Source organism: Pseudophryne corroboree, chromosome 9, assembly GCF_028390025.1.
Source record: "Pseudophryne corroboree isolate aPseCor3 chromosome 9, aPseCor3.hap2, whole genome shotgun sequence".
NCBI lineage: Eukaryota > Metazoa > Chordata > Amphibia > Anura > Myobatrachidae > Pseudophryne > Pseudophryne corroboree.
Genome location: NC_086452.1, coordinates 324168333 through 324312511, shown reverse-complemented (window position 1 = coordinate 324312511; position 144179 = coordinate 324168333).

The window sequence follows — 144179 nt, the reverse complement described above, 5'->3', positions numbered from 1 at the left end:
CATTTTATGTTGATTCCTTCCTGCAACCCCGTGTCTCGACTTTGAGGTCACACATCAAGGACACCACACATTTCTTACAATTGTTAAAGGGCTTTGTATGGAAAGAGACATATGCTTTCATGACTTTAGATGTACAGAGCCTGTATACCAACATTCCACATGATCTAGGTCGTAATGCCATAACAACCAGATTATTAGCGGATGGTGACCTCACAGCGAGACACGGGATCTTTCTCTTGGAAGCAAATTCTTTCATTTTACAACACAACTATTTTCTTTTTTTGGACACGTACTACTTACAGGTGATGGGAACGGCCATGGGGACCAGGTTTGCGCCTAGCTACGCCAACCTGTACATGGGTGAGTTTGAAGACATCCATGTGTGGGGCGGGGGCTGGGACGCGAATCTGGTCCTCTATGGCCGTTATATAGATGATCTATTTATTATTTGGGACGGGGATCACACTTCAGCACTTCAATTTGTTTCCAACCTCAACTCTAATCATTTTAATTTACACTTTACCCACACTTATCACCCCACCACTATTAATTTTTTGGATATAACCCTTGAAGCCAGGGAGGGTAGAATCCATACGTCCAATTATATCAAGGAGGTTTCCACCAACTCCTACCTGCACTACCGAAGTGCCCACTATCCCCCGTGGAAGAGGAACATCCCTAGGGGACAGTTCCTACGCCTGCGGAGAAATTGTACAGACAGGGCAAAATACATGGAACAAGCAGACTCTATGATAGAAGCATTCTCCTTAAGAGGCTATCCACGACCTCCCCTAGAGAGAATTATGAAAGAAGTGGCAGATCTTGATAGAGATAATTTACTCTGTCCGAAAGAACCAGTCGCTGTAAATATTTTGGATAATAAAAATAAAATTAGATTGGATCTCCCAAATGATCAATTGGATGATTTAGCTTTCATATCTACATTTAATAGGGATAGTATGCAAATTAAGAAAATTATCTCAAAAAATTTTGGTATATTGAATCAAGATAACATACTTAGAACATACCTGCCGCCAAAACCTAAATTCATTTTTAAGAAAAATCGGTCCTTCAAGAACATATTAGCACCGAGCTTCTTGAAAGATACATCTATCTCCGCACAAGATGGTACAATACAAGATACTTGGTTACCATCTAGACCAATAGGCTTCCATCGCTGTGGAGCGACCAGATGCACAACCTGTAAACACATCCCTAGAAAGACCACTCATATTATTGTTGAAAATGGCGAGAGATATAGTTTAACTAGCTTTATGAATTGCGACACCAATTATATAATTTATCTTCTTACATGCGGCTGTAATCAGAAATATGTGGGTCGCACCACACGTAGCATTAAGACCCGCTTCATGGAACATCGCCGCAACATCATCAATAAGGTATCTACTCATAGTGTTTCTTGTCACTTCAGGGACCATCATGGTGGAGACCCCGTTTCTTTGAACTTAACAGCCATTGAACATATAGCATTAACTAAAAGAGGAGGGGACCGTTACAAAACACTTTGCAAACAGGAACTTTATTGGATGTACAGATTGGATACCATCCATCCGTCTGGATTAAATGAGGCGGTTGAGCTTAATTCCATATTATGAGATATATATATATCAAACATCCCCCTTTTTTTCCCTCTGGTTGCACACATTATGCTTCTCTTATCTCAATTAATTTATTTTTTTAGATTAATTTAGAATAATGATTGATTATCCTTTGGAGCCATTATTCACATATTACAGAATTACATATAGTGGTTGTATGATTAATTTGTCAAAAATTTTTATTTTATTAGATGGAAAAAGATGATGTTTGAATAGACATGATTTTATATACATATGTTCAATTCCTTATATTGATTGTTTGCTTTGATATTTATTGTTATTCTTTGTTATTTTTTTTAATTTATAATGTTAAACATTACATGGATATTTATTATATTGTTATGGAATTTTAATTTAAACCAGTCGCAGTAGTAATATTACTATATTCAATATAATTCTTTTGAGATACACTCTATGTAATTACAACACAAACACAACACGAAAAAATATATGTTAGACAGAAGTGATCCAGGCTATACACAAACACCTGTCGCCACGGTAAATGCTATTATGGTGTGTGGCTAAAATTATTACTCTTTATTAAAAGCATTACATATGGCCACAATATCCCTCTTTGCTAACTTCATTGCACAACATTATCAATCACTATTTGAGACCGTTATTATTCGGAATACACTGCATTTATATTACATGTCAGCTGATTAGCTGTCTTGGCGTCACTTAGTGTTGACGTCTCCATGGCAACAGGCTGCAGCTTACGTTTACCAGCCACGTTACTTCTGGAAACAATCCGGGAGTCAGATATCGCGTCTCCTGCGTCAACACGCTGGTGACGTTACAAGTCACCATGACAACTTAGCTGGACACCGTCTCCCTAGACGCGGGAGAATGACGCGATGGGAGTAATACACTCTGTCTATTTACATATATGGACAGCCTATTGGCTGGGGCCGCACTCCCTCACTACCACGTCACCGGCCCTATTCCCGCGGGACTTCCAGCGGAGGAGAAGGAAGGGGGTGGGGGGGGCATGTTCCCTTCCCCATATGGAAAACACGGGATATATCCTAACTATTAGATCATCGGCCACAATACAACAACTATCAATCACTTCTCCAGGTATTTGCACTATCCAATTTGGATAAATTTTATATTGGTCATGTGACTGGTTTCTATTAAACATATCTTTTTGGATTTTAAATATAATTAAATAAAATGCATAAATTACACTACCATTAATTCATAATATATTATTTCTCCGCTGTCTGTCATTATATGGTCATTTTATGTCTATAAGTGGTCACATGTCAATCACATAGGCTAATGAGCAGCCATATTGGCAAGGTATATAAACCACCTTTTAGCAGGACTCCCAGCACCTTGAAAAAGTTGTCTTTGATACAACGAAACGCGTCGGTGTAGCCTGCCTATTTGTGTGTCCTCCCACACCTTTGGAACCTCTGGACCTGGACCAAGCCCCCGTTGAATGTTCCTTGGACATTAAGGATCTCCCTAATACTGTGGAACGCCATCTGTTCATCACCCACCGAGGAACAGCACCTTTGCGGACGCAGCTTCGCTTAATTGCCTCGCGACACGCTGGTGGTAACTATTCAATCCACAATTGGGACATTGAACTTTTCTCTCCAAAGGGGACTATCATAGGAACAGGTCCATGCTGTTTACTAATTTCCAACAGGCCTTATTAATACTGGGAGCTACACAATTTTATTTATATTAATTTACCTTTTATGTGGTTATAACCACTATATGCATTGCATTTTACCTTTTCATTAAATTGTGATTTGAATGTGACACACTTTGCATTTGTGACCTAAGCGCTAATATCTTTTTATATTGTTTATTATTTGGGGTCTGACCAACCCTTGTTTATATATAGCTGCAGTGGAGAACCTCGCATCAAGCGCCTGTGAGTAGAAACACCTTTAGTGTTCCCTTCTTTAATTCCAGTCTACTTAGTCAACTCCAGGCTGCAAGGATGGGGAGTTTCTCCACATTTAATGACAGACATAACAGGAGAGTTTCCTTAAAAAATGGGATAATCCCACAGATATGGAATGTACGAATATAACTAACCATTTGAAAGATGAATTTTATAAGTTAGAGGACCTTATGAGATCTGAAACTAAACATTGGCTTGATGGGACTAATCTACGAAAATATGTAGATAAGAATATGATACCCAGAGGCCTTAGGCTATTTAAACCCTCCATCTTTAATGGCAATAGGGAATTTGAGGAGCTTTGGGAGAAGGCCTTAGATAAATGTTCCCTAAGCCTTATGGAACTGGTTATTTCCTATAGAGATAAAAAAACTAGGGAAGTAGAAGCGGAGATAGAAGCTCTTAAAAATAAATTAGAACCTCATAGTAACACCAAAGAATATAAAGAGAGGGATCAGTTGGTCATGGAAAGGATGACCAAATTTGAACAGTTGGTGGTAGATAATAAGTGTAAAAAATTCCAAAGAGATTTAGAAGATTACAATATGGGACATGTTAGGAGCTATCGAACCCTCAATCGAGATAAAAATAGAGAACGTGTTCCCAGTAACAGAGAAGGAATATCCCGAGAGACCTATAGATCCCGGCCTACTAAATTTCAAACAAAAAGCCAAACCAACTCTAATTACAGATCTCCTCGAACTAATAGGGAAAGAAATGGCCATTTAGATCGAATTGACTCTGCCCCTAACCCGGGAGCTAGATCACGTGAGCCCAGATTTGACCAACAACAAAATTCTAAAGACTCTGGGGTTTTTTTAGAACAGAGACAGGAAGAAAGACAAGGGCCACCCCCCAAAAACAACTGGGGACCACAAACACCAAAAAGAAGAAGATCAAGAAGCCACGAGGGTGTAGAGGGGGGAAAAAGGAGACAGCCAAGAGGATGGGATTAGTTAACAAATCTAAAACTCGTACCAACATATTTGATTTATCCACAAGAAAATTGACTGAAACTGAAAAATCCCTCTTATCGAAGGGTTTAAGTTATGCACCCACTAGCACTCCCAACATGTTTAATCTCTTTGCAGAATTAAATCGCTTTGTTCGCACATTGTGCAGAAAACGCTACTTCATTCAGCGCAATATGCACAGACATAATGAGGAGGGTTTGGCCATCTCCTTAGATTCAGGGGATGATCCAGCCCTCCACATTTTACAACAATTATTGGACGAGAACCCTGGTATCACTACTGATACTACTACTACTACTAAAAAAATGTTTGATATAAATAAGAGTAAGTTTAAACGAAAATCCGAGTTTTACCCTCTCACATACAAAAGTAACATGATAGAATGTTTTTACAAAACAACTTTAGACGACTTTAATAAATTATGTCAACAAGGGGTGTCAAAAAATAATAAGAAATTCAGGAGGAACCTCAACAAATGGGAATGCAAAGCCTTGCAGAATCTCACCAAAGATACGTCCCTAGTTTTTAGGGAGGCAGACAAGGGGGGTGGTCTAGTTGTGCAGGATAGGAGTGACTACATCACTGAAGCCACTAGACAACTTAATAATGAGGATTTTTACAAAAAGTTAACTAAAGATCCGACGCCAAATTATTTGAGAGAATTACAACATCTCTTGGACGATGCCCTGGCTGATGGAGTTATCTCCAAGGATGAATTCAACTTTTTGTTTAACAAATACCCCACAGTCCCTATTTATTACCACCTCCCTAAAATACACAAGTCACTTACTTCACCTCCTGGGCGCCCTATTATTTCTGGTATAGGTTCTCTCTCTTCCAATTTATCATTTTATGTTGATTCCTTTCTGCAACCCCGTGTCTCGACTTTGAGGTCACACATCAAGGACACCACACATTTCTTACAATTGTTAAAGGGCTTTGTATGGAAAGAGACATATGCTTTCATGACTTTAGATGTACAGAGCCTGTATACCAACATTCCACATGATCTAGGTCGTAATGCCATAACAACCAGATTATTAGCGGATGGTGACCTCACAGCGAGACACGGGATCTTTCTCTTGGATGCAATTTCTTTCATTTTACAACACAACTATTTTCTTTTTTTGGACACGTACTACTTACAGGTGATGGGAACGGCCATGAGGACCAGGTTTGCGCCTAGCTACGCCAACCTGTACATGGGTGAGTTTGAAGACATCCATGTGTGGGGCGGGGGCTGGGACGCGAATCTGGTCCTCTATGGCCGTTATATAGATGATCTATTTATTATTTGGGACGGGGATCACACTTCAGCACTTCAATTTGTTTCCAACCTCAACTCTAATCATTTTAATTTACACTTTACCCACACTTATCACCCCACCACTATTAATTTTTTGGATATAACCCTTGAAGCCAGGGAGGGTAGAATCCATACGTCCAATTATATCAAGGAGGTTTCCACCAACTCCTACCTGCACTACCGAAGTGCCCACTATCCCCCGTGGAAGAGGAACATCCCTAGGGGACAGTTCCTACGCCTGCGGAGAAATTGTACAGACAGGGCAAAATACATGGAACAAGCAGACTCTATGATAGAAGCATTCTCCTTAAGAGGCTATCCACGACCTCCCCTAGAGAGAATTATGAAAGAAGTGGCAGATCTTGATAGAGATAATTTACTCTGTCCGAAAGAACCAGTCGCTGTAAATATTTTGGATAATAAAAATAAAATTAGATTGGATCTCCCAAATGATCAATTGGATGATTTAGCTTTCATATCTACATTTAATAGGGATAGTATGCAAATTAAGAAAATTATCTCAAAAAATTTTGGTATATTGAATCAAGATAACATACTTAGAACATACCTGCCGCCAAAACCTAAATTCATTTTTAAGAAAAATCGGTCCTTCAAGAACATATTAGCACCGAGCTTCTTGAAAGATACATCTATCTCCGCACAAGATGGTACAATACAAGATACTTGGTTACCATCTAGACCAATAGGCTTCCATCGCTGTGGAGCGACCAGATGCACAACCTGTAAACACATCCCTAGAAAGACCACTCATATTATTGTTGAAAATGGCGAGAGATATAGTTTAACTAGCTTTATGAATTGCGACACCAATTATATAATTTATCTTCTTACATGCGGCTGTAATCAGAAATATGTGGGTCGCACCACACGTAGCATTAAGACCCGCTTCATGGAACATCGCCGCAACATCATCAATAAGGTATCTACTCATAGTGTTTCTTGTCACTTCAGGGACCATCATGGTGGAGACCCCGTTTCTTTGAACTTAACAGCCATTGAACATATAGCATTAACTAAAAGAGGAGGGGACCGTTACAAAACACTTTGCAAACAGGAACTTTATTGGATGTACAGATTGGATACCATCCATCCGTCTGGATTAAATGAGGCGGTTGAGCTTAATTCCATATTATGAGATATATATATATCAAACATCCCCCTTTTTTTCCCTCTGGTTGCACACATTATGCTTCTCTTATCTCAATTAATTTATTTTTTTAGATTAATTTAGAATAATGATTGATTATTCTTTGGAGCCATTATTCACATATTACAGAATTACATATAGTGGTTGTATGATTAATTTGTCAAAAATTTTTATTTTATTAGATGGAAAAAGATGATGTTTGAATAGACATGATTTTATATACATATGTTCAATTCCTTATATTGATTGTTTGCTTTGATATTTATTGTTATTCTTTGTTATTTTTTTTAATTTATAATGTTAAACATTACATGGATATTTATTATATTGTTATGGAATTTTAATTTAAACCAGTCGCAGTAGTAATATTACTATATTCAATATAATTCTTTTGAGATACACTCTATGTAATTACAACACAAACACAACACGAAAAAATATATGTTAGACAGAAGTGATCCAGGCTATACACAAACACCTGTCGCCACGGTAAATGCTATTATGGTGTGTGGCTAAAATTATTACTCTTTATTAAAAGCATTACATATGGCCACAATATCCCTCTTTGCTAACTTCATTGCACAACATTATCAATCACTATTTGAGACCGTTATTATTCGGAATACACTGCATTTATATTACATGTCAGCTGATTAGCTGTCTTGGCGTCACTTAGTGTTGACGTCTCCATGGCAACAGGCTGCAGCTTACGTTTACCAGCCACGTTACTTCTGGAAACAATCCGGGAGTCAGATATCGCGTCTCCTGCGTCAACACGCTGGTGACGTTACAAGTCACCATGACAACTTAGCTGGACACCGTCTCCCTAGACGCGGGAGAATGACGCGATGGGAGTAATACACTCTGTCTATTTACATATATGGACAGCCTATTGGCTGGGGCCGCACTCCCTCACTACCACGTCACCGGCCCTATTCCCGCGGGACTTCCAGCGGAGGAGAAGGAAGGGGGTGGGGGGGGCATGTTCCCTTCCCCATATGGAAAACACGGGATATATCCTAACTATTAGATCATCGGCCACAATACAACAACTATCAATCACTTCTCCAGGTATTTGCACTATCCAATTTGGATAAATTTTATATTGGTCATGTGACTGGTTTCTATTAAACATATCTTTTTGGATTTTAAATATAATTAAATAAAATGCATAAATTACACTACCATTAATTCATAATATATTATTTCTCCGCTGTCTGTCATTATATGGTCATTTTATGTCTATAAGTGGTCACATGTCAATCACATAGGCTAATGAGCAGCCATATTGGCAAGGTATATAAACCACCTTTTAGCAGGACTCCCAGCACCTTGAAAAAGTTGTCTTTGATACAACGAAACGCGTCGGTGTAGCCTGCCTATTTGTGTGTCCTCCCACACCTTTGGAACCTCTGGACCTGGACCAAGCCCCCGTTGAATGTTCCTTGGACATTAAGGATCTCCCTAATACTGTGGAACGCCATCTGTTCATCACCCACCGAGGAACAGCACCTTTGCGGACGCAGCTTCGCTTAATTGCCTCGCGACACGCTGGTGGTAACTATTCAATCCACAATTGGGACATTGAACTTTTCTCTCCAAAGGGGACTATCATAGGAACTGGTCCATGCTGTTTACTAATTTCCAACAGGCCTTATTAATACTGGGAGCTACACAATTTTATTTATATTAATTTACCTTTTATGTGGTTATAACCACTATATGCATTGCATTTTACCTTTTCATTAAATTGTGATTTGAATGTGACACACTTTGCATTTGTGACCTAAGCGCTAATATCTTTTTATATTGTAAATAATAAATAAAACTGGTGGTCACTAGTATAACTATCAGCAAAACTCTGCACTTTCTGAGTACTCCTAATGCTCCAGTAAATCAAGTGTCTCACTCTCTATCTAAACGGAGAGGACGCCAGCCACGTCCTCTCCCTATCAATCTCAATGCACGTGTGAAAATGGCGGCGACGCGCGGCTCCTTATATAGAATCCGAGTCTCGCGATAGAATACGAGCCTCGCGAGAATCCGACAGCGGGATGATGACGTTCGGGCGCGCTCGGGTTAGCCGAGCAAGGCGGGAAGATCCGAGTCTGCCTCGGACCCGTGTAAAAAGCGTGAAGTTCGGGGGGGTTCGGTTTCCGAGAAACCGAACCCGCTCATCACTAGTGCAGACTCCCACAGATGACGTCATCACCGCTCGACGCGTAACCGGGGCAACTGTAAGCAAAGACTCCACAGTTTTAGACAAGATCAGTGGAACACCGATCCGTGAAACAAAATATATACAAACATATAATAGTAATACATATACTGTTAAAAACATACTGGAGCAATTGGAAACATAAAAACTGTTACCAGGCATTGCTATTAGATTACAGGAGAGGATAATAATGAATGCATACAATAGCAAAATCACAACAAATAACCACTGCATAAATGGCAAATGCATGTTACAACTGAGAGGGGATCGGTATGAAATACCTCCAATCAAAATCCCGATGTTCAAAATCCCGACATTTAAAATACCGACAAGGTCAAAATACGGAAATGTAAAATGCCGACAGGTCAAAATACCGACATGCATTTTTGTTGTTTTTGTGTGTGTATGTCGACATAAGTCAACATGGACACCATATAAAGTGTACTGTGTCCCCTCGCATGGCTCGCTGCGCTCGCCATGCTTCGGGCACGGTGCCTCGCTGCGCTCGGCACACTATTATATTCCCCCTCCGGGTCCACTGGGATGGTAAAGTATGAACAAGTCGGTTTCAATGAAAAAAATCATGAAAAACTCATGTCGGTATTTTGACCTGTCGGCATTTTACATGTTGGTATTTTGACCTTGTCGGTATTTTAAATGTCGGTATTTTGTCCATGTCGGGATTTTGACCATCGGTCAATTGGTGTCGGGATTTTGAATGTCGGGATTTTGATTGGAGGTAAACTGACTGCATCCCACTGAGAGGCACCTAAAGGAAACAATGTAGTCCAAGAGATTCATTGAGACCACGGGGCACAAGAGTTTGTAACTCATGAATCCACCTGGATTCTTTTTGTAATAATCTACGTGATCTGTCACCTCCACGAAGCCTCAGTGGTTCATGATCTATAATCATGTATTTTAAACAGGCAACACTGTGTTTTGCCTGAAAAAAATGACGAGCAACTGGTTGGTCACTATAACCAGTTGTATCAGTATTCCTAATGGCTAGTCTATGATTGGCAATCCTCTCGCGTAACGTACGATCGGTTTTGCCAACATAGTTATAGCCACATGGACATGTAATCATGTATATGATAAATTTAGTAGTACACGCGACCCTATGCTGAATAAAATATTTCCTACCACTGAAGGGATTGCAAAAAAATTTATCAGTAGTAAGTAGTGATGAGCAGGTTCGGTTCCTCGGAATCCGAACCCCCCCGAACTTCACGCTTTTTACACGGGTCCGAGGCAGACTCGGATCTTCCCGCCTTGCTCGGCTAACCCGAGCGCGCCCGAACGTCATCATCCCGCTGTCGGATTCTCGCGAGGCTCGTATTCTATCGCGAGATTCGGATTCTATATAAGGAGCCGCGCGTCGCCGCCATTTTCACACGTGCATTGAGATTGATAGGGAGAGGACGTGGCTGGCGTCCTCTCCGTTTAGATAGAGAGTGAGACACTTGATTTACTGGAGCATTAGGAGTACTCAGAGAGTGCAGAGTTTTGCTGATAGTTATACTAGTGGTGACCACCAGTTTTATTTATTATTTAATATAATCCGTTCTCTGCCTGAAAAAAAACGATACACAGTCACATACCATATCTGTGCTCAGCCTCAGTGTGCTGCATGATAATATCATCTATGTATATCTGACTGTGCTGAGTAGTGCTCACTGCTCACACAGCTTAATTGTGGGGGAGACTGGGGAGCAGTTATAGCAGGAGTACATATTTAACAGTGCACACTTTTGCTGCCAGAGTGCCAGTGTGACTGACCAGCAGTGACCACCAGTATATTGTCTGCCTGAAAAAGTTAAACACTCGTCTGGTGTTTTTTTTTTTTATTCTATATATAAACGCATTCTGCTGACAGTGTCCAGCAGGTCCGTCATTCATTATATTTTCATTATATTTCATTATATTTCATTATATCTTCTTCATACTAGTAGTTTAGGAGTCTGCAGTGCTGACAGTGTCCAGCAGGTCCGTCATTATACAATATATACCTGTCCTGCAGTAGTGATATATATATATTTTTTATATCATTATCATCCAGTCTATACTAGCAGACGCAGTACGGTAGTCCACGGCTGTAGCTACCTCTGTGTCGGCAGTCGCTCGTCCATAATTGTATACCTACCTGTGGTGGTTTTTTTTTTTTCTATCTTCTTCATACTAGTAGTTTAGGAGTCTGCAGTGCTGACAGTGTCCAGCAGGTCCGTCATTATACAATATATACCTGTCCTGCAGTAGTGATATATATATATTTTTTATATCATTATCATCCAGTCTATACTAGCAGACGCAGTACGGTAGTCCACGGCTGTAGCTACCTCTGTGTCGGCAGTCGCTCGTCCATAATTGTATACCTACCTGTGGTGGTTTTTTTTTTTTCTATCTTCTTCATACTAGTAGTTTAGGAGTCTGCAGTGCTGACAGTGTCCAGCAGGTCCGTCATTATACAATATATACCTGTCCTGCAGTAGTGATATATATATATTTTTTATATCATTATCATCCAGTCTATACTAGCAGACGCAGTACGGTAGTCCACAGCTGTAGCTACCTCTGTGTCGGCAGTCGCTCGTCATCCATAAGTATACCAGGGCCGAAACTAGGATTTTCAGTACCCGGGGCAAGGCAGTAATATGGAACCCCCCCCCCCCCCCCCCCCAAAAAAAAAATAAATAAAAAAAATATATATTTATATATTTCAATTCTCCCGTATTTAAAAAAATGACAAAAAGAAATAAGTAAATAAATAAAAAACTAAATAAAATTCAAACTACACCACGCAGTAGTGCAACCTTAGTCTCATTACACTGAGATTGGAGTGCGCCCTGCCGAGAGAGAGATACAATAGAATAGGTTCTATAAAAAAATAAAATAAACACTTTAATATTCTCTATGTAATTATATTGGTAGCATATTATTAGAGTTTAAAGTAGCAAAATATCTGATATAGGGTTTGCTATTTTAAACTGTAAGGAATATTAAGCTACCAATATAATTAAATAATTGAGAATATTAAAGTGTTTATTATTGTATAGAACCTATTTTTTATAGAAAATTTTTCAAAAGACTCACCATCAGCTGCTGTCACTGTCTATCTCCCATGTCTGTGGCATCCTTCTCCTCACTCCTGGACGGCGGTGCTGCTGTGTACTGCTGCTCCTCTCTCTCTACGTCTGGCCCCGACGTAACGTCATGACATCAGGTCCCAGCTTACACTGCTCTTCCCAAGAGGTGGATCTGTTTGGCAGCCGACAGTGCCTCGTTGCTTCTGTTAGTAGGGCAGTGGGACTCCATCGCCTTCAGCAGAAAAGGAGGAAAGGTAAGGCGGTGAGGAAGAGACAAGTGGAAGAAAAAAGGGGGTAGCTGGAGGAGGTGCAGGGCAAGAGGAAGGGGGAGGGGGACATATAGACATACACACTGCAGCTGGAGACATACATTCTGGTTACTGGGGGAAGGGGACAGACACACTGTGGCCGGAGGAGGGATATAGAGACATAGTGACTGGTGGTGGTGGGGAGTGACGAACATAGTGATGACTGGGCTGGGGAAAGGGGGACATGGAGACTTACACACTGGTGACTGGGGGGGGAGACGTAAAAACTGGTGACAGGGAGGAGGGGGGCATGGAGACATACACATTGGTGACTACGGGAGGGGACAGGGGAACATAGAAATGTACCACACTGGTGACTGGGGGAGGGGGAAGGGGGACATGGAGACGTACAGACTGGTGACTGCAGTGGGGGAAGGGGGACATGGAGACGTACACACTGGTCACTGCGGTGGAAGAAGAGGGACATGGAGATCTACACACTTATGACTGGGGTGGGGGAAGGCGCCATGGAGATGATGGAGGAGCACATAGTGACATACACGTTGGTGACTGGGGGAGGGGGAACATGGATAAATACACACTGCGATCAAAAAGGGAACATGGAGAAATATACACTGGGGACTGGTGGGACATATACACTTTTGTGTTGGGGTGGCTGGAGACATACACTGGTGACTAGGGTGAGGGGGTTGTGGTGACATAGATACACTGGTGAAGACAGACATTTACAATGTGAAGAGAGCAGGGCAGGAGCAGAGGTGCGCAGAGCCTCAGACAGGAACTGAGCATAGCCATAGGGGAGAGGAAGAGCACAGGTTTGGTGGAGCATTACTCTTACCAGTGTGGCCAACTGTGTGATCCGACTGCTCTAATGATGAGCCCCTGCTAGCCGCGGTCCTGCTAGCCTTCTTCCGACAGTGCTCCTCCGTCCACCTTTCCCCACAGGCCCACCCGGCAGCCGCACTGCTCAGAGAGGAGGGGCGGAGCCTCAGGAGGGACATTATAAGCACATACATTGGTGGCTGATCCCGGGGGTGGGAGCGGCCACCATGCTGGAGGAAGGGGGCGGGCGTCAGGCACTGCTGCTGTGCTGCTCACACATGTCTGCAGTTACGGGCAGTCAGCAGCTGGTGTGTGCGGGGGTGGCTGCTGCGGCTTATTAGATCTATGGACGCCGCCATTGGTACAGTGCATGTACCGTCAATGCCGCCCCCCTCAGTGCTGGTACTGGCTGCGGGAGGTGATCGCTGCGGTGGGGGTGCTGGGTGGAGTTTTTTGCGCCCCCATCAATGCGGCGCCCGGGGCACGTGACCCCTTAGCCCCTTCCTAGTTACGGCCCTGAGTATACTAGTATCCATCCATCTCCATTGTTTACCTGAGGTGCCTTTTAGTTGTGCCTATTAAAATATGGAGAACAAAAATGTTGAGGTTCCAAAAATAGGGAAAGATCAAGATCCACTTCCACCTCGTGCTGAAGCTGCTGCCACTAGTCATGGCCGAGACGATGAAATGCCATCAACGTCGTCTGCCAAGGCCGATACCCAATGTCATAGTACAGAGCATGTAAAATCCAAAACACCAAATATCAGTAAAAAAAGGACTCAAAAATCTAAAATAAAATCGTCGGAGGAGAAGCGTAAACTTGCCAATATGCCATTTACCACACGGAGTGGCAAGGAACGGCTGAGGCCCTGGCCTATGTTCATGGCTAGTGGTTCAGCTTCACATGAGGATGGAAGCACTCAGCCTCTCGCTAGAAAAATGAAAAGACTTAAGCTGGCAAAAGCACAGCAAAGAACTGTGCGTTCTTCGAAATCACAAATCCACAAGGAGAGTCCAATTGTGTCGGTTGCGATGCCTGACCTTCCCAACACTGGACGTGAAGAGCATGCGCCTTCCACCATTTGCACGCCCCCTGCAAGTGCCGGAAGGAGCACCCGCAGTCCAGTTCCTGATAGTCAGATTGAAGATGTCAGTGTTGAAGTACACCAGGATGAGGAGGATATGGGTGTTGCTGGCGCTGGGGAGGAAATTGACCAGGAGGATTCTGATGGTGAGGTGGTTTGTTTAAGTCAGGCACCCAGGGAGACACCTGTTGTCCGTGGGAGGAATATGGCCATTGACATGCCTGGTGAAAATACCAAAAAAATCAGCTCTTCAGTGTGGAAGTATTTCAACAGAAATGCGGACAACATTTGTCAAGCCGTGTGTTGCCTTTGTCAAGCTGTAATAAGTAGGGGTAAGGACGTTAACCACCTCGGAACATCCTCCCTTATACGTCACCTGCAGCGCATTCATCATAAGTCAGTGACAAGTTCAAAAACTTTGGGCGACAGCGGAAGCAGTCCACTGACCAGTAAATCCCTTCCTCTTGTAACCAAGCTCACGCAAACCACCCCACCAACTCCCTCAGTGTCAATTTCCTCCTTCCCCAGGAATGCCAATAGTCCTGCAGGCCATGTCACTGGCAATTCTGACGAGCCCTCTCCTGCCTGGGATTCCTCCGATGCATCCTTGCGTGTAACGCCTACTGCTGCTGGCGCTGCTGTTGTTGCTGCTGGGAGTCGATGGTCATCCCAGAGGGGAAGTCGTAAGACCACTTTTACTACTTCCACCAAGCAATTGACTGTCCAACAGTCCTTTGCGAGGAAGATGAAATATCACAGCAGTCATCCTGCTGCAAAGCGGATAACTGAGGCCTTGGCATCCTGGGCGGTGAGAAATGTGGTTCCGGTATCCATCATTACTGCAGAGCCAACTATAGACTTGTTTGAGGTACTGTGTCCCCGGTACCAAATACCATCTAGGTTCCATTTCTCTAGGCAGGCGATACCGAAAATGTACACAGACCTCAGAAAAAGACTCACCAGTGTCCTAAAAAATGCAGTTGTACCCAATGTCCACTTAACCACGGACATGTGGACAAGTGGAGCAGGGCAGACTCAGGACTATATGACTGTGACAGCCCACTGGGTAGATGTATTGACTCCCGCCGCAAGAACAGCAGCGGCGGCACCAGTAGCAGCATCTCGCAAACGCCAACTCTTTCCTAGGCAGGCTACGCTTTGTATCACCGCTTTCCAGAATACGCACACAGCTAAAAACCTCTTACGGCAACTGAGGAAGATCATCGCAGAATGGCTTACCCCAATTGGACTCTCCTGTGGATTTGTGGCATCGGACAACGCCAGCAATATTGTGTGTGCATTAAATATGGGCAAATTCCATCACGTCCCATGTTTTGCACATACCTTGAATTTGGTGGTGCAGAATGATTTAAAAAACTAGAGGGGCGTGCAAGAGATGCTGTCGGTGGCCAGAAGAATTGCGGGACACTTTCGGCGTACAGGCACCACGTACAGAAGGCTGGAGCAACACCAAAAACGCCGGAACCTGCCCTGCCATCATCTGAAGCAAGAAGTGGTAACGAGGTGGAATTCAACCCTCTATATGCTTCAGAGGTTGGAGGAGCAGCAAAAGGCCATTCAAGCCTATACAACTGAGCACGATATAGGAGGTGGAATGCACCTGTCTCAAGCGCAGTGGAAAATGATTTCAACGTTGTGCAAGGTTCTGCAACCTTTTGAACTTGCCACACGTGAAGTCAGTTCAGACACTGCCAGCCTGAGTCAGGTCATTCCCCTCATCAGGCTTTTGCAGAAGAAGCTGGAGACATTGAAGGAGGAGCTAACACAGAGCGATTCCGCTAGGCATGTGGGACTTGTGGATGGAGCCCTTAATTCGCTTAACAAGGATTCACGGGTGGTCAATCTGTTGAAATCAGAGCACTACATTTTGGCCACCGTGCTCGATCCTAGATTTAAAACCTACATTGTGTCTCTCTTTCCGGCAGACACAAGTCTGCAGGGGTTCAAAGACCTGCTGGTGAGAAAATTGTCAAGTCAAGCGGAACGCGACCTGTCAACATCTCCTCCTTCACATTCTCCCGCAACTGGGGGTGCGAGGAAAAGGCTCAGAATTCCGAGCCCACCCGCTGGCGGTGATGCAGGGCAGTCTGGAGCGACTGCTGATGCTGACATCTGGTCCGGACTGAAGGACCTGCCAACGATTACGGACATGTCGTCTACTGTCACTGCATATGATTCTCTCCCCATTGAAAGAATGGTGGAGGATTATATGAGTGACCGCATCCAAGTAGGCACGTCAGACAGTCCGTACGTATACTGGCAGGAAAAAGAGGCAATTTGGAGGCCCTTGCACAAACTGGCTTTATTCTACCTAAGTTGCCCTCCCCACAAGTGTGTACTCCGAAAGAGTGTTTAGTGCCGCCGCTCACCTTGTCAGCAATCGGCGTACGAGGTTACTTCCAGAAAATGTGGAGAAGATGATGTTCATTAAAATGAATTATAATCAATTCCTCCATGGAGACATTCACCAGCAGCAATTGCCTCCACAAAGTACACAGGGAGCTGTGATGGTGGATTCCAGTGGGGACGAATTGATAATCTGTGAGGAGGGGGATGTACACGGTGATGAATCGGAGGATGATGATGAGGTGGACATCTTGCCTCTGTAGAGCCAGTTTGTGCAAGGAGAGATTAATTGCTTCTTTTTTGGTGGGGGTCCAAACCAACCCGTCATTTCAGTCACAGTCGTGTGGCAGACCCTGTCACTGAAATGATGGGTTGGTTAAAGTGTGCATGTCCTGTTTATACAACATAAGGGTGGGTGGGAGGGCCCAAGGACAATTCCATCTTGCACCTCTTTTTTCTTTCATTTTTCTTTGCATCATGTGCTGTTTGGGGAGTGTTTTTTGGAAGGGCCATCCTGCGTGACACTGCAGTGCCACTCCTAGATGGGCCAGGTGTTTGTGTCGGCCACTAGGGTCGCTGAGCTTAGTCACACAGCTACCTCATTGCGCCTCTTTTTTTCTTTGCGTCATGTGCTGTTTGGGGAGTGTTTTTGGAAGGGCCATCCTGCGTGACACTGCATTGCCACTCCTAGATGGGCCAGGTGTTTGTGTCGGCCACTTGGGTCGCTGAGCTTAGTCACACAGCTACCTCATTGCGCCTTTTTTTTTCTTTGCGTCATGTGCTGTTTGGGGAGTGTTTTTTGGAAGGGCCATCCTGCGTGACACTGCAGTGCCACTCCTAGATGGGCCAGGTGTTTGTGTCGGCCACTTGGGTCGCTGAGCTTAGTCATCCAGCGACCTCGGTGCAAATTTTAGGACTAAAAATAATATTGTGAGGTGTGAGGTGTTCAGAATAGACTGAAAATGAGTGGAAATTATGGTTATTGAGGTTAATAATACTTTGGGATCAAAATGACCCCCAAATTCTATGATTTAAGCTGTTTTTTAGGGTTTTTTGAAAAAAACACCCGAATCCAAAACACACCCGAATCCGACAAAAAAAATTCGGTGAGGTTTTTCCAAAACGCGTTCGAACCCAAAACACGGCCGCGGAACTGAACCCAAAACCAAAACACAAAACCCGAAAAATTTCCGGTGCACATCTCTAGTCGTAAGGGCTCTGCAGGTGGTACAGTTAAGACACCTGAAGCACCATTTTTGAAGCTGCAAAAAAGTATTTTGTTCACTTTGAAAGCTGTCAAGGCCAGTAATGTCGGTCTTGACAACCCAGTCCCTGATGTTCCTGCATCTAGTGTATGACGACATTATGGAAGTTTCCTGTAGTTGTAGACTGGTGTCAGTACTGACAATGCGCCATAATTTCTTAGGAGGTACAAAAGGATAATGAAGTCCGCTAATTCCAACCCAAAAGAACCTCAAAGGTCAGCTCAAAAAATGGATCTTATGCATACAAAAGATCCTTGTATGAATAAATGGATTTTGGAACCTTCCAACAGCAAGTCAGTGATTGTCTAAACATCCATGCAAAATCCATTTATTCATACAAGGATCTTTTGTATGCATAAGCTCCATTTTTTGAGCTGACCTTTGAGGTTCTTTTGGGTTGGAATTAGCCGACTTCATTATCCTTTTGAACCTCCTTTATTGATGCTTAGAATTTGGGTAGTCGACTCTAGAGGTTGGAGTGATATTACCACAATGGTGGTTATCGACTTATCCTTATGAATATCCTTGATTGTCTGGGTTCATCAAAATAGTTCTCTTTTGTCATTATTTATCAAAGATCAGAGACACACCCCTGATGAAGTCTTGATATTAGACGAAAAGCGTTGTGCTATTACTCTGTTTTCTGATGTTGTCTCTGAATACTCAATAAGGAAGATTAAGGATACAGGCAGAAGTTTATCTGCACCCTTCCACAAAACACAGGAGATTTGCATCTTGTTAACTATGTAATATGATGAACACCATGTATGCTTCTGTATTTTTTAATAAATTATTAAATGAACAGTATATTTTTATATTTTAATGCCAGATCTAATCATACCATGTAATTTTCTGAGGTTCTTTAAATTTTGGGGTTGACATAATCCTTGGGTGCCCTATTCCTCTATTTCTTACTCCATTTCTATGTTTAGTTTCCTCTAACAGAGAACTTAGTGGAATTAGGCAGCCAGTTGTATTAGTATTGTCTGGATACTTTTTCTCACATCCCATATATCATAATAGAATAGCGCAGGAGGGGAGTATTGATTATGTATATATATATATATATATATATATATATATATATATATATATATACACATACATACACACACACACATACATACACATTAGCAGTGAATTATACTTATGATAATTCCATTTCTTTGAGGTACTTCATGGCAGCCATACGATGGGTTAACGACCCATTCCCCTAGCATAGACAGGAGGTTCTTTCTTCTAATACACGCCCACTTTGGCTATATGAGTGCGCTCCTCCCCCAATTCCCTGTCTTTTGAGTGTCTCCGTTATGTCTAGAAGAAAAAACACTCCAACAGGGTGGGTAATTCATGGGCTGCCATGAAGTTCTTCAAAGAAATGGAATTATCGTAAGTATAATTCGCTGCTTTCTTTTACTTACTTCATGGCAGCCATACGATGGGATATACCAAAGCTGAATTATGGGAGGGACTCACACAAAACAAAACATTTGATGCTTAATATTTAATTAGACCAAGGCCTGTTGTAGGACCTGGTTACCAAAGTGAGCTTTCACAATATCCAAAGCACAATGCCCAGAGAAGGTGTGTACTGATGACCACGTACTGCTGCACATATGTCTTCAATCGCCACCTGCACATTCCTAGCCCATGAGACAGAAACTGCCCTATTCGAGTGTGCCTTGATATTCTCCAGAACTTCACGACCATCTTCTTGATATACGAACGTGACCAGCTCTCTTATCCATCTCGCAATGGTTTGCTTTGTCAGCATACACCCTTTGCGCGACCCAACAGATACTAGGAACAAACTCTTCTCTTTCCTGAAGGATTTTACTCTGTCCAGATAAATGGTTATTGCCCTAACCAGATCTAAGTATGCAACCTGCATTCCTCATCATTCTTTGGTTGAGGGAAAAAAGCTGGTAAGATGATTTCCTGATTGATATGAAAGGTTGACACGACTTTGTCAGGAAAGATGGGTTTGTTCTCAACATAACCTTATCAGATAATATTCTTAGATATGGCCCTTCTACCCACAGAGCTTGCAATTCTCTAACTCTCCTTGCTGAAGTAACGGGCGTAAGGAAAACTACCTTCCAAGTGAGAAACTTCACACCAACCTCTTGTGACGGCTCAAATGGATGCTGCGTCAAAGCATTTAAAATTAAATTTATATCCCAGGGCGGCACTATCAACCTAACTCTTGGTCTTATTCTTTTCATGGCTTGACAGAACTTCTTAATGAACTCATCCTGAAATAATTTTCTGTCTAACAGAACACTCAGAGCCAATATATGCACCTTGAGAGTTGAAAACTGCCAAACCCTTGACAAATCTGTCATAAAGAAACTGCAGAACTTGTGCGGTTTCAGCCTTCAACACATCAAACTTATCTTCCGACCAGACAATAAAAGCTCTCCGTATTCTATAATAAGCGTCTAAAAATAACTGAACAACCGATTCGGACAGACCCTTGCTTTTAGTAAACTCAGTTCAATTTCCAAGCCGTAAGATGAAAACTCTGCGGGTTTGGGTATTCTAGAGGGCCTTGATGCAACAGCCTCCGGACTACCGGTAATCTCCACATTTTTTCCACCGACATGTTCTGTACTGTTGGAAACCAAGTCCTTCTCGGCCAATAAGGGACTACTACAATTACTTACGCTCTTTCTTCTCTGATCTTCTTCAGTGTTCTGGCTATGAGAGGAAAAGGAGGAAAGACATACCCCAGTCTGAACTCCCACACTAGAGACAGGGCACTCCTTCTGACGTTGGAAGGTAATACCTCGAGAAGAATCAAGGCAGCTTTGCGTTGAGGTCGGTAGCAATGAAATCTATATCGGGTTGCCCGAACCTGTCTACTATACTTTTGAATACTTGAGTACTTAACTCCCACTCCCCGGACTTAACTTGATTTCGACTTAGATAATCTGCCAACACGTTGTCTACGCCTGGAACATGTAGAGCCGTCAGGAACTTCAAATGTTGTTGTGACCACTGCATGATGTACGAGACTTCCAACATGATTGCTCGACTCTTTGTCCCACCTTGGTGATTCAAATAAGCCACTACTGCCGCATTGTCCGAGAAGACTCTTAGATGTTTCCCTACAAGTTGATCCCGGAATCTGCATATGGCCAACCACACCGCTCTCATTTCGAGCTGATTTGACGAATAACCTGCCTCTGTCAGGGACCATTCTCCTTGACAACTTTGCCTCTGCAGATGAGCACCCCAACCTGTTAGACTTGCGTCCGTAGTTAAAACTACATACTGGGGCTCCATCAGTGACACACCTTGCTCGTATGTTTGACTGGTCTTCCACCAGGACAGTGAATCTTCTTGAATATTTCAGGGTGTTCCATTGCAACACTCTCATTCTCCACCTTGCCACTGCACAACGCCTATTGTGGAAGACATCATCCGTAATAGACGCAATGCTGTGTGAAAAGGAACCTTGTCCTGTCTTTGAACAGAGTGGATCAGCTCCTGTGTCTTCGTACGCCTGTCCTCTGAAAGCATGACCACATACTGCCGCGTATCTATAAGGACACCCAGAAATTGAAGAACTTGTGTCAGTTCCAAATGACTCTTGCTCCAATTCACTAGCCAACCGTGAATTTGCAGAAAGGCCAAGGCTTGATCTAACATTTGCTGTACGTCTCCTCTTGAACTCGCCGCTAAAAAAACATCGTCGAGGTATGCCCAAATAGTTATCCCTTTTTCTCTGAGGCAGGCTATCAGGGTTACCAATACCTTTGTAAACACCCTCAGTGACGACGTGAGGCCGAATGGCAGACACGTGAACTGGAAATGCCTTCCTCCTATGCAGAACCTTAGGAACTTTCTGTCTTTTCCCCTGATTGGAATATGGAAATATGCATCCTTGAGATCTATTGACGCCAAAAAATCTCCCTTCCTTATTCCCAATAGGACTGACTTTAGCGTCTCCATATAAAATGTTCCTTTCTGTATTCTTTGATTGAGATCCCTCAAATCTACAATTGTTCTGAAGCTACCTGAGGACTTCTTCACTAGGAAAAGACGAGAATAGAATCCTCTCTTTCTCTCTACGACTGGAACCTCCTCCACCGCTTTTGAGGAGCATAGTGATTGGAGACTTTCTTCTAAGGCAGCCAACTCTTGAACTAAAGATGGTGTTCTTGACTTTACAAATTTGTCCCTTTTTGGAATTGCCGTGAACTCGAGATGGTATCCTTCTGGAACAATATCCAGAACCCATCTGTTGGAAATATTTGCCTGCCACTGGGCAGTGAATTCTGAGATTCTGCCCCATACCGGCAGAGCCGGATTAAGACCATGGGGGGCCCGGGGCACTTAAGAGAGTGGGGCCCCTAATAGAGAAGGCAGAATATATATATATATATATATATATATTTTTTTTTTTGCCTCCCCAAGCAGCACACGGCGGACCTCCTGCCCTACACTCCTGTCCCCTCTGCAGCAGCGGGCGCACAGACAGGACAGCTGAGCGACGGCTCAGCTGTCCAATAGAGTATGAATGAAGCAGCCTGCCGCTCAGTCATTGGCTGGGCACGCAGGCTGTTTCATTGATACATTATTGGACAGCTGAGTCAGGGGCAAACGCAGGATTTTTGCAGGGGGGTTTCCAAAATAATAAAAAAAAAAAAATAATAATAAAAAAAAAATATATATATATATATATATAATGTGTGTGTGTACCCTGAAGAAGGGTGTTAATCGATGGATGATTCACAGACAGAGGAGTGCCATCATTGATTTTTTTTTATATACAGTATATATATATATATATATATATATAATACAGCTATATAGATATGGCACACATGTATGTCTGACACACACACACACACAACGCAGTTACAGTATATAGCACACATGTATGACACACACACCACAGTTACAGTATATAGCACACATGTATGACACACACACCACAGTTACAGTATATAGCACATTAACACTGTCACACACACACCTTTTTCACAATAAAATAAAACAGCCATGTAAAGCAAGAAAATAGTAAATAGTCACCCATTATTTATAAAAGCCCCCCCCCCCATATACCCAGGAATGCGAGTCAGAGTCAGACACACTCCTGCAGATGGGATTACTGAGTACTGACCCAGCCAACATCAAAGTCACCCACACATCACTCTCCCAGCCTGGCTCCCCCGAAAGAGACACAAACCTTTTGGCTTCTGCAGTCCGTGCCACTCCGTGGAGCCTCACATCCGTACAGCCTAACCAGCTCTCCCCAAGGGAACTTCCTGAGAGGAGCTCCCTCTACTGGTCATTCAGGCAGCCTCCAGCGCTCAGAAAATATGTGGAGACAGCTGCCGCGTTCTACACACACCCTGCGGAGCTCCTCCATCTCCATTAAAAAAAAACAAATGTATCGGTAAGTTGTGTGATAGATCGGTGGGCTGGGGGGGTTTCCAGGTACTCTGAAACCCCCCTGCGTGCACGTATGAGCTGAGCCGTCGCTCAGCTCAGCTGTCCTGTCTGTGCGCAGCTGCTGCAGTGAGGACGGGAGCCGGGGAGCACAGCACCGCAGATCGGATCGGAAGAGAGATCTGATCTGCGGTGTGGCAGGGGGCCCTTTTGGAAAGGGGGGCCCGGGGTACGTATCCCCCGGGCCCCCCCCTTAATCCGGCTCTGCATACCGGTGTTGATGTAAGGGGACATACACCGTAATTTCCTCTGACCACTTCTTCTATATCCTCTATGAAAGGACTGACGTGTCACACCTGAATTATATCTGTCCTCATACTGACGTTCGAATCGATCTGCATAAGGACGGCCAGGCCTGTACGATCTTGCTTGCCTAAATTGCTGCTTTGAAGACGAAGCTGGATACCTGCCATGATTATCCTGTGGCAATCTCACTGACTTTCTACCTGACATCCTCTGAATCATAGTCTCCAGCTTATTTCCGAACAATGATCCCTCATAAGGAAGCGTAACTAACCCATTTTTAGAATGGACATCCGCTGCCCAAGATCGCAACCACAGCGCTCTCCTGGCCATAATACCTGAGGTCATTTATTTTGTGGAATATTCCAGAACATCAAGCGACGCCTCACAGATATACTCCACTGCTCTCTGTATAATACTCACATTTTTTGAAAGACAATTTCTAGAAACACCATCTTGCACATCTGTCTGCATCGCAGAACACCATAACCTCAAGGCTCTGGACACAGAGACTATGGCCATACCAGATTTTAAGGACACAGATGTAGAAATATGCAACCTTTTCAGAGCATTTTCCATCCTTTTATCTATAGAATCTTTCAACACGCGCCATCTTCAAGGGGTGTCGTGGTTCCAGTTGCTACCTCCGCCACATCAACTTTAGGAATACCACACCACGTAAGGAACTCTTTATCCACAATTGGATACATATGGTTTATTCCCTTAAAACTGCCAACCCTTTTATCCAGCTGCAGCCACTCCTTACGAATGATGGGGCAGATGTACGAACGTGCGCTATGTGCTTTTTGCACATAGCGCACGCTAAGTCCAGCTGTTACCGCATCACCACTATGTATGATGCGGCTCACAGCGGGATTTTAAGGAAATCGCATAGCGCACGGTGCCGCTTCGTCTGGGGCGCTATGCCTATATGCTGGCAGCAGCTACCTAATGTATGAAGGATCTTGCTGCGCCTCACCGCTCGTTAAGCCTGTTCTGTCTTTTCGGCGGGTCTGGGCTGGCGCTGCTGTTGTCCTGCTGGATCGTTGTGGGTTGTTGTTTTTTTTTTTTTTGTTTCTTTATTGTGTAATAAAGTTTCTGTCTTCAAAATATTCACTTCTGACAGGACATTTCAACAGTGCGGCCGGCAGCATTCTCCATTAAACTAAGGACTTGCAGCGTGGCACCTCCCTGCATTTGCCGGGCGCATTGAGCGGCCGCTGGCTCAGAATACTGGAGCCAGCTTACATAAAGCGTCCGCCACAGATCCCTGCCTCACCCTTGTCCTGACTGTCTGGGGAGCCCAGCGTCTGTCTCCAACCAGCGCGCATGCGCAGACACAGTCGCGCAGAGGATGCTGGCCAACAGACACAATGCGCATGTGCAGGGACAATGCAGGGAGACAACGAATGCCGAAGAGAGGGGTGTGACCGCATCGCCACCCCTGCACATATCGAATTCTTAAAGGGCCGGGAGCAGCATTCATACATTAGGGAGAAGGGCGAGTTCTAAACACCGCAATAATGCTGTGAAGTGCCAAGTGCACATAAAGAACGTTAGGGTGCAGTTTCATACATCTGCCTCCATGTCCTTTACCACCTTGTGCACAGGAAAGGACCTTGCTATCTTTGTCCTATCCTCAAATAAAGGATCTTGTTCGCCTTCCTCAAAATCTAGACTAGACTGCGACCCAGACCGTTTAGGCCTGTGCATAAATTCTTCCTTAGTAACAAAGGATTTTTTTCATCCACGCCATCAGTTCAGTGAGCTGATCAGAAGCTTTCACTGATACACTGGGTGCAGTTTTCTCCATGCAATTACTACATATAGGGGGTAATTTCAAGTTGATCGCAGCAGGATTTTTGTTAGCAATTGGGCAAAACCATGTGCACTGCAGGGGAGGCAGATTTAATATGTGCAGAGAGAGTTAGATTTGGGTGGGGTGTGCTCAATCTGCAATCTAATTTGCAGTGTAAAAATAAAGCAGCCAATATTTACCCTGCACAGAAATAAAATAACCCACCCAAATCTAACTCTTTCTGCACATGTTGTATTTGCCTCCCCTGCAGTGCACATGGTTTTGCCCAATTGCTATCAAAAATCCTGCTGCGATCAACTTGGAATTACCCCCATAGCATCCTCCTGATTCCCAGAAAAGAACTGATCACATGTAGTATATTTTCTAGCCACATTCTTTCTCTTGCATAATTTCTTTTTTGCAGAGAATATATTCAAAGAAAAGAAAAAATACCTAATCACCTAACTATCTAAAAGCAAGAATATAGTTATACATAAGTAGTCCTCTATGAGCACTTACCTTGGCTGGACCTTATCACGTGATTTATGGGACACAGGCTCATCCATGCTTCAAAATGCTGACATGCACTTTCACAGTGTCAGGGAACATAAAATCTTACCTTGCTTGCAGCCCACTGACTCCAGCTGAGCAATCACTTCCTGAAACTCCAGCTGATCAATCACTTCCCACTTGAAACTGACATGTGATGAAAACATGTGAGCTTTTCTTGGCACTGACGCTGCTCACTACCTCCTCTGGTCCCCGCACATGCGCATACCGGCGCCGCACTGACTACCAGGACCATCCATGGGAGCCGCGCTGCCGCTGTGAGCCCCCGGCCCTGACGCCGCTCACTTCAACCTAGGCACAGTAAGGGAGTTACATGCAGCCTTCCATGTAACATCCAGAAGCTGCGTCACCCCCGTGAGCATACGGCCCTGACGCCGCTCACTTCCGCCCAGCTATTGGAGGATCTGTAACGCACGGCTTTCCGCCCCCAGAAGCCGCGTCACCATAGTGAGCTTCCAGCACTGACGCTGCTCACTTAACTGAATACCACAAGCTTGTAAGTACTCCAAATTGCCATATTCACTATAAAAAGGTCCTATAAACTAATCTAGGAGCCCCAAACAGCGGCACCGCCGCACTACAAAAATAATAAACCTACTTCTCTCTATACTACTAGGAGACACTCAAAAGACAGGGAATAGGGGGAGGGGCGCACTCGTATAGCCAAAGTGGGCGTGTATTAGAAGAAAGAACCTCCTGTCTATGCTAGGGGAATGGGTCATTAACCCATCGTATGGCTGCCATGATGCAAGTAAAAGAAATATATATATATATATATATATATATATACATATATATATATATAAATATATATATATATATATATATATATATATATATATATATATATATAATATAAGAAGTGTGGTATCACACTAGATCTTGTGTTAGTCAAGTTAAGGTAAAGAGCATGAAATCTCTAGGATTTCAAAGATACCAGTTAGTTAAAGAAATGCTGGGCTCACATGGACCCACATCTGGAAAAGGAGGGGGAATGGACATCTGTCCCCACTACATATAAGTGTATAAGGATTATTATTATTTTTTTAAAGGCAAATACATACTACTAGAGTAATATTTTTTAGAATATGTATGAAGAGAACTCCAAAAATGTGTTGTATATTTACTACTAATGAAGCAAATAGTGCGCAAGAAGTGGTTTAGAGAAATGTCCTGCTTAAACCCAGCTAATTGGTTTAGCGGGATCAAAGAGTAGATTGTTGAAATAGTGATGTTTTTATTAAAAATTGTTGGCTTAGCAATTTGCATATATCTGTGTTTTTATATGCTATTTTGTTTCCTTCCCTTTCAGCTTGAAAGAAATCTTTACCTTCCGTGGGATAGTGACAAGCACGGTCCTACGGGAACATAGCCTTTAGCACCATTATAGCTAGACTATTTCACAAACAAACTGCTGACAGCGCCTAAAAGGATAAACTACCAAAATGCAATAACACCTGAGCGCTGCCGAAAATGGCACTGTGCGTGTGCCTTTAAATGCAATTGTATAAGGAAAAGAAAACGGCTGCGCTTGGGGTATTGCAAATGGGTGAGAAATATGGAGAGTTGACATAAATCATCTATATAAAATTGTTTATTGTTATGTTTAATACATCAACAGTAAGTAAAAATGAACACATTTAAAAAAAAAATATCTATACTCTGAAAACACCGTTGTATGGACACACAGTATCAGTCTTAACTTGTATGTAGTGTTCACCTGATTCAGGGTATAAAGTTGATACTGTTTAAAATTGTAGCAGAAATGTAACTAGATAGTTGCAATTTAGCTCTCCACGGTTTATTCTGACTGAAATGACTGGAGAAATAAAGCTTTTTTGATGTAAAAGTTATAAGAGCAGCAGAACTCTTCTCCAATAATAAGAGAAGATGAGGGCCCAGCGGTCAAATGTATAATGGACAATATGTAATATTACCTCTCCTGGGGGCTGGTATTACCGAGCGTCCTCGGTAAAGTCCTGTATAGAGCCCACAATATGATGCTAAGGAGAGGAGTTCAATGTAGAAATGGTTATCCAAACTTGCTCCTTAATGTATGAGTCCCGGATGAGGATACAGGACAGGTGCCTGTATATTCCCTTGGGCTGGTGGAAATCCTTTTATTGCCCTAAATGCGGGGAATCACACAACTCCAGGACATCGAACGGAGCAGACGCTGTGACCGCTGATTGCGGAAGAACTGCACAGGTGTGGCGCCGGCCGAAGCCGTTGATGGCAATGAAGTTGGAGACTGGAGCACTGTCCCACGGCCAAATGCAGCCACCAAATGATGCAAGCTGGCGCCGTATGAAGACCGCAGTGGAGCCGCCGTGTAAATGGGGAAATCCTCTGCTGCAGAACAAAGTTCCTTAGAGCTGAAGGTGCCGTTGGATCGGTGATCAGAGTAGAGAGGGAGGAGCCTAACGTGTTTCGTCACGATTAACGTGACTTTTTCAAAGTCACGTTAATCGTGACGACACGCGTTAGCTCCTCCCTCTCTACTCTGATCACCGATCCAACGGCACCTTCAGCTCTAAGGAACTTTGATTTCCTTAGAGCTGAAGGTGCCGTTGGATCGGTGATCAGAGTAGAGAGGGAGGAGCCTAACGCGTTTCGTCACGATTAACGTGACTTTTTCAAGGAACAAAGAGCAGAACTGCTATGTCAGAAGTAACAAGAATCCTCCTCTGGGCGGAAAAGCACGCAGCGGCGCTGTCAGCAATCTTCCTTCCAGGAGTGCACAACTGGGAAGCAGACTTCCTCAGCAGGCACGAACTCCATCCAGGAGAATGGGGCCTCCATCTGGAGGTGTTCACAGAGGTGACCAGTCTTTGGGGCATGACAAATAGACATGATGGCCTCACGCCTCAACAAGAAACTTCGGAGATACTGTTCCAGGTCGAGAGACCCACAAGCAGTGGCAGTGGATGCCCTAGTTTCACCGTGGGTGTTCAAGTCAGTGTATGTTTTCCCTCCACTTCCTCTCATTCCAAAAATTCTAAATTCTCATTGCTCCATACTGGCCAAGGAGAGCTTGTTACGCGGATCTTCTGGACTTACTGCTGGAAGATCCGAGGCCTCTTCCTCTTCGCATGGATCTTCTGCAACAGGGCCATTCGCTTATCAAGACTTACCGTGGCTACATTTGACGGCATGGAGGTTGAACGCCAGATCTTAGCCCAGAAGGGTATTCTGCGCAAGGTTATTCCTATCCTATTACAGGCTAGGAAAGGAGTAACGTCTAAACAATACCATCGCATATGGAAAAAATGTGTCTTGGTGTTAATCCAAGAAGTTTTCTACAGTGGAGTTTCAGCTTGGACAGTTTCTCCTCTTCCTGCAAGGAGGTGTGGATATGGGCCTGAGGTTAAGATCCATAAAGGTCCAGATTTCGGCTTTATCTATTTTCTTCCAGAAACAATTGACTGCACTCCCTGAGGTTCAGACTTTCTTGAAAGGAGTTCTGCACATCCAGCCTCCCTTTGTGGTGCCACCGGCACCCTGGGATCTTAACTTGGTGTTGCATTTCCTGCAATCGGATTGGTTTGAGCCTTTACAGGAGGCTGAGGTCAAGTTTCTCACGTGGAAGGCTGTCACTTTGTTGGCCTTAGCTTCTGCTCGACGTGTGTCAGAATTGTGGGCTTTGTCCTGTAAAAGCCCCTACTTAATCTTCCATGAAGATAGAGCTGAGCTCAGGACATGTCAGCAGTTCCTTCCAAAGGTTGTGTCGGCTTTTCATATCAACCAATCTATTGTGGTGCCAGTAGCTACTGACTCCTCAATTACATCAAAGTCCTTGGATGTTGTGAGGGCTTTGAAGATCTACAGTATGTGAAGATGACTGCTCGTCACAGAAAATCGGACTCTCTGTTTGTCCTGTATTTTTCCAAGAAACTTGGGTGTCCTGCTTCTAAGCAGACGATCTCTCGCTGGATCAGGTTCACTATCCAGCATGCATATTCTGTGGCAGGATTGCCATGTCCTACGTCTGTTAAGGCCCACTCTACTCGTAAGGTAGGTTCTTCCTGGGCGGCTGCCGGGGTGTCTCGGCTTTACAGATTTGCTGAGCAGCTACTTGGTCTGGGTCGAACACGTTTGCTAAGTTTTACAGGTTCGATAATTTGGCCTCTGAGGACATGAAGTTTGGTCAATCAGTTCTACAGGAGCTTCCGCGCTCTCCCTCTCATTCTGGGAGCTTTGGTACATCCCCTTGGTACTAATGTGGCCCCCAGCATCCTCTAGGATGTAATAGAAAATAGGATTTTAATTACCTACCGGTAAATCCTTTTCTTGTAGTCCGTAGAGGATTCTGCGCACCCGCCCTGCGTTTCGTGATCCTGCAGTGGTTACTTAGTTCAGTACTGTTTAGTTCTTTGTTAAATACTGTTTTGTTATTTGGTTAAGTAATATTGTTCAGCCATTGCTGATTTTTCAAGCTGGTTAGTTTGGTTTGCCTTGTATGTGTGAGCTGGTGTGAATCTCGCCACTATCTGTGTAAAATCCTTCTCTCGAAGTTGTCCGTCTCCTCAGGCACAGTTTCTAGACTGAGTCTGGTAGGAGGGGCATAGAGGGAGGAGCCAGCCCACACTATTAAACTCTTAAAGTGCCAGTGGCTCCTAGTGGACCCATCTATACCCCATAGTACTAATGTGGACCCCAGCATCCTCTACAGACTACGAGAAAAGGATTTACTGGTAGGTAATTAAAATCCTATTATACTTGATTTAAAAAAAAAAAGTATGTGTCATTTACAAAAAGAAGTGGCAGAGGCTGACTGTCAACTTTCAGCCTGTGGGGCAAACACAAACAAGTGGCCCTGGCTTCTCTACCAGCACACTGCAATGTAGGCTTATGGTTCATACACACTATGCAATACTGCATAGAATCTGACTGGTATTGGCCGGTTACTACCAATATTGTATAGTGTGTACCAAATAGTAATAAAGCAACCTGCTCCCCCAACCCAGAGGTATTGTTTCTGAAGGTAAAGGGAATAGGAAGCATATCCACAGCAACAGAAGATAATTCAGATCAAAACCAAATAAACATAGGCAGAGAGATGAACATACCTAGGAACAGGAAAAGCACAAACAAAACTCTAAAAGCTATGTGTGCAAATGCTAGGAGCTTAGGAAATAAAATTCCAGAACTAATTGCAATAATGACAAGGGATGATCTAGCTTTTGTGGCAATTACGAAGTCATGGTGCAATGAAAATCAAAACTGGGACACAGCTATACTGGGATATACTTTATTTAGGAAGGACAGAATGGGAAGAATCGGAGGAAGGGTAGCAATGTATGTAAAAATAGCATAAATACTACCTTAATACAAAGTATTGAAGAAAAAAATGAGGACCTTTGGGTGACCATATAAACAGAAAAGTCGATTTTTCGTATTGGCTTGATATACAGGCCACCAGGTCAGGAAGAGGAACTGGACAAGAACCTTTTGCAGGACATAACTAAAATGGCATTAAAAGCAGAGGTAATAATCATGGGAGACTTTAATCTTCCTGATGTAAACTGGGAGGTGTCTGTTGCTAGTTCCACTAAAAGGAGGGACATTTTAAATTCCCTGCAGGAATTCCCTGGAGAGGAAGCCCACTCAGAAAGACACAATTTTAGACTCAATTCTTACAAATGGAGACAGAATATCTGACTTAAAAGTGGGTGAAAATCTGGGATCCAGTGATCAACAAGCAGTATGGTTCAGCATAAAGACAGAGAATGACTCATCCCATACAAAAACAAAGGTATTAGATTTTAGGAAGGCTGATTTTGTAGGGATGGGAAAATGTGTAAGCGATTTTTTAGCAAAGTGGAGGAACTTGGAAGCAGTGCAGGAAAGGTGTGAAACATTAAAAAGTGCAATATTAGGACTTCCGGTGTGCGGACCTAACAGCTGCCCGCGTTTTACAGAGCTCTCTGCTCCCTTCTATATTCACAGCTGATTTCCACCCATCAGCGCTGGGAGCTGTGCCCCAATACCAACTAGGTGGTTCCTTGAGATAGCGGTGGGTGTGTGCTGATCCCAGCTCCCCACCACCCATGCATCCCCAGAATCTTGGCGTTTGTAAAAGAGCCACCACCCGCGACCGCCATATTGTGACTCCCCTGCCCCCAGCACCTGGACTCTGCGGGCAGACACTGAGGGACACTTGTACCTGGCTTGGTTTAGCGGGCGGCGGTGAGATCGCCAGAGGAGTCCTGTGCCTGCAGCACACAGTGGTCGTCGTGGCTTCCCGTGTCCTGCACCCGCTGATGGCCTCCATCTTGGTCCTCCCTGCTCCAGCGTCCTGTGACCGGTCGGCTTGCACTCTGGTCTGCTGGTGCCTCCCTGGTTTGTGGGGAGGTATTGCTGCTGCCTTTGCCAATGGAGCTCCCTGACCCACTGCAGTGACATCTCAGTTCACTGCCTGTTTCCTCCATCCCCCTGCAGTTGCTGCTCTGAGCTCCCCACCTGCTCTCCTTGCCTGTGTCTGAGAGCTAGGTGCTTTAGTGTACTACAGTCTCCATTGGTACATCTGCAGCACTGTAACTAATAGTGGAGCTCCCTACCTCTCAGAAACAACAGTCAACACTACAGGCTCCCTGTCCCTGGCTCCTTTTTGCAGCTGTCATCTGTGTGCAGTACCCTTTATACACCCGCTAAGATTGGTGACCACCTCGCTGAGTATTAAGCGTGGTGATGTCTCTGTCAATAAGCCCCTTGTTTCACGGGACACTCTCACGCTAGTTGTAGACTAACCACTGTCCTTTTTTGCCCCCATTACCTTGGGCCTCCTAGTTTGCCCCCGTTAGTGACACCAGGTCTGACCCTCCTGTGAGCCTTAGGTGACATCTGCGGTCACTCTGATTTTGCTTGAGGTGCTGCTTGCGGTCTCCTGTTGCTGATTATAGACTAGAGACCATCGTAATCGGCCTCCAGTGGATACCTCCCTGTTCTGGGCTGCAATTTCAACCTCATATTGTTTGAGCACTCCCTACTGGTCAGGATTATTTTACACCGGCTTCACTCGGTTGTTTTCCATTATCGCATTCCTTTACATAATACATGACTTCCGCTTCTCAAGTGCATTTGTTCCTTTCTGAAACTACATGGAGAAATTTATGGCTAAGTCACAAAGAGGTGGCAAGGGTGGCCCGGGACCCAGACAGAGGGACACAAGGGCCACATCATCAACAACGGTGAGTCCTCCAGCCTCTCCCTCTGGGGAAGACGTACTGCTTGGTGCTTCTGACCCCATCGCCTTCAGTGCTGTCTCGATTGCTAAGGCCCAAGAAATATCCGGTTTACTGTCACCACTGCTAGATAAAAAACTTGCAGGACTAAAGGAGACTATTGAGTCTGCTGTTACACAACTTAGGGAACATAATGGGTTTTTTTTCAAGGCGGAGCAGCGTATCTCCATGGTGGAAGATAATTTACTTGCAACGAAGGCTATTATAGCTTCCCAAGATGCCACGCTGTTGGCGGTTCAGGATAAGTTAGTAGATCTCGAGAATCACAACCTCCGTATTAACCTGCGGTTAATCGGTTTGCCTGAATCAGTCAAACAACGGGATCTACTGGATTTGGTGTCGACTTGGCTCCCAAAAGAACTTGACTGTTTATCTCCGACGTGTCCTATGTTAGTGGAACGTGCTCACGGCATAGGTCCGGATCATCAGTCAGACCGCCGTAGGCCACGGCCGGTCATATTTAAACTGCTCAACTATACAGATAAAATACGCATTTTGGATGCCTACAGGAAATCGCAAGGTCTCCACTATCAAGGGGAGAAATTTCTCCTGTTCCAAGATTCCTCATACCAGGTGGCAATGAAATGACGGGAGTTCTCCCCTGTCTGCAAATCACTGTTTGAAGCTGGAATTCGCTTTGCACTTCTTTATATCACTAAGCTGAGAGTGCAATATAATGGCAAGCAGTATTTCCTTGACTCTGTAACCCCCGCAAAATCATTTGTCTCCTCTCTCTTGGATTTGTCTCCCACTTCACCACGTGATACTGATTGGCTCTGACATTCATTTACAAGTATTTCGCCTGTATAGTGCAATGATGCTTTTGATATTGATAATATTACGACCTCTTTTTGTTAGCTTAGTTATGGATGCTTTCTCTGCTGCATTTTGTTTTCTGTGCTTGATGCTGACGGCCTGATGTCTCTTGCTCTTTTGCTTGTGTCCCCCTCCCCTAATTCAATTCATGGATGTTAATGATATTTATGACTAGCCCTCCTGGCCTCTTGCTTGTGTGCAAAAAACTAGAAAATTGGTTAGAACTGCTATATGTCATTGCTGTTTAAAATTGTTACTGCTGTTACGAGTTTTGTTAAGAGAATGCACGTTGTGCATCCCAATGGTACCCCTGCTGGCTGGGACAAGGGGCCCATTACTTTTATGTTTCCTTGGGTGTGTATATTTCCGAGGTTAGAGGTAGGTTAATATGACCCACTTACAGGCTTTGTCCTCCTCAACTAGGGAACACAAAGTTTTTGAGTTGGAATGTTGAGGGACTTAACTCTCCACTAAAACGCAGGAAAGTGCTGCAACATTTAAAGAGATTTAAACCTGATATAGCTGTTTTGCAAGAGTCACACTGGAGGGAGGGTGACCCCAACACCTTGAGAGATATATGTTTCGCTGATTTTATTCCCGCCTCATACCATGCCAAACAGAGGGGTGTACTCCAACTCATTAACAAATCACTCCACTACTCAATTCTTGATAAATTTTGTGACCCTGAGGGTAGTTTTTTGTTTGTAAAGTTACATTTGGAAGGGGAATTATACACGATTGCCACTATTTATGCCACCACAGGCCCCAATAATGAGTTTTTTACCGACCTCTATGTACATTTGCAGGATTGGGCTACTGGACACATTATTCTGGTGGGGACTTTAATACTACTCTAAACCCCTTTCTGGATAAATCCGGACCGACTACACGCACCGCCCCACCACCTGCCCTTACCCTACTATTATCATCATTGAGTCTATCTGACCCCTGGAGGTTCCAACACCCAGTAGATAGGGATTACACTTTTTATTGCCACCCTCATCACACCTCCACTAGGATTGATTATTGACTCATTCCTACCCCTCTTCTTTCCAGAGTGTCTAAATCAAAGATTGAGAACATTGCTATATCAGACCATGCCCCGACCTGGTTCACACTATCACTGTCTTTCTCTAGACCACTCTCCTTTAATTGGAGATTCCCGTCTTATCTAGTAGATTCTCCTCACTTTAAGTTGTCCCTAGAACAAAACTTTCTAAACTATGTGGACGATAGCATACAACACATTGATGATGTTAATTTATTCTGGGCTGCTTCAAAGCCAGTGCTACATGGTCATGTTATTGCTTATGTCTCTATCAAACGTAAAAAGCTGACTCAGAGGTTGCGGGACCTTAGTTTTGCAGTTTCTGATTATTACTCTATTATGCTTAGCAATACCACCCCAGAAAATCATAAATCTTATACTGATACTAAAGCTCTATATGACACTGTCTGTACTGAGCAAGCCCAATATTCCCTGGACTATCAACGGAATAGGTATTTCCGATGGGGCAATAAGGCTGGTAAATTATTGGCCACTGTAGCCCATAGCCACTGACCTCCAGTGACTATCTGCAAACTTGTCTCTGATACTGGCCCGTTGACAGCTGCCCCTGACGTTGCTGCATCGTTTTTACAATATTACACAAATCTATACACTGCCCCTCCTGATAATCCTTCTTTAGGCATGAATTTTATAAGAAACGCAGCTGCCCCCCAGTTGACTGATGATGAACGGGAGACCTTAGTGGACCCTATTTCTGAGCAGGAACTACGCTCTGCCATAAGCAGATTGGCTAAAGGCAAGGCCCCGGGCCCTGATGGCCTAGGACCAGAATATTATAAGATGTTATCCCCATATTTATTACCTCAACTTTTATCCATATTTAATTCTATACTCTCTGGTAAGGACCCTCCTCCCGATTTTAATCAGGCCAGGATAATTATACTACCTAAACCAGGCAAAGATCCTATATAGACTGATATCTTTGCTGAATAAGGACCTAAAATTGCTGACGACTATTATTGCACAATGATTACAGGTTGTTTTGCCGACTTTGCTGCACCCCTCCCAAATGGGCCTTGTGAGAGGCAAATCGTCCGTGCATAATGTTTGTCAAGAAGTTGCTGCCCTGACTCAATCCTTATCTACCCCTTCGGGAAAAACCCTTTTAGTAAGCTGTGACGCTGATAAGGCGTTCAAAAGGGTGTCCTGGGCACATTTGCTTCGGGTATTTCACTTGTGCAATTTTGGCACGGGATTCATTGCCCTGTTTCGCAGATTGTACGGCTCCCCCGAGGCATTTCTTACTATTAATGGGTTAAATACGGTTAGTTTTATGCTACATCGTTGTACTAGACAAGGTTGCCCGTTGTCTCCTTTATTGTTTAACCTAGCCCTAGATCCTCTGATCAGGAATTTCCACCTGTGTACCGAGTGGCAAGGAGTTACGGAAGGCGATAATACCCTGAAAGTCTCCGCTTATGCAGATGATTTATTGCTTTATTCTCCAACCCCCAAGAAGAGTTCCCGGGCTTTCTACAAATATTGCACGAATTTGAAAGTGTTTCCGGTTTTTTGATAAACAAATCAAAATCTACCGCATTAGCTTTACATGCAGGTGCTTCACAGAATTGGGTCTAACCACTTCCCTTTTATTTGGGCAGACTCCTCATTTTAATAGCTAGGCCTTAACATCCCACTGAACCCAACTGATTTATGTAAGCTTAATTTTCTGGTGGTGATAGCTCGTACTTAGTCAGACTTTCAGTCATGGCGTCACTTACCATTATCTTACATTGGTAGGTGCCACCTCATTAAGATGATCTCATTTCCTCGCCTGCTATATATTATACAAATGCTTCCTCTGCTGCTGAAATACTCAGATCTCAAAGTGTTGAACAGAGCAATTAGTCGTTTTATTTGGGCAGGGAAAAAGCCCAGATTCTCTATGTTTAAACTGTGTCAACCCCTTCCTCTGGTGGTGTCAACCTACCATGTATTCGGAGCTACTCCTTGGCAGCAAACTATAGATATGCAGTAGACTGGATTAATGCCATGAACAATTATGCTCTCACAGAGTTGGAACAAGCCTTCTATCCTGGTGTGGCATTACCCAGCCTCTTGCATATGAAACCTTCTGACCTCCCCCCATTATCTCTAATAATTTGCTACTAACCACTACTTGTACAGCTTGGCGGCTCTCTCGTTCACAATTGGGTATTTCGGCATATAACTCTGTGTATCTCCCTCTTTTCCACCCTTCCCGCACAACTCTTTTCTTGTCCCAGAACACCTCCAACTACACTATGTGGCTTAGGGGGAGGTCTCCGACTGATTTCTCATACTCTCACTGAGGACTATTCCAAAATGTTATCCTTTCCACAGTTGCAAGAAAAATACTCTGAACTTACTATACCATTGTTTACATATTACCAACCGAGGAGTTGTGTTTCTAGCACGATTTCTCATTTGAGTAATACCAATGTTCTTAATGAATTGGACCCCTTGATAAGAGATTTGGGTGGTAGGATGTGCTCTACTTCTTTATTGTATTCCTGTCTTAGTAAACATTTCAACTTAGACACTTTACAAACGGAAATGGCAAAGAGGACCACAGATTTACCTAATGTTTCCCTCGCTTCACTCCTAACTGCATTCATTCAACTCAATAAAACACTGGTGTCTGCCTCCTACGTGGAGATGCAGTACAAGTTATTACATAGAGCATATTACACCCCAAAATTGTGGATGCTGATGGGCTCTTCCTCAGACTCACTGTGTTTTAAGTGTGCTGTCCCAGATGCTGATTTACTCCATTGTATGTGGAGTTGCCTGGAGGTGAATCATTTTTGGATAACTGTGTGTCGATACATAAAAGACACTTATAATATTACTGTCACTCCTACCCCGGAATGGGCCCTTTGGGACATATACCTGACTCCAGTACAGGCTAGACCCCGGGTGGCCAAAGAATATTGTTAGCTAAATTAGCAACAGCAGTTAGGGAAACCATATTATCGCAATGGACCTCCTCTAACACATTAGCGTTGCCTTTATTTTTGCCTAGTTTCCTATATATTCCAAATGGACTGGATAGAGATGTCCCTTAACACTGAAAAACGGTTAGAAAATGTATTTGATGTATTGTTACCACATGTTAAGTCTTTATCCACCCCCTTCGGGATTCCATGTGGAAAGCGGTGTCTTTAACCTCAAGGTATAACCTAGAATTACTTACTGCTGGTTGCCCTCCATTCTGATTCTGATTATGTTATGTCTTTTCCTCCACATTTTTCTATATACTGTTTATACTATTTGTTTCAGTATGTTTCTTGTTTTTTGAACATTTTGATCTGTGTTTCCCATGTTCCCTTAATTGTTTTATATATCGCTGATACGGTGTGCTTTCTCAGCTTGTCGTTATTCCTCATGCTATGCTACAGTATTTTTGTACTTTTTTTGTGCAGTTCTTGAATAAAATGTTGTTGGAAAAAAAAAAGGTTCAATACTAAAGGCAACAGACCTTTGTATCAAAAGTGTTAGGAAAAACACAAGGAAAAGGCACCCAGTGTGGTTTTCAAAAGAAGCAGCAAGCATTGTGAAAGAAAAAAGATGGCTTTTAGGAAATATAAGCAGACACAAAATAGTGAAGACAAAGATATATATCTTGTTAGACAGAAGGAGACTAAGAAGGTAATCAGATGTGCAAAGGCACAAGCTGATGAGAAAATTGCCCAGTCAGTGGGAAAAGGAGGCAAAACTTTTTTTAGGTATATAATAGAAAGGAGAAAAAAAACAAAAGGCCGGATAATAAAACTAAAGACAGAGACTGAGGGGTATATTTACTAAGGTCCCGATTTTGACCGAGATGCCGTTTTTTCATCAAAGTGTCATCTCGGTAATTTACTAAGCAAAAATCACGGCAGTGATGAGGGCATTCGTAATATTTTGGAAGTCCTAGGAAAAAATCACGAATCAATACACCATCGGTCAAATACGCCTGCAATTTGCTAGAAATCGGGAATTTACTAAAAAGTGCAAAACACAAACACTGCCGACAATAGCCAAACACTGCCGTGATAAAATACAAATCGTGAAAAAGTGCTAAAAAAAAACAGACCTGCTTTTTTATTCCGTGTTTGTATAGGCATGCACGGATCTATGAGATCCGTGCATGTTTTTCAGTGGGAAGGGGGGTGAAATGTTCTAAATTTACAGAAAAAAAATTGCGTGGGGTCCCCCCTCCTAAGGCAAACCAGCCTCGGGCTCTTTGAGCCGATCCTGGTTGCAGAAATATGGGAAAAAAATGGACAGGGGTTCCCCCATATTTAAGCAACCAGCATCGGGCTCTGCGCCTGGTCCTGGTTCCAAAAATACGGGGGACAAAAAGAGTAGGGGTCCCCCGTATTTTTGAAACCAGCACCGGGCTCCACTAGCTGGACAGATAATGCCACAGCCGGGGGTCACTTTTATACAGTGCCTTGCGGCCGTGGCATCAAATATCCAACTAGTCACCACTGGCCGGGGTACCCTGGGGGAGTGGGGACCCCTTCAATCAAGGGGTCCCCCCCCAGCCACCCAAGGGCCAGGGGTGAAGCCCGAGGCTGTCCCCCCCATCCAATAGGCTGCGGATGGGGGGCTGATAGCCTTTGTGAAAAGTGATTGATATTGTTTTTAGTAGCAGTACTACAAGGCCCAGCAAGCCTCCCCCGCAAGCTGGTACTTGGAGAACCACAAGTACCAGCATGCGGCGGAAAAATGGGCCCGCTGGTACCTGTAGTACTACTACTAAAAAAATACCCCAAAAAAGACATTACACACACACCTTGAAAGTATAACTTTAATACATCCATCCACACCTCCATATACACATACTTACCTTATGTTCACACGCAGGTCGGTCCTCTTCTCCAGTAGAATCCATGGTGTGCCTGTAGAAAAAATTATACTCACATAATCCAGTGTTTTCGGCTCCTCGGTAAATCCTTTTGTAATCCACGTACTTGAAAAAATAAAAAAACGGGACACCCGAACACGAACTGAAAGGGGACCCATGTTTTCACATGGGCCCCCTTTCCCCGAATGCCAGAAACCCACTCTGACTGATGTCTAAGTGGGTTTCTTCAGCCAATCAGGGAGCGCTACGTTGTAGCACCCTCCTGATCGGCTGTGTGCTCCTGTACTGTCTGACAGGCGGCACACGGCAGTGTTACAATGTAGCGCCTATGCGCTCCATTGTAACCAATGGTGGGAACTTTCAGGTCAGCGGTTGACCGAAAGTGACCTCACCGCTGACCTGAAAGTTCCCACCATTGGTTACAATGGAGCGCATAGGCGCTACATTGTAACACTGCCGTGTGCCGCCTGTCATACAGTACAGGAGCACACAGCCGATCAGGAGGGTGCTACAACGTGGCGCTCCCTGATTGGCTGAAGAAACCCACTTAGACATCAGTCAGAGTGGGTTTCTGGCATTCGGAGAAAGGGGGCCCATGTGAAAACATGGGTCCCCTTTCAGTTCGTGGTCGGGTGTCCCGTTTTTTTATTTTTTCAAGTACGTGGATTACAAAAGGATTTACCGAGGAGCCGAAAACACTGGATTATGTGAGTATAATTTTTTCTACAGGTACACCATGGATTCTACTGGAGAAGAGGACCGACCTGCGTGTGAACATAAGGTAAGTATGTGTATATGGAGGTGTGGATGGATGTATTAAAGTTATACTTTCAAGGTGTGTGTGTAATGTCTTTTTTGGGGTATTTTTTTAGTAGTAGTACTACAGGTACCAGCGGGCCCATTTTTCCGCCGCAAGCTGGTACTTGTGGTTCTCCAAGTACCAGCTTGCGGGGGAGGCTTGCTGGGCCTTGTAGTACTGCTACTAAAAACAATATCAATCACTTTTCACAAAGGCTATCAGCCCCCCATCCGCAGCCTATTGGATGGGGGGGGACAGCCTAGGGCTTCACCCCTGGCCCTTGGGTGGCTGGGGGGGGGACCCCTTGATTGAAGGGGTCCCCACTCCCCCAGGGTACCCCGGCCAGGGGTGACTAGTTGGATATTTGATGCCACGGCCGCAAGGCACTGTATAAAAGTGACCCCCGGCTGTGGCATTATCTGTCCAGCTAGTGGAGCCCGGTGCTGGTTTCAAAAATACGGGGGACCCCTACTCTTTTTGTCCCCCGTATTTTTGGAACCAGGACCAGGCGCAGAGCCCGATGCTGGTTGCTTAAATATGGGGGAACCCCTGTCCATTTTTTTCCCATATTTCTGCAACCAGGATCGGCTCAAAGAGCCCGAGGCTGGTTTGCCTTAGGAGGGGGGACCCCACGCAATTTTTTTTTTACTTTTTAAACTTTATTTTTTTGTTTAACAAAGTGCACAATGAAGCCCAGCACGGATCTCTCAGATCCGGCCGAGATTCATTGTATTAAAGTCGGCAGTGTTTTACAAGTCACTCACGTAAAACACTGCCTAAAAAAACGAATGACATCGACATCGGAAAACCCGAAAATGCAGAATACGGCAGCTTAGTAAATTAGTCGTAATCAATTCAAAAAGTTGCATATTTACACTTTCGATGTCATTCGTGATTGAACTTTGACCTCAAACGGGAAAACACGAATCTTAGTAAATTTACCCCCCAGAGTCTTGTTGAGGGAGACAATGTAATAGCAGATTATCTTAATAATTATTTTTACTCAGTATTCACTACTGAAAGAAAGGGGAAGGGGTCACAGTTAAGTTGCAGTAATATTCAGGAGAATGAAACAAGTACATTTACAGAGGAGAAGGTCATAACAGAACTCTCAAAGCTGAAAGTAGACAAATGTATGGGGCCAGATGGGACACATCCCATGATACTAAAATGTCATGACTGTGGTTTTTGTGAACCTGGCATGTATGTGAAGTCCGTGCGGTTAACTGGTGTTAGGTTCCTGGTGCTCAGAACAAGGGAGATGTTCATGAAGTGAGTCCAGAGCACCAGGACGTAACGCTGGGAAAGGGGAATGGAAAGGGAATAGCCCCTGGCGCCCTAACTCTGTTGTCTCACCCGTGCTATTGGAAATCCCTTGCGAGACTATGGTTTCTTGAGCCCTTGGCAGCCACGTTTGAAGGGCGGATTATGTCTGCCCAACTCCGGTGCCCCCCGGTCTTAATGAGAGACAAAGGGAAATCCGAGGCAGAATGATAACAAAAGGACCTCTAACTAAGCAAACAGGCCAGGGGCTACAAGCTAACTAAAAACCTAAAGTATGTGCGGAGAAACCGCCAAAGGAAAAGAACAACAAAGGAAATGCTGATCACACGCCGACACAATACCTTTGTGTACCGGCGGTGACAGCATAAGCAGAACCCTCTGCAAAACACCAGGGACAGAAACAATAATGGAATACAGCGGCCTAGGCCAACGGACGCGGGAGAGCCGCTACTCACGGAACCGGTACGAATACTGGCAAACAGACAGGAACTTCTAATGCTGCCGACACCGACTCTCAGAACTGGAGGACAGGCAGAATCCCAAACGACAGACTGGTGGACACCAGGAAGCCAGAAGACTTGACCAGGGACAGGCAAAGCCACTGGAACTCAGGGCAGGAACGCCTAACAGCAGGACACGGGATCAGACACAGGAATCGACACAGGGACTGACACAGGAATCGACACAGGGACTGACACAGGAATCAACACAGGGACTGACAGGAACCAGCTCAAACTTCAAGCAGACTGCAAACCAAGGAATATCACCAGCATCTGTGAATTGCAAACAGCCAGCATATAACAGAGAGGCCTAATTAATAATCCCATGCAGCTGCCCTGTTGCATGATTCCAAACTGACAAAATGCAATTAGCAGCCAGGTGAGGCTGAACACATGGGAACAAGCTGCAATTACACAGACTCACCAGCGGCAGCAGACAAGAGTATTCTAAAACAGAGCAACAGGAAATCCTGGCATGCAAGACAACTTTATAAACATAAAATAGGAATGAACCACTACCTGTGGTTCATAACAGTATCCCCTCCTTAAGGGTGAGCTCCGAGCACCCCATGACACCCACGGGGAACATAAACAGAAGTATAACATGAAATACAGAACAAAACTGCAAAACAGGAATGAGCCACAGCCGTGGCTCATAACATTACCCCCCCCCTTGAGGAGGGGTCAAAAGACCCCAAAATTCAGACTATCCAGAACAAGGGATACAAAAAAAAAAAACCTGACACACTGGTCTAACAGACAAGAAAACAAAAAACAAGCTGTAGCAACAACTTGTAACAGTGCCCTCAAGGCAAGGCTGCGTTCAAATCAGAGACAGGTCTCTTACCCTTGGGAGCTGAACTTTCTGGTAAAGTACTATTATTAGAAGAAGAAGTCAAAAAAGCACATCCTGCAGTCAAAACAACGGGCTGGGACTCTTGTGCCGAGTTTACAGTATTTGGTGGACTCTCAGCAGACAAGACGGGTGACTTAGAGGAACCTGAACCAATTTCTTTGGAACCGTATCTTTTAACAATTGCATCACAGAATGCTAGGGGATCCTGAAGAATGGGATCTTCAGCTTTCATTAGGCTGGTCGCCCACTCAGAAGGCTCTCCTCTAAAAGAATAAATCAGATAGAGCCCAAGGTTTTTTGAAGTGATGCCCAGAAATGGTCTAGACAACATAATAGTGTAATAGTGTTTGAAAAGCGCCAGAAATTGGGCGAAGTCCCCATCAAAGGTTATGGATGTTGAGATATCAGAGTCAGGATCTGTTTCCTTCTCATCTGACTGACTGGAGTGCTTTGCTAGGACCTGGTCACTATTGACCTTACTCGAGGCTGAGACTCTCTGAACCCCACCCGGGGCTGAGACTTTCTGAACCCCACCCGGGGCAGTGACTTTCTGAACCCCACCCGGGGCAGTGACTTTCTGAACCCCACCCGGGGCAGTGACTTTCTGAACCCCACCCGGGGCAGTTACTTCCGGGAACCCCGCTGGGGCAGTGGCCTCCAGGAACCCTGCTGGGGCAGTGGCCTCCGAGAACCCCGCTGGGGCAGTGGCCTCCGAGAACCCCGCTGGGGCAGTGGCCTCCGAGAACCCCGCTGGGGCAGTGGCCTCCGGGAACCCCGCTGGGGCCAGCACCTCGGATTCTTTTACTGGGACCGGGCCGTTGGCCTCCCTGACTGGGATCGGGCCATCGGCCTCCCTCTCTGAGTCGATAATTATCGAAAGTTCTCCCGGGACTATGACTTCCGGGACTTTTGCTGAAGCAATAACGTTCAGATCCTCCACTAATGCTATGCTTCTTAAGTTCTTTCTTGGGGAAGCGACTTCTAGACCCTTCTTTGGGGCTGCGTCTCTCGAGACCCCACTTGGGGATATTACTTCAAAGATCCCTTCTGGGGTTTTGCTTCTCGAGTTCCCCTCTAGAACTATGGTTTTAGAGACCCTTTCTAGGGTTGCGCTTTTCAAGTCCCTACCTGGGGTAACAGCTTCTGAGACCCCTTCCGGTATGGACACCTGAACTATAATATTTGATGTCCCTCTATAAGCTAGGGCATCGGGTACTGCTCCAGCACTCTGGGCATTGGGTACCGCTCCAGCACTCTGGGCATCGGGTACCGCTCCAGCACTCTGGGCATCGGGTACCGCTCCAGCACTCTGGGCATCGGGTACCGCTCCAGCACTCTGGGCTACGGGTACCGCTCCAGCACTCTGGGCTACGGGCACCGCTCCAGCACTCTGGGCTATGGGCACCGCTCCAGCACTCTGGGCTACGGGCACCGCTCCAGCACTCTGGGCTACGGGCACCGCTCCAGGACCCTGGGCTACGGGCACCGCTCCAGGACCCTGGGCATCGGGCACCACTCCAGGACCCTGGGCATCGGGCACCACTCCAGGACCCTGGGCATCGGGCACCACTCCAGGACCCTGGGCATCGGGCACCACTCCAGGACCCTGGGCATCGGGCACCACTCCAGGACCCTGGGCATCGGGCACCACTCCAGGGACTTGCAACTCCGCTTCCACAGGAACCTCAAGAGAGGAGAGAAACATTCTCTTTTGATTCCTGAATCTATAATGGGGCTCCCTTGCCCAAGGACCCCAATTATAGGACAGAGAGTTTTTTTGTGTGGGTTGTGTGACAAGTACCTCTGCCACAGTAGAGACAGGAGTAGGTCTTGTATCATGACTCAACTTGGCCAGAGGGCAAGACTCGTCACCACACTTTGGCTTGCGCAACTCACAGGTCTGCAGATAATGGCCTTAACCCCCACAATATAGGCATAAGTTTAAGTTTCTGCGACGCAGACGCTCCTCTTCTGAGAGCCTGGGCCGCAGAAAACTTTTAAACCTTTTCTCTTCAATTAAACCAGAGGATTCTCTTGTCACCATACTGTGAACAAGAGTCTCTTTAGAGATAGATGTACTCTCAACGACTTCTGGCAAAATGAGCAAGATTTTAGTCAGAAGGTTTTGCAGTTGCTTTAGGGATTGCTGCAAAACTTCTAGTCGCTCTGGTCTCAAAGCACTGAATACAGAGTTCAGGGCTGCGAGAGATGCCTGCAGGGCTTGCATAGTAGACATAGGAGGATTTAAAACTAGACAAGACAAGACAAGGCAAGACAAGGCAAGACAAGACAAGGCAAGGCAAGACAAGGCAAGGCAAGGCAAGACAAGGCAAGACTAAATTTTGCTAAACAAAACAAGACTTTTTTTATTTTATTTTATTTTTTTTAAACACCGGACTGGATTCTAAACACCGGACTGGATTCTAAACACCGGACTGGATTCTAAACACCGGACACTGGACTGGGCCAAAAAAGAAAAAAAAGTTTTATTTCTTTTTTGTGGTAGTGCTGGTGATAATGTTAGGTTCCTGGTGCTCAGAACAAGGGAGATGTTCATGAAGTGAGTCCAGAGCACCAGGACGTAACGCTGGGAAAGGGGAATGGAAAGGGAATAGCCCCTGGCGCCCTAACTCTGTTGTCTCACCCGTGCTATCGGAAATCCCTTGCGAGACTATGGTTTCTTGAGCCCTTGGCAGCCACGTTTGAAGGGCGGATTATGTCTGCCCAACTCCGGTGCCCCCCGGTCTTAATGAGAGACAAAGGGAAATCCGAGGCAGAATGATAACAAAAGGACCTCTAACTAAGCAAACAGGCCAGGGGCTACAAGCTAACTAAAAACCTAAAGTATGTGCGGAGAAACCGCCAAAGGAAAAGAACAACAAAGGAAATGCTGATCACACGCCGACACAATACCTTTGTGTACCGGCGGTGACAGCATAAGCAGAACCCTCTGCAAAACACCAGGGACAGAAACAATAATGGAATACAGCGGCCTAGGCCAACGGACGCGGGAGAGCCGCTACTCACGGAACCGGTACGAATACTGGCAAACAGACAGGAACTTCTAATGCTGCCGACACCGACTCTCAGAACTGGAGGACAGGCAGAATCCCAAACGACAGACCGGTGGACACCAGGAAGCCAGAAGACTTGACCAGGGACAGGCAAAGCCACTGGAACTCAGGGCAGGAACGCCTAACAGCAGGACACGGGATCAGACACAGGAATCGACACAGGGACTGACACAGGAATCGACACAGGGACTGACACAGGAATCAACACAGGGACTGACAGGAACCAGCTCAAACTTCAAGCAGACTGCAAACCAAGGAATATCACCAGCATCTGTGAATTGCAAACAGCCAGCATATAACAGAGAGGCCTAATTAATAATCCCATGCAGCTGCCCTGTTGCATGATTCCAAACTGACAAAATGCAATTAGCAGCCAGGTGAGGCTGAACACATGGGAACAAGCTGCAATTACACAGACTCACCAGCGGCAGCAGACAAGAGTATTCTAAAACAGAGCAACGGGAAATCCTGGCATGCAAGACAACTTTATAAACATAAAATAGGAATGAACCACTACCTGTGGTTCATAACAGTATCCCCTCCTTAAGGGTGAGCTCCGAGCACCCCATGACACCCACGGGGAACATAAACAGAAGTATAACATGAAATACAGAACAAAACTGCAAAACAGGAATGAGCCACAGCCGTGGCTCATAACAACTGGAGGACTATGTTTATATTTGGCTGGTCTGTGGGAATCAGTGAGATGAAGTAGTAAGGAGCAATCCCTGACCGGAGATCGGACTCGGGCCTCAGCAGAGGGAGCCGTATCCTGAACATTGGATCACCAGGGACTTGGTGTTGATAGCAGGATGGTGAATGTATTGGTGAGAATGAACTAGATATACTGTCACAGGAGTAGGTGTTTGTGTACTCAAGGTTACTATGAAATAGGTTCTCTGGAGTTGGGCAGAACTGGGAGGAGAGCTGAAGACATTGAACCTGACTGGTTACCAGTGAAACTGAGAACTGGGCTGGTTAACGGTGATTCTGAGAACTGCACTGTGAACCGGTCTGGGTACCGGTATAACTGGAACGCAACTGTATGTAGAACAGTGACTGTGGCTGAGACTTTAAAATGAGGCTGAAGATGAAGTGAAGACTGTGGATGTGTCTTAAAGATGAGCCTGATGAATACTGCGGTTGTGGCTTTAAGACGAGACTGAAGTGTACTGCAGCTGTGTCTTTAAGATGAGACTGATGAATACTGCAGCTGTGGCTTTAAGATGAGACTGAAGTGTACTGCAGCTGTGTCTTTAAGATGAGACTGAAGAGTACTGCAGCTGTGTCTTTAAGACAAGACTGATGAATACTGTGGCTGTGGATTTAAGATGAGACTGAAGAGTACTGCAGCTGTGTTTTTAAGATGAGACTGATGAATACTGCGGCTGTGGATTTAAGACGAGACTGAAGAGTACTGCAGCTGTGTCTTTAAGATGAGACTGATGAATACTGCTGTTGTGGCTTTAAAACGAGACTGATACTGGATATAACGGGTAACACAACTGTAATCCAGACTGCATAGCAAAAGAGCAGAGTTTTACAGAAACCAACGTAAAAGTGTTACCTTTCAGGGAGCTTAGCCACTAAGCTCGCACCGAGCTGTGTGACACAAGGAACTGGCCGCTTCTGTAACACAAGTCTCTTTACTTATACTTCCTGGTCCTTTGTGATTGGTGAACAGAGTCAGGTGATTCAGAGAGTCTCAGGCTGGCACAGGATTTGGATAGCTCCAGGTCAGGTGATCAGAACCCGTCATGTTAATACTCCAGGTTAGGCTCTGATGTGGAGTGAGGCCTAGTAGACCGGAAAAACACTGAAGCCCAAACTCCTAAAATGATCAGAGGATGCTGACTTTTAAGCCTAAACTCCAGAATGAACACAGTGAAGAATAAAAATGCCGCACACAGCTGATTACTGATTACTTAGAGGAATTCCTACTCAGGTGGCTAATTAAGGTAAGCAAACACAGATTTGCAGTCTTCCTGGTGAGCTGAACAGATGCAAGTTACAGGATACGCTAAGGTAAGCCCCAGAATATGAGAAGTACAGTCAGGATTGTGACATAAAAGAACTTAAAGAGGTGCTGGTAGCACCAATAACAGAATTATTCAACCGGTCATTAGTTACAGGAGTAATTCCAGAGGACTTGAAAATAGCAAATGTAGTCCCACTGCACAAAAGTGAAAGCAAGGAAGAGGCAAACAACTACAGACCTGTGATTCTTACATCAGTAGCAGGGAAATTGATGGAAACGCTCTTAAAAGAAAGAGTTGCAGATTATATTAAATCCAGCAATTTACACTATCCCAAACAGCATGGATTCACTGGGGGGAGAGTATGTCAAACAAACCTTATTGACTTTTTTGACTGTGTGACTAAAGTGATGGATAAAGGTGGAGCCGTGGATATAGCTTATAAAGACTTTAGTTAGGCTTTTGACACTGTTCCACATTGCAGACTGCTAAATAAACTCAAAAGCTTGGGATTGGATACTAAAATTGTTGAATGGATAAGATCTTGGTTACAGGATAGAAAACAGAGAGTTGTAGTAAATGAAGTGCATTCACAGGAGGGAAATGTTACCAGTGGAGTACCCCAAGGATCTGAACATGGACCAGTGCTTTTTAATATCTTTATTGGTGACATTGCAAATGGCATTAAAGGGAAAGTATGCCTTTTTGCAGATGACACAAAAGTATGCAACAGGGAAGATACACCATAAGGGGTAAAACTAATGATTGAGGATCTAGGTAGACTAGAAAAATGGTCAAGAGTGTGGTAATTACAGTTTAATGCGAAAAAATGCAAAATCATGCACTTGGGTCTCAAATATCCAAGGGACTAAATATAGTATTAATGGCACTATACTGGAAACTACTGAGGAGGAAAGGGATCTAGGAGTCACTATTTCAGGTGATTTAAAGGCAAGTAAGCAATGTAGCAAAGCAATGAGGAAGGCTAGTCAGATGCTTGGCTGCATTGGTAGCAGAATTAGCAGCAGAAAGAAAGACGTAATAATGCCACTGTATAGGTCATTGGCACGGTCTCATCTAGAACACTGTGTTCAATTCTGGAGGCCATATCTTCAGAAGGATTTCAATACATTAGAGACAGTACAAAGATTGCGATCTACTGTAAAATGGTGCTTGACCTACATCAAAAAACATACCCAGAAAGACAGTAGAGCTATTAACACATGCATGGGATAGACATGAGGATATCCTTACAAAGAAATAAGGATCAAATAAGGTTTGAGATGAAATTATGGTAAACAAAGGGGCAGAGTAGATGGGCCAAGTGGTTCTTATCTGCCGTCAAATTCTATGTTTCTTTGTGTACACTAAATATAGTGTAGGCTGCACACTCCCAAGGGTCGTATGCTGCATTGCAGGACCGTAACTAGGTGTGGGATTTAGCTGACTTGTGAGTAAGTGAGCCGCGCCAGGAGAGCCAGAGACCCCGCCCAAAAATGCCAACTGTGAAGAGTAGCCGGCAGCTCTGAGAGGGTGAAATCTGGTTGGTGATGGAAAAACCACTGGCACCAAGCAGGACGCCCTTATACCCGGCTCAAAGACCCTGAAGGACCCCGTAGAGGATAAGTCCCCAGAGAGGACACAGACTGCTGTAGTAGCGTTGCCATTGCTGCCACTGCCGGATCTCAAGGAACCACCCAGAGAAGCAGAGTGCCTGTCCGAAGGCTCGGCGTGGAGGAGCATTGCAAGTACCACTGAGTACACCTGTTTACATGAATAGAGGACCCCTATCGGAGAACCGAGTACAGCACCAACCAGGAGAAGCAAAGACGTTGCCCAGCTGGCAAATCAGGACACCCTATGTGGGACTAAGGTAACCAGGGGGTATGCTTCCCTTCACCTTTCTCTGCCCCTTACCTAACAGGCTCCCCTCCTGTTACCTCCGCCCCATTGTTAAACAGTTATAGGGTATAGGCTACCGTCTCTGCCCTCTGCCCAGAGTGTATCATACCTTATGCTCATCGGTCTACTTCAGATCCACTAGACCAATGAGCATAAGGTATGAGACACTCTGGGTGCTTATATTTTGTGTATATATGACCAGTGTCGGACTGGGGGATGCAGGGCCCACCGGGGAATACAGAAGTAGGGACCCATGCTTAGGGGTGTGGCCAGCCACCAAAAGGGGTGTGGCCAGCCCCACAGAGGCTTGACTTACCATTAGAGAGTGCATGGTCTGGGCTCCATTACACACACACACACATATATATGTATATATATATATATATGTAGCGCCCAGCGCTTATGACAGGCAGCAGATGTGAAATTGGACACCGGACATTTTGTGTTTAGAGACTACATCTCCCAGACAGCCTTGGGTTTCAGAGGATATACAGAGAGACACGCAGAGGCTGTCTGGGGGTGGGCAAACAGGGCATGGAGAGGGGAAAGTGGAGATTGGAATGCTTTTGTCCAGGGGAGTGGAGGAGGAGATGAGCCAGGAGAGAGAAAAGAAGGAGCCATGCTTTGGATATAGCTAAGATGCAGCTGACAATGACTGGAGAATACTGGGGGAGAAATCAAAGCGTCTTTACAGAGAGAGCCCCACTGAGAGGGGGAACCCCAGTCTGATGGATTTAAGTAGCCTAAAGAGGATGATGCATTTCAAACCTTCCTTTTTGACCCCTGGAGAGACAGTTTGCAGAGGGACGCACACTATGGAGGAATGTGAGATAAGTAACAGTTTACAGTGTTATGTTTCTTGCTAAAGACTGACAATTATTAGCTAACAAAGGGTGAGATTTCACCAAGACTAAGTTTGTGGAACTACAAGTACCAGCGTTGCTGAAAGTGCCCATTCGAACCCTTTAAAGTACAGTTTTCGACAAGCCATAGCGTGCAGAAGATAATGAACTCTGAATTAACTGTGCACTATAGTGGGGGATGTATTGTCTAATGCTGAGTGTGGTATGTCTGAAATTCCTTGTGATACTGCTGTTTAAGATGTCATTACCCAGTCAGTGATTGCAAAGGCCAGGGTGTTATTTGCATACAAAGGAAAGTTTAGGAAGGGACAAACAGTCAGACAGACAGGAGAAAGCAGATTCATGTGTTATGTTCATTTCTTCTTATTACTGCATTATACACCCTTTAGATATGTGGGTGCGTTACTGACTATTCAATATGTTTCTATGTCTATTTAGTATATGTCCTCTTTTATTGATCTTACTATAGTACCCTGTATATAAATGCATAAAAGCAATTGCTATTCCAGACCCTTTAATAAATGTGCCCGGGTGGCTTTTGCAACATACCCGTGTGATATATTCCTGTAGTGGTGGGCAGGGGGTTTCCCGAATCTCCCTCTGGTGTTCCTGAAATTGAACACTTCCCAGAAGAGCACGTCACGTCAAGATTCGGGTGGAGGCACTAATACAAAGAGAAGTACAAGGTGAGAAGCATTGCAAAGCGGGAAGAGTTTAAATACACACCATTACCCAGAAAACCCAGGTAAAGGGGTGTTACATATATATATACAGGGGCGGAAGTCCCGGAGGCAGCGGAGTCGGCTGCCGCCGGGCTCCTAACCTGAAGAGGGCGCCTCGCAGCGCCCACTGACTTTACACAGATTGACATGCGGACGAGCGTCCGCATGTCAATCTGCGGTCTCCCTCCCTGCTGTGTTGGAGGGACACGGAGCGCATAGAGCGTCTCTCCTGTGTCCCTCCCTGGCTCTCTCCCCCGGCGGTCTAATACAGGAAGTGCCGTTCGTGAGCTCTGATTGGCTCACGAACCGGCACTTCCTGTATTAGACCAGCCGGGGGAGAGAGCCAGGGAGGGACACAGGAGAGACGCTCTATGCGCTCCGTGTCCCTCCAACACAAGGGGGGGGGGCAGGCACTGGGGGCATATACCTGGCACTGGGGGGCATATACCTGGCACGAGGGGGGGGGGAGACCTGGCACTGGGGGGCATATACCTGGCACTGGGGGGCATATACCTGGCACTGGGGGGCATATACCTGGCACTGGGGGGCATATACATGGCACTGTGGGGGAAGACCTGGCACTGGGGGGCATATACCTGGCACTGGGGGTGAAGACCTGGCACTGGGGGGCATACACCTGGCACTGGGGGGCATATACCTGGCACTGTGGGGGAAGACCTGGCACTGGGGGGCATATACCTGGCACTGGGGGGAAAGACCTGGCACTGGGGGGCATATACCTGGCACTGGGGGGCATATACATGGCACTGTGGGGGAAGACCTGGCACTGGGGGGCATATACCTGGCACTGGGGGTGAAGACCTGGCACTGGGGGGCATACACCTGGCACTGGGGGGCATATACCTGGCACTGTGGGGGAAGACCTGGCACTGGGGGGTATATACCTGGCACTGGGGGGCATATACCTGGCACTGGGGCGGGGGGCATATGTGGCACTGGGGAGAGGGATATATTTGGCACTGGGGGCATATACCTGGCACTGTGGGGGAAGATCTGGCACTGGGGGCATATACCTGGCCCTGTGGGGGAATATCTGGCACTGGGGGCATATACCTGGCACTGGGTGCATATACCTGGCCCTGTGGGGGAATATCTGGCACTGGGGGCATATACCTGGCACTGTGGGGGGAAGATCTGGCACTGGGGGCATATACCTGGCCCTGTGGGGGAATATCTGGCACTGGGGGCATACACCTGGCACTGTGGGGGAAGATCTGGCACTGGGGGCATATACCTGGCCCTGTGGGGGGAATATCTGGCACTGGGGGCATATGCCTGGCACTGTGGAGGAATATCAGGCACTGGGGGCATATAGCTGGCACTGTGGGGGAGTAGGCACTGATGGGGCATATGTGGCACTGTGGTGGAATATTTGGCACTGGGGGGAGCAGGCACTGAGGGGGCATATGTGGCACTGGGGGGGGTATATTTGGCACTGGGGGCATGTACCTGGCACTGGAGGCATATACCTGACACTGTGGGGGAATATCTGGCACTGGGGGCATATGTGGCACTGGGAGCACGGCCCTAGCAACAAGCACTACCCCCTAGCAACGAGCATGACACCCAGTGCATGAACCCCCTGGCAACGAGCATGACACCCTGAGCATGAAATCCCCTGGCACCGTGCATGGAACCGCTGGCAACGAGCATGACACCCAGTGCATGAAACCCCTGGCAACGAGCATGACACCCTGAGCATGAAAACCCCTGGCACCGTGCATGGAACCAAGAGCATGAAACCCCTGGCAACGAGCAGGTAATTTAAAAGTAATTAGAAGCCTTACTGTAGAACTTAATGTGTAATGGGCATTACGGTGTGTGGCATAATGTATCACGGACATTGCGGTGTGTGTCATAATGTGTCGGGCATTACGGTGTATGGTATACTATATCGCGGGCATTGTGATATGTGGTATAATGTCTCAGGCTCATTGTGGTGTGTGTTATACTGTGTCAAAGACATTGTATGTGCTATAATGTATCAAGGGCATTGCAGTGTGTAGCATAATGTATAATGGGCATTGTGATTCCTGTCATAATGTGTCACAGGCATTACGGTGTGTGGTATAATGTATCAGGGGCATTGCAGTGTGTAGCATAATGTATAACGGGCATTGCGATTCCTGTCATAATGTGTCGGGGGCATTACGGTGTGTGGCATAATGTGTCGTGGGCATTACGGTGTGTGCATATTATGTCATGTGCATTATTGTGTGTGGCATAATGTCTAAGGGCCACTGCAGTATGTGGCATAATGTATACTGGGCATTACTATAAGGAGGAAAAATTACAAATAATGTAAGGGGCATGAATCAGGATTATTTTTCTTTCCCGTCTGGGCGTGCAGGTTGGAAAACTGGGGTATAACGCAGTCTTTTCCTGCAATGTCACGCCCCTTTATGGTAAGCCATCCCAACGAAGCCACACACTCTATACTGCCAATTATGGAGGGGGGGGGGGCAAATAATTTTTTGGCTTGGGGGAGAAAAATTTCTAGTTACGTCACTGAACTGACTCATTCCTGTAAGCCGCCACCACAGCGCAAACCCCAGGAGAGTACGCTGGTGAGCGCCTGCTGTGGGAGGTAGGAGAGGAGCTGCTGCTACCGTTTCCCCGCTGCTGTGGGGAAGGGGGGGACGGGATGGATGGACACACGTGCGAGGCGGAGTTTAAGAGCTGGTACCACACTTGCCTTGTATTCCACTTCCTAATTGCGCTCTGCCTCCGGTAATTGGGGAGGAGAGTAGAGCCTTCTTTCACTACACAAGGTATCCATCTATGCTCCCTTTCTCCCTGTATAAGTGCACTGCCAGTATACTGTATGTATGTTTGTGTATATATAGATAGAGGTAGGGGTCTGGCACAGCCACATAATAGACTAATACATTGGGTGCCCTCACAGCAAAGTAGTTTAGCAAAATAGAGGTGGTGCGGCACTCCAATGATTTGCACACTGACACCAATTGAAGTAGTGCAACGTTTCAATGCCCGTTTAATGAATCTGCATTTTTGTCATATATACAATGACCCCCATTCTGCCTCATCCCGCCTCATATATACAATGACCCCTCATTCTGCCTATATATATATAGCCTGCAGGATCAATATTGGTGTGGTGTGGTGTGTGTGTATGTGTATATATATATATATATATATAATTTTATTTTTTTGCCTCTATATAGGGGGGCACCTGTATTTATATTGCCTCCGGGCGTCTAGGACGAACTTACGCCACTGTATATATACAATATGAAATGAGGATGCAGCGACACTCGGAGTCTTAAATCAGTTCAAAGTGTATTCCAAGAAAGTATCACAGCATGCACTTCCCTCACCCCAGCATTCACAGCAGCGGCGGCCAGCCAATGTGGAAGGAGAGGGACAGCTGCAGCGGCACCGCCACTGTCGAAGTCGGAAAATATTACAGTACACACATCACGTACAAATTACACACAGATAACCTCCGTGCGCGTACTTGTTCTGCCGTGCGTGCGCATATTCGCAAGTTACGTATGACCGCTCATGCAGTCCTGCATATTAGCGCGTGGTATGAGTAATTACGGTAGCATTTGTATTCGCATGGAAAAGCCACAAAGACATATCTCATATTTAATGCCGGAATGTTGCCCTTAAAATACCCTACAGTTGGATACCAAACACCACCTCATAACCTAATGCTGTCCCCTCATATCCTGTAAAGGTGAATCCCTTTGTTGTTGTACCTTTTAAAAAAGTATAAGTTGCTGGTGTGGTGCGTGTGGGCTATGTGCACAATGGGGGTAATTCCAAGTTGATCGCAGCAGGAAATTTTTTATCAGTTGGGCAAAACCATGTGCACTGCAGGGGAGGCAGATTTAACATGTGCAGAGAGAGTTAGATTTGGGTGTGGTGTGTTCAATCTGCAATCTAATTTGCAGTGTAAAAATAAAGCAGCCAGTATTTACCCTGCACAGAAACAAAATAACCCACCCAAATCTAACTCTCTCTACACATGTTATATCTGCCTCCCCTGCAGTGCACATAGGCCCTCATTCCGAGTTGTTCGCTCGCAAGGCGATTTTAGCAGTATTGCACACGCTAAGCCGCCGCCTACTGGGAGTGAATCTTAGCTTCTTAAAATTGCGAACGATGTATTTGCAATATTGCGATTACACACCTCGTAGCAGTTTCAGAGTAGCTTCAGACTTACTCGGCATCTGCGATCAGTTCAGTGCTTGTCGTTCCTGGTTTGACGTCACAAACACACCCAGCGTTCACCCAGACACTCCTCCGTTTCTCCAGCCACTCCCGCGTTTTTTCCGGAAACGGTAGCGTTTTTATCCACACGCCCATAAAACGCCGTGTTTCCGCCCAGTAACACCCATTTCCTGTCAATCGCACTACGATCGCCGGAGCGAAGAAAAAGCCGTGAGTAAAAATCCTATCTTCATAGCAAATTTACTTGGCGCAGTCGCAGTGCGGACATTGCGCATGCGCACTAAGCGGAAAATCGCTGCGATGCGATGAAATTTACCGAGCGAACAACTCGGAATGAGGGCCATAGTTTTGCCCAATTGCTAACAAAATTCCTGCTGCGATCAACTTGGAATTACCCCCCATGTACACATAGCCCACACGCACCACACCAGCAACTTATACTTTTTTAAAAGGTACAACAACAAAGGGATTCACCTTTACAGGATATGAGGGGACAGCATTAGGTTATGAGGTGGTGTTTGGTATCCAACTGTAGGGTATTTTAAGGGCAACATTCCGGTATTAGTTTGCAGAAGATAGCACGCTCCTGCGCATAATTATGTGCAGGAACAGGATATTAATATTATACTGTGTTTACTGTACTCTGAAATTCGGCGGGAACCCAGTGGAGACCAACTGCAAGCACACCTGGAACAGACATCGCCCACCTATTCAAACCAACCTATGACCCCTCCTGTACTGTAAATGACCAGCCCTTTGTCCTATAGATGAAGAGGTTACAGTTTCTATTGTATTGTGTTTTCACCAACTGTATAAAAGCCAAGCTGCCTAGCCGGTCATTCATCTCTCTCTGAAGGTCATCTTGATAGATTGACTGAGCACCGGACCGTGTAGCGCTGGCGAAACCAAATGTATGTACCATTGTATTGTAGCCTCTTTTCTGTTATTGTGATTGTATATCTGTTGTAACCCCCTTTCAGCAATTATATGTCGGTGGGTCGGATCCCAACATCTTAAATACAATTGGTGTCATGTCTCTTTTCCTGCTAAGGTATTAAGTGTAATTCAGCTACACGTGAAGCTGCATTGTGCTCTCAGCGTGTTGGTGTGTGTGTGTATGCACTGCGTGTACTTTGTACGTCCGTCGCGGCATGTGTATGCAAAGTGCGTACACGGTACGGGCCTTTGTACGCTAAGTAAAAAGTACGTAGGTTAAGGATTGAATACAGCGGCCGCAGCGGCTCGAATTTAAAGTGTATTAAGGTATTGCTTTTAGTCCTGTAAGTAAATCAGCATTTACACCACCAATTACAGTGTGCTGCTGCAGGTCCTGAGTCCCCCTCCCTCCTCCTCCCCTGCCCGGGATCTGCCAGCAGCGGCACTGAGAAGCCTAACTGTCTGAACCAGCGTACAGACAGTATCTATCTATCTATCTATCTATCTATCTATATCTATTCTGTCTACCTAGCTATCTATGGCCCTCATTCCGAGTTGGTCGCTAAATTTTTCGTTCGCACAACATATTCGCAAAGTTGCGATTATGTTGTAAAATTGCGAACATCCGCCCCCAACGTATTTTTGCTATTTCGTACGCAGTATTACACAAGGTAGGCGTATGCCATTTTACGACGCATTATTGCGAATCCAACGCATACACACAAACCTCATCGCAAAAATACAATATCATCGTAGATTTACGCATTCCTCTTAAATATGCTAAGTTTTGTGCAAACAAACGCACAGCAATGGCTTTTTAAACCTAATTTAGATGACACCTTGCAATTCTAACTCAGCAAGCGTCCCTCAATTATAAATCCAATTAGTGGAATAATTGATTGTGTGCATGACCAATTAAGTCTGCAAAGAATACCTCAAGAACACTTTGCAGGCATAACTGTACATTACCATGTTTGTTTTTAAAGGTGTGCAAGAGATGTGTAAACTGTGCCTGACATAAATGTAAATAGCTTAATTTGGTGTGGATGTTTAGTGTGTGAATGTATGTGTTTACATGTTTGTTTAAAAAAGAAGCTACTAACTAACCTAATTTGTATGTAATAAATAAGACTAATACTCGTGTGTTTTTTTTTTTTATGTTTTGTTAACCAATTTCTGCTTTACAATATGCTTTAATTTTTGGACAATAAAAACATCACAAGCGCATAACGGATCAAATTTTTTTTTTTTTTTTTAAACAAATTTGTTTGTAAATATTTTTTGGACTCATTTTTTTTTCAGTTTTTAAAAATAAATAATTTTTTTGGGTTAAATTAATTCGGACAAATTGTTAAGTTCGGCCAACATGGCCTCCAAATTTGCCTTCATTCGTCCAACGATGCCTACCAGGCTTGTGGGATCTCCAATGGCAACATCTGAAATGCAGAGTAAAAATGACATTTAAAACATAACTCACATTAGCTATTACATCACAATTCCACAAAGCACACTTTCATATAAAATGATATACATCATGGATGTTTAAATGACAAAACAGTAGCATACCAACACCAAAGCATACTCAGCAATGTTTGTCATTCGAAAATTACAATGTGTAAAAGTCTAACACACCATGATGTACATTTCCCAAGATGGGAGTTATATTTAAGATGGGATGTTGCCCATAGCAACCAATCACTTTAAACTTCTCTTCTAGAAGGTGGAAAAGAACAAAAAACTTGTTCTTGTTTGTTTGCTATGGTAAACATCCAATCTTGAATCACACCCCCAAATTAGTACATGTAACCCCATACTGGTCTTCATTCACATCTGTAATGAAGCAGACTTGTTTTTTGTGCTGTTTTGTCCGGCATCATCACACTGCATATCAACATCTTCAGAAGGACAACATACCCTAGCATGCCCACACTCCCTGAAAGCCTGCCTTACAAAAAAAAACAAGGTCAAACAGGTTTTGAAAAAGCAAATAAGTATTTTGTGAGTGTAACTTTCACAACACAAATCATTGTGTCGTTAGGCTGGCTAACAAAGTGACTCCTGCAACTTTTGTAAGAAAATATTGCAAGACCCAAGCTCAATTGTAAAAGTCAAAACACACAAAAAATAACACTCTGGTCTAAATGTGTTGCATATAATGTTTCACATACAAACCTTGTTGTGCGGGCAAACCTGTCCACATAGTGATTATCAACCAGATGTAGACACTGTACATATAATGTCCCACACACAAATGTGAATGCATCATCCATACCATGATGAAGAAGACAAGCATTTAACCTAGACAAAAGATTGCCCACAGTACAACACTGCATTTATTTGAATGTTTTTTTTTTTTAAATAAAATTAAAAATAAGGAATGTGTGCCAACTTACTCTCCTCTGCCACTTGGACACCTCCCTCTAGTGGCTCCGGGGCCTCTGCTGCCCATTCTGTCAGCGATGTTTGCTGGCTGGGGGATGGAGGCTGGATGGGGGATGGGTGCTGGCTGGGGGATGGAGGCTGGATGGGGGATGGGTGCTGGCTGGGGAATGGAGGCTGGATGGGTGAGGTTGGCTGGATGGGGGATGGGTGCTGGATGGGGGAAGAAGGCAGGATGGGGGAAGGAGGGTCCAATTGGGTGAGAGGATGGAAGGGGGAGGTACTTTCAGAGGGTGTTTGGGAATGATAGGGTGAGGGTGGTGGTGTGTTTTTTTGGGACACAGAGGGGGAGGGGGGCAGAGAGGGGAATTTGGTAAGAGAGTGGGATTGGTCTGGAGAGGGGGTGTGGGCTGGAGAGGGGGATTGGGAAAGAGAGTGGGCTTGGGCTGGAGAGGGGGTTTTGGAAAATGATGCAGAGGTGGCTGGAGAGGGTGAGGTGGGCGGAGAGGGGGATTGGGCAGGAGAGGGTGAGGTGGCAGGAGAGGGGGATTGGGCAGGAGAGGTGGATTGGGCAGGAGAGGGTGAGGTGGCAGGAGAGGGTGAGGTGGCAGGAGAGGGGGATTGGGCAGGAGAGGGGGATTGGGCAGGAGAGGGTGAGGTGGCAGGAGAGGATGAGGTGGCAGGAGAGGGGGATTGGGCAGGAGAGGGGGATTGGGCAGGAGAGGGGGAGGTGGCTGGAGAGGGTGAGGTGGCAGGAGAGGGGGATTGGGCAGGAGAGGGGGATTGGGCAGGAGAGGGGGATTGGGCCGGAGAGGGGGAGGGTGATCGGGAAGGGGATGGGGAATGTTGCTGGTGTGTACTCCCTGCACCAGCACCTTGCCGTTGTGCTAGCCCTATAATGACATATGTTATTTTTTTGTTAAAAACCAAAAAAAAAACCCACAATATTCCTATTACTCTGTTCTGTACCATGTTAAAGAAACAGGGTTAACATGACTAAGTTAGTAAAATATATTTCATGGTGATGTTGCCCTTATCAAACAAACAGAATCAAAATAAAGTATATTAAATACCGTCTATCCATTTTAAAATATATTCACATTTTTTAATCTAAACAACATCCCCAGTGTAAAAATTGACCCACAATTTTAAATGTTTAAAAAAACAATGATCCGGTATTAGTTTAAACGTTTCTGCCTGTGTATTAATTATGGCCAACAACATACAGTCAGTACCATACCTCCCAACATGAGTCTCGCCAGGAGGGACAGAATGTTCTGCTCCGTCACTTCACTCTTAATGTATGATTGGCATCATTTGTGCAGAGAAATCTTGAGATTAACAATTAAGTTACAAATACCTAAGCAGAGTTTTCGGTTCCTCTTGCAAAAGGTCATATTGGGAGTTATGCATCACTGCATAACCTACCTACACACACTCATGCAAATTTTCTCTGTGCAAATTTTTGCAACCACGCTTAACGATAGTATGCAAAGGTTATGCGTTAATTCTGTCTGTGCACGAAATGTTACTTACTGCGGACACGTAGGGTCCGGATCTGTTGGCGGAGCTCCGCCATGAGGTTTGGCGTGCGCCTCCGCAGGTCGCTCCAGCGCCTCTCAAGCTGGATGATGGTCCTGCGACTGCGGAGGCGCCTCCGTAGTAAGCGGCGGACCTCCGCGTAGGTCTCGCGTTTTACCCTATTTGGGATAAAACGCCCAACGCGGCCTACGCGTCGGTCCATTACCGCCACCAGCACGCGGAGTTCCCGCCGTGTGAACGGGGCAGCACGCATCATGGCAATGGCGTTTTCCTTGTTTGGGCATATATTTATAGTGTGTGTTGGCATGTGATTGGTGTAAAATCTATGCTGTCATTGAAATAAACTTTATTGATGTTTGCAATGCTGTGAAGAGCAGAGTCAATGCTGGGAAGAGCAGAGTCATTATTTAGCTAGAGCGGAAATACGCAGTCGCGGAAGAGCAAGGAAAAAAAACTATTCTGACACAACACCCAATACATACACACTTTGTATAAAATTAATAAAAAACACAGTGTACTCACCACATTTGGTGTGAAAAATCAGCTGCACAGTCACAAAATGTTCAACATTTTGAAACATATGTTGGTGTTTTGTTCAAAGAAAACATGATTGTTAAAAAATAAATAAAAAAAAATTAGCAACGACACATTATTATATTCCCTGAAAAAACATTGTAAGCTTAACATTTTATAATTTAAAAAAAAACAAACAGAATAATATATTCAAACACACCCTAACAATTACACAATGACCTTACAAAAACAACCTAAATGACATGTGCTCAAAATGACCATAAGCATACAGGGTTTTTTTGTAATTTCCAAAAGGATAACAAAATACACTATACCTGAAATATTCTTGAACAATGCTTGCCCTTACTTGGCTGCCCCTCCGGGAAACACTCCCACCACCAAATCTCCGCCCAACCCCTGGCTCCTCATCTGGCAATTCCTCTGTGTCAGGAAGCTCAACGCGACTCCTTACCGCGATGTTATGAAGTATAGCGCACAGGACCACTATTTTACTTGCCATCTCCGGCGAATACATGATATCGCCACCAGTGCGGTGGAGCACACGAAAACGTCCTTTAAGCACACCAATTGTGCGCTCCACCAGCTGTCTAGTGGCAGTAAGCGCGGAGTTAAATGCCGTCTGTGGTCCTTGCCTGGGATTACGGTAAGGAGTCATGAGCCAGGGGGTGCAAGGATATCCACGGTCTCCTGTTTGATGAGAACATTAAATTATAATGTGAATATTATTTAGGTATTAAAAAATTAAGTACCAAATTAAAAAAATAACTCACCCAATAACCACATGTCTTGGCGTTGAGTTGATCTTAATCTCTGCCATATCCCTGATTGTCTAATAACATGTGCGTCATGGGAGCTCCCAGGGAACTTAGCATTCAGGGACAGGATCTGGAGGGATGGCCCACAAACAACCATTACATTCAGAGAATGAAACAGTTTCCTGTTTCTATAAATTTCTTCATTATGTCTTGGTGGGACAATAGCTACATGTGTGCCATCCACAACCCCAATAACATGTGGGAAGCGACTACCACCTTCCTCAAATTTCCGCTTCACCACATCTAGGGCACCAGCATCCAAAGGCATAGCAATAAATTGCTTAACACGCTTTATGAAAGCCTGGCTGACACGCCGCAGGACCTTACTGAACTGGCCCTGCGACATGCCAACCAGGTCTCCAACCACATGCTGGAATGAGCCTGTGGCCACAAAATGTAACACAGCAAGGAATTGTGTCAATGGTGGTATTGCTGTAGGATACCGAATTGAAGACTCCAGATCACTCTCTATTATGGAGAGAGTGTCTAGGATTAGATGTGGTGGCAGCCTGTATCTACGCAAAACCACATCATCTGGCATCCCAAAAAGTATGACACGGGTGCGGAAAATTGGTGGCCTAGCACGCCTCCGTTGCCTTGGTTGATGAGGAGCCGGTTGTGGTTGGGGGGTGGCGGTTGGGGTGGGAGTGCTTCCGTGGGTTGGGGTGGGAGGGCTTCTGCAGCCACAAAGACCGACATCACCAACTTAAAATAAAGATAATAATATTGAGAATAAGACAAATGAAAAAAAAAAAAGTACAACCTTAAAACTAAATAAAAATTCAGGGTGTAAACTTACTGCAGGAGCATACGACATTGTTTCTGGATTCAATTACAGACCAATTTGAAATTGAGACAAAAAAGGAGAAACACAAATTTAAAAAGTGAAAAAAAAAACATAGTTTAACCCCTATAAAAAAAAACCTACCAAACAGACACATAATAAGAGCTAAAACAAAAAAAAATGCACCTAAGTATAAATAATGAAAATTATGTTATAAATCTAAACTAGATTCCACACAAAATGTAGTCCTTTAGTAGCTATTACAGGCAATAACAGCACTACTTTGCAGAACAATCCTGGAAATAATAAGTGTATTTTTTCATAATAGTGCTGACAAACATAATGAAAACACTTTGAACACACACATACTCCACAACACACAGGCCTAGGGGACTTACTTGCTCGTCAAAATAAGACACTCAATTAGTGTCACAAGCTGTGTCCACAAAAAAGACCTGAATTTGGCCTCAAAAAAAAAATGGAGTCCTTCTCCAAAAAGAAACACCTACAAAAGACACAAAATGAGACTAAGACCACATAGAGCCCATTAGCACAAACACACACAAACACAGGCCTAGGGGACTTACCTGCTCCTCAAAATAAGACACTCAATTAGTGTCACAAGCTGTGTCTACAAAAAAGACCTGAATTTGACCTCAACAAAAAAAATGGAGTCCTTCTCCAAAAAGAAACACCTACAAAAGACACAAAATGAGACTAAGACCACATAGAGCCCATTAGCACAAACACACACAAACACAGGCCTAGGGGACTTACCTGCTCCTCAAAATAAGACACTCAATTAGTGTCACAAGCTGTGTCCACAAAAAAGACCTGAATTTGGCCTCAACAAAAAAAATGGAGTCCTTCTCCAAAAAGAAACACCTACAAAAGACACAAAATGAGACTAAGACCACATAGAGCCCATTAGCACAAACACACACAAACACAGGCCTAGGGGACTTACCTGCTCCTCAAAATAAGACACTCAATTAGTGTCACAAGCTGTGTCCACAAAAAAGACCTGAATTTGACCTCAACAAAAAAAATGGAGTCCTTCTCCAAAAAGAAACACCTACAAAAGACACAAAATGAGACTAAGACCACATAGAGCCCATTAGCACAAACACACACAAACACAGGCCTAGGGGACTTACCTGCTCCTCAAAATAAGACACTCAATTAGTGTCACAAGCTGTGTCCACAAAAAAGACCTGAATTTGGCCTCAACAAAAAAAATGGAGTCCTTCTCCAAAAAGAAACACCTACAAAAGACACAAAATGAGACTAAGACCACATAGAGCCCATTAGCACAAACACACACAAACACAGGCCTAGGGGACTTACCTGCTCCTCAAAATAAGACACTCAATTAGTGTCACAAGCTGTGTCCACAAAAAAGACCTGAATTTGGCCTCAACAAAAAAAATGGAGTCCTTCTCCAAAAAGAAACACCTACAAAAGACACAAAATGAGACTAAGACCAACATTTTAACATTAGTCCACAAAACAGAAACAGTAAAGTACTGGTTATGTGCAAAAATTACATTAAAAAAAAACAATGAAAAAAAAAAAAAAATAAGTCCATCAGAAAAACACCTGCATTGCACCAACAAACATACTTGCATTTAACAACACGATTGCACGAATACTCACAAACGGAACTTCGCAAAAATTAATTAATACAGTGTATATGCTAAAAGCAAATAAACGGAAAATTGTATGCTTGACAATGCTAAAATTACTCACTCAGAAAAGTCCAAGAGCACCTTATCGCACGAGCCAGAAACACAAACTCCATTCATCACCAAAACACTCACAGCGTGCAAACCAGGCCATTAAATAAGCAGTACAATCAGTAGCAAGATTAGCATACTGTACACCTGTGTGAATGAACGCGCCGCACGTAGGTATAAATAGGCACACACCTGGCCGTACAGACGACATCTGCAACATGGCTACTCGTGAGGAATTAGCAGCAGAGATGGACCGCATTATGCAGCAGCAGATGGCATTGGCGAAAAAACGCATCGAGTGCCAGAGACGGATGATGGAATCCGCCTCTGCGGATGTTGAAGAGGCAGGACCCAGTACTCGGGAAATGTCAGCTTCTGAGCCCCAACAATTAAGTGGGGATACCCTGCCACACACACATACTGGCCAAACTGAGGGAGAATCAGCATTAGCCACACAAGCACAACAGACAGAAGCTGCTAGTGATGTGGAAGATGGTGAGGAGCAGCAGGAAGAAAGCTCACAGGCTACCTCCAGACATAAGAAAAGACAGCCAGCATTCACTAAGAGGGAGTTGCGTGTTTTTGTCACGCAGGCCATGTCCAAAATACATAGAGGCCCCAAAAACATGGGTGCTGCTACGAAAGATCGCATCTGGAGGGACATCACACATTCTGTGAATGAAGTTGGCTCTGTCGTCAGAACATCACAGGAAGTTAGACGACGGTAAGTGCATCTTGGCAGTCCATTCTCTGTGCTAAGTTGTCTTAAAAATGTAGTTACATGTGATGTTATGTATAGCAAACAAAAGCAGAACATGTGTCCTATATATTTTTAGACAGAAATAATAATACTCTACTTTGCCCCTATTTCCACAAACATATGTAGTTGGGCCGACTTCAAATCCCGCCTGAAGGCAAAGAGGTCTGCGGAGTGGAATGCCTCTAGGGCTACAGGTGGAGGACCATCTGTCGTTGTGGAGTTTACAGACTTGGAGGAGATGGCGATGCCCTGTATCAGTTATGAGGAGGCCCAAGGGGTGTCAAATATGGACACGGACCTGCCTGAGATCCTGACGGAACATGACTTGCCAGGTAAGTTTACACACGTATTTGTCTGCAAATTAAACTGTATGTTTTTAAATAAAATTAATTTTTTATTGTACTCTTTTCCCACACATTCTTCTATTTGCTTGCCACAAAACACAGCACAGGGGGGTGATCAGTTAGAGTCACAGGAAGGTTATGTGGCTGAGGCTGAGGTGGAGGGACCTAGTGGGTCTGGGCGTGTGGGCCCACAAATCCCACCTCTGCAGATTCCTACTGGCCCCCCCACCCAACCCTCTGCTATCCCGGAGATCCTGCTTGAAATAGCTAGGTATGGTGAGAGCCTAAATGCATTTCAAGACGGGGTCCTCCGGGAGGTAAGCCAGATAGCTGTCCGGCTCAGTGAGCACCGAACCAGTGTTGAGCAAGGTGTTGCTCAACTCTGCCAAGGTCTTGCAGAGATCAGGCAGGGACAAGAACAACTTGCCTCCTCATTCCAAAGCCTTGCAACTAATATCTTGCAAGGGCTCCAGGCCATCGCTGTCTCCCTTGCCCACAGTGGCAGAGAGCCACCCACATCGGCTCCCTCCCCTGCCCCTGCCCAGGAAGAACAGGCCACTGGGCAGGCCCAATGAAGGTCGCTCCGCAGACCAAGCCAAGAAGAACAGCCTCAGGCGGGGCGAAAAAAAAGAAAGTGATGTCTCTCCAGATGGGCAGCACCCATGTTTTTCATGTTGCCTCTATGTTATTTTGGAGTTGGCTTGTGTGTCCAGAATGGCTAACTCCCTCTTAGTGAAATGTATTATTAATGTTTGGAGGTATTGTAGCCTGTGAGCTTATTTTCAGAAACAACAGAGCCATCTTCCTCTTACTAGTGTGCTATGTATTGCTGTGTTTGTGTGGTGGATCCTAATTCTTTCTCAGTTGGGTCCAAATTTTTGTGTGGCAGGGTGTGTAATATTTTATTGTGTTAGTTAAATTTCTCAGTTTGTCAGAAGCTGAATTTTGCCGAGTACTGAGTTCTGCTATCTCATTTGTGTCAGTGTCATCTGCTTGCTGCTTGGTCCATCTCTGCCTGTGATACTCACGTGTAGCCATGTTGTTTTGATGTTTAAAAATATTACTACAGTAATAAACATATCATATTTTACCAACAATTGTGCACTTTATTCAAGGTAATGCATTATGTAAATCTTAGTTCCAGGAAGATTATGTAAGCATATAGACACTTGTGTAACGAGGGAACAATCTGCAAGTTGTTAAAACAATTGCATCTTCAAAAATACTACAGGTATGCCTTGCACCACAGTTTAATGTCCATATTAATTAAACTGACACAACACTTTTTATTTTTATCTATGGTCAACAGGACATCATTTAAAATATTGGCCCTCATTCCGAGTTGTTCGCTCGGTAAAAATCTTCGCATTGCAGCGATTTTCCGCTTAATGCGCATGCGCAATGTCCGCACTGCGACTGCGCCAAGTAAATTTGCTATGCACTTAGTAATTTTACTCACGGCTTTTTCATCGGTCTGGCGATCGTAATGTGATTGACAGGAAATGGGTGTTTCTGGGCGGAAACAGGCCGTTTTATGGGCGTGTGGGAAAAAACGCTACCGTTTCCGGAAAAAACGCAGGAGTGGCCGGAGAAACGGAGGAGTGTCTGGGCGAACGCTGGGAGTGTTTGTGACGTCAAACCAGGAACGACAAGCACTGAACTGATCGCAGATGCCGAGTAAGTCTGAAGCTACTCAGAAACTGCTACGAGGTGTGTAATCGCAATATTGCGATTACTTCGTTCGCAATTTTAAGATGCTAAGATTCACTCCCAGTAGGCGGTGGCTTAGCGTGAGCAACTCTGCTAAAATCGCCTTGCGAGCGAACAACTCGGAATGACCTCCATTGTCAGATATTATTGAAGAAAAAAAAAAAAACATTTCTGGCCAAAATTAAGTGTATGCTGCATTATGTGGGTGTCTGTTTATTTAGGTAAAATGTTGCTGCTTGCTATTAACATTTTGAGTAATTTCACTTGTTTGCAGTTAGTAGTCTTACACACATTAAAACCTGCCCTTTACAAACATTTTACACACCAACTTTAACACAAACAACAACCTTATTTGGCAGTGTGTGCGATTTATATGTGAGTAGAATAAACATGTAATGTGGGTTCAGACAATTGCTGTTTGCTAACTTTCATCTGAGCAGTATTTAACAAGTAATTGGCCAAAAGATGAATGTGCTCTCCAATTAACTGCTAATTACTGCATACACACTTGTAACAGCACTTCGCAAATGCAGAGTAACTGCAGACCTACTCGGCTGCTGCGTGAAGATTGCTATGGATTCCTATGTTAGTTTTAACAGCGACAATGTTTTATTGCGAAAAACACGCCCATTGCGAGTTGCATACTCCCACACTGTACGCCCACTTTCACGCCCATGTCGGACCATTGCGAAGTCTCGCCTCCGCCACGCCTCCGCCACTCCTCGTTTTCGTTTGTGAGTAACGTGTGGGTTTTTTTGTAGTATTTTTGCACCGGTGTCGCACGGCTGAGCTCGCGCATGCGTATTTACGCATTTGCGCATGCGCCGTTAGTTAGGTTTTGCACATTTGCGATGCGATGTCTCTCTGCGATCAACTCGGAATGAGGGCCTATATTTTTATCCAGGGCCATAACTTGGTGGCACACAATGCATATGCCTGTTTTAATATGTAAAAGGTGGACTCTGTCTGCCGTAATGTGTAAAAAGTAGGGATGTGCACCTGAAATTTTTCGGGTTTTGGTTTGGGTTCGGTTCCGTGGCCGTGTTTTGGGTTCGAACGCGTTTTGGCAAAACCTCACCGAATTTTTTTTGTCGGATTCGGGTGTGTTTTGGATTCGGGTGTTTTTTTAAAAAAACCCTAAAAAACAGCTTAAATCATAGAATTTGGGGGTCATTTTGATCCCATAGTATTATTAACCTCAATAAATAATAATAATAAAGTCTATTCTGAACACGTCACACCTCACAATATTATTTTTAGTCCTAAAATTTGCACCGAGGTCGCTGGATGGCTAAGCTAAGCGACCCAAGTGGCCGACACAAACACCTGGCCCATCTAGGAGTGGCACTGCAGTGTCAGGCAGGATGGCCCTTCCAAAAAATACTCCCCAAACAGCACATGACGCAAAGAAGAAAAAAAAGAGGCGCAATGAGGTAGCTGTGTGAGTAAGCTAAGCGACCCTAGTGGCCGACACAAACACCTGGCCCATCTAGGAGTGGCACTGCAGTGTCACGCAGGATGGCCCTTCCAAAAAATACTCCCCAAACAGCACATGACGCAAAGAAGAAAAAAAAGAGGTGCAATGAGGTAGCTGTGTGAGTAAGCTAAGCGACCCTAGTGGCCGACACAAACACCTGGCCCATCTAGGAGTGGCACTGCAGTGTCAAGCAGGATGGCCCTTCCAAAAAATACTCCCCAAACAGCACATGACGCAAAGAAGAAAAAAAAGAGGCGCAATGAGGTAGCTGTGTGAGTAAGCTAAGCGACCCTAGTGGCCTACACAAACACCTGGCCCATCTAGGAGTGGCACTGCAGTGTCACGCAGGATGGCCCTTCCAAAAAATACTCCCCAAACAGCACATGACGCAAAGAAGAAAAAAAAGAGGCGCAATGACGTAGCTGTGTGAGTAAGCTAAGCGACCCTAGTGGCTGACACAAACACCTGGCCCATCTAGGAGTGGCACTGCAGTGTCACGCAGGATGGCCCTTCCAAAAAATACTCCCCAAACAGCACATGACGCAAAGAAGAAAAAAAGAAAAAAGAGGTGCAAGATGGAATTGTCCTTGGGCCCTCCCACCCACCCTTATGTTGTATAAACAGGACATGCACACTTTAACCAACCCATCATTTCAGCGACAGGGTCTGCCACACGACTGTGACTGAAATGACTGGTTGGTTTGGGCCCCCACCAAAAAAGAAGCAATCAATCTCTCCTTGCACAAACTGGCTCTACAGAGGCAAGATGTCCACCTCATCATCATCGTCCGATTCATCACCCCTTTCACTGTGTACATCCCCCTCCTCACAGATTATTAATTCGTCCCCACTGGAATCCACCATCTCAGATCCCCGTGTACTTTCTGGAGGCAATTGCTGCTGGTGAATGTCTCCATGGAGTAATTGATTATAATTCATTTTAATGAACATCATCTTCTCCACATTTTCTGGAAGTAACCTCGTACGCCGATTGCTGACAAGGTGAGCGGCGGCACTAAACACTCTTTCGGAGTACACACTGGAGGGAGGGCAACTTAGGTAGAATAAAGCCAGTTTGTGCAAGGGCCTCCAAATTGCCTCTTTTCCCTGCCAGTATACGTACGGACTGTCTGACGTGCCTACTTGGATGCGGTCACTCATATAATCCTCCACCATTCTTTCAATGGTGAGAGAATCATATGCAGTGACAGTAGACGACATGTCAGTAATCGTTGGCAGGTCCTTCAGTCCGGACCAGATGTCAGCATCAGCAGTCGCTCCAGACTGCCCTGCATCACCGCCAGCGGGTGGGCTCGGAATTCGTAGCCTTTTCCTCGCACCCCCAGTTGCGGGAGAATGTGAAGGAGGAGATGTTGACAGGTCGCGTTCCGCTTGACTTGACAATTTTCTCACCAGCAGTTCTTTGAACCCCTGCAGACTTGTGTCTGCCGGAAAGAGAGATCCAACGTAGGTTTTAAATCTAGGATCGAGCACGGTGGCCAAAATGTAGTGCTCTGATTTCAACAGATTGACCACACGTGAATCCTGGTTAAGCGAATGAAGGGCTCCATCCACAAGTCCCACATACCTAGCGGAATCGCTCTGTTTTAGCTCCTCCTTCAATGCCTCCAGCTTCTTCTGCAAAAGCCTGATGAGGGGAATGACCTGACTCAGGCTGGCAGTGTCTGAACTGACTTCACGTGTGGCAAGTTCAAAGGGCAGCAGAACCTTGCACAACGTTAAAATCATTCTCCACTGCGCTTGAGACAGGTGCATTCCACCTCCTTTGCCTATATCGTGGGCAGATGTATAGGCTTGAATGGCCTTTTGCTGCTCCTCCATCCTCTGAAGCATATAGAGGGTTGAATTCCACCTCGTTACCACCTCTTGCTTCAGATGATGGCAGGGCAGGTTCAGGTTTTTTTGGTGGTGCTCCAGTCTTCTGTTCGCGGTGCCTGCACGCCGAAAGTGGCCCGCAATTCTTCGGGCCACCGACAGCATCTCTTGCACGCCCCTTTCGTTTTTTAAATAATTCTGCACCACCAAATTCAAGGTATGTGCAAAACATGGGACGTGCTGGAATTTGCCCAGGTAAGCCATTCTGCGATGATCTTCCTCAGTTGCCGTAAGAGGTTTTCAGCTGTGTGCGTATTCTGGAAAGCGGTGATACAAAGCGTAGCCTGCCTAGGAATGAGTTGGCGTTTGCGAGATGCTGCTACTGGTGCCGCCGCTGCTGTTCTTGCAGCGGGAGGCAATACATCTACCCAGTGGGCTGTCACAGTCATGTAGTCCTGAGTCTGCCCTGCTCCACTTGTCCACATGTCCGTGGTTAAGTGGACATTGGGTACAACTGCATTTTTTAGGACACTGTGGAGTCTTTTTCTGACGTCCGTGTACATTCTCGGTATCGCCTGCCTAGAGAAGTGGAACCTAGATGGTATTTGGTAACGGGGGCACACTACCTCAAGAAATTGTCTAGTTCCCTGTGAACTAACGGCGGATACCGGACGCACGTCTAACACCAACATAGTTGTCAAGGCCTCAGTTATCCGCTTTGCAACAGGATGACTGCTGTGATATTTCATCTTCCTCGCAAAGGACTGTTGGACAGTCAATTGCTTACTGGAAGTAGTACAAGTGGTCTTCCGACTTCCCCTCTGGGATGACGATCGACTCCCAGCAGCAACAACAGCAGCGCCAGCAGCAGTAGGCGTTACACTCAAGGATGCATCGGAGGAATCCCAGGCAGGAGAGGACTCGTCAGACTTGCCAGTGACATGGCCTGCAGGACTATTGGCTTTCCTGGGTAAGGAGGAAATTGACACTGAGGGAGTTGGTGGTGTGGTTTGCGCGAGCTTGGTTACAAGAGGAAGGGATTTACTGGTCAGTGGACTGCTTCCGCTGTCGCCCAAAGTTTTTGAACTTGTCACTGACTTATGATGAATGCGCTGCAGGTGACGTATAAGGGAGGATGTTCCGAGGTGGTTAACGTCCTTACCCCTACTTATTACAGCTTGACAAAGGCAACACACGGCTTGAAACCTGTTGTCCGCATTTCTGTTGAAATACTTCCACACTGAAGAGCTGATTTTTTTGGTATTTTCACCAGGCATGTCAATGGCCATATTCCTCCCACGGACAACAGGTGTCTCCCCGGGTGCCTGACTTAAACAAACCACCTCACCATCAGAATCCTCCTTGTCAATTTCCTCCCCAGCGCCAGCAACACCCATATCCTCATCCTGGTGTACTTCAACACTGACATCTTCAATTTCACTATCAGGAACTGGACTGCGGGTGCTCCTTTCAACACTTGCAGGGGGCGTGCAAATGGTGGAAGGCGCAAGCTCTTCCCGTCCAGTGTTGGGAAGGTCAGGCATCGCAACCGACACAATTGGACTCTCCTTTGGGATTTGGGATTTCGAAGAACGCACAGTTCTTTGCTGTGCTTTTGCCGCAAGTCTTTTCTTTTTTCTAGCGAGAGGATGAGTGCTTCCATCCTCATGTGAAGCTGAACCACTAGCCATGAACATAGGCCAGGGCCTCAGCCGTTCCTTGCCACTCCGTGTCGTAAATGGCATATTGGCAAGTTTACGCTTCTCCTCAGACGCTTTTAATTTTGATTTTTGGGTCATTTTTTTACTGATCTTTTGTGTTTTGGATTTTACATGCTCTGTACTATGACATTGGGCATCGGCCTTGGCAGACGACGTTGATGGCATTTCATCATCTCGGCCATGACTAGTGGCAGCAGCTTCAGCACGAGGTGGAAGTGGATCTTGATCTTTCCCTATTTTTTTAACCTCCACATTTTTGTTCTCCATATTTTGCGCACAACTAAAAGCCACCACAGGTATACAATGTAGATGGATGGATAGTATAGTATTACTTATACTTATGGACGACGAGTGACGACACAGAGGTAGGTACAGCCGTGGCCTACCGTACTGCTGCTTAGTGCTTATATATAAATATAATATACTGTATAACGGACCTGGTGGACAGTGTCAGCAGACTGCTAAACTAGTATGAAGAAAGAAAAAAAAACCACCACAGGTATACAATGTAGATGGATGGATAGTATAGTATTACTTATACTTATGGACGACGAGTGACGACACAGAGGTAGGTACAGCCGTGGCCTACCGTACTGCTGCTTAGTGCTTATATGTAAATATAATATATGGACTGGTGGTCACTGTCAGCAAAGCTGTGCACTGTACTCCTGCTATAACTGCTCCCCAGTCCCCACAATTAGGCAGTGTGAGCAGTGCACTCAGCACAGATATATCATGCAGCAGTGCAGCACACTGAGTGAGCACAGATATGGTGGAGCGTTTTTTTTCAGGCAGAGAAACAACGGATTAAACTCAAAACCCTGCACTGTACTCCCTAACAGCTGCTCCCCGTCCCTAATCCTCCCCACAATTATAACTAACTAAGTTCTAATATAATACAACGGACTCGGAGAGGACGCCAGCCACGTCCTCTCCCTATCAATCTCAATGCACGTTTGAAAATGGCGGCGACGCGCGGCTCCTTATATAGAATCCGAGTCTCGCGAGAATCCGACAGCGGGATGATGACGTTCGGGCGCGCTCCGGTTAACCGAGCAAGGCGGGAGGATCCGAGTCGCTCGGACCCGTGTAAAAAAAAGGTGAAGTTCGGGCGGGTTCGGATTCCGAGGAACCGAACCCGCTCATCACTAGTAAAAAGGGGACTCTACCTGCCGTATTGTGTAAAAAGGGGACACTGCCTGTCGTAATGTGTAAAAAGGGGACACTGCCTGTCGTAATGTGTAAAAAGGGACTCTGTCTGCCATAATGTGTAAAAGGGGCTCTACCTGGTGCAGTGGCGCTACAGTGCAGCATATTTTGAATAATGTAGACTACTATGCACTGTAATATGAATTGGTATTTTTTTGTGGCCTCACTCCTTCTCCATGAATCCACGCCCCTATATTTTTTTGACGCGCTTCTACGGAATGCACTGCCCCTGTATTACATAAGGGGGGGTCGCGCTGATGCCGTTTCTTGTACACAACGCTAAAATGTCTGGTTACGGCACTATATATATATATATATATATTAGAGATGTGCACTTGAAATTTTTCGGGTTTTGTGTTTTGGTTTTGGGTTCGGTTCCGCGGCCGTGTTTTGGGTTCGACCGCGTTTTGGCAAAACCTCACCGAATTTTTTTTGTCGGATTCGGGTGTGTTTTGGATTCGGGTGTTTTTTTCAAAAAACACTAAAAAACAGCTTAAATCATAGAATTTGGGGGTCATTTTGATCCCAAAGTATTATTAACCTCAAAAACCATAATTTCCACTCATTTTCAGTCTATTCTGAATACCTCACACCTCACAATATTATTTTTAGTCCTAAAATTTGCACCGAGGTCGCTGGATGACTAAGCTAAGCGACCCTAGTGGCCGACACAAACACCTGGCCCATCTAGGAGTGGCACTGCAGTGTCACGCAGGATGGCCCTTCCAAAAAACCCTCCCCAAACAGCACATGACGCAAAGAAAAAAAGAGGCGCAATGAGGTAGCTGTGTGAGTAAGATAAGCGACCCTAGTGGCCGACACAAACACCTGGCCCATCTAGGAGTGGCACTGCAGTGTCACGCAGGATGGCCCTTCCAAAAAACCCTCCCCAAACAGCACATGACGCAAAGAAAAAAAGAGGCGCAATGAGGTAGCTGTGTGAGTAAGATAAGCGACCCTAGTGGCCGACACAAACACCTGGCCCATCTAGGAGTGGCACTGCAGTGTCACGCAGGATGGCCCTTCCAAAAAACCCTCCCCAAACAGCACATGACGCAAAGAAAAAAAGAGGCGCAATGAGGTAGCTGTGTGAGTAAGATAAGCGACCCTAGTGGCCGACACAAACACCTGGCCCATCTAGGAGTGGCACTGCAGTGTCACGCAGGATGGCCCTTCCAAAAAACCCTCCCCAAACAGCACATGACGCAAAGAAAAAAAGAGGCGCAATGAGGTAGCTGTGTGAGTAAGATAAGCGACCCTAGTGGCCGACACAAACACCGGGCCCATCTAGGAGTGGCACTGCAGTGTCACGCAGGATGGCCCTTCCAAAAAATACTCCCCAAACAGCACATGACGCAAAGAAAAATTAAAGAAAAAAGAGGTGCAAGATGGAATTGTCCTTGGGCCCTCCCACCCACCCTTATGTTGTATAAACAGGACATGCACACTTTAACCAACCCATCATTTCAGTGACAGGGTCTGCCACACGACTGTGACTGAAATGACGGGTTGGTTTGGACCCCCACCAAAAAAAAAGCAATTAATCTCTCCTTGCACAAACTGGCTCTACAGAGGCAAGATGTCCACCTCATCATCATCCTCCGATATATCACCGTGTACATCCCCCTCCTCACAGATTATCAATTCGTCCCCACTGGAATCCACCATCTCAGCTCCCTGTGTACTTTGTGGAGGCAATTGCTGCTGGTCAATGTCTCCACGGAGGAATTGATTATAATTCATTTTAATGAACATCATCTTCTCCACATTTTCTGGATGTAACCTCGTACGCCGATTGCTGACAAGGTGAGCGGCGGCACTAAACACTCTTTCGGAGTACACACTTGTGGGAGGGCAACTTAGGTAGAATAAAGCCAGTTTGTGCAAGGGCCTCCAAATTGCCTCTTTTTCCTGCCAGTATAAGTACGGACTGTGTGACGTGCCTACTTGGATGCGGTCACTCATATAATCCTCCACCATTCTTTCAATGGTGAGAGAATCATATGCAGTGACAGTAGACGACATGTCCGTAATCGTTGTCAGGTCCTTCAGTCCGGACCAGATGTCAGCATCAGCAGTCGCTCCAGACTGCCCTGCATCACCGCCAGCGGGTGGGCTCGGAATTCTGAGCCTTTTCCTCGCACCCCCAGTTGCGGGAGAATGTGAAGGAGGAGATGTTGACAGGTCGCGTTCCGCTTGACTTGACAATTTTGTCACCAGCAGGTCTTTGAACCCCAGCAGACTTGTGTCTGCCGGAAAGAGAGATCCAAGGTAGGCTTTAAATCTAGGATCGAGCATGGTGGCCAAAATGTAGTGCTCTGATTTCAACAGATTGACCACCCGTGAATCCTTGTTAAACGAATTAAGGGCTCCATCCACAAGTCCCACATGCCTAGCGGAATCGCTCTGTGTTAGCTCCTCCTTCAATGTCTCCAGCTTCTTCTGCAAAAGCCTGATGAGGGGAATGACCTGACTCAGGCTGGCAGTGTCTGAACTGACTTCACGTGTGGCAAGTTCAAAGGGCATCAGAACCTTGCACAATGTTGAAATCATTCTCCACTGCGCTTGAGACAGGTGCATTCCACCTCCTATATCGTGCTGAATTGTATAGGCTTGAATGGCCTTTTGCTGCTCCTCCAACCTCTGAAGCATATAGAGGGTTGAATTCCACCTCGTTACCACTTCTTGCTTCAGATGATGGCAGGGCAGGTTCAGTTGTTTTTGGTGGTGCTCCAGTCTTCTGTACGTGGTGCCTGTACGCCGAAAGTGTCCCGCAATTCTTCTGGCCACCGACAGCATCTCTTGCACACCCCTGTCGTTTTTTAAAAAATTCTGCACCACCAAATTCAAGGTATGTGCAAAACATGTGCTGGAATTTGCCCATATTTAATGCACACACAATATTGCTGGCGTTGTCCGATGCCACAAATCCACAGGAGAGTCCAATTGGGGTAAGCCATTCCGCGATGATCTTCCTCAGTTGCCGTAAGAGGTTTTCAGCTGTGTGCGTATTCTGGAAAGCGGTGATACAAAGCGTAGCCTGCCTAGGAAAGAGTTGGCGTTTGCGAGATGCTGCTACTGGTGCCGCCGCTGCTGTTCTTGCGGCGGTGTCACGATCCGGATACTGAGACACCATTTTCCTTCTGGATGTACGTCCTCCATGGGCCTCTGCTGCCACTCCTGTCTCGCTGACCGCCGCGCGCCACTGGGCGCATGTTATTCTGCTACTGCGGCCTACATCGCAAGTGTTGCACCTTCCCTATAGTACTTAATTCCCCTTCTTTGTTTGTTCATGGGCGCAGCCATGTTAGACTCCAGTCACATGACATTATTCCTCCTATCCATGGTGCTGGAGCCTTGTCATAATTGCTCAGCCAATCCCTGCTATGCAGCAGGTATAAATATCCGGTCCCAGCTCCCAAAAGATGGTCAGTGCTTTCATTGTCATCTGTGATTCCAGCATACAAGCTTCACTACAGATTTTCTCCTGCAATTCCATTCTGCAGATCAGCCTGACTTCCCTGGTGATTACACTCTGCCTGTGTAACCCGACTCTCCAGTGTTAACCCTCTACAGTCTACTTTGGATTCCTGTGTTTGAACTTTTGCTTTGCAGTAATCATCCTTCATTCTTCAGTTCCTGCGTACTCCAGTTTCATTCCTCATCTTCCAGTGAACCCAGCCTCATTTATTGTTTACAGGACTTTCTTCCATATTCCAGGTTACTGGCCTTCACCGATTGTGAACTTAATTATCACGTGTGACTTTATATTATTCTTTTGCACGTTATTTGACTTTTTATTTAATAAAAGCACTTAAGGAATTCCCAGTTGTTGTGGTCACGCCCTCGGGCATTGTTTGCTGCTGTCAATACGTATGTCCAGGAGTCACATAGCTCCTCCTAAGTTCAAGTACCCGTCAACCCCTACAACTGAGGCTCCCAGTCACGGTCATCAGCCCTCAGTTGTGACAGTAAGCACTGACCAGATGGATCCAGCCGGAGACCAGGCCCAAGCGCTTAGGCTGATTCAAGAATTGGCAACCCGCCTTGAACGTCAGGAGGCTGCTCAAGGCCATGTTGTTCGCTGTCTCCAGGATCTCTCCTCCCGGCTGGATGAAATTCAAGCGGCCCTCCGTGGATCAGGGGCGTCCAGTGTGCCGACTCCAGCGCCTCCGGTGGTGTCCCCACCCACCATACCTGTTCCTGCTCCCTATCTTCACTTGCCGACTCCTGCTAAATATGATGGATCCCCTAAAGCCTGCAGGGGTTTCCTAAACCAGTGCGAGATCCAATTTGAATTGCAACCCAGCAGTTTCCCTACTGACCGCATTAAGGTGGCATACCTTATTTCTCTACTCACTGGTGCCGCTCTAGACTGGGCCTCACCTATATGGGAAAGGTCTGATGTCCTGTTGTCATCCTATGCTAACTTCGTGGCAACGTTCAGACGAATTTTCGATGAGCCAGGTCGAGTGACATCAGCTTCCTCAGAGATCCTTCGACTGCGTCAGGGGACGCGAACTGTCGGTCAGTATTTGGTGCAATTCCAGACCTTGGCATCTGAAGTCTCCTGGAATGATGACACTCTTTATGCAGCCTTCTGGGGAGGGCTATCCGAGCGTATCAAAGATGAGCTCGCTGCTAGAGACTTGCCTTTAACTTTAAACGAGCTCATTTCCCTCTGCACTAAGGTCGATTTACGGTTCCGTGAAAGGGCTGTTGAACGAGGAAGATCCACATTTCCCAGGATTCCTACTGTTTCCATTCCTCGTCAGCCATCTCCGTCTCGGTAGGAACCTATGCAGATAGGTCGCTCTCGTTTATCTCAGGCAGAGCGTAGTAGACGTCTCGCTGAGCGTCTCTGTTTGTATTGTGCCGAATCTTCTCACGTTATCAAGTCCTGTCCCAAGCGTCCGGGACAACCTCAAGTCCTAGCCCTCCAAGGAGAAGGTCAGCTAGGAGTGACGAATTTCTCTCCATTTCCAAGTAACTGCAATCTCTCAGTTTCTCTGCAGGTGGCTCCGCGTACAAAGAATCTCACTGCCTTATTGGATTCTGGAGCAGCCGGAAACTTTATTACAGAGAAGTTCGTTAAGCAGTGGTCTCTTCCCACTGAGAGACTGTCATCACCGATATCTCTAACTGCCGTGGACGGCAGTAGGATTCCTGAGGCGGTGATTACCTCCAAGACCTTACCTATCCGTCTGAAGGTAGGGGACCAGCATACAGAGTTGATTTCTTTCCAGGTTATCCCCAGGGCCACCCATCCTGTGGTCCTAGGCCTTCCATGGCTACGTCTGCATAATCCTCAAGTTGATTGGAAGTCGACCCGTATCCTGGCATGGGGTCCTTCCTGCTCAGAGACCTGTCTCCAAAAAGAGCTTCCAGTTCGCATATCCTCCTACAAGTCTTCTGATGTCCCGTCTCCTCTGTGCCAAGACTCCAAGCTACAGTTTTGTCCAGGGTCACCGAATCACAAGGCTGATGCCCTTTCCCGCTCTCGGGAGCAAGAAAATGAGTCTGAGTCTACTGACAAGCATTGTATTGTTGATCCAGTGGCGTTCTCCGCAGTGAGTATGGACTCTATGCCCCCGCCAGGGAAAAATTTTGTGAAGCCGGCTTTCAGGAGGAAGCTCTTGCATCGGGCACATTCCTCTCGCTTTGCCGGACACGCGGGCATACGCAAGACCTTAAAATTCGTCTCCAGGTCAAATTGGTGGCCGACCCTAAAGAAGGACATTGCTGAATTTGTGGCCTCCTGCCCGAAATGTGCCCAGCACAAAGTATCCCGCCAGTTACCCACTAGGCAACTGGTTTCCTTGTCTGATCCTCATCGTCCGTGGTCTCATCCCTCGATGGATTCTGTCATGGATTCCCCACTTCCAAGTTGGCACAAGTCTTCATCCAGAAGTTCCATTCCAGATGGCCAGGTAAACTTAAGAAGTGTCCTGGGGCCACTCCTAAAAGGGGGGGTACTGTCACGATCCGGATACTGAGACACCATTTTCCTTCTGGATGTACGTCCTCCATGGGCCTCTGCTGCCACTCCTGTCTCGCTGACCGCCGCGCGCCACTGGGCGCATGTTATTCTGCTACTGCGGCCTACATCGCAAGTGTTGCACCTTCCCTATAGTACTTAATTCCCCTTCTTTGTTTGTTCATGGGCGCAGCCATGTTAGACTCCAGTCACATGACATTATTCCTCCTATCCATGGTGCTGGAGCCTTGTCATAATTGCTCAGCCAATCCCTGCTATGCAGCAGGTATAAATATCCGGTCCCAGCTCCCAAAAGATGGTCAGTGCTTTCATTGTCATCTGTGATTCCAGCATACAAGCTTCACTACAGATTTTCTCCTGCAATTCCATTCTGCAGATCAGCCTGACTTCCCTGGTGATTACACTCTGCCTGTGTAACCCGACTCTCCAGTGTTAACCCTCTACAGTCTACTTTGGATTCCTGTGTTTGAACTTTTGCTTTGCAGTAATCATCCTTCATTCTTCAGTTCCTGCGTACTCCAGTTTCATTCCTCATCTTCCAGTGAACCCAGCCTCATTTATTGTTTACAGGACTTTCTTCCATATTCCAGGTTACTGGCCTTCACCGATTGTGAACTTAATTATCACGTGTGACTTTATATTATTCTTTTGCACGTTATTTGACTTTTTATTTAATAAAAGCACTTAAGGAATTCCCAGTTGTTGTGGTCACGCCCTCGGGCATTGTTTGCTGCTGTCAATACGTATGTCCAGGAGTCACATAGCTCCTCCTAAGTTCAAGTACCCGTCAACCCCTACAACTGAGGCTCCCAGTCACGGTCATCAGCCCTCAGTTGTGACAGGCGGGAGTCCATACATCTACCCAGTGGGCTGTCACAGTCATATAGTCCTGACCCTGCCCTGCTCCACTTGTCCACATGTCCGTGGTTAAGTGGACATTGGGTACAACTGCATTTTTTAGGACACTGGTGAGTCTTTTTCTGATGTCCGTGTACATTCTCGGTATCGCCTGCCTAGAGAAGTGGAACCTAGATGGTATTTGGTAACGGGGGCACACTACCTCAAGAAATTGTCTAGTTCCCTGTGAACTAACGGCGGATACCGGACGCACGTCTAACACCAACATAGTCGTCAAGGCCTCAGTTATCCGCTTTGCAGCAGGATGACTGCTGTGATATTTCATCTTCCTCGCAAAGGACTGTTGGACAGTCAATTGCTTACTGGAAGTAGTACAAGTGGGCTTACGACTTCCCCTCTGGGATGACGATCGACTCCCTGCAGCAACAACAGCAGCGCCAGCAGCAGTAGGCATTACACTCAAGGATGCATCGGAGGAATCCCAGGCAGGAGAGGACTCGTCAGAATTGCCAGTGACATGGCCTGCAGGACTATTGGCATTCCTGGGTAAGGAGGAAATTGACACTGAGGGAGTTGGTGGGGTGGTTTGCGTGAGCTTGGTTACAAGAGGAAGGGATTTACTGGTCAGTGGACTGCTTCCGCTGTCACCCAAAGTTTTTGAACTTGTCACTGACTTATTATGAATGCGCTGCAGGTGACGTATAAGGGAGGATGTTCCGAGGTGGTTAACGTCCTTACCCCTACTTATTACAGCTTGACAAAGGCAACACACGGCTTGACACCTGTTGTCCGCATTTCTGTTGAAATACTTCCACACCGAAGAGCTGATTTTTTTGGTATTTTCACCAGGCATGTCAATGGCCATATTCCTCCCACGGACAACAGGTGTCTCCCCGGGTGCCTGACTTAAACAAACCACCTCACCATCAGAATCCTCCTGGTCAATTTCCTCCCCAGCGCCAGCAACACCCATATCCTCCTCATCCTGGTGTACTTCAACACTGACATCTTCAATCTGACTATCAGGAACTGGACTGCGGGTGCTCCTTCCAGCACTTGCAGGGGGCGTGCAAATGGTGGAAGGCGCATGCTCTTCACGTCCAGTGTTGGGAAGGTCAGGCATCGCAACCGACACAATTGGACTCTCCTTGTGGATTTGGGATTTCGAAGAACGCACAGTTCTTTGCGGTGCTTTTGCCAGCTTGAGTCTTTTCATTTTTCTAGCGAGAGGCTGAGTGCTTCCATCCTCATGTGAAGCTGAACCACTAGCCATGAACATAGGCCAGGGCCTCAGCCGTTCCTTGCCACTCCGTGTGGTAAATGGCATATTGGCAAGTTTACGCTTCTCCTCCGACAATTTTATTTTAGGTTTTGGAGTCCTTTTTTTACTGATATTTGGTGTTTTGGATTTTACATGCTCTGTACTATGACATTGGGCATCGGCCTTGGCAGACGACGTTGCTGGCATTTCATCGTCTCGGCCATGACTAGTGGCAGCAGCTTCAGCACGAGGTGGAAGTGGATCTTGATCTTTCCCTAATTTTGGAACCTCAACATTTTTGTTCTCCATATTTTAATAGGCACAACTAAAAGGCACCTCAGGTAAACAATGGAGATGGATGGATACTAGTATACTTATGGATGGACTGCCGAGTGCCGACACAGAGGTAGCTACAGCCGTGGACTACCGTACTGTGTCTGCTGATAATATAGACTGGATGATAATGAGATGAAATCAATATATATGTATATATAATATCACTAGTACTGCAGCCGGACAGGTATATATATTTATTATGTAATGACTGATGACGGACCTGCTGGACACTGTCAGCTCAGCAGCACCGCAGACTGCTACAGTAAGCTACTATAGTAGTATGTATAAAGAAGAAAGAAAAAAAAAAACCACGGGTAGGTGGTATACAATTATGGATGGACTGCCGAGTGCCGACACAGAGGTAGCTACAGCCGTGGACTACCGTACTGTGTCTGCTGATAATATAGACTGGATGATAATGAGATGAAATCAATATATATGTATATATAATATCACTAGTACTGCAGCCGGACAGGTATATATATTTATTATGTAATGACTGATGACGGACCTGCTGGACACTGTCAGCTCAGCAGCACCGCAGACTGCTACAGTAAGCTACTATAGTAGTATGTATAAAGAAGAAAGAAAAAAGAAAAAACCACGGGTAGGTGGTATACAATTATGGATGGACTGCCGAGTGCCGACACAGAGGTAGCTACAGCCGTGGACTACCGTACTGTGTCTGCTGATAATATAGACTGGATGATAATGAGATGAAATCAATATATATGTATATATAATATCACTAGTACTGCAGCCGGACAGGTATATATATTTATTATGTAATGACTGATGACGGACCTGCTGGACACTGTCAGCTCAGCAGCACCGCAGACTGCTACAGTAAGCTACTATAGTAGTATGTATAAAGAAGAAAGAAAAAAAAAAAACACGGGTAGGTGGTATACAATTATGGATGGACTGCCGAGTGCCGACACAGAGGTAGCTACAGCCGTGGACTACCGTACTGTGTCTGCTGATAATATAGACTGGATGATAATGAGATGAAATCAATATATATGTATATATAATATCACTAGTACTGCAGCCGGACAGGTATATATTATATATTTATTATGTAATGACTGATGACGGACCTGCTGGACACTGTCAGCTCAGCAGCACCGCAGACTGCTACAGTAAGCTACTATAGTAGTATGTATAAAGAAGAAAGAAAAAAAAAACAACCACGGGTAGGTGGTATACAATTATGGATGGACTGCCGAGTGCCGACACAGAGGTAGCTACAGCCGTGGACTAACGTACTGTGTCTGCTGATAATATAGACTGGATGATAATGAGATGAAATCAATATATATTTATATATAATATCACTAGTACTGCAGCCGGACAGGTATATATATTTATTATGTAATGACTGATGACGGACCTGCTGGACACTGTCAGCTCAGCAGCACCGCAGACTGCTACAGTAAGCTACTATAGTAGTATGTATAAAGAAGAAAGAAAAAAAAAAACCACGGGTAGGTGGTATACAATTATGGATGGACTGCCGAGTGCCGACACAGAGGTAGCTACAGCCGTGGACTACCGTACTGTGTCTGCTGATAATATAGACTGGATGATAATGAGATGAAATCAATATATATGTATATATAATATCACTAGTACTGCAGCCGGACAGGTATATATATTTATTATGTAATGACTGATGACGGACCTGCTGGACACTGTCAGCTCAGCAGCACCGCAGACTGCTACAGTAAGCTACTATAGTAGTATGTATAAAGAAGAAAGAAAAAAAAAACAACCACGGGTAGGTGGTATACAATTATGGATGGACTGCCGAGTGCCGACACAGAGGTGGCTACAGCCGTGGACTAACGTACTGTGTCTGCTGATAATATAGACTGGATGATAATGAGATGAAATCAATATATATGTATATATAATATCACTAGTACTGCAGCCGGACAGGTATATATATTTATTATGTAATGACTGATGACGGACCTGCTGGACACTGTCAGCTCAGCAGCACCGCAGACTGCTACAGTAAGCTACTATAGTAGTATGTATAAAGAAGAAAGAAAAAAAAAAAAAACACGGGTAGGTGCTAGGTGGTATACAATATTATATATATATTATATACAATTATATATATATATATATATATATATATATATATTAAACTCATAAACTGGTGGTGATTATTAAACTGGTGGTCAGGTCACTGGTCACACTATCAGCAACTTGCAAGTAGTACTCCTGAGTCCTAAGCAGACAATCACAATATATATTATACTGGTGGTCAGTGTGGTCACAAACAATGGCAGTGTGGCTGGCACTCTGGCAGCAAAAGTGTGCACTGTACGTTATATGTACTCCTGAGTCCTGAGTCCTGCTCTCAGACTCTAACTGCTCCCCACTGTCAGTGTCTCCCCCACAAGTCAGATAATACAGTCACACTATCTCTATCACTTCAGCAAGTACTAGTAGTAGTAGTACTCCTCCTAATGCTCCCCAAAATTACTACTGTGTCTCTCTCTGTCTCACTCTCTTCTCGAATCTCTATAAACGGAGAGGACGCCAGCCACGTCCTCTCCCTATGAATCTCAATGCACGTGTGAAAATGGCGGCGACGCGCGGCTCCTTATATAGAATCCGAGTCTCGCGATAGAATCCGAGCCTCGCGAGAATCCGACAGCGTGATGATGACGTTCGGGCGCGCTCGGGTTAACCGAGCAAGGCGGGAAGATCCGAGTCGCTCGGACCCGTGTAAAAAAAACTGAAGTTCGGGCGGGTTCGGATTCCGAGGAACCGAACCCGCTCATCTCTAATATATATATATATAGTAAATATTTATAGGGCATGCATGTTAATGTATTAGATTAATAAGATATAGCGAATACTGATAGTGCAAGCATGAAAATGTATTAGATTAATAACAGTAATGCACTGTAGAAAACACACCATAGCCCTCTGCAGCATAAGTATGTATAATGTATAACTTAATTGCATAGTCTGGAGCACGATCCCTATAGTAGGAGGTGCTATGTATGGTATAACTTGATGAGTATTATTCTATGATTAGTTTTTATTAAGAATCTCTCAAGACTGAGGTTTGTGGTGATTCCGAGTCTTGAGATAAGAAGTCAGTGGTGATTTTAAACAATAGCAAAGCCAGTCGTATAAAAGTCCTTTTCATAGATTTATTGAAGAGAAATACAATAGCCAGGCACAACTGGAAAAGCCCCCGAAGGTCGACAGGCTGGGGCGCTCATGGTGTCACAAAAACCAAGATCCGGTCTGTTACAGGAGTCCGGAGGGTGCAAGCGGTGTGGCAATGAGATGGAAGGAGGCAAACTGTAGGTCTCACAGCAAGACGGAATCCGCTCAGGAAATTAGGCTGGACTAAGATCTCTGGAAGGGGATCCGGTCTTTAGGTCGACAGTAAGTAGGTCAACACTGTCTAGGTCGACCACTATTGGTCAACAGTAAGTAGGTCAACATGGTTTCTAGGTCGACAGGGACTCTAGGTCAGCATGTTCTAGGTTGACATGACAAAGGGTCGACATGTGTTTTTCACATTTTTTTTCATTCTTAGAACTTTTTTATACTTTACGATTCACATGGACTACAATTGGGAACGGTAACCTGTGCCGAGCGCAGTGGTTGCAGAGCGAGGCACCTTGCCCAACACATGGCGAACTAACACGGTGCACTAATTGGAGTTCCCGGTCACTGTACGGAGAAAACGACACCAAAAAAATGCGAGGGGACATGGTGCACTAATGCAAGGGGACACGGTGCACTATTTGGGGTTCCCGGTCACTGTATGGAGAAAACGACACCAAAAAAAGTAAAAATTACCTCATGTCGACCTTTTCTTATGTCGACCTAGTACATGTCGACCTAGAGTCCCTGTTGACCTAGAAACCATGTCAACCTACTTACTGTCGACCAATAGTGATCAACTTAGACACAGTCGACCTAAGTCTTATCTACCTAACATACCACACCCCTCTGGAAGTTGCATCAGCTCTGGGATGAGCTTTGAAGCACAGAACTGCAAAGGGACTAGGACACAGCTCCTTGGGGTAGACGATGCACTAGCACTTGCTGCTTGAGCAGAGGCAGAGCCGGCCCTAACCAATATGATGCCCTAGGCAAGATTTTAGCTGGTGCCCCCTAGCACCACCACTGGTTCCGCCTCTGACCTTGCACCTCTTTCCCAGCACCATCACCCTCACCCATAGCAGTACTTATTTTGGTGTTTGTACCCCCTATATTTTAAATAGGAACAGTTCGCACATTTGGCTCAAAAAGGGGTGTGTTTTGCTGGCAACAGGCATGGCCACACAATAGTAACCCCAATTCCAATTACGCCACACAATACTGCAACTTTATTCACATTTGATCATGTGATAGTGTCCATAATTCATATTACTCCTCACAGTAGAGCTCCTTATTCACATTATATCACACTGAATTGCTCCTTATTCACATTACACCACACCATATTGCTCTTTATTCACATTAGACGACACAGTAGTGCCCTTTCTATACGCAACGCCACATAGTAGAGCACCTTAAACACATAATGCCACACATTAGTAATGCATTTATACACATAATTCCACACAGTAATGCACCTTACACATATGAGACAAATTATTAATGTCCTTATAAATATAATGCGCCTTACACATTATGACAACCTTTATTAATGCCTATTTACTCATAATGTCCCTTACACATATGCCGTACATTATTAATGCCCTTATACACATAATGACACACATAGTGCCCCCTACACATTTGCTGCACATTATTAGTGCCCCTATACACATAATGACACACATACAGTAGTACCCTGTTACACATATGCCGCACATTATTAATGTCCTTATACACATAATGACACACATAGTGCCCCCTACACATATGTTGCACATTATTAATGCATTTTTACATGACACACATAATGCTCCTTACACATATTCTGAACACTACTGCACAACCAACCCACTCACATGCACACAGCACTCACACTGCCACTAACACTGTGACCTCTGCCTCTGCTTGGATACAGAAGTGTCCTCATAAATCTTGCCTCAATGCTAACATCGGGCACCTTTTTTTTATGAAAATTCATCTTATTTGCACTGCTATGTGGCTAGGATGCACAAGCAGCTTCTGTTGATTAAAATGATATGCAGCATGCCTATATACTGTGTGAGACTGTGGCTGTATCTGCATATGAAATGCTACACACAGAATATAGGCATGCCGCATATCATTTTAATCAGCAGAAGCTGCTGATGCCCCTAGGCATATCAAATGCCCCAGGCAATTGCCTAGTTTGCCTATGCCTATGGCCGGCTCTGAGCAGAGGCCATCAAAATTCCCCCTGATGCCCCCTGATTGGCCAGTGTCAGCAGCAGCAGCAGTCAACAGACGACTGGAGCAAACAAGTCACCTGAGGAAAATCCAAAATGGTGGCCGTGGCACTTCTGGTTTTCAAACAGACCCTTAGCCCAAATCCAAGATGGCAGCCCCTGACCACCTGCCAGCCACTCTCGCCCATTGCCAGTACCCCATGCCACCTCCAGATGGCCCCCACCAGAGCGTGTGAACTGGTAAGTCCAGACACAGGAGCAACCCTGTGACCCAGACCGTGACAGAGCCATGTTGGTGTAAAATAATGGGCATCTTTACTGCTATATTGCAAGTGCCACCACTACTGATGTAATATGAAGGGATACACAGTTATATTGTATTGAGTGTCAATAGGCAGTGCTAGACACGCCCAGTAGGTGGTGCTAACCACGCCCCTCCAATGGTGCACCCCCTAATAAAATGTTCTGCGCATGCCTATGTATATAATTACCACATTACTGGACAAACTGAAAAACTAGGGACCAAAGCCTCCGAATTTGTACCCCCTTCTCCATTTTCAGGGCTTAAGATAATCTTAGATTTAATGCTGGGATGCAAATACACTGGTGTATTCAACAGGATCAAGATTGGATATTTTCCCCTCTGTGGAGTCTGGAGATTTATATTGTGAAAATCTCATGGGTTTCTTCTTTTCCATTATTTTATTGCATTTTTATTTACATATTTTGTGGCAGATGCCTTATTTTCATTTTTCACAGCTCACAGTTACATGCATGTGAGCATACCTGTGTGTCTTGTTCATTTTATTCATATTTTATTTTCAAATGAAGCAGCCCCTTAGATGTTTTAGCAGCCCCCTCGTGATCCCACACAGCAGCTCTGGATCAGGAAAGTTGATTCCGGGTGGGTTCAGTACAGTACTAAGCATTACTGTGCAGTGAATTTTTAGTTATTCAGCACCTGCCCTAGTGGGGCTTACACTCTAGTCGAAACTCATTTCATATTACAAGTAGGAATGTGGGAGGAAGCAATGCTAACCTCTGTGCCAACAGCATTCCTCAGCCTGACAAGCGAGACATCTTCCTGGCTGTAAGCCACCATGAGACTCCATACTGGGTGTTTATTTAGTAACTGTTTGTGCCTCACAGGAGCTCCATGCCCATCTAGTGCTGCAGTGCAATGGAAAGATGATGCAATGCAAGATCACTGAAACTGTTCTTCTAACACTGTGAGGTCTTGTGATAAGCTTATGCAGCCCTTATATTGTACAATTATTAAGGAGAAAACATTTACAAAAATTGGATTTTAATACCTACCGGTAAATCCTTTTCTCTTAGTCCGTAGAGGATGCTAGGGATGCTTCAAGAACCATGGGGTATAGACGGGATCCGCAGGAGACATGGGCACACTATAAGACTTTGAATGGGTGTGAACTGGCTCCTCCCTCTATGCCCCTCCTCCAGACTCCAGTTATAGGAACTGTGCCCAGGGAGACGGACATTTTGAGGAAAAGGATTTATTTAATTATTTTAAACTAAGGTGAGATACATACCAGCTCACACCACTAACACGCCGTACAACATGGCATTCAACAACAATGCATGCAATGGCATGACCAACAACAGTCACAGAGTGACTAAACTCAACACAACATGAGCGTAACTATAAGCAAACTGCAGATACAGCCCGCACTGGGACGGGCGCCCAGCATCCTCTACGGACTAAGAGAAAAGGATTTACCGGTAGGTATTAAAATCCTATTTTCTCATACGTCCTAGAGGATGCTGGGGATGCTTCAAGAACCATGGGGTTTATATCAAAGCTCTAGAATGGGCAGGAGAGTGCGGATGACTCTGCAGCACCGATTGACCAAACAAGAGGTCCTCCTCAGCCAGGGTATCAAACTTGTAAAACTTAACAAAGGTGTTTGAACCCGACCAAGTAGCAGCTCGGCAAAGTTGTAACGCCGAGACTCCCCGGGCAGCCGCCCAGGATGAGCCCACCTTCCTGGTAGAATGGGCTTTCACCGATTTCGGTAACGGCAATCCTGCCGTAGAATGAGCTGCTGAATCGTATTACAAATCCAGCGCGCAATAGTCTGCTTAGAAGCAGGAGCCCCAATCTTGTTGGGAGCATACAGGACAAACAGAGCCTCTGTTTTCCTAATCTGCGCTGTTCTGGCGACATAGATCTTCAAAGCTCTGACCACATCGAGAGACTTTGACTCCGCCAAGGCAACAGTAGCCACTGGCACCACAATTGGCTGGTTAACATGAAATGATGAAACCACTTTTGGCAGAAATTGCTGACCAGTTCTCAACTCCGCTCTATCAGCATGGAAAATCAAATAGTGGCTTTTGTGAGACAAAGCCGCCAACTCAGACACTCGCCTTGCAGACGCCAAGGCCAACAACATGACCACTTTCCAAGTAAGGAATTTTAACTCAACCTTGCGCAAAGGTTCAAACCAATGTGATTGCAAGAATTGCAACACCACATTAAGGTCCCATGGTGCCACTGGGGGCACAAAGGGAGGTTGGATGTGCAGCACGCCTCTTGCGAAGGTCTGAACTTCTGGAAGGGCGGTCAATTCTTTTTGAAAAAAGATCGATAAGGCCGAAATCTGTACTTTAATAGAGCCTAAATTTAAGCCCGCATCCACACCTGCTTGTAGGAAATGGAGCAACCGCTCCAGGTGAAATTCTTCCGTAGGAGCCTTCTTGGATTCACACCAAGACACATATTTTCTCCAAATACGGTGGTAATGCTTTGCCATTACTTCTTTCCTAGCTTGAAGAAGTGTAGGAATGAATTCACTGGGAATACCTTTTCGGACTAGGATTTGGCGCTCAACCGCCATGCCGTCAAACGCAGCCGCGGTAAGTCCTGATATACGCACGTCCCCTGTTGTAACAGGTCCTCACGAAGAGGAAGAGGCCAGGGATCTTCTATGAGCAACTCCTGAAGATCTGGATACCAGGCCCTTTTTGGCCAATCTGGAACAATGAGGATCACCTGAACCCTTGTTCTTCTTATAATTTTTACCACCTTTGGAATGAGTGTAGGTGGAGGGAACACATAGACCGACTGAAACATCCAAGGTGTCACTAGGGCGTCCACCGCTATCGCCTGAGGGTCCCTCGACCTGGAACAATATTTCTGAAGTTTCTTGTTGAGGCGGGATGCCATCATGTCCACTTGAGGAACTCCCCAGCGACTTGTCACTTCTGCAAAGACCTCTTGATGAAGACCCCACTCTCCTGGATAGAGATCGTGTCTGCTGAGGAAGTCTCCTTCCCAGTTGTCCACTCCTGGGCCTATATTTACTAATATTCGTGTTTGAGTCGGTTTGTGTAGTGTTTAAACTCGTTTTGTATCGGGTGCATTTTCATGCAACTTTTTGAAACTATATACGCCAAGTTACTAAGCAGTCAAGTTTATGGTTTTCGTGTTTTCCGATGTCGATGCCAGCCATTTTTTTTTGGCACATTTACGGCCATCATTGTCGTTTGCGTACGTGTTTTTGTTGTTTTTACAGGTTTATTTTCTATGTTAAATGCGGCAGGGTTATTTTTCAACCACGGCCGCATTTTCACTTTTAGTTTTATTTTTCATCCCCGTTTGTGATTGGTTGTGTTTCAGATGTAGGAGTGTCTGTGCGCAACCATATAAATACGCCCTAAACCGTCCGCACCTCGTGGGTTTAGTTAGTGGTGAGGAGGGAGGTTGTGCTGTGGAGGTTGGTGAGTAGTTGGTTTGGTGAGGAGTTTTTTGGGCAATTTCTGAGTGTAGTATTGTGTTTGAAAGTAGTCTTGTCATTCTTGTAGTCTTGTTTTTTTTGGTTTTGTCTGATTTTTTGTCCAAGTTTTTTTGATTTAAAGTCCCTTGTCTCTTTTTGTGTGTGTGTGTGTGTGTGTGTGTGTGTGTGTGTGTGTGTGTGTGTGTGTGTGTGTGTGTGTGAGTTGTGCAGTGGTAGTGGAGGAGTGTGTTGTTTGTTTTTCTTTTTTCTGTGTTAATTGTTTAACCACACAATTATGTCTCACTCAGAGGTGAGTGAGGTGGTGGGTGTGAGTGAGGGGGAGGAGGTTGGTCAGGTGGAGGAGGTGAGTGAGAGTGAGGTTGAGGAGGTGGGTGAGGTTGCTGCAGCAGCCTCAAGTGATAGTGACAGTCAGACAGCTCCGCAGCCACGCACCACTACTAAGATTGGGCGGAATGTAAAGTTTAGTTATGCAGAAAATGTGGCATTGGTGCGGGAGCTGATGAAGTATCAGCGGCAGCTATTTGGGCCTGGGTCCACCAAGGTGCGAAAGTTGTTGCTGCTGTAAATAGTGAGGGGGTGGTCAAGCGGACGGAGGACACGTGCCGCAAACGGTACTATGACATAAAGCGACGTGTCAAGTCCAAAATGGCCAAGGAGGCGAAGTCGGCTCGTAAAACCGGTTGTGGACAGCCCTATATTGCCAGATATCTGGACTATGAGGAGCCCATGCGGAGTTTAGTACCTACTGAAGTAGTGTCTGCAACCCATGTCCGTGATTCCGATCTGCCCAGGAAGGATGGTGAGCATGTGTATTTGTCTTATCATTCCATTACATTTCTTCTGTCTTTATGTTTTTTGTTGATGTGTGTCATGTGACGTTGCATATTACTCCCATCTGCATGTGTGCATCAGCAAATACATTGTTTTTGGTTTGTTTTTTTACCAAAGCCAATATAACATAGTACTTTATAGTATGTCATGTGTTTTTTTTACAGTACATTTTCCATGTGTAGTTTGGTGTGTCATTGAATTGTACAGCAATAATTTTTTCCTTTGGCACATTTGCCAGTTTGCAAGTTGGCCTATGTTTTTGATTTCAGTTATCCCTGTGCAATGTTTGAAAATCAGTGGTTGACATGTTAGAGGCTGGAGTAGTGTAAAGTGGCTTTGAAGCCAGTTACATGTGTCATTTAATTAGTACTGTATGTAATCTTGTTTAAGACAAAACCACTATTTTTTGGTACATTTAGAGTCTGCATTTGTACCCTAACACAACACTGCAGACTTAGTTACCGTACTATTATGATGTTTTTTTTTTAAATGTGTTTTGGTTTTTGACTCATATTGTGCTAATGTGTGTTTGTAGTGCCACATCACAGAGCATTTTCTATATTGCATCTTTCATTAATGACATAACATTTTTCAATGAAGATGTCTGTGTTTTGGGTAGTTAGTGTATGTATTAGTAATTGTGGGGCAGATTTATTAAGCCTGGTGAAGTGATAAAGTTGAAGTTGATAAATTACCAAACAATCAGCTCATAACTTCCATGTTACAGGGTGGGTTTGCAAAATGTCACTTAGGAGCTCATTGGCTGGTGCTTTATTAACAACCACTTTATCATTTCACCAGGATTATTAAATCTGCCCCTGTGTCCTATGTCTGTGTCCTGTACATTATTTCCTGTGTTGCACTTTCCATAGTGCATATGGCTATTGGGCAATGTGTGTATTTATTTCAAACATTTATGGTTTTGTACAGAAATTATGCACACATAAATAAGCATCCATTTGAGAAAGATTTAATGTTTGTAAACATAATGGGTGGATGTATCAACAATAGCATGAATAAATTAGTTCTTTTATTTGTTTAATTATTTACAGTGTTGAAAAAAAGCAGTACTCCCATCACATAGTACGGCCTACAGTCACTCCCATTACATCTGATGATGATGACGCTGCGGAAGCAGGTAAAGTGTCCATTGTAGTATAGGTTATGTTTGTAAAGGAATGGCCATAACAAAAGTACACTTTAAATCCGAGGTCCATCCCAAGAAGTTTTGACCAGCAGAAGGAGGACTCCTGTAGCACACCAAACAAAAATACATGTGGCAACAAAGAAAGCAAGGTCTGATGTCCAATCACAACCACAGCAGTCTACTCCGCCACGAAGACTGTCTACATTTTCTTCGGTCCCACCACTCCAAATTTTGTTCACACCTCCAAGACGCCAACCACACTCCCCTCATCTTGATTGTGAGTAAGAAACTGTAATGATTAAATAAATTAAGCATCTCATAATAATCCATTTAATGAGACTAATTAACTGTAAATTCCACAAAATCTGCTATACTTACCGAAAACAAAAAAACATCAAATGGATTCTGAGCAAAATGGCCTTGTCCACATCCAGTAAAGATATGTATGTCCACTTCAGCCATACAGCAGCAGATTGTGTTGAAGATGCTGCAAAATAAACACATGTGTAAGCTTGCAAAATAGTAATATTATTTACCGCAATTTAACTTATGTGTTTGTCGTAACATTGGCACCAACATGCCAAAACATTACTAAGTTTAAGATTTAAACACTATAAGGCCAAAAATTAAGATTTTAAGTGTGTTTTTATGGTGGAGTATGTCTGATCTACCATACAACTTATGTGCTTGTTTTAATAATGAAGTAACCAGACACATTTGCCACAAACAGGAATATGTCTGTTTTGTAGTTCTGAGTGATGATGTTGCTATGCTGGATATCTGAATGCACCATTTAAATACATGTGTTCCATGTTTATTGCTTTGCTTAAATTTTTCAAACATATGTCAAACTTACGCAAAAATGGTTCTAATTCCAGATTCTAGTACTGGTACCAGCATCCAGACGCAACAGCAGCAACACAGTGACATGGATGAGACAATCATGTTACAAATGCAGCCATTAATCCAAGGAATCAGCCACCCAGCACCTGTGAGTACACCACCACATCAAAGCACTCCACCACCACAACACAGCCCAACAACACCAGTAGCACAAGGCCCTGATGAAGTGTTTTGGGACAGTTGGGCTACACAGCAGGCCACTAATCAAGATTGCCTGCGTAGGCAGACCTAAATTTTTGCAAACCTACCAGCTCACCTCAGAAGAATCAGCAGAAATATCAGTTGCCAAAATGAACCAACCACCAGAATTGCCAATACCATGGAAATCATGCGTGCAGACATTACACATGTCATGGGCAACTTACAAAGCATAATGGAAGAACAGCACAGACAACAGCAAAGCTACATCAACATCTTAGAAAACAATCAAATGATCAATGAATCTATCACCAGAATTTTAGAGAATCAAAATGCTGCAACATGTGAACTTAATGCCACCCTCACAAACCTCAATGAAACACTCAGATCCCAGCACCATCAGCAACCAAGCAGCAGTTCTGGTATGACTACTCCAATTCTATCGCCAGTGTCCTCACCACCAAGGCGCTCCACCAGAGCACACCAACACGACAGTGGTAAAGGCAAAGGCCAGTCCAAGCAGCCAACCCCCAAAAAATAAAAAATAGATACACCGATCTCTGTATAGAGAAGTAAATAAACACATTTCGTAAGTGTAGGTTTGTCACAATATCTATTACACTTACCACCTTGACAATTTTTTGAACATCATTAATTACAAGTGTTACAAACAACAACAGGATTTTGGCCAACACATTTATTCTTTTACATCTTTGAATTTTTTAGGAGGAGGACAAAGTTATTTGATCTGCACATTGATGTTAGCATGCAGTAACAAGACCACTTGATTTTTTTCTAATCATTACTCTTTCTAGATTCCAATCATTCTTATATCCTGCAGGCAGACTAATTGGCAGCCATGCAGAATGTCTTTAGCATGCAGTAACAAGACCACTTGATTTTTTTCTAATCATTACTCTTTCTAGATTCCAATCATTCTTATATCCTGCAGGCAGACTAATTGGCAGCCATGCAGAATGTCTTTAGCATGCAGTAACAAGACCACTTGATTTTTTTCTAATCATTACTCTTTCTAGATTCCAATCATTCTTATATCCTGCAGGCAGACTAATTGGCAGCCATGCAGAATGTCTTTAGCATGCAGTAACAAGACCACTTGATTTTTTTCTAATCATTACTCTTTCTAGATTCCAACTATTCTTATATCCTGCAGGCAGACTAATTGGCAGCCATGCAGAATGTCTTTAGCATGCAGTAACAAGACCACTTGATTTTTTTCTAATCATTACTCTTTCTAGATTCCAATCATTCTTATATCCTGCAGGCAGACTAATTGGCAGCCATGCAGATTCATCCATGACCAATACAAATTACAATGTGATTGTTAACTCGTTTACCTTTCTTCTCTATACAACATTACAAGAATAACACAATTGAGTAGGCTAAAAAGGTCCTAATATGTTGTGATCGAATTTAGATAATTCAGTGCCAAAATGAATGTCATTATTGTTGGGCCATGTTTGTGTGTGTTAAAAATGAGTAATAATTTTCTTACACATGATGCAGAAACAAAGAAATTGTAATTTTTTAAAATAAGCACAAATAATGTGTCTAATAATGGATATATGTGGCAAACTGTGTATTGACTTACAAATCAGCAAGTTTACTGCAGCAAACATTACGAAATAAATTATTTTTGATGATACTAAGTTTGTGTCCCTTAAATACGATGAAGCATCACACATAGGGACACATGTATTCCTCAAGGCTAACATATTATATGTGGAGGAGTGTTTAATTAGAACACAGGTTCTCAAACTCGGTCCTCAGGACCCCACACAGTGCATGTTTTGCAGGTCTCCTCACAGAATCACAAGTGACATAATTAGCTCCACCTGTGAACCTTTTAAAATGTGTCTGTGAGTAATTCATACACCTGTGCTTCTACTGGGTTACCTGCAAAACATGCACTGTGTGGGGTCCTGAGGGCCGAGTTTGAGAACCTGTGCATTAGGACGTTACACACAATCATAAAGTAAAATACTAAATAAATTACTATGTGGATTATGTGTGCTTGTAATAAATTATCTGTGCAAGTTTAATAACACTTATCCAGACTTCATGCATGCCACTCATAATCTGTTGTTTTGAGTTTTAAAATAAACACAAGACACATGCTACATTTGTTTTGTATAAAGCGAGGGTATGTTTGTATGCCTCAAGGAGACAGACACATTCTGAGTAATGGTTTTTAAATGAAAATGGGGCAACATATATTTAGGCTTACACAACAAATGAAAGAAGCTAACAAAACTTACCTTAAAAATAACGATTTATGAGATCTTGCCTAACCTGCCTCCCTACATCTGTACTACAAGTATCACCAGCTGTCTCTAATTCCTCTGCTTGCTGGCTGCTTTCTTCATCCTCCTCCTCCTCAACATGTGGCAGATGTTGTTGCAAACACATGTTATGAAGAAAGCAGCAGAACACAATTTGAGTCACCTTCAAGGGACTATACAACAAAAGGCCACCAGACTTATCCAGACACAGAAACCTAGATTTCAGCACACCAAAACATCTTTCTATCACATTCCGCGTGGACTTATGTGCATGATTGTAATTGTGTTCAGCAGGGCTATCAGGTCGGGACAATGGAGTTAGAAGCCAAGAGAAACAGCCATATCCTCCATCACCCAAAAGACATAGTAACGTGATTCATGTTAAGATACAGCAACACATAAGTAACACACTGTGGGGCAGATGTATTAACCTGGAGAAGGCATAAGGAAGTGATAAACCAGTGATATGTGCAAGGTAATAAAGGCAGCGGACAATCTGTTCCTAAATGATAATTTACATATTGGAGCTGATTGGCTGGTGCCTTTATCACCTTGCACATATCACTGGTTTATCACTTGCTTATGCCTTCTACAGGATAATACATCTGCCCCTGTATTTGGACAAAGTAGACACAGGCCTACACATATAAAATTACATACCCAGCAGCCATCCATCTGGCATTTGTCCGTCCTCAAACTTATCAAAGAGGGATGACTGACTGAGGATGAAGGAGTCATGGCAGCCCCCAGGGTAACCAGTAACAACACTCATTATTTTGAGATTTGCATCACAAACCACCTGAACATTTGTGGAGTGCTCTAGATGACAATTAGTATAGATGTGCTGCCTGCCCCTAGGTGGTCTCAGCTGAATGTGTGTGCAATCTATGGCTCCCAGCACATTGGGCATGCCAGCCAGCTCATAGAAATCTACCCTGACGGCATGCCACTGAGACTCCTAGGCAGTGCCAGATTAAGGTCCACATGGGCCTGGAGCTGACATTTATGAAGGGCCTATTGTGTGCCCCGGAAGGAGGTGTGATCAGCGCTGTGGTGGTGTAACTAGTGATGTGATATGTGTGGCATGTCTGTGGTCTAAATAGAGGGTGTGGCCTGTGCCATGAGTGTGGCTATCTCCATGGAGGTCATAGCTAGTGCCTACCTTCAACCACTTAATAGTTAACTATAAACAAGAAAAAACGTGTGACCACCATGTAATACACATCATTAGTGACCACCATATCATAGAGGGAGCATCACAGTGACCCCCATGTAATAGAGAGAGCTGGAAAGGTGCAGAGGTCTAAAGAGGAGCAATGATGAGGCAAAACTGAGCAGATGTGGAAAGATTAGAAAAGATGGGGGTAATACAGAGCAGACAGGGAAGAGAGGGCTCCTGGGACACACTTACCAGCACAGACACCACTTGCTTACACTCTTATATTGCCGGGTTGCAGTCTGCGGTGTGAAAAGGGGTATTGAGGTCGGTCGCACACTGGGAGCTATCGTGTCAGGCTCCCGGGTGCTACTCGCCTCAGATGGTATGAAAGTGGTATTACTGATGTACACATTTAATAACACCAACACCACTTACTGACAGATACCCCTTACAGACACAGACATCACTTATTGGCACATACATACTTAATGACAAACACCCCTTACTGACACAGATACAACTTACTGATACAAATACACAGGCACAAACACCACTTACTGACACAGACACCCCTTACTAATACAGATTCCACTTACTGTCACAAATGCAATGATACAGACACACTTACTGACCCCCCTTACTGATACAAACACACTTACTGACCCCCCTTACTGATACAAACACACATACTGATACAAACACATTTACTGACACAAACAGCCCTTACTGACAGATACCACTGACTGACACAGACACACTTACTGACACACACTTACTGACACAAACACACTTACATAAACAGACACTCCTTACTGACACAAACACACTTTATGACACAAGCACATTTACTGACATAAACACCCCTTACAGATACCACTTACACAGATACCCCTTACTGACACATATTCCACTTACTGATAAACATATTGAGTCACACCTACTAATACAGGCACACTTACTGACACACACATACTGACTCAGACACCACCTACTCACAAACACAACACATACTTACTGACAGATGCTACTTACTGACACAGACAACACAGATAAACTTACTGACACAGACACCACTTAAATATGGGAGAGGAAACCCCCGGTCCTGGTGTGTGCTGCAACTTGCCGGGTTTTGAACTCCAGCTCTGCTCTGACATCCATGGAGGCACGGGCAGATTGGGATGGAAAACCAGTTGGGGAAATTTCTGAAGCAGACCTAAATAGGGGGGTAGAGCCTATGAGGGGGCGGGGTCATGATGGCATATCTAATTGGATCTAATGGTATATAAGGAGCATGTGGAAGAGTGTAATGACTTATATAGGCATATGAAGGAGTCATATTTGGGGCATCTGGATGGTCTGATGGCATATAAAATGTGCTTGGGGGGGCAAATTGAGACTTTGCCTTGTGACCCACATGCCCCCCACTCCCATCTACTCCAAAACAGCAACTCTCGAAACCAATACCGGATCACACCTTATTATTAGCATTAGCTACTTAACTTTAAACTGTGCTCTCAATCTTCTTTACAGTGCTTTTATAGTGCTGGTGACTGCCCCTTCCAGCTCCTCTACAATGACATTCCTCCCACTTCAGACCCTCCTCTCCTCCATCACTCTGCTCCATCCCTCACACTACGGCACATCCCCTCCTCCATCCCTCACACTCCGGCACCTCCTCTCCTCCATCACTCTGCTCCATCCCTCACACTCCGGCACCTTCTCTCCTCCATCACTCTGCTCCTTCCCTCACACTCCAGCCCCTCCTCTCCTCTATCATTCTGCTCCATCCCTCACACTACGGCACCTCCTCTCCTCCATCCCTCACACTCCGGCACCTCCTCTCCTCCATCACTCTGCTCCTTCCCTCACACTCCAGCCCCTCCTCTCTTCTATCATTCTGCTCCATCCCTCACACTACGGCCCTCCTCTCCTCCATCACTCTGCTCCATCACTAACACTCCGGCACCTCCTCTCCTCCATCACTCTGCTCCTTCCCTTACACTCTGGACCCTCCTCTCTTCCATTACTCTGCTCCATCCTTCACACTCTGGCACCTCCTCTCCTCCATCACTCTGCTCCTTCCCTCACACTCTGGACCCTCCTCTCTTCCATTACTCTGCTCCATCGCTCACACTCCGGCCCTTCCTCTCCTCCATCACTCTGCTCCTTCCCTCACACTCCAGCCCCTCCTCTCTTCTATCATTCTGCTCCATCCCTCACACTACGGCCCTCCTCTCCTCCATCACTCTGCTCCATCACTAACACTCCGGCACCTCCTCTCCTCCATCACTCTGCTCCTTCCCTTACACTCTGGACCCTCCTCTCTTCCATTACTCTGCTCCATCCTTCACACTCTGGCACCTCCTCTCCTCCATCACTCTGCTCCTTCCCTCACACTCTGGACCCTCCTCTCTTCCATTACTCTGCTCCATCGCTCACACTCCGGCCCTTCCTCTCCTCCATCACTCTGCTCCATTCCTCACACTCTGCCACCTCTATTCCTCACACTACGGCCCCTCCTCTCCTTCATCACTAACACTCCGGCCCCTCCTCTCCTCCATCTCTCTGCTCCAACCCTCACACTCCGGCCCCTCCTCTCCTCCATCACTCTGCTCCTTCCCTCACACTCTGGCCCTTCCTCTCCTCCATCACGCTGCTCCATCCCTGACACTCTGGCCCTTCCTCTCCTCCATCACTCTGCTCCATCACTAACACTCCGGCACCTCCTCTCCTCCATCACTAACACTCCAGCCCTGTCCTCTCTTCCATCACTCTGCTCCATCCATCACACACCGTCACCTCCTCTCCTCCATTACTCTGCTCCATCCCTCACATTCTGGACCAACCTTTCCTTCATCACCCTCCTTACTTTACAGCCGTGATGCTCAGTAAATGTCAGAGAGAACAGGTCTACAGTGTTGCAGCCGCTCCCCCTCCCGTTTCCATGTGTGACCTCTCTACCCCTGCAGGCAGCGCAGCCAGTGTGAAAAATAAGAGAAATAAGAAAATGGTGCTCCTTGAAAACTATTTTTTCAAAGTCTGCCGGAATGCTAATACTGGTTATTAAATAGGCTCGCTCTGGAAACACAAATTAGGTTAATAAATTAACATTGGACTCTCTCTGGTAATTCACTTTTTCTACGCCTAGGCATCTACAGGTGAGCAGTTTATGACTCTTTGAGCAACAAGTGTGGGGGTGGGGGAGTAGCTATCAATCCATAGCCAGTGCTCCCCATCGTCATACACAACACACACTCCTTGCACTTTGGTGTTTTTTCCTGCTCAATGCAGGCCATGAAAAATTATTATTAACATTATTACTAGTTATTTATATAGCTCACACATATTCCTCAGTGCTTTGCAGTGTATATACATGTGGGCATAGGTGGTCATTCCGAGTTTATCGCAGCCAGCAACTTTTTGCTGCTGCTGCGATCAACTAGTCCACGCCTATGGGGCAGTGTATTTTAGCTTAGCAGGGCTGCGATCGTTTGTGACTAACACCCAAATACGAATGAATAGTGAATACAGGGCTGTTTCTAGCCAATTCGGCTCCCAGTGCGAGATTTAAAAATGCACCCCCCCCCCCATGACATTAAAAAATGTGCGCCCCCCCCCCCCCACACACACACACCTAGATGGGGGGAACTTGCGGCAAGGGGGCGTGACCTCATCTAAATGGGTGTGGCCTCATTTAAATGGGCATGGCCTCGTCTGAAAAGACGACCTCACAATCCAGTTTTTGACCCTGCTCCAACAGATCACGACCACCACAGGAGAAAAAAATTCTACCATATTAAGCCCCACACAGTAATGCCCCCTGCACCATATTATGCCACACACCGCAATGCCCTTGATATATTAAATCCCCACACTACGGCAGGCAAGAGTCCCCATTTCACACATTACGGCAGGTGTCCCCATTTTACACATTGAGAGAGAGAGAGAATACTTACAGAGGCGATTACCGCTCTTCGGCCCGCCTCACCAGTCGCTCCTCGCGCCGGCCTTTCCCTCTTCCTAACTTGGATCTCCCTCTGTACTCCGCTCAGGGGGGGGGGGGGGGGAGTTTCACGGAGTGACGGGGTTGCGTCGTGACGTAACGTCGCAACCGCGTCATTCCGTGAAACTCTGCTCCCCGAGTGGGTTACTCGGGGTGAAATAGGAGGGGGAAGCAGGGAGCCACAGTTAGTGCCGCGGCAGGCGCCCAGTGCGGTTGCACTGCTCGCCTGCCCCAAGAAACGGCCCTGAGTAAATACCCGTGTTGTATGAAATAACAGCCGCGTTTGACATGGTCTATTCATTCGTATTTTTGAACTTTGCCGTTAAAACCATTACGAATAGCCCAAACACTGCCGAGATTTGTGCTTAGTGAATTCCCGTGTTGGGACTTAGAAAAAAAAACACAAATCGGTCAAACTCGGATTATTAGTAAATTTAGGCCCTGGAATGAAGACCGCTGCCAGAGTGCTGGCATGTCTTTCCGCCCAGCAAAGAATCTTCGTGGCCTCGGCCATCGCCGCTCTGCTCTTTGTTCCGCCTTGGCGGTTTATGTACGCCACTGCTGTCACGTCGTCTGACTGAATCAAGACCGGCAGACCTCGAAGAAGATGTTCTGCTTGCAGTATGCCGTTGTGGATGGCTCTTAATTCCAGAATGTTTATGTGTAGACAAGCTTCCTGACTTGACCACTTTCCCTGAAAGTTTCTTCCCTGTGTGACTGCTCCCCTGCCTCGGAGGCTTGCATCCGTGGTCACCAGGATCCAATCCTGAATCCCAAACCTGCGTCCCTCCAGAAGGTGAGAACTGTGCAGCCACCATAGAAGGGAAATTCTGGTCCTGGGAGATAGGATTATTTTCCGGTGCATGTCCAGGTGAGACCCGGACCACTGGTCCAGCAGGTTAGACTGAAACACCCTGGCATGGAACCTGCCATACGGAATGGCCTCGTAGGCCGCCACCATCTTCCCCAGCAACCGAGTGCAGTGAAGAACTGACACTCTTGCCGGTTTCAAAATCTGTTTTACCATGTTCTGTATTTCCAAAGCCTTTTCCACTGGAAGAAAAACTCTCTGCAATTCTGTATCCAGAATCATACCCAGGAACGACAGCCGTGTCATTGGATCCAACTGTGATTTTGGCAGATTTAGGAGCCAACCGTGTTGTTGCAGAATCGTCAGTGAAAGGGCAACATTCTTCAACAATTGCTCCTTGGACCTCGCCTTTATGAGGAGATCGTCCAAGTACGGGATAATTGTGATTCCCTGCTTGCGCAGCAGAACCATCATTTCCGCCATTACTTTGGTGAAACTCCTCGGAGCCATGGACAGACCAAACGGCAACTTCTGAAATTGGTAATGACAATCCTGCACAGCAAATCTCAGGTAAGCCTGATGTGAAGGATATATGGGGACATGTAAGTAGGCATCTTTTATGTCGACCGACACCATAAAATCCCCCCCTTCCAGACTGGAGATCACTGCTCGTAGGGACTCCATCTTGAACTTGAATTTTTTTAGAAAGAAATTGATGGATTTTAGGTTTATAATCGGTCTGACAGAGCCATCCGGCTTCGGGACCACGAACAGGCTCAAATAATACCCTTCCCCCTGCTGAGACGGGGGTACCGTGACAATTACTTGATTTTGACACAACTTTAGTATTGCAGCGCGTACTTTCTCCCTGTCCGGAAGAGAAGCTGGTAAGGCCGATTTGAAAAATCGGTGAGGGGGCACGTCTTGAAACTCTAACTTGTACCCTTGGGATACTATGTCTACTATCCAAGAATCTAGGTCCGAGTGCACCCAGACCTGACTGAAGAGCTTGAAACGTGCCCCCACTGGTGCGGACTCCCGCAACGGAGCCCCAGCGTCATGCGGTGGATTTGGTAGAAGCCGGAGAGGACTTCTGTTCCTGGGAACTTGCCACAGCCTGTGACATTTTTCCTCTTCCTCTCCCCCTTGCAGCAAGGAAGGAGGACCCACGTCTTTTTTTGAATTTGTTGGGCCGAAAGGACTGCATTTGATAGTGAGGCGATTTCTTCTGCTGTGCAGGAACATAAGGTAAAAAAGACGACTTACCCGCTGTAGCCATAGAGACCAGGTCAGTGAGTCCGTCACTAAACAAGACCTTACCGTTAAACGGTAAAGACTTCATCACCTTCTTAGAATCCGCATCAGCATTCCATTGATGAATCCACAATGCTCTCCTAGCAGAGACTGCCTTGGCATTGTCCCTTGATCCCAAAAGGCCAATATTCCTCACTGCTTCTTTTAAATACGCTGCAGCGTCCTTGATATGACCCAAGGTCAAAAGCACACTATCCCTGTCTATAAAATCTACCTCCGATGACAAAAATAAAGCCGACCCCGGGACAACTTGGAATCGAGAACCTTCTCCACCAAGAACTCCTGCTGACCCTGTACATCTATTGGTGATTTCCCCTGAGAGATCTTCCGAGGAAATCTACTGGAAGAAACGTATGGTTTCAACAGGGAGCAATGGAAAGTATTTCCGATCCGGAGAGTTCTTGGTAAACGTAACCGGAAAGCAACTGGATTGATTTTTTTTATAATATGAAATGGTCCAATAAATTTAGGGCCCAATCTGGCTGAGGTTTGTCGAAGTCTAATGTTGCGAGTCGACAACCACACCCTATCTCCAACTTTAAAAGTGCACGGCCGCCGGAGCCTGTCAGAAAAATTTTTCTCCCGAAATGCCGCTTTTCTGAGAGCAAGGTGCACTTTTCTCCAAATGAGTCTGAGATGAGCGGTCAAGGTCAGTGAGGAGACAGAGGAATGTTGAAAAAAGGAATTAGCTCTGGGGTGAAAACCAAAAACTGTAAAAAATGGAGACACATTGGTGGAGGAATGACAGGCATTGTTGTAAGCAAACTCCGCCAACGGAAGAAACTCGGACCAGTCATTTTGGAGTTTGGCCGAGTACAAACGCAAATACTGTTTTAATGATTGATTAACTCGCTCAGTCTGCCCGTTGGATTGGGGATGGTAGCCAGACGTTAAAGACAATTTCATCTTTAAAGAGGCACAAAAAGACTTCCAAAATTGTGCAATGAATTGTGGACCCCGATCAGAAACAATATCAGTGGGTAACCCATGGAGTCTGAAAACATGGCGGAGGAACAAAACTGCCAATCCCTGGGCAGATGGCAATCGGGGAAGAGCAATGAAATGGGCCATCTTGCTAAAACGGTCAACTACCACCCATATGACTCGGCATCCGGCTGACAGAGGGAGGTCCACCACAAAATCCATGGAAATATGAGACCATGGCCTGAGAGGAACATTCAAGGGCATAAGTTGACCGATAGGCAAGGAACGGGGAACTTTATGCTGTGCACAGACCTGACACGAAAAAACAAACTCCTTAATGTCTTTGGAAAGACCAGGCCACCATACTGAGCGGGAGACTAATGCCAAAGTCTTAGCGATCCCCGGATGCCCGGCAACTTTGCTATCATGAAACTCCGTCAAAACGGTTGCTCTCAAAAACTCAGGGACATAAAGACGACCAGCAGGAGTATTTCCAGGAGCTTGATGTTGAAGCTGCTTTAACTGGGTAAATAAATCTTGTGTGAGGCCTGCCCGAATGACTGAAGACGGAAGTATGGGAGTAACAGGACTGTTATCATGAACTGGAAGAAAACTGCGTGACAGGGCATCCGCCTTGGCATTCTTGGAACCTGGCCTGAAGGTGATAATAAACTTGAAACGAGTAAAAAATAAAGCCCAACGAGCTTGCCGGGCATTCAGCCGTTTAGCTGATTCAATGTACTGAAGATTTTTGTGATCAGTCAAAACTGAAATGGTATGTGTTGCTCCCTCAAGCCAATGCCTCCACTCCTCGAAAGCCCATTTAATAGCCAGTAATTCCCGGTTACCAACATCGTAGTTGGATTCAGCAGATGAGAATTTCCTGGACATAAAGGCACAAGGATGTAATTCTAGAGAATCCGGATCCTTCTGAGATAGGACAGCCCCTACTCCAACCTCCGAGGCATCAACCTCAACAATGAAAGGCAATTCTGGGTTGGGATGTCTGAGGACCGGGGCTGAGACAAAGGCTTGTTTCAAGGCCTGAAAAGATAACTCAGCTTCACGTGACCAGTTGGTTGGATCCGCTCCCTTCTTAGTCAGTGCCACAATGGGAGCAACTAGGTCGGAGAAAGAGTGAATAAATCTTCTATAATAATTCGCAAACCCTAAAAAGCGCTGAATTGCTTTTAAGTTGGTGGGTTGCGCCCAACTAAGGATAGCTTGGAGCTTCTTCGGTTCCATACAGAATCCCCGAGGGGAAATAATGTACCCTAAAAAGGATACCTCCGTGACATGAAATTCACACTTCTCCAGCTTGGCATATAGGTGATTTTCACGTAATTTTTTTAGAACCTGACGCACCTGGGTAACGTGTTGTTCAATAGAGTCAGAATATATCAAGATATCGTCTAAATAGACTACTACGAATCTTCCAAGAAAATCACGGAGCACATCGTTAATGAGATCCTGGAAAACTGCCGGAGCGTTAGACAGGCCGAATGGCATAACCAGATACTCATAGTGACCCGACTGAGTACTGAATGCCGTTTTCCACTCATCCCCTGACTTGATTCGGATGAGGTTATATGCTCCTCTCAGGTCAATCTTAGAAAAAATCACAGCCGAACGTAGCTGATCAAAGAGGACAGAAATCAGCGGCAAAGGGTAAGTATTTTTTACTGAGATTTTATTCAAGGCTCTAAAGTCAATGCAAGGTCTGAGTGATCCATCCTTCTTCTCCACAAAGAAGAAGCCTGCACTTAAAGGGGATTTAGACGGCCTGATAAATCCTTTCCCTAGGCTTTCTTTAACATATTCATTCATGGCCACAGTTTCTGGTCCGGACAATGCATATAACCTTCCCTTAGGCAAAGTGGCACCAGGAATTTGCTCAATAGCACAATCATAAGGCCGATGGGGAGGCAGAATGTCCGCATTGCCCTTGGAAAATACATCAACAAAATCCTGGTATTCCACAGGAATGGGTGCGGGAATGACAGCAGCTATTCTGATGGGAAGCGTAATACATTCCTTATTACAGATGGTACCCCACTGTGAGATCTCCCCCGACTGCCAATCAATGATGGGATTATGAAAGGCCAGCCAAGGGTGACCCAGAACCACTGGAACTGCTGGGCAATGGGTAAGGAAAAATTAAATTTTTTCGGAATGAAGAGCTCCTACCGAAAATAGTACAGGAGGTGTACAGAGAGAAATAACCCCATTGGACAAGGGACTCCCATCTAAACCATGCATGGTGATACACCTACCCAAGGCTAACTGAGGAATACCTAAGGCCTTGGCCCACGTTAAGTCCATAAAGTTCCCTGCAGCTCCACTGTCAACAAAAGCCGACACCGAGGAACAGAGGCTGCCAAAGGAAACTTTAGCTGGGACTAACAGTGAATTATTTGAGGAGATAAGCTGCAGACCAAAGTGAACCCCCTCACAATTCACTTGGTCGAGGCGTTTCCCGACTTGTTCGGACAATTACGGGCAAAATGTCCCTTACTCCCACAGTACAAACAAAGACCAGAATTTTGCCTTCTGGTTCTTTCTTCAGGAGACAGCTTGGAGAGACCTATCTGCATGGGCTCCTCTATGTCCACAGGAATGGAAAAAACACCAGGAGTAGACCCGACAGATGCTCCTTTTTCAGCCCTCCGCTCTCTGAGACGACGATCAATCTTAATAGAAAGCTCCATGAGTTTATCAAGAGTCTCAGGAGCGGGATACTGAAGGAGACTGTCTTTTATAGACTCAGATAAGCCGAGGCGAAACTGACTGCGCAGGGCTGGGTCATTCCATCCACAGTCGTTCGACCAACGGCGAAACTCCGTACAATAAATCTCTGCGGGATTCTTACCCTGTCTGAGAGCAGGCAAATGACTCTCGGCGGATGCCTCTCTATCAGGGTCATCATACAATAGCCCTAAAGACCCCAGAAAGGCGTCTACAGACAACAATGCCGGATCGTCAGTTCTTAAACCAAAAGCCCAGGTCTGGGGATCCCCCTGAAGTAAAGAAATAATAATTCCGACCCGCTGAGATTCCGTACCTGAGGAGACTGGTCTTAAACGAAAATAAAGTTTACAAGACTCTTTAAAATTAAAAAACTGCTTTCTATCCCCAGAAAAACGGTCAGGCAAATGCATTTTTAGTTCAGGAACGACCCTCGGGGAAGTCCGTAACAGATCTTCCTGTGACCTCACCCGAAGGGACAGATCCTGAACCATCTGAGTAAGTTCTTGAATCTGACTAACTAGAAGCTGGCCAGGATTTGGCCCTACACCAGTGGGATTCATGAGGCCGACAAATCTTCCAAACTGAAATAAGGGAAAAAATCAAACCCTGTTTAATTTTAAATTTTAGTCTGGCCGGTAATAATGTTATGATACCAGTACGTCTGACCAGAGGTGATCTTATGACGGAGGTCAGAGTACTGGAATGGAATGCTGGTTACGGGAGCAGGAAAGCCTAGTAACCCCTGGCGCCCTAACTCCGTTGTCTCGCCCGTGTTATCAGAAATCCCCTGCGAGACTATGGTTGCTTGAGCCCATGGCAGCCGCGTTTAAAGGGCGGATTATGTCTGCCCAACTCCGATGCCCCCTCAGGTCTTAATGGGAGACAAAGGGAAATCCGAGACAGGGTGATAACAAGGGGCCCTCTGACTAAGCAACCAGGCCAGGGGCTACAAGCTAACTAACTTAAACCAGAAGTATGTGCGGACAAACCGCCAGGGAAAAGGACAACCAAAAATCCACGAATCCGTTACTCCTATCCAGCACCGCTGGATACCAGAGTGGATTTGTGGGAGCGGAATCCTCCGCAAAAGCTCCGAAACACAATGTAACCAAATAATAAATAGTAAGCGGTCAAGCCGCAACACACGGCTACGCCGCGACTCACGAACACCACAGGATGTTAAAGGTGCTCGGTCAGGACTCCAGGAAAAGATGACAACTTCCGAGTATTGGACCACTGAGGTCAGGAACGACCGGATAGACAGGACTGGAAAACTCTCTGCAACAGACACAGCAAACAGGAAGCTATTACCGGCGTCTGTGAGAAGTCCAGAGAGTGCTTTTAACTGGGAGCTCTCCAATCAGGAGCCAGACAGGGTAATTAACAATCATGCCGTGCAGCTGCATGCTGCACGGCCAGGATACCAATGAGGTGATTAATCTAGACCCAGCAACGGGGAACGCGGTCCGACAGTGGCGTCCCCGTTGCTAGGGTCTGAGCGGCTCCGTGCGCCCGGCGTCTAGCGTTGCTAGGGAGCCGGCGGCTGTCCGCATGCGGCGTCCCTAGTTGCTAGGCGCCGGGCCGCACTGACGGGCGGACCCTCGGCGCCTAACACTGATGAACACTTTGACTGACAGCCCCTGATGGACACTCCTCTAGTCAAGTAGATAATGCCACAGCTGGTGGACACATTTATATGCAGTTGTGCTCATAAGTTTACATACTCTAGCAGAATTTGTGATTCTCTGGCCATTTGTCAGAGAATATGAATGATAACTCACAAACTTTTTTTTCACCCATGGTTAGTGGTTGGGTGAAGCAATTTATTGTCAAACAACTGTGTTTACTCTTTTTAAATCATAATGACAACAGAAACTACCCAAATGACCCTGATCAAAAGTTTACAAACCCTGGAGATTTTAGCCTGATAACATGCACACAAGTTGACACAAACGGGTTTGAATGGCTACTAAAGGTAACCATCCTCACCTGTGATCTGTTTCCTTGTAATCAGTGTGTGTGTATAAAAGGTCAGTGAGTTTCTGGACTCCTGAAAGACCCTTGCATCTTTCATCCAGTGCTGCACTGACGTGTCTGGATTCTGAGTCATGGGGAAAGCAAGAATTGTCAAAGGATCTGCGGGAAAAGGTAATTGAACCGTATAAAACAGGAAAGGGATATAAAAAGATATCCAAGCAATTGAGAATGGCAATCAGCAGTGTTCAAACTCTAAGAAGTGGAAAATGAGGGATTCTGTGGAAACCAAATCACGGTCAGGTAGACCAACAAAAATTTCAGCCACAACTGCCAGGAAAATTGTTCGGGATGCAAAGAAAAATCCACAAATAACTTCAGCTGAAATACAGGACTCTCTGAAAAAAAAGTGGTGTGGTTGTTTCAAGATGCACTATAAGGAGGCATTTGAAGAAAAATGGGCTGCATGGTCGAGTCGCCAGAAGAAAGCCATTACTATGCAAATGCCACAAAGCATCCCGCTTACAATACTCCAAACAGCACAGAGACAAGCCTCAAAACTTCTGGAACAAAGTCATTTGAAGTGATGAGCCGTAAATGTTACATTTGGAGAGGAGTAAACAAGGCCTATGATGAAAGGTACACCATTCCTACTTTGAAACACGGAGGTGGATCACTGATGTTTTGGGGATGTGTGAGCTACAAAGGCACTGGAAACTTGGTCAAAATTGATGGCAAGATGAATGTAGCATGTTATCAGAAAATACTGGCGGAAAAATTGCACTCATCAGCCCGGAAGCTGCGCATGGGACGTACTTGGACGTTCCAACATGACAATGATCCAAAACACAAGGCCAAGTCGACCTGTCATCGACTATAGCAGAATAAAGTGAAGGTTCTGGAGTGGCCACCTCAGTCTCCTGACCTCAATATCATTGAGCCACTCTGGGGAGATCTCAAACGTGCAGTTCATGCAAGACAGCCCAAGAATTTACAGGAACTGGAGGCTTTTTGCCAAGAAGAATGGACAGCTTTACCATCTGAGAAAATAAAGAGCCTCATCCACAACTACCACAAAAGACTTCAAGCTGTCATTGATGTTAAAGGGGGCAATACACGGTATTAAGAACTGGGGTATGTAAACTTTTGATCAGGGTCATTTGGGTAGTTTCTGTTGTCATTATGGTTTAAAAAGAGTAAACACAGTTGTTTGACAATAAATGGCTTCACCCAACCACTAACTATGAGTGAAAGAAAAGTTTGTGAGTTATCATTCATATTCTCTGACAAATGGCCAGAAAATCAGAAATTCTGCTAGGGTATGTAAACTTATGAGCACAACTGTAGGTCCCTGCGGCCATGGCATTAACCCCCACCCAACTAGTCACCCCTGGCTGGGGTTCCCTGTGGAAGTGGAGATGCTCCAATAAAGCCCCCCCCTTCAGGCACCCAAGGGCCAGGGATGAAGCACGGGCTATGGCCATCACCCCTGGGCAGGGACGGACTGGCTACTGCACCTACCGGGAAGATTCCGGGTGTGGGGGGGGGGGGGGCATGCGCAAGTGAGGCCACCTGTCTTGCATGTGGTTTTTTTCCCACATGCAGTTCTATGACAGGCAGCCGAGGGTGAGCAGCGCGGCCGGGCCGTGTTTAATGACTGGCAGCCAGCGGAGACCGTATACCTAGGGCTGACTCTGAGTGGACGGGATGACTACACTACAGTACACAGGGTGGAGGTGGGCGGAGCTAATCGGGCAGGACATAAGCTTGATGGGCTGAGAAGCCGGGAGATCGAGGAGCGGGACACAGCTAGAGCTGATGATCGTGGCTGCAGCCTGCTTCACACACACGGGCAGTCTGCCTGAGATTGTGAGTAAAGACGCAGCTCAGGACTGAGATCATGAACACCAGCGGGCCCCTCTGTCAGCCTCAGGCCCTGATCATTAGATTAGGGTTTCAGGTGGAGGTTGTGTGCCCCTCCCCCACCAATCTAGCACGGGACTACAGTTTCCCCTCTCCTCAGACTTCAAGCCCTGCACAAACAAGTGTACAACATGTTACCCGCCACCAGGTCTCCTACAGCCCCTCCCTTCCCCATCTGCTTCCACGGCTGGGCACTGGGCAGCACAGAGGGAGACACTCTGAGGTTCCCAAGCTGTGCCTCTAATACCTAATACTTCCCTCCCCCCCACTACCACCATGTGTGCCTCTAATACCTATGTCAGCTGCCTGTGTCTCTTGCATCCCTCCATGTGTGCCTCTGCCCATCTCCCGTCTGTACCTCAGCCCCCTTTCTCATGTGCCTCTGTCCACTTTCCCATCTATACTTTTGCCACATTATCTAGTATCTATGCCTCTGATATTTCCCCACTCTGTACCCCTGCCCCCTTTGTCATGGTACCCTTGCCACCATCTACAGAGGGACACTCGTCTTCTCCTCCATGTGTACCACCAACACCAACCCATGGCTGGTTGTACAGACCAACAATATCAACTAAGTGTACAGTGCCACATCATTCATCAGGATGGCAGGGTAGCACAATTTTTCATTTTTTAATAATTGAATATTCCTATTTTAAGTGTGTGTTTGTATGTGTGTATGTGTATATAATCTGAATTTTGGCTCATACCGTGTGCTATAATGTGAATTTCAGCTCATTTTGTGTGCTATAAGGAAAATTTCGGCTCATTCCGTGTGCTATAATGTGAATTTCGGCTCATACTGTGTGCTATAATGTGAATTTCGGCTCATACTGTGTGCTATAATGTGAATTTCGGCTCATTCTGTGTGCTATAAGGAAAATTTCGGCTCATTCCGTGTGCTATAATGTGAATTTCGTCTCATACCGTGTGGTATAATGTGAATTTCGTCTCATTCCGTGCGCTATAATGTGAATTTGGTAAAGCTTCAGGCTTCTCAATAAACCTAGAGAAATCAGTGGCATTGTATCTAAAAGTGGATGTAGAAAACCTGCATGGGCAAGAGATTTGACTGTTAAATGGGCCCCCAAATATATAACATATCTGTGATTAAAACTTCCCAAAGATATAAGCATATTATATAACTAGAATATAAAAACAGCCATAAAGGAGTGTGAGAAACAATTGGTCGGATAGAAAGTTATTCCCATTTCACTTCTTGGGCGGGTTAACTTAAGAAAAATGGTAGCCTTTCCAAAACTTCTATATCCACTACAGTCGATACCTGTGGTACTTACACGTAGGGATGTGTGGGAAATTAACTCACTATTTAGCGCATTTATATGGGAAGGGAGGAGGGCAAGAATCGGAATTGTAAAATTGCAGCATCCAATATCTAACGGGGGAGTTAATCTTCCAAATTTAGAATTATATAACTATTCAGCACAATTGGGTTATATCAGAGACTGGATTTCTGATTGTGACCTATATACAGACAATAGGCTGGAGAGGTCATTTCTTAGCAAAATGGGACTAATCCCATTTCTCCATGCATTAGATTGTGAAGCAGATTTAGAAAATAGAGATAACCCCCTTCTGATGTCTGCAAGGAAAGTCTGGCATATACTGCGTCATAAATTTAAATTACACTCCCATATATCGATGCACCTTCCCTACTCTTCCTGGAGAATCCGAACTTCCAGGATGGAGAGGCTGCTAATCCTTTTAGTATATGGAAGGAGACAGGACTGGATAATGCGAGACAATTGATTGATGGTCACACAAGAAAGCCCAAAACTTTCATACAAATGAATGAAAAGTTCAAATCTACATTTTTTTTAATTTAACATTTATACAGGCACAACATAATGCTAGTAGGGTGTGTCAAGCATTACGTGAGAATGATTGAGTAAATGGGTTTGATAAGATTCTAGCCCAAAGAAATAAGAACTGCAAAGCGATATCTATGCATTATACATTCTTGAGAACTTTGGTGGACTACACGAAAGAGGGGACAGGATTGGGAAAATGGAGGGAAAACTTTCCAAATATATCAATAGAGTTAATGTTGAGGGCTTTTAAAAATTAATCGAGACTCCTTCCAGCCCTGATGTTTGGGGAAATGTTCCTCAAAATATATCATAGAGCTTATCTCTCCCCAAAGAGACGGTGGATAAATGAGACTATCTGACTCTTCCAAATGCTTAAAATACGTGGGAAATTAGGGCAGACCTATTACATTGTTTATGGGACTGTACAGTTATAAAGAGATTTTGGAGGTGAACAGGGGGTTTTATATGTTCTTTCATGGATACAAATCATCATATTACACCAGAGTGGGCCATATTTGGTATACTCGCTAGGGAGGGGGATAGTGTGGGAGGGAAAGTGAAAATACTGTTGGCTATTTCTGGAGCTGCCAGGAAGACGATATTACAAATGTGGATGCAACATGTGATCCCTCCAATGTCGATATGCTTAGAGAAACTATGATATATATTCCGTATGGATTGGGTGGAAGCCTCCCTACATAAGTGCAAAAGCATATGAAAGTTTTTTGATACATGGGGGAAATATATATTATTATTGTCACCATCAATACAGTTACGTATTAGAGCAGTGATTTTCAACCCTTTTTTTTACTTGCGGCACACCGAACATTATTTTAAAATTGCCAAGGCACACCAACAGTTCCCCACAGAAAAAAACAAAAAACATACATTGGCCCTCATAGTAAAAAAAAATCCACACATACATTGACCTACACAGAAAAAAACAATCACATTGCTCCCCACATAAATCATATTGCTCCCTATATAAATCCTATTGCTCCCCACATGAATTATTCACATTGTTCCCCCCATAAATCCTTATTCTCCCCAAATAAACCCTATTGTTCCCCACAGGAGTACCCCTCCCCCCCGCCCCCCCAAATGTTAGCCCCTGCTGGTCAGCTGTTCTCCTCCCTCTCCCTCAGTGGCTGGGGTTGTTCATAGTGGATTGCTGCGAATACTGAGCAGCGGGTGGTCGGGCAGGTGTGGATGTGGGTGGGCAAGGAAAGCTGTGTATGCAGGCTGGAACTGGAAGATGTGTATGCAGGCGGGTGGGCTGGCTGGATGGTGAGACGCGGTGGCCGTTACCTATGATATCACACCGCTGCGTCTTCAAGGCATACGTCATGGCCGGAGCACCCTGATCCCCTAAGAAGAGCCCGGGCCAACAGTTTACTCTGAAGGTGCAGGAAGCTGCTCTGGCTCCACGGCACACCTTGCAACTGGTCACGGCACACTAGTGTGCCACGCCACACTGGTTGAAAAAGCCTGTATTAGAGATTGTTTTTCACAAGTGGTATGGAACGATATATATGATATAGATGCTAACAACTTGAAAAAGGAGACTGAAATCCCTTTCTTCTAATCCTTAATACTATCTGTAGCTCAATTCTCAACTAAATAATGGAGTAGAGGGGTTGGAGTGAATAATAGATTTCTTATTTCTTATTTTTTTGTCTTCTCTTATACCTGTGACTATACATGATATAGGGTCCAGTGGTCATATCTTAATACTTTGAAACTGGAAAATGTATAATATGACAAAATGTGCATAATATAAAATTAATAGATAAGTGTGGGTCATTTTATGCGAAATGGCGTGAATGCTAATGTAAAATGCTTAAATGTGGGTTCTTCTTATACAACATGTCATTTATATACAAACTGTAAAATGGTTTTTAATACTTTATGTACAAATAAAGAAATAAATATATATATATATATATATATATAAAAAAAAGATGATCCACTATTACATTGTGTACCTCAACAAGACTCACAGTCTCTGTCTTTAGTCTTATTATTCAGCCTTTTGTTTTTCTCCTTTCGCTTATATACCTAAAAAAAAGTTTTGACTCCTTTACCCACTGACTGGGACATTTTCTCCTCACTATAGGAGAGTTTTTCTGAACCGTTCACCTGTGTGGCGCAATGCTGCCCGTCCACTACAAATGCCAGAGTAAAAATCTCCGATTTTACAGAAATAGTATACAATGAAAAAATATGGGGTGCTATCTGTCTGTGTACAGGGCGCATAAGAAATATTTATTACATAAAATACATCCCTTTTATTACTGAGGAGAAGATGTATCCTTCGTGTAGCAACTTGAGAATTTCTCTGATTTACTCTTGCTCCTCTCGAAGAACCATACAGTGATCCCAGTGTTCATAAAAAACAAAAGTAAAAGAGAGAATTTGTAGAACAGTTTCGCACCAATCTGACTATTTCCACAACTCAGAAGGTAGAAGGGCGTACCCCACTCACACAGAAACAAGTGAGTGGAAACCCATAAAGGAATCTTTCAGAGAATGGGTGTCCTTAAGGTGTTAAAGTATAGATCTCAGGAGCGTACCCAAAACTCACAATAGAGAAATGGTGATGAATCACATAAAGGTATCTTTAAAATCTTTAGACTCTGTCAGATGCGTACCCCAACTTACACAATTTGCAGTTGAGACATATGCATAAAGGTATCTTTTAAATTTTCTAACACCAAGAATATGCGTACCATAACTCACTGGATATATGGATAATCGACTCCTATCATGGTATCTTTATCCAAGGTCACAGGGAATTATCCCACACAGGATACCCGAAAAAAACAGGGAAAGGTTCCTCTTTGTTTGATTAAAAAGAAGGATTTATTTCCAAAGTACATCAAAAAGCATTTTTCTTAAAAAAATAAATAAAAAGTGGTAATATGCAGTAAAATAAAAATGGATCCAACTTTGATCATCCAGGGTTACTCACAGTACTGTTTGTTCAACGCGTTTCGGTCTTTAGCAGGACCTTTATCAAGTACTGCCTGTGCTGTGAGGAGTCTGGATATTTATGGTATAGACATCCAATCAGTGAGTAGCAGGAAATTACATCGTTAATTGATTACATAATTCCATTTCTTTAAGACATAATTAAATTGTATAAATATATAAGACAAACTGGACCTACTTCCCATTGAACCCCATTAAGAGTGTTCTAAATGATATATAAAACCCCAAATCTCTGTTTGGACCACAATTACGAAAAACCGCTGAGAATTATGGGAGATGTAGTCAAAGGAGCCAAGCTCCAGTGGCCATATAAGGAGTTCCGCCGGAAATTGCAACCACCAATAAATACATAAGAATTGACTGTGTTACAAAAAAAAAAAAAATATAAACCAAACAGGAAGCCTATAGATCCCCAAGCTACACGATTGGTATTACAAACATATAATAGCGCTACAACCCTCGGTTTCCCCCGCAATCGGGGAATACCGCTAGGATTTATGGGGGATGTAGTCCGTTTCCAAGACTCCAGCGGCCATATAAGGAGTTCCGCTGGAAGTCAATAGCGGTAGCTTAAATTTAAGTCCTCCTGTTATACCATCATCTTGGTTCCACATGCAGGAAAGTAACCGGAAGTGACGTTGCGCATGTTCTGTTCTCTTTCAAGAGAATCATGGGATGTGTAGTTCAATAGCGTCACTGTACGGACTTCTATAGACTTTTTCATAACACCGGAATTTTTATTTATAGATGATAAACTGATGAATTAACAAAGTAAACAAACAGATGTTATTATTCATAGTAAACAAACAGATGTTATTATTCATTGACCACACACTCCACGTTTTACAGAAAATAAGTATACAGGCAAAATCATATTTACAGAAACCATTTAAGTTCGAAATCACAGTTTAGACCTTGGGGATTCAAGGTCCCATAAGTAAAGATACAATGCATCTCAGATTTTGCAAGCTGTGAAGCCAGATCTTTATTGCGTTTATTTCCTTGAACATGTTTAATCCCATAAAACCCCATTACATCTGTAATAGAACAGTTGTGCTTTAACTGAAAATGGGCAGAAAGCGAATGGGTGGGTAAACCCTTTTATATATTTCTAACGTGCTCACCAAGGCGAACTTTTAATGCCCTGGTGGTACGCCCTATGTAAAATAGATTGCAACTACACTTGATTGCATAAATTACGTTTTTGCTATCACATGTTATCGAATCTTTGATAACATGTTTCTTTCCATTAATTTCAATGTTCTCAATTTTGCTTTTACCTTCACTTTTGATAGATCTGCATCCAATTCAGTTCCCACATCTATAGAAGCCTTTCGAAGCTATTCTAGATGTAGTTTTAGTGGAAGGCAACATGCTGGAAACTAACTTATTTTTTAGGTTTGGGGCTTTCCGATAAATGTGAATGGGTTTAGGGGGAACCAGGGGTCCAATAACCGGATCCTTCCTCACCAAATCCCAATGTTTTTTTAGGATATTCTCAATTTCCCTGTATTGTTGATTGAATTCGGTGATGAACGCCCATTCATATACATTGCTCTTACTCTTTTTCCCCTGACCTTATATCTAGCAGATCTCTACGATCAGTGGTTTTGGCTTCCATTAGAGCTCTTTCAACTGTATTTTTACTGTATCCACATGCAATGAATTTTTCGCTCATTTCTTTAGCCTGGGACTCAAAAACATCAAGTTCTGTACAGTTTCTCTTTACCCTTTTTAGTTGGCTCATTAGAATTGAATCCAGCCAGTTGTTATGATGACAACTGTTATGATGACTCACACAAAAACCAATTCAAAAACCTATTCAAAACCCACCGATTCTGGATCATATATATCGGCCAGCAGTTGTCAGCATAACAACTGGCTGGATTCAATTCCAATGAGCCAACTAAAAAGGGTAAAGAGAAACTGTACAGAACTTGATGTTTTTGAGTCCCAGGCTAAAGAAATGAGCGAAAAATTCATTGCATGTGGATACAGTAAAAATACAGTTGAAAGAGCTCTAATGGAAGCCAAAACCACTGATCGTAGAGATCTGCTAGATGTAAGATCAGGGGAAAAAGATAAGAAGAGTAAGAGCAATGTATATGAATGGGCGTTCATCACCGAATTCAATTAACAATACAGGGAAATTGAGAATATCCTAAAAAAAACATTGGGATTTGGTGAGGAAGGATCCGGTTATTGGACCCCTGGTTCCCCCTAAACCCATTCACATTTACGGAAAGCCCCAAACCTAAAAAATAAGTTAGTTTCCAGCATGTTGCCTTCCACTAAAACTACATCTAGAATAGCTTTGAAAGGCTTCTATAGATGTGGGAACTGCATTGGATGCAGATCTATCAAAAGTGAAGGTAAAAGCAAAATTGAGAACATTGAAATTAATGGAAAGAAACATGTTATCAAAGATTTGATAACATGTGATAGCAAAAACGTAATTTATGCAATCAAGTGTAGTTGCAATCTATTTTACATAGGGCGTACCACCAGGGCATTAAAAGTTCGCCTTGGTGAGCACGTTAGAAATATAAAAAAGGGTTTACCCACCCATTCGCTTTCTGCTCATTTTCAGTTAAAGCACAACTGTTCTATTACAGATGTAATGGGGTTTTATGGGATTAAACATGTTCAAGGAAATAAACGCAATAAAGATCTGGCTTCACAGCTAGCAAAATCTGAGATGCATTGTATCTTTACTTATGGGACCTTGAATCCCCAAGGTCTAAACTGTGATTTCGAACTTAAATGGTTATGTAAATATGATTTTGCCTGTATACTTGTTTTTTGTAAAACGTGGAGTGTGTGGTCAATGAATATTAACATCTGTTTGTTTACTATGAATAATAACATCTGTTTGTTTACTTTGTTAATTCATCAGTTTATCATCTATGAATGAAAATTCCGGTGTTAAGAAAAAGTCTATAGAAGTCCGTGCAGTGACACTATTGAACTACACATCCCATGATTCTCTTGAAAGAAAACAGAACATGCGCAACGTCACTTCCGGTTACTTTCCTGCATGTGGAACCAAGATGATGGTATAACGGGAGGACTTAAATTTCAGCTACCGCTATTGACTTCCAGCGGAACTCCTTATATGGCCGCTGGAGTCTTGCAAACGGACTACATCCCCCATAAATCCTAGCTGTATTCCCCGATTGCGGGGGAAACCGAGGGTTGTAGTGCTATTATATGTTTGTAATACCAATCGTGTAGCTTGGGGATCTATAGGCTTCCTGTCTGGTTTATATATATATTTTTTTTGTAACACAGTCAATTCTTATGTATTTATTGGTGGTTGCAATTTCCGGCGGAACTCCTTATATGGCCATTGGAGCTTGGCTCCTTTGACTACATCTCCCATAATTCTCAGCGGTTTTTCATAATTGTGGTCCAAACAGAGATTTGGGGTTTTATATATCATTTAGAACACTCTTAATGGGGTTCAATAGGAAGTAGGTCCAGTTTGTCTTATATATTTATACAATTTGATTATGTCTTAAAGAAATGGAATTATGTAATCAATTAACGATGTAATTTCCTGCTACTCACTGATTGGATGTCTGTACCATAAATATCCAGACTCCTCACAGCACAGGCAGTACTTGATAAAGGTCCTGCTAAAGACCGAAACACGTTGAACAAACAGTACTGTGAGTAGCCCTGGATGATCAAAGTTGGATCCATTTTTATTTTGCTGCATATTACCACTTTTTATTTATTTTTTTAAGAAAAATGCTTTTTGATGTACTTTGGAAATAAAACCTTCTTTTTAATCAAACAAAGAGGAACCTTTCCCTGTTTTTTTCGGGTATCCTGTGTGGGATAATTCCCTGTGACCTTGGATAAAGATACCATGATAGGAGTTGATTATCCATATATCCAGTGAGTTGTGGTACGCATATTCTTGGTGTTAGAAAATTTAAAAGATACCTTTATGCATATGTCTCAACTGCAAATTGTGTAAGTTGGGGTACGCATCTGACAGAGTCTAAAGATTTTAAAGATACCTTTATGTGATTCATCACCATTTCTCTATTGTGAGTTTTGGGTACGCTCCTGAGATCTATACTTTAACACCTTAAGGACACCCATTCTCTGAAAGATACCTTTATGGGTTTCCACTCACTTGTTTCTGTGTGAGTGGGGTACGCCCTTCTACCTTCTGAGTTGTGGAAATAGTCAGATTGGTGCGAAACTGTTCTACACATTCTCTCTTTTACTTTTGTTTTTTATGAACACTGGGATCACTGTATGGTTCTTCGAGAGGAGGAAGAGTAAATCAGAGAAATTCTCAAGTTGCTACACGAAGGATACATCTTCTCCTCAGTAATAAAAGGGATGTATTTTATGTAATAAATGTGCCTTTGGACTGCTTAGTCTCCTTCTGTCTAACAAGATATATCTCTTAGTCTTCATTATTTTGTGTTTGCTTATATTTACTAAAAGTAATGATGAGCGGGTTCGGTTTCTCGGAAACCGAACCCCCCCGAACTTCACCCTTTTTACACAGGTCCGAGCCATACTCGGATTCTCCCGTATGACTCGGTTAACCCGAGCGCGCCCGAACGTCATCATCCCGCTGTCGGATTCTCGCGAGATTCGGATTCTATATAAGCAGCCGTGCGTCGCCGCCATTTTCACTCGTGCATTGGAAATGTTAGGGAGAGGACGTGGCTGGCATCCTCTCCGTTTATTCATTGTTGAGTTGATGCAAATATTTGTGCTTGCTTATATCATTGTGGGGACTGGGGAGCAGCTTTATATTAATATAGGAGGAGTACAGTGCAGAGTTTTGCTGATCAGTGACCACCAGTTTTATCCGTTCTCTGCCTGAAAAAAGCACTCCATATCTGTGCTCAGTGTGCTGCATATATCTGTGCTCACACTGCTTAATTGTGGGGACTGGGGAGCAGCTGTATTATATAGCAGGAGTACAGTGCAGAGTTTTGCTGACAGTGACCACCAGTATACGTTGTCTACCTGAAAAACACTCCATATCTGTGCTCAGTGTGCTGCTTTATTGTGGGGACTGGGGAGTCGGGACCACCAGTATAATATTATATAGGAGGAGTACAGTGCAGAGTTTTGCTGACACAGTGACCACCAGTATATATAGCAGTACGGTACGGAAGGCCACTGCTGTACCTACCTCTGTGTCGTCATTAAGAATACTATCCATCTACATTCTAATTCTATACCTGTGGTGCATTTTAGTTTTGCAGTTTGCTGACACAGTGACCACCAGTATATATTGCAGTACGGTACGGAAGGCCACTGCTGTACCTACCTCTGTGTCGTCATTAAGTATACTATCCATCTATATTCTATACCTGTGGTGCATTTCAGTTGTGCAGTTTGCTGACACAGTGACCACCAGTATATATAGCAGTACTGTACAGAAGGCCACTGCTGTACCTACCTCTGTGTCGTCATTAAGTATACTATCCATATACATTCTATACCTGTGGTGCATTTTAGTTTTGCAGTTTGCTGACACAGTGACCACCAGTATATATAGCAGTACGGTACGGAAGGCCACCGCTGTACCTACCTCTGTGTCATCATTAAGTATACTATCCATCTACATTCTATACCTGTGGTGCATTTTAGTTTTGCAGTTTGCTGACACAGTGACCACCAGTATATATAGCAGTACGGTACGGAAGGCCACTGCTGTACCTATCTCTGTGTCGTCATTAAGTATACTATCCATCTACATTCTATACCTGTGGTGCATTTTAGTTTTGCAGTTTGCTGACACAGTGACCACCAGTATATATAGCAGTACGGTACGGAAGGACACTGCTGTACCTACCTCTGTGTCGTCATTAAGTATACTATCCATCTACATTCTATACCTGTGGTGCATTTTAGTTTTGCAGTTTGCTGATACAGTGACCACCACTATATATAGCAGTATGGTACGGAAGGCCACTGCTGTACCTACCTCTGTGTTGTCATTAAGTATACTATCCATCTACATTCTAATTCTATACCTGTGGTGCATTTTAGTTTTGCAGTTTGCTGACACAGTGACCACCAGTATATATAGCAGTACGGTACGGAAGGCCACTGCTGTACCTACCTCTGTGTCGTCATTAAGTATACTATCCATCTACATTCTATACCTGTGGTGCATTTTAGTTTTGCAGTTTGCTGACACAGTGACCACCAGTATACATAGCAGTACAGTACGGAAGGCCACTGCTGTGCCTACCTCTCTGTGTCGTCATTTAGTATACCAGTGCCGTAACTAGGCATTTTAGCGCTGTGTGCAAGAAACGACATTGGCGCCCCCCCATGTAAGATAGGGGCAGTGCGCGCCGTAGGCGCTTAAAAATATATAGGGGCGTGGCTTCATGGGAAGGGGCGTGGCCACAAAATAATAGCAATTCATACTACGGTGCACAGTAGTCTACATTATTCAAATTACGCTGCACAGTAGCGCCACTACACCAGGTAGAGACCCTTTTAAACATTACAGCAGACAGCGTCCCCCTTTTTACACATTACAGCAGACAGTCTCCCTTTTAACACATTGCGGCAGCCAGTCCCCCTTTTTACACATTGCGGCAGACAGCATCCCCTTTTTTACACATTACAGCAGACAGCATCCCCTTTTTTAACATTACGGCAAACAGCGTCGCCTTTTTACATATTACAACAGACAGCGTCCCCGTTTTTACACATTACAGCAGACGGTGTCCCCCTTTATACACATTGCGGCAGCCAGTCCCCCTTTTTACACATTACGGTAGCCAGTCCCCCTTTTTACACATTGCGGCAGCCAGTCCCCATTTTTACACATTGCGGCAGCCAGTCCCCATTTTTACACATTGCGGCAGCCAGTCCCCCTTTTAACACATTGCGGCAGCCAGTCCCCCTTTTTACACATTGCGGCAGCCAGGCCCCCTTTTTACACATTGCGGCAGCCAGGCCCCCTTTTTACACATTGCGGCAGCCAGGCCCCCTTTTTACACATTATGGCAGACGGTGTCCCCCTGAGAGAGAGAGAGAGAGAGAGAGAGAGAGAGAGATACATACTTACCATCTGGTAGTCAGGCTCCTCGTGCAGCTCCCTCGGTGCAGGCAGGTGAGAAGGAGGAGGAGGGAGGGGGACTGGGGCTGCAGCAGCGCTATTTCATTGGTAGTAAGCGCCGCTGCAGCATCCCCCTCTCCTTCCGTATTGGCTGCCCGGCGCTGCTGTGGATGCTGGGATGAAGGCACCGCATCCCAGCATCCACAGCAGCGCCGGGCAGCCAATACGGAAGGAGAGGGGGATGCTGCAGCGGCGCTTAATACCAATGAAATAGCGATGCTGCGACTCCAGTTCCCCTCCCTCCTCCTCCTTCTCACCTGCCCGGCGCTGTAGCACTCCTCCACAGCGCGGCGGCGGCGCACGGCACAGACTTCAGAGGCATGTAATGAGTCAATTTGACTCATTGCACGCTGCTGGCCGTGCGCCCTCAGGGCAACTGCGCTGTGTGCCAAGCCCACTTGGCACACACGTAGTTACGGCCCTGAAGTATACTATCCATCTACATTCTATACCTGTGGTGCATTTTAGTTTTGCAGTTTGCTGACACAGTCACCACCAGTATATACAACAGTACGGTACGGAAGGCCACTGCTCTACCTACCTCTGTGTCGTCATTAAGTATACTATCCATCTATATTCTATACCTGTGGTGCATTTTAGTTGTGCGCAGTATATATAGTAGTAGGCCATTGCTATTGATACTGGCATATAATTCCACACATTAAAAAATGGAGAACAAAAATTTGGAGGTTAAAATAGGGAAAGATCAAGATCCACTTCTACCTCGTGCTGAAGCTGCTGCCACTAGTCATGGCCGAGACGATGAAATGCCATCAACGTCGTCTGCCAAGGCCGATGCCCAATGTCATAGTAGAGAGCATGTAAAATCCAAAAAACAAAAGTTCAGTTTAATGACCCAAAAATCAAAATTGAAAGCGTCTGATGAGAAGCGTAAACTTGCCAATATGCCATTTACGACACGGAGTGGCAAGGAACGGCTGAGGCCCTGGCCTATGTTCATGGCTAGTGGTTCAGATTCACATGAGGATGGAAGCACTCATCCTCTCGCTAGAAAAATGAAAAGACTTAAGCTGGCAAAAGCACAGCAAAGAACTGTGCGTTCTTCTAAATCACAAATCCCCAAGGAGAGTCCAATTGTGTCGGTTGCGATGCCTGACCTTCCCAACACTGGACGGGAAGAGCTTGCGCCTTCCACCATTTGCACGCCCCCTGCAAGTGCTGGAAGGAGCACCCGCAGTCCAGTTCCTGATAGTCAAATTGAAGATGTCACTGTTGAAGTACACCAGGATGAGGATATGGGTGTTGCTGGCGCTGGGGAGGAAATTGACAAGGAGGATTCTGATGGTGAGGTGGTTTGTTTAAGTCAGGCACCCGGGGAGAAACCTGTTGTCCGTGGGACGAATATGGCCATTGACATGCCTGGTCAAAATACAAAAAAAAAATCAGCTCTTCGGTGTGGAATTATTTCAACACAAATGCGGACAACAGGTGTCGAGCCGTGTGTTGCCTTTGTCAAGCTGTAATAAGTAGGGGTAAGGATGTTAACCACCTCAGAACATCCTCCCTTATACGTCACCTGCAGCGCATTCATAATAAGTCAGTGACAAGTTCAAAAACTTTGGATGACAGCGGAAGCAGTCCACTGACCACTAAATCCCTTCCTCTTGTAACCAAGCTCCTGCAAACCACACCACCAACTCCCTCAGTGTCAATTTCCTCCTTACCCAGGAAAGCCAATAGTCCTGCAGGCCATGTCACTGGCAAGTCTGACGAGTCCTCTCCTGCCTGGGATTCCTCCGATGCATCCTTGAGTGTAACGCCTACTGCTACTGGCGCTGCTGTTGTAGCTGCTGGGAGTCGATCGTCATCCCTGAGGGGAAGTCGGAAGACCACTTGTACTACTTCCAGTAAGCAATTGACTGTCCAACAGTCCTTTGCGAGGAAGATGAAATATCACAGCAGTCATCCTGCTGCAAAGCAGATAACTCAGGCCTTGGCAGCCTGGGCGGTGAGAAACGTTGTTCCGGTATCCACCGTTAATTCAGAGGCAACTAGAGACTTGATTGAGGTACTGTGTCCCCGGTACCAAATACCATCTAGGTTCCATTTCTCTAGGCTGGCGATATCGAAAATGTACACAGACGTCAGAAAAAGAGTCACCAGTGTCCTAAAAAATGCAGTTGTACCCAATGTCCACTTAACCACGGACATGTGGACAAGTGGAGCAGGGCAGACTCAGGACTATATGACTGTGACAGCCCACTGGGTAGATGTATTGCCTCCCGCAGCAAGAACAGCAGCGGCGGCACCAGTAGCAGCATCTCACAAATGCCAACTCGTTCCTAGGCAGGCTACGCTTTGTATCACCGCTTTCCAGAAGAGGCACACAGTTGACAACCTCTTACGGAAACTGAGGAAGATCATCGCAGAATGGCTTACCCCAATTGGACTCTCCTGGGTTTTTGTGACATCGGACAACGCCAGCAATATTGTGCGTGCATTACATCTGGGCAAATTCCAGCACGTCCCATGTTTTGCACATACCTTGAATTTGGTGGTGCAGAATTATTTAAAAAATGACAGGGGCGTGCAAGAGATGCTGTCGGTGGCCCGAAGAATTGCGGGCCACTTTTGGCATTCAGCCACCGCGTACAGAAGACTGGAGCACCACCAAACAATCCTGAACCTGCCCTGCCATCATCTGAAGCAAGAGGTGGTAACGAGGTGGAATTCAACCCTCTATATGCTTCAGAGGATGGAGGAGCAGCAAAAGGATATTCAAGCCTATACATCTGCCCACGATATAGGCAAAGGAGGGGGAATGCACCTGACTCAAGCGCAGTGGAGAATGATTTCAACGTTGTGCAAGGTTCTGCAACCCTTTGAACTTGCCACACGTGAAGTCAGTTCAGACACTGCCAGCCTGAGTCAGGTCATTCCCCTCATCAGGCTTTTGCAGAAGAAGCTGGAGACATTGAAGGAGGAGCTAAAACAGAGCGATTCCGCTAGGCATGTGGGACTTGTGGATGGAGCCCTTAATTCGCTTAACCAGGATTCACGGGTGGTCAATATGTTGAAATCAGAGCACTACATTTTGGCCACCGTGCTCGATCCTAGATTTAAAACCTACGTTGTATCTCTCTTTCCGGCAGACACAAGTTTGCAGAGGTTCAAAGACCTGCTGGTGAGAAACTTGTCAAGTCAAGCGGAACGTGACCCGTCAACATCTCCTCCTTCACATTCTCCCGCAACTGGGGGTGCGAGGAAAAGACTAAGAATTCCGAGCCCACCCGCTGGCGGTGATGCAGGGCAGTCTGGAGCGAGTGCTGACATCTGGTCCGGATTGAAGGACCTGCCAACGATTACTGACATGTCGTCTACTGTCACTGCATATGATTCTCTCACCATTGAAAGAATGGTGGAGGATTATATGAGTGACCGCATCCAAGTAGGCACGTCAGACAGTCCGTAAGTATACTGGCAGGAAAAAGAGGCAATTTGGAGGCCCTTGCACAAACTGGCTTTATTCTACCTAAGTTGCCCTCCCTCCAGTGTGTACTCCGAAAGAGTGTTTAGTGTAGCCGCTCACCTTGTCAGCAATCGGCGTACGAGGTTACTTCCAGAAAATGTGGAGAAGATGATGTTCATCAAAATGAATTATAATCAATTCCTCAGTGGTGACATTCACCAGCAATTGCCTCCAGAAAGTACACAGGGATCTGAGATGGTGGATTCCAGTGAGGACAAATTAATAATCTGTGAGGAGGGGGATGTACACAGTGAAAGGGGTGAGGAATCGGAGGATGATGATGAGGTGGACATCTTGCCTCTGTAGAGCCAGTTTGTGCAAGGAGAGATTGATTGCTTCTTTTTTGGTGGGGGCCCAAACCAACCAGTCATTTCAGTCACAGTCGTGTGGCAGACCCTGTCCCTGAAATGATGGGTTCGTTAAAGTGTGCATGTCCTGTTTATACAACATAAAGGTGGGTGGGAGGGCCCAAGGACAATTCCATCTTGCACCTCTTTTTTCTTTCATTTTTCTTTGCATCATGTGCTGTTTGGGGACAATTTTTTTGAAGTGCCATCCTGTCTGACACTGCAGTGCCACTCCTAGATGGGCCAGGTGTTTGTGTCGGCCACTTGTGTCGCTTAGCTTAGGCACACAGCGACCTTGGTGCGCCTCTTTTTTTCTTTGCATCATGTGCTGTTTGGGGACAATTTTTTTGAAGTACCATCCTGTCTGACACTGCAGTGCCACTCCTAGATGGGCCAGGTGTTTGTGTCGGCCACTTGTGTCGCTTAGCTTAGTCACACAGCCACCTTGGTGCGCCTCTTTTTTTCTTTGCATCATGTGCTGTTTGGGGACTATTTTTTTGAAGTGCCATCCTGTCTGACACTGCAGTGCCACTCCTAGATGGACCAGGTGTTTGTGTCGGCCACTTGTGTCGCTTATCTTAGTCACACAGCAACCTTGGTGCTCCTCTTTTTTTCTTTGCATCATGTGCTGTTTGGGGACTATTTTTTTGAAGTGCCAGCCTGCCTGACACTGCAGTGCCACTCCTAGATGGGCCAGGTGTTTGTGTCGGCCACTTGTGTCGCTTAGCTTAGCCATCCAGCGACCTCGGTGCAAATTTTAGGACTAAAAATAATATTGTGAGGTGTGAGGTGTTCAGAATAGACTGGAAATGAGTGGAAATTATGGTTATTGAGGTTAATAATACTATGGGATCAAAATGACCCCCAAATTCTATGATTTAAGCTGTTTTTTGGTTTTTTTTTGAAAAAACACTTGAATGCAAAACACACCCGAATCCGACAAAAAAATTTCGGTGAGGTTTTGCCATAACGCGTCCGAATCCAAAACACGGCCGCGGAAACCAAAACACAAAACCCGAAAAATGTCCGGTGCACATCACTACCTAAAAGCCATCTTTTTTGCTTTCACAATACTTGCTACTTCTTTCACAAACCACACTGGCTTCCTTTTCCTCGTGCTTTTCCTAACACTTTTGATACAAAGGTCTGTTGCCTTTAATATTGCACTTTTTAATGTATCCCACCTAGGGTTACCACCTCATCCTTTTAATTCTCGACATACACTAATTACACAGGTTCTGTGGCTGGCTGACTTCAAGACTCCATTTCACCTGGTTTTAATCAGCCACAGAACCTGTGTAATTAATATGTGTCCAGAATTAAAGGGATGAGGTGGTAACCCTAATCCCACCTCTTCTGCACTCCTTCCAAGTTCCTCCACTCTGCCAAAAAGTCGCTTACACATTTTCCCATCCCTACAAAATCAGCCTTCCTAAAATCTAACACCTTTGTTTTTGTATGGGATGAGTCATTCTCTGTCTTTACGCTGAACCATACTGCTTGTTGATCACTGGATCCCAGGTTTTCACCCACTTTTAAATTGCCCTCTAAGTATTCCAGCTCATCTGTTTCTCGTGGAATACCACGAAGTACCAGCCAACCAGCTTCTGTCATTTTTCAAACATAGGCTGTGACATGCCAGTTAGAAGCTGATTGGCTAATACTTTATCTCCATCCACTTTATCTCCATCCAAGGCTTAGTAAGTAGACCCCATATTCTGTTAGGATTGCAGAATCGCTGCTTAATGTTTCCTCAGTTGCGGCACAAAATACCACAGACAATTAAGATAATTTCTTATAGATCAAGTATTTCTATTGTAAGTTGTACTTACGTACAGTACTGAAGGATCACTTTTGTGTCCTGTATCTTTTAAACTCAATGATCCTTTCGGGTTGGGGCTGGGAGACAGGTGCTGGGAATCCCGGCAGTCAGCATACCGACCCCGGTATCCCAGCAGCAGAATGCTGGCGGGGGGTGGGGAGGTGGGTGCGGCGAGCACAACAAAGGCACTATATTCTATTCCCAATGTATGGGTGTCGTGGACACCAACGAGTGGGAATAGTCCCTGTCCGTCAGCATGCTGACTGTCGGTCCGGAAAGCGGGCGGAATCCTGGCGTCGGCACTGTGAGCGCTGGGATCCCGAGCACCGGTCACATGACTGGATCCCATCCTTTCAGATAGACTTACAGAGATGCAATTTTACCAATATGTTGCTTTATTAGCTAGCAGAAGTTAAAGCAGCTGGAAACCAAGACAAGGAAGCTGATGAACTAGTTTATATAAATCATAAACTGCAAAAAAATACTATACACTACTGCATCTTTATAAGACATGAAATTATACAGTATCACCAAGTTCACTATGTGCAATTTACTTTGTCGATAGGATACCGCTAAGATGAAAGCAGCAGTAGTAGCTGATAAAACATTGCTATTTGGTTCCAGTTTATGCAGATGGTTTTTTTTGGGCTTCTTTGATTAACATTAAAGCCTTTAATAAATCACAAACTAAATTTACATATTGCTCTATGTCAACTCCATTTTGCATGCATTGTTTAGCTTTTTCCAGTAGTCCCTTAACAATGTCAGAATGTTCTGGATTCTGCAGAGAAAAGAAATGCAAAATTATTGTCATCAGTATTATAAAAGTAAGTGACTGCAAAACTGACCAGCACAGGATATAATCTCCTGGTACTGGACACATCAATGTATTATATTGTTAAATTGCAACTTGTTTCACTCCATTATTAACACATTAACTAGTTTCCAAAAAATTTAATTCTGGGCATATTTATCAAAGGTCTAAACGCCCTTATTTTGTTGCCTTGCCTAATGTACTAAAGCAGTGGTTCACAAACCTTGTCCCCAAGGCACCCTAACAGTCTAGGCTTTAAGTATATGCATGCTGGGCCACATGTGTCTTAATTAGTACCTCAGACAATTTGATTTAACCATCTGTGCTGAACCATGGATATCTTTAAATCCTGGACTGTTAGGGTGTCTTGAGGACCGAGTTTTGGAAACCTCTGTACCAAAGAGTTTTCTTGGGGAAAGCACGGACATACTGTACTCCATGCTCTACAAGTTATCTTCTAATACTTCTTGTAGATGTGTGCAACACTTAATTTGGAGAAAATGGGTAAGTGTGTAAATAATAAAAATAATAAAAAATACTATATTACTATGTTCTATGGCTGATTAAAACCAGGTGAAATGGAGGCTTGAATTAAGCCAGCCACAGAACCTGTATAATTCATGAGTGTCCCAGTTTAAAGGGATAGTATGGTAAGCCTACCAAGAAGTCATGTGGATGATCCCCCTGGGCTCTGAAAGGGTTAACACCAGGGCCGGACTAGCCATCTGGCACTTCTGGCAAATGCCAGAAGGGCCGATTGGCCGGTCCGGTCCACAGAGAGCAGGGAAAGCTGCGCTCAGCGTAGCTCCCGTCCTTCTGGTTTATCCCCCACTGCCGTCGCTGCCCATGGCTATGCAATATGGGGGCGTGTCGCGAGTCCATGTCCCCTGACTCATGACAGGCTTCATTTGCAGTGTCCACACGCCCTTTACATGGCGCACACGCCCCCTGTCTTGTGCGCGCGCGTATGCCAGGGCCGTATGGAGTACCCAGTCCATCCCTGGTTAACACTGTCTTAAGTCCAGAAGATATAAACACATAGAAGACCATACCATATAAAACATTTTTGAGATTTCTATCCACAGGTTTAGCTTCAAAATGAAGTCTCACACCTGAGTTTCATCATGATTACTGCCAACCCTAGCAAGTGGCCCAATTTGTTCTACTGCAGTAGTAGACCGATGCTCTCCTAAAATAACTGTTTCATGTAAATAAATCCAACTTTTTTAAGAGATCCTAGGGGATCATAGCGAGCATGAACGCATTTGCTTACAAATTCACAGGTGTAAAATACACTTCAAAATGGCAGTTGCCTGCATATGCAAAGAAAAATTGTAGGATACTATAGCAGCATATATGTCAGGTTTACTTTAGGTATATATCAGATACACTTACACCCAATTTTTCAAACATTTGTTTTGATGTAGAAAGGCACATTTGTTAAATAGGTTGGGAAAATATATTTTTAAAAAAAGCTTTCACATACAGCATGCAAAACTGTTTTCATGCATGGAAACAGAAGCTTCTAAAATACACGCATAAAACTGTATAAAGCATCTATCAACTTCAACAGTGAATCCGGCAATCTGCCAAGCAGAAGCATTGTGCTGGTGGCTGTCATAGTTATCATCATCAGCTTGCATCTGCACCATTGCTCAGACACAGGGCCGGCTCTAGGCATGTTCGAATAGAGCGGCCGCGCAGGGCGCCACCTTTAATGGGCGCCGCGCGCTGGCGCCGCCATATTCGAACATGGAGCCGGCCCTGCTCTGCAGCATCGTGTGACTTGAGTGCGCTATACGCGCTGAGCGGCGCCGGTGTCTAACCGTCAGACGCCGGCACCGCACAGCGCGCACAGCGCACTCAAGCGTCTTGGACTTGGAGGCTTCCTGGCCGCCCGCCCGCCAGCACCCCCGCACCCGGACCCGGACCTGCACTGCCGCACCCGGACAGCAGTACTCCTCCCCCTCCAACGCTGCAGGTATTTGGGGGGGCGGCTGAGTGAATCATTTATGGATGGCACTATGGGGGCATTTATCTGGCACTGTGGGGGCGTTTATCTGGCACTGTGGGGACATTTATCTGGCACTGTGGCACTGGGGGCATTTTTCTGGCACTGTGGGGGCATTTACCTGGCACTGTGGGGACATTTATCTGGCACTGGGGGCATTTATCTGGCACTGTGGGGACATTTATCTGGCACTGTGGCACTGGGGGCATTTATCTGGCACTGTGGGGGCATTTACCTGGCACTGTGGGGACATTTATCTGGCACTGGGGGCATTTATCTGGCACTGTGGGGACATTTATCTTGCACTGTGGGGGCATTTATCTGGCACTGTGGCTGTGGTGACATTTATCTGGCACTGTGGGGGCATTTATCTGGCAGTGTGGGGACATTTATCTGGCACTGTGGGCATTTATCTGGCACTGTGGGGACATTTATCTGGCAATGTGGGGACATTTATCTGGCACTGGGGGCATTTATCTGGCACTGTGGGGACATTTATCTGGCACTGTGGGGGCATTTATCTGGCACTGTGGGGGCATTTATCTGGCAGTGTGGGGACATTTATCTGGCACTGTGGGCATTTATCTGGCACTGTGGTGACATTTATCTGGCACTGTGGGCATTTACCTGGCACTGTGGGGACATTTATCTGGCACTGTGGCTGTGGGGGCATTTATCTGGCACTGTGGGGGCATTTATCTGGCACTGTGGGGACATTTATCTGGCACTGTGGGCATTTATCTGGCACTGTGGGGACATTTATCTGGCACTGTGGCTGTGGGGGCATTTATCTGGCAGTGTGGGGGCATTTATCTGGCAGTGTGGGGACATTTATCTGGCACTGTAGGCATTTATCTGGCACTGTGGGGACATTTATCTGACACTGTGGGCATTTACCTGGCACTGTGGGGACATTTATCTGGCACTGGGCGCATTTATCTGGCATTGTGGGCATTTATCTGGCACTGTGGGGACATTTATCTGGCACTGTGGCTGTGTGGGCATTTATCTGGCACTGTGGGGGCATTTATCTGGCACTGTGGGGACATTTATCTGGCACTGTGGGGACATTTATCTGGCACTGTGGCACTGGGGGCATTTATCTGGCACTGTGGGGGCATTTACCTGGCACTGTGGGGACATTTATCTGGCACTGGGGGCATTTATCTGGCACTGTGGGGACATTTATCTGGCACTGTGGGGGCATTTATCTGGCACTGTGGGGACATTTATCTGGCACTGTGGGGACATTTATCTGGCACTGTGGGACATTTATCTGGCACTGTGGGCATTTACCTGGCACTGTGGGGACATTAATCTGGCACTGGGGGCATTTATCTGGCACTGTGGGCATTTATCTGGCACTGTGGGGACATTTATCTGGCACTGTGGCTGTGGGGGCATTTATCTGGCACTGTGGGGGCATTTATCTGGCACTGTGGGGGCATTTATCTGGCACTGTGGGGACATTTATCTGGCACTGTGGGGACATTTATCTGGCACTGTGGGCATTTACCTGGCACTGTGGGGACATTTATCTGGCACTGGGGGCATTTATCTGGCACTGTGGGCATTTATCTAGCACTGTGGGGACATTTATCTGGCACTGTGGCTGTAGGGGCATTTATCTGGCACTGTGGGGGCATTTATCTGGCACTGTGGGCATTTATCTGGCACTGTGGGGACATTTATCTGGCACTGTGGGGGCATTTATCTGGCACTGTGGGGGCATTTATCTGGCACTATGGGGACATTTTGGCACTGTGGGGGCATTTATCTGGCACTGTGGGGACATTTATGTAGCACTGTGGGGGCATATCAGGCACTGTGGGGGCATTTATCTGGCACTGTGGGGGCATTTATCTGGCACTGTGGGGACATTTATCTGGCACTGTGGGGGCATTTATCTAGCACTGTGGGGGCTTTTCTGTATCTACATATCTGGCACTGTGTGGCCATTTATGTATCTGGCATTGCTGGGGGGCATGTCATGTGTTGCTGGCACTGCTGGGAGGCATGTCATGTGTAGCTGGCACGGCTGGGGAGCATATCATGTAGTGTTCCCGCTAGGCGTCTGTGGCTAGGCAAAGTGTCTAACGTGCTCTGCCTGGCGCAAAGTGTCTAACGTGCTCTGCCTGGCGTAAAGTGTCTAACGTGCTCTGCCTGGCGCAAAGTGTCTAACGTGCTCTGCCTGGCGCAAAGTGTCTAACGTGCTCTGCCTGGCGCAAAGTGTCTAGGAGGTTCTACCTGGTGCAATGTGTATTAACTAGAGATGAGCGCCGGAAATTTTTCGGGTTTTGTGTTTTGGTTTTGGGTTCGGTTCCGCGGCCGTGTTTTGGGTTCGACCGCGTTTTGGCAAAACCTCACCGAATTTTTTTTGTCGGATTCGGGTGTGTTTTGGATTCGGGTGTTTTTTTAAAAAAACCCTAAAAAACAGCTTAAATCATAGAATTTGGGGGTAATTTTGATCCCAAAGTATTATTAACCTCAAAAAACATAATTTACACTCATTTTCAGCCTATTCTGAACACATCACACCTCACAATATTATTTTTAGTCCTAAAATTTGCACCGAGGTCGCTGTGTGAGTAAGATAAGCGACCCTAGTGGCCGACACAAACACCGGGCCCATCTAGGAGTGGCACTGCAGTGTCACGCAGGATGGCCCTTCCAAAAAACCCTCCCCAAACAGCACATGACGCAAAGAAAAAAAGAGGCGCAATGAGGTAGCTGACTGTGTGAGTAAGATTAGCGACCCTAGTGGCCGACACAAACACCGGGCACATCTAGGAGTGGCACTGCAGTGTCACGCAGGATGTCCCTTCCAAAAAACCCTCCCCAAACAGCACATGACGCAAAGAAAAAAAGAGGCGCAATGAGGTAGCTGTGTGAGTAAGATTAGCGACCCTAGTGGCCGACACAAACACCGGGCCCATCTAGGAGTGGCACTGCAGTGTCACGCAGGATGTCCCTTCCAAAAAACCCTCCCCAATCAGCACATGATGCAAAGAAAAAGAAAAGAAAAAAGAGGTGCAAGATGGAATTATCCTTGGGCCCTCCCACCCACCCTTATGTTGTATAAACAAAACAGGACATGCACACTTTAACCAACCCATCATTTCAGTGACAGGGTCTGCCACACGACTGTGACTGATATGACGGGTTGGTTTGGACCCCCCCCAAAAAAGAAGCAATTAATCTCTCCTTGCACAAACTGGCTCTACAGAGGCAAGATGTCCACCTCATCTTCACCCTCCGATATATCACCGTGTACATCCCCCTCCTCACAGATTATCAATTCGTCCCCACTGGAATCCACCATCTCAGCTCCCTGTGTACTTTGTGGAGGCAATTGCTGCTGGTCAATGTCTCCGCGGAGGAATTGATTATAATTCATTTTAATGAACATCATCTTCTCCACATTTTCTGGATGTAACCTCGTACGCCGATTGCTGACAAGGTGAGCGGCGGCACTAAACACTCTTTCGGAGTACACACTTGTGGGTGGGCAACTTAGGTAGAATAAAGCCAGTTTGTGCAAGGGCCTCCAAATTGCCTCTTTTTCCTGCCAGTATAAGTACGGACTGTGTGACGTGCCTACTTGGATGCGGTCACTCATATAATCCTCCACCATTCTATCAATGTTGAGAGAATCATATGCAGTGACAGTAGACGACATGTCCGTAATCGTTGTCAGGTCCTTCAGTCCGGACCAGATGTCAGCATCAGCAGTCGCTCCAGACTGCCCTGCATCACCGCCAGCGGGTGGGCTCGGAATTCTGAGCCTTTTCCTCGCACCCCCAGTTGCGGGAGAATGTGAAGGAGGAGATGTTGACAGGTCGCGTTCCGCTTGACTTGACAATTTTGTCACCAGCAGGTCTTTCAACCCCAGCAGACCTGTGTCTGCCGGAAAGAGAGATCCAAGGTAGGCTTTAAATCTAGGATCGAGCACGGTGGCCAAAATGTAGTGCTCTGATTTCAACAGATTGACCACCCGTGAATCCTTGTTAAGCGAATTAAGGGCTGCATCCACAAGTCCCACATGCCTAGCGGAATCGCTCCGTGTTAGCTCCTTCTTCAATGCCTCCAGCTTCTTCTGCAAAAGCCTGATGAGGGGAATGACCTCACTCAGGCTGGCAGTGTCTGAACTGACTTCACGTGTGGCAAGTTCAAAGGGCATCAGAACCTTGCACAACGTTGAAATCATTCTCCACTGCACTTGAGACAGGTGCATTCCATCTCCTATATCGTGCTCAATTGTATAGGCTTGAATGGCCTTTTGCTGCTCCTCCAACCTCTGAAGCATATAGAGGGTTGAATTCCACCTCGTTACCACTTCTTGCTTCAGATGATGGCAGGGCAGGTTCAGTAGTTTTTGGTGGTGCTCCAGTCTTCTGTACGTGGTGCCTGTACGCCGAAAGTGTCCCGCAATTTTTCTGGCCACCGACAGCATCTCTTGCACGCCCCTGTCGTTTTTTAAAAAATTCTGCACCACCAAATTCAAGGTATGTGCAAAACATGGGACGTGCTGGAATTTGCCCATATTTAATGCACACACAATATTGCTGGCGTTGTCCGATGCCACAAATCCACAGGAGAGTCCAATTGGGGTAAGCCATTCCGCGATGATCTTCCTCAGTTGCCGTAAGAGGTTTTCAGCTGTGTGCGTATTCTGGAAAGCGGTGATACAAAGCGTAGCCTGCCTAGGAAAGAGTTGGCGTTTGCGAGATGCTGCTACTGGTGCCGCCGCTGCTGTTCTTGCTGCGGGAGTCCATACATCTACCCAGTGGGCTGTCACAGTCATATAGTCCTGACCCTGCCCTGCTCCACTTGTCCACATGTCCGTGGTTAAGTGGACATTGGGTACAACTGCATTTTTTAGGAGACTGGTGAGTCTTTTTCTGACGTCCGTGTACATTCTCGGTATCGCCTGCCTAGAGAAGTGGAACCTAGATGGTATTTGGTAACGGGGGCACACTGCCTCAATAAATTGTCTAGTTCCCTGTGAACTAACGGCGGATACCGGACGCACGTCTAACACCAACATAGTTGTCAAGGACTCAGTTATCCGCTTTGCAGTAGGATGACTGCTGTGATATTTCATCTTCCTCGCAAAGGACTGTTGAACAGTCAATTGCTTACTGGAAGTAGTACAAGTGGGCTTACGACTTCCCCTCTGGGATGACCATCGACTCCCAGCGGCAACAACAGCAGCGCCAGCAGCAGTAGGCATTACACGCAAGGATGCATCGGAGGAATCCCAGGCAGGAGAGGACTCGTCAGACTTGCCAGTGACATGGCCTGCAGGACTATTGGCATTCCTGGGGAAGGAGGAAATTGACACTGAGGGAGTTGGTGGGGTGGTTTGCGTGAGCTTGGTTACAAGAGGAAGGGATTTACTGGTCAGTGGACTGCTTCCGCTGTCACCCAAAGTTTTTGAACTTGTCACTGACTTATTATGAATGCGCTGCAGGTGACGTATAAGGGAGGATGTTCCGAGGTGGTTAACGTCCTTACCCCTACTTATTACAGCTTGACAAAGGGAACACACGGCTTGACACCTGTTGTCCGCATTTCTGGTGAAATACCTCCACACCGAAGAGCTGATTTTTTTGGTATTTTCACCTGGCATGTCAACGGCCATATTCCTCCCACGGACAACAGGTGTCTCCCCGGGTGCCTGACTTAAACAAACCACCTCACCATCAGAATCCTCCTGGTCAATTTCCTCCCCAGCGCCAGCAACACCCATATCCTCCTCATCCTGGTGTACTTCAACACTGACATCTTCAATCTGACTATCAGGAACTGGACTGCGGGTGCTCCTTCCAGCACTTGCAGGGGGCATGCAAATAGTGGAAGGCGCATGCTCTTCACGTCCAGTGTTGGGAAGGTCAGGCATCGCAAACGACACAATTGGACTCTCCTTGTGGATTTGGGATTTCAAAGAACGCACAGTTCTTTGCGGTGCTTTTGCCAGCTTGAGTCTTTTCAGTTTTCTAGCGAGAGGCTGAGTGCTTCCATCCTCATGTGAAGCTGAACCACTAGCCATGAACATAGGCCAGGGCCTCAGCCGTTCCTTGCCACTCCGTGTGGTAAATGGCATATTGGCAAGTTTACGCTTCTCCTCCGACAATTTTATTTTAGGTTTTGGAGTCCTTTTTTTTCTGATATTTGGTGTTTTGGATTTGACATGCTCTGTACTATGACATTGGGCATCGGCCTTGGCAGACGACGTTGCTGGCATTTCATCGTCTCGGCCATGACTAGTGGCAGCAGCTTCAGCACGAGGTGGAAGTGGATCTTGATCTTTCCCTAATTTTGGAACCTCAACTTTTTTGTTCTCCATATTTTATAGGCAGAACTAAAAGGCACCTCAGGTAAACAATGGAGATGGATGGATTGGATACTAGTATACAATTATGGACGGACTGCCACGGTTAGGTGGTATAAAAAAACCACGGTTAGGTGGTATATATTATAATAATAATACAATTATGGATGGACGGACTGCCTGCCGACTGCCGACACAGAGGTAGCCACAGCCGTGAACTACCGCACTGTACACTGGTTGATAAAGAGATAGTAGTATACTCGTAACAACTAGTATGACACTATGACGACGGTATAAAGAATGAAAAAAAAACCACGGTTAGGTGGTATATATTATAATAATAATACAATTATGGATGGACGGACTGCCTGCCGACTGCCGACACAGAGGTAGCCACAGCCGTGAACTACCGCACTGTACACTGGTTGATAAAGAGATAGTAGTATACTCGTAACAACTAGTATGACACTATGACGACGGTATAAAGAATGAAAAAAAAACCACGGTTAGGTGGTATATATTATAATAATAATACAATTATGGATGGACGGACTGCCTGCCGACTGCCGACACAGAGGTAGCCACAGCCGTGAACTACCGCACTGTACACTGGTTGATAAAGAGATAGTAGTATACTCGTAACAACTAGTATGACACTATGACGACGGTATAAAGAATGGAAAAAAAACCACGGTTAGGTGGTATATATTATAATAATAATACAATTATGGATGGACGGACTGCCTGCCGACTGCCGACACAGAGGTAGCCACAGCCGTGAACTACCGCACTGTACACTGGTTGATAAAGAGATAGTAGTATACTCGTAACAACTAGTATGACACTATGACGACGGTATAAAGAATGCAAAAAAAACCACAGTTAGGTGGTATATATTATAATAATAATACAATTATGGATGGACGGACTGCCTGCCGACTGCCGACACAGAGGTAGCCACAGCCGTGAACTACCGCACTGTACACTGGTTGATAAAGAGATAGTAGTATACTCGTAACAACTAGTATGACACTATGACGGTATAAAGAATGAAAAAAAAACCACGGTTAGGTGGTATATATTATAATAATAATACAATTATGGATGGACGGACTGCCTGCCGACTGCCGACACAGAGGTAGCCACAGCCGTGAACTACCGCACTGTACACTGGTTGATAAAGAGATAGTAGTATACTCGTAACAATTAGGATGACACTATGACGGTATAAAGAATGAAAAAAAAACCACGGTTAGGTGGTAGGTATATAATAATAAATAATACAATTCTGGTCGGACGGACTGCCTGCCGTGTGCCGACACAGAGGTAGCCACAGCCGTGAACTACCGCACTGTACACTGGTTGATAAAGAGATAGTAGTATACTCGTAACAATTAGGATGACACTATGACGGTATAAAGAATGAAAAAAAAACCACGGTTAGGTGGTAGGTATATAATAATAAATAATACAATTCTGGTCGGACGGACTGCCTGCCGTGTGCCGACACAGAGGTAGCCACAGCCGTGAACTACCGCACTGTACACTGGTTGATAAAGAGATAGTAGTATACTCGTAACAATTAGGATGACACTATGACGGTATAAAGAATGAAAAAAAAACCACGGTTAGGTGGTAGGTATATAATAATAAATAATACAATTCTGGTCGGACGGACTGCCTGCCGTGTGCCGACACAGAGGTAGCCACAGCCGTGAACTACCGCACTGTACACTGGTTGATAAAGAGATAGTAGTATACTCGTAACAATTAGGATGACACTATGACGGTATAAAGAATGAAAAAAAAACCACGGTTAGGTGGTAGGTATATAATAATAAATAATACAATTCTGGTCGGACGGACTGCCTGCCGTGTGCCGACACAGAGGTAGCCACAGCCGTGAACTACCGCACTGTACACTGGTTGATAAAGAGATAGTAGTATACTCGTAACAATTAGGATGACACTATGACGGTATAAAGAATGAAAAAAAAACCACGGTTAGGTGGTAGGTATATAATAATAAATAATACAATTCTGGTCGGACGGACTGCCTGCCGTGTGCCGACACAGAGGTAGCCACAGCCGTGAACTACCGCACTGTACTGTGTCTGCTGCTAATATAGACTGGTTGATATTTAAAGAGATATTAGTAGTATACAACAATACTATACTGGTGGTCAGGCACTGGTCACCACTCCTGCAGCAAAAGTGTGCACTGTTAATTAATATAATTGTACTCCTGGCTCCTGCTAACAACCTGCAGTGCTCCCCAGTCTCCCCCACAATTAATTATAAGCTTTTAATTTATACATTGATGACTGTGCAGCACACTGGGCTGAGCTGAGTGCACACAGACTGAGTCACACTGTGTGACTGACTGTGCTGTGTATCGTTTTTTTTTTCAGGCAGAGAACGGATATAGCAGAGAGAAGTGAACGGATATATTATATTAAATAAAAGTTAACTAGCAACTGCACTGGTCACTGACTGTGGTAAACTAACTCTGTCTGCGACTCTGCACAATCTCTCTCTATCTAATCTATCTATCTCTATTCTAATGGAGAGGACGCCAGACACGTCCTCTCCCTATCAATCTCAATGCACGAGTGAAAATGGCGGCGACGCGCGGCTCCTTATATAGAATCCGAGTCTCGCGATAGAATCCGAGCCTCGCGAGAATCCGACAGCGTCATGATGACGTTCGGGCGCGCTCGGGTTAACCGAGCAAGGCGGGAAGATCCGAGTCGCTCGGACCCGTGGAAAAAAAAGTGAAGTTCGTGCGGGTTCGGATTCAAAGAAACCGAACCCGCTCATCTCTAGTATTAACTGCACTACTGTGTGGTGTAATGCGAATTGCCACTATTATGTGGCCACGCACCTTCCCCACGAAGCAACGCCCCTAAATTTTTGCTGCGCGCCTTCGGCGCGCACTGTCCATGCTTTACCATGTGGATGAGCACCAAGCATTGCAGTATGTACATCATTTTGCCCTCCTAACTTAAAAATGTGCCCTCCCTGCCCTAAAAAGTGAACACTATCGTGTAGCTGGCACTGCTGGGGGGCATATTGTGTGTAGCTGGCACTGCTGGGGGGCATATCATGTCTATCTGGCACTGCACATTGTGTATCTGGCACTATACTGGAGACATTATGTGTATCTGACACTATACTGGAGACATTGTGTGTAAGGAACACTACTGTGGCTGTTATGTGTAAGGCTGCTAATTGTGTGCGTAGAGGGGGTGTGAAAACATATTTATTTATAGTCTAATAATATGAAGTTATGAGGCCACGCCCACTTTCCAAGAGGCCACACCCACTTTTCCTGGAGTGCGCACATAATGGGTGGGGGGGGGGGGCGCTCGCTTTTACATGTTTTCGCTCAGGGTGCTAGTAGGCCTGGAGCCGGCCCTGCTCAGACACACAGTCGCTGTGGCTTGCCAGGTGTATATGCACCTCACACGAGAACAATCAGGCAATTACTACAGGAACATTGACAGGTAAGCCCCCATACCTGTCAATGTGCTTACCCATACGTCACTCTGGCTCCTTATGCTAATCCCCCAGAACCATCTTTCCTGTGATAAATCATAATGCCAGAATATTTGCTAGCTCCTGTACTGAGCCATCTTTCTGAATATATCACTAGAGTTATGGCACAACAGGATGAGCATAGGGAGCTTGAATGTCGCACAGGCAGGCACAGTGGATGGTCCTGGGTGCAGGGAGTGCAGCGCTGGGCCTCCCTGGACCATGAGTCTGTAAGGGATGCAGTTAAAATGCTGCCGGATGGGATTCCGGTGGTTGAAATACCGACGCTGGAATCCCGAATGATGGCATAAGCCCGGCTTCTAAATACCAACAGGGGTCGGGATCCCAGCACCAAAATACTGATGCCCAGAATCCCTGAACTTCTTTCAGCAGGACGCCATCATGTCCTGCTGCGGGGGTTGGAACTGGAAGGCTAGGCTTAGGCATTAGAAGCAGGTTAGGGTTAGGGTGCAGGAACGGGAAGGGTATGGTTAGGTACTGGGGAGAGGGGGTTACGGTTAGGCACTTACAAGGGGAATTTAGGGTTAGGCACCAAGCGGGAAGGGTTAGGTTTAGGCAGCGGGGAAGGGAGGGTTAGAATTAGGCACCACCGGGGAGAGTTAGGGTTAAGCACCACCAGGGAGGGTTAGGGTAGGGGGCAGGGAAGGGTTAGGTTACTTTCTTGGGGGCTGTCGGGATTCTGATGGCTGGGATGCAGCTGTCGGTATTCTGATCGCCGGCATCCTGTCCATCGGGATATCATACTGATTCCATCTGTATGTACTGCACAGCCTGCACCCATGATAGATATGCCACTGACTTACAATATTGCAAGTATAATAAAAAGTTAAATATGTAAATAAAGGACTGCTGTTTCTATAAGAGACCATCATATGTCTCAAATACTAAGAAAATTGCAAAAAAATACACAAGAATGAACACTGCAGTTGTACTTATTAAACTGTATATTATTAACAAAAGGACCTTACTCAGCTTCAGTTGCCATTTTGCTAATTTAGCAAAACTTCAACTGCTGACGATTGCATGCGGGGGGCTGGCCAGCACAGGGCAAGGCTGACCAGCATGCTAATGGCTGCCAGCAATGCGATCAAAATTTGCCTCTCGAACTGTACCGGGAAGCGAGTTCCATAGAGTTGGGGCCACATGGCTAAAACCCCAAGATAAATTATGGGAGATTCTAGGTACTGCTAATGGTCCTTCATCTACAGATCACAGTAATCGAGTGGGTCAGTATGGAATCAGAAGCTGCTTCAGGTACCTAGGACCCTGGTCATCTAGTGCTTTGAAAGTAAGCAAATCTTGAAGACGATTCACCATCTTACAGGCAGCCAGTGGAGGGAATAGTGAATGGGTGTTCTGTGGCTGGAGTGGGGCCGGTTGGTAAACAGCCTGGCAGTTGCGTTTTCTACCAGCTGTAAGTGGTGCAATTCTTTTGCTGGGAGACCAAGGTAGAGGGCATTGCAGTAGTCTAATCGAGATGACACAAACGCATGGATGACTTTTGGCAGATCTTCAGAGAGAATTAGGTGCTTGATTCTGGCTATGTTCCTCAGATGAAAGAATGAGGATTTGATTGTGGCTGATATCTGATGTTTAAGTGTCAAGCCACCATCCAGGACAACACCAAGATTCCGCACATGATCAGTGTTTTCTAATTCTGAATCCCCAAGCGTAAGTCCAGTTGGTTGGCTATGCTGCAGTCTTGTCCTTTGATGTTGAGGTCCTATCATACGTACCTCTGTTTAAACAGGATTCAGTCACAGCCAACTGGAATTCATCCACTCCTGGAGCTCAGCTATACAGCCCTTTAGGATTTATATTGGGTTCTCAGTACCCAGAACAAAGGGCATGTACAGTTGCCTGATTATTTCACCCAGTGGTAGCATGCATACTGCAAAAAGGGGAGGATAATATAGAACCTTATGGGACACCACATTGCAGTGGCACTGGTGATGATGAGTGTACTTCAGATGAATTTCTCTGTGACC